This window comes from Pecten maximus, chromosome 10 (genome assembly GCF_902652985.1).
Source record: "Pecten maximus chromosome 10, xPecMax1.1, whole genome shotgun sequence".
Lineage (NCBI taxonomy): Eukaryota > Metazoa > Mollusca > Bivalvia > Pectinida > Pectinidae > Pecten > Pecten maximus.
In genome coordinates, this window is record NC_047024.1 from 14,516,985 (window position 1) to 14,661,163 (window position 144,179).

The 144,179-nt window shown below is 35.0% G+C and overlaps 7 protein-coding genes across 20 annotated transcripts in view; 2 read left to right on the plus strand and 5 right to left on the minus strand.

Annotated features, from left to right (window-relative positions):
• LOC117335823 (patatin-like phospholipase domain-containing protein 2) overlaps positions 1–2,381 on the minus strand; it is a 3,405-nt gene extending 1,024 nt beyond the window's left edge. Inside the window, exon 1 of the mRNA XM_033896035.1 lies at positions 2,067–2,381. Within this exon, the coding sequence (XP_033751926.1) occupies positions 2,067–2,229 (163 nt within the window). The 5' untranslated portion in view covers positions 2,230–2,381. The remainder of the gene's footprint in view (positions 1–2,066) is intronic.
• A 4,599-nt stretch (positions 2,382–6,980) lies between these two features.
• LOC117335824 lies at positions 6,981–52,499 on the minus strand. Its single transcript, XM_033896036.1, has 17 exons — positions 52,313–52,499; positions 51,736–51,962; positions 21,649–21,735; positions 19,971–20,127; positions 19,308–19,452; positions 18,727–18,820; positions 18,050–18,127; positions 17,520–17,671; positions 17,246–17,295; positions 15,915–16,026; positions 15,471–15,638; positions 14,693–14,822; positions 12,890–13,009; positions 11,722–11,773; positions 11,123–11,272; positions 10,159–10,485; positions 6,981–9,735 (listed from the first exon to the last, which is right to left on the minus strand). Exons 1-17 carry the CDS (start codon positions 52,389–52,391, stop codon positions 9,551–9,553), a joined length of 2,313 nt encoding a protein of 770 aa, XP_033751927.1. The 5' UTR covers positions 52,392–52,499; the 3' UTR covers positions 6,981–9,550.
• Positions 52,500–84,763: 32,264 nt separating this feature from the next.
• LOC117335534 (Golgi resident protein GCP60-like) lies at positions 84,764–98,860 on the minus strand. 8 transcript variants are annotated; one of them, XM_033895596.1, is made up of 4 exons: positions 98,498–98,860; positions 87,875–87,944; positions 86,454–86,621; positions 84,764–85,562 (listed from the first exon to the last, which is right to left on the minus strand). In XM_033895596.1, exons 3-4 carry the CDS (start codon positions 86,597–86,599, stop codon positions 85,400–85,402), a joined length of 309 nt encoding a protein of 102 aa, XP_033751487.1. In that variant the 5' UTR covers positions 86,600–86,621; positions 87,875–87,944; positions 98,498–98,860; the 3' UTR covers positions 84,764–85,399. The 8 variants fall into 8 exon arrangements, with proteins under 8 accessions (XP_033751487.1, XP_033751492.1, XP_033751494.1 ...); XM_033895601.1 differs by lacking the exon at positions 98,498–98,860 and adding an exon at positions 90,335–90,352; XM_033895603.1 differs by lacking the exon at positions 98,498–98,860 and adding an exon at positions 88,516–88,637.
• Positions 98,861–101,699: 2,839 nt separating this feature from the next.
• LOC117335535 lies at positions 101,700–108,998 on the plus strand. Of its 2 annotated transcripts, XM_033895606.1 has the most exons (3): positions 101,700–101,932; positions 102,450–102,606; positions 107,777–108,998. In XM_033895606.1, exon 3 carries the CDS (start codon positions 107,829–107,831, stop codon positions 108,702–108,704), a length of 876 nt encoding a protein of 291 aa, XP_033751497.1. In that variant the 5' UTR covers positions 101,700–101,932; positions 102,450–102,606; positions 107,777–107,828; the 3' UTR covers positions 108,705–108,998. The 2 variants fall into 2 exon arrangements, with proteins under 2 accessions (XP_033751497.1, XP_033751496.1); XM_033895605.1 differs by lacking the exon at positions 102,450–102,606.
• A 12,768-nt stretch (positions 108,999–121,766) lies between these two features.
• On the minus strand, positions 121,767–129,315 carry LOC117335536 (radial spoke head 14 homolog). The gene is made up of 10 exons (XM_033895607.1): positions 129,099–129,315; positions 128,736–128,841; positions 127,936–128,022; positions 127,618–127,752; positions 124,559–124,635; positions 124,154–124,302; positions 123,764–123,880; positions 123,480–123,594; positions 122,868–122,930; positions 121,767–122,332 (listed from the first exon to the last, which is right to left on the minus strand). Exons 1-10 carry the CDS (start codon positions 129,189–129,191, stop codon positions 122,249–122,251), a joined length of 1,026 nt encoding a protein of 341 aa, XP_033751498.1. The 5' UTR covers positions 129,192–129,315; the 3' UTR covers positions 121,767–122,248.
• A 193-nt stretch (positions 129,316–129,508) lies between these two features.
• Positions 129,509–141,929, plus strand: LOC117336782. Of its 4 annotated transcripts, none has more exons than XM_033897420.1 (15): positions 129,509–129,627; positions 130,764–130,877; positions 131,373–131,608; positions 131,740–131,799; positions 132,076–132,141; positions 132,461–132,512; positions 133,085–133,196; positions 135,705–135,914; positions 136,272–136,320; positions 137,244–137,316; positions 137,612–137,660; positions 138,026–138,148; positions 138,666–139,212; positions 140,194–140,319; positions 140,763–141,929. In XM_033897420.1, the coding sequence occupies exons 2-15, from the start codon at positions 130,787–130,789 to the stop codon at positions 140,970–140,972; spliced, it is 2,004 nt and encodes a 667-aa protein (XP_033753311.1). In that variant the 5' UTR covers positions 129,509–129,627; positions 130,764–130,786; the 3' UTR covers positions 140,973–141,929. The 4 variants fall into 4 exon arrangements, with proteins under 4 accessions (XP_033753311.1, XP_033753313.1, XP_033753314.1 ...); XM_033897422.1 differs by having other exon boundaries at positions 140,194–140,304; positions 140,763–140,982; XM_033897421.1 differs by having other exon boundaries at positions 129,515–129,611.
• Positions 141,749–144,179, minus strand: part of LOC117336783 (uncharacterized protein DDB_G0284459-like) — an 8,488-nt gene continuing 6,057 nt past the window's right edge. For 2 of the 3 annotated variants that reach the window (XM_033897424.1, XM_033897425.1), the window contains 2 exons: positions 142,958–143,763; positions 141,749–142,149 (listed from right to left, as the gene is read on the minus strand). In XM_033897424.1, coding sequence (XP_033753315.1) covers positions 142,104–142,149; positions 142,958–143,763 — 852 coding nt within the window. In that variant the 3' untranslated portion in view covers positions 141,749–142,103. The remainder of the gene's footprint in view (positions 142,150–142,957; positions 143,764–144,179) is intronic. The other variant, XM_033897426.1, reaches the window with a different exon arrangement.

Here is a 144,179-nt window from a genome sequence, read left to right on the forward strand (position 1 = left end):
TAATTAGATATATATAGCATAGTATCACAAATGATGAAGGTAGACATGTGCCCTGTACGTGTATACACATGTATAACACTTATAATAAAAGTTCATGTGCCTAGGTCTATATATATATATAAAATCCCCTGAAGAGCGGCAGAATGTAGCTGCGAAAGTACTACTAGGTGAGACAGCAGATCTGTGTTTGGCTTTTTATTTTATTATTATTTACCGTCACATGGACATTTCAACTTTATTATATATATATATATATATATATATCTTGAATATTTGCTAAATCACTTGATCTCATATCTATATATCTTGTACTGGTATGTTGAAAATCTAGTTTTGAAATCACTCATTACTCCAATATAACATCAAACAAAGATCAATCTATCATTATATTTTTAATTAATTATCTACATGTATATAATATTCTTATACTTGTCAATGTTTTTGGTATCATAATACATGTATATTTAAATTGGTCAGAGACAAATAAGTCCCTGAATTTGGTAGAGCCAATCTTTCATTTTAATCAAGTTTTTCAATGCTTTCCTGGAGTATACAGTTGATGTGTATACATGCATGTACATCATAACATGTGTCCACACTAGCTGTGATACAACCACTAATGATATGCCAGGACAAAGGAGTCCAGCCTTCAGCCATGCATAATTGTGGTCAGCAGCCAGCTGGGGTTGTCTATAACCTATCTAGTACACATGTACAGTAGGTCCTACTGTCTAATGTCTATAGTTAGTAGAAGGGAGGTCAGTATGTATCAAAGGTTCATATACAGTTCAAATATCTGTATAATGGAACCTACAATACGGGTTAAACACTTAGCAAGAATGTACATATTTAAATCATATATATTGCTGTTTTTTTATGACTTTAAAAATTTAATCAGTGATTTTTGTGGGGGAAACTCTGACTTGTAGTATACTTGAGCTCTTTGTCAGAAATTATTTGGACTAGCTAATTTTAGATTTGTTAATTCCATCCGGTCCCGATCAATTCTTTGTCTAAGTGAACACTTCAGATTAAACAGAAATAAACTTAAAACTTCATGATAAAGAACAGACAATTAAAAGACATTATGTGAAATTATATAGAGACAATCGGTTATACTTATGCTTTCAATTAATCGACAGTGGTGTTTCGAAATTCATTAACTGACAGGAAAACATTATTATAACAAAATGAATTAAACAGAAAAATGGTTACATATGTATATATCTAATTAATCGAAAGTGGGGTTTCAGATGATTATGGACAGCTGATGTGTAACAAACTGAATTTTATTTTTAATTGACCATTACAACTACTTGATGGAGAACATTTTGCTTTTTTAATTACTGTCCCCAGTAATTTTAGAGACCTCTACATAATTGTATCTATGATATGTCTATGATGATAGTCTCATTTTTATCAGAGACCTATATACTTGGTCTCTGTTTTTATGATGAAAATTAAGTCTTCTAAAATTCTAAATGTGAATATTAATCAACTAAGTCCTTTACTTCGATCACAGGGGCATGTCTAGTTTTTATATTACAAAAAATAGTCAGAAATACCTTCGTCAATATATATAGGTATTTCTTACTATTTTTTGTAATATAAAACTAGACATGCCCCTGTACTTCGATTGATTGTAAATTGATATTTCTGGTACAAAGGGTATTGTATTGAGATGAATGTCTATGTATCTGACTGGTATATATTACATTTGGACTTTGATATAACATGGACAGGTCATTTAATTTTGCATGGCACTTCTACAGATAGTGTGTAGCCTAATAAATCGTACATGACCCATTCAATTGACACTAAGGGCATATATCTTGACCCAGGATCATATACCAGGCTCAAGTCACGTTAAATAACGCCTGAGGTCCAAAACTATCGACGCTGACCATGGTAACTGGTCAAGAGCCAACGGTTTACATAACAAACCAGTTACAATACAGTATAATTTTGAAACAGACTATAGCGCACTGACCTACTTCCTGACATATGGATAAAGACCACGTCATCTCTCACCTGAAAGTCGCGATTTCGATATATTTTATACATACCTAGACAACAATCGCACATCAAACAGCAAGCAACAATGGCTCCAGCACTAGCGCCTCCAAAGTTCACTCTATCTACCAAGTGAGGGACATGCTGTTTTAAACAGCTCGCAACTCCGACATGGTATATCCCTAAAAATCCACACCCAGCAAAGGAGAAATTCATCCTTCTGACTACCAAACCTCTTCGTGTGTCTACTCCATCGATGATGTGGTGTTTACAATATTACGATGTGTATTCTTAAATCTGAAAGCGAATATTTAACAATAACAACACCAGCATTCAACTCTGCCTGCTACGAGGTTTCCATCTTGGTTTGTTTGCACACGTGATTCAATGACGTATACGTAGTGGACATACCCCCTTGACCTAGCGATTTGATTGGCTGAACGATAAGTGGAACGATCTTTGGCATGACACACCCTCAAAATTTAAATAAAGGGCTAAACCTACTTTCGCTTTATCACTGACGGAGTGTATTGTCTTTATAATGACATATACTTAGCCAACCATTAGTAAGATATTTAAATAACTACGTTTTTAACTTTAAGTCTTCCAGCATAATGCTATATAGATTAGGCTAACATTAATATTATTGTATGGCAAAAAATCAATTCATTTACATTCGCAACATACCAAGGTTACACCCATATATTCTGTTACTCTTCAACCATATACTGTATGTTTATTAATAGACTATTTAGTTTTCAAAGCTTTAGCTTTACAACATCTATCCCTGAAACATGATACAATATCAGGTCCGTGTACAAACCACCTTGTACTAGACTCTAGATATACCCCGACTGAAATCCGAATTTTGAAAAAAATAAAATTTAAAAAAATAACAGAGTCTTTGTATATGTAATCTACCGGTGTTGTAGTGTCGATGGTAGTATTACGCTAAATCAATATATATTCTGCTCGCTGTTTTCCAGTATTGATATCTGTCTAATATGGCGCGGGAAGGATGTCATAATTAAATATTTTTGCCTAGGCAAAATTATTTCTGCCTAGGCAAAAATAATTTTGTTTCGATTATTGCCTAAGCAGAAATCAAATTTTGCCTAAGCAGAAATCAAATTTTGCCTAAGCAGAAATCGAATTTTGCCTAGGGAAAATTATTTTTGCTTAGGCAGAAATATTTAATTATGACATCCTTCCCGCGCCATAGTCTAAATACAAATGTTTGTCCTATACAAGTTCACTTCGTATTTATACATGAATTTGACGGGAATAAATGCATTTGTAATAGCTAATTTTAATTTTTGTTCAACTAGTCAATCAGTGCAACGTACCCCATGCATGTTTTGTAAATCAAAGTTCTGATGTATTATGAGTATATGATTTAGTACTTGCATGGTGTTGTCGGGGGCCGTATGGAAGATGGGCTTCATCGATCATGCTTTAATTATATATTAACATGTAAAAGTCACCATCACTATTGAGTATTGTACCATCAGGTAACCATCAGTCATGCATTTGCCATCGGTTAAGGATGAAGAATTATGTCATCAAAAAGACATTAAAAGTAATAATATTCAATTTCAAAGTGCCATATTTTCCCGCAATTTAATCCAATGGATTCACATCAAAATTGTGCTGATTCCCGCCCAAAATGGGTCCTGCTACACATATCTATTTGATTATGTTATAAACAACAGTTTGATATTAGATTCAGACTAGGCCAATACCAGTATTATATTATTAATTGTCATGATCCGAAAGAGATGAAACAATCCAAAAGTTAGATTTCTTTTTAACTTGAGAAAAATTAAATCTTCTGGTTAAGGTGTCCCGACACTTAATCACTAGTCCTCCACCTCTGTGGTTGCGAGCTCGAAACCTAGCTACGTGGGGCAGTTGCCAGGTACTGACCATAGGCCGGTGGTTTTTCTCCGGGTACTCCGAATTTCCTCCACCTCCAATATAACCTGGCACGTCCTTAAATGACCATGACTGTTAATAGGACGTTAAACAAACCAAACAAATTGGGGGGGGGGGGGGGGGGGGGGGGGGGGGGGGGTTGGTATGCATTGTATACATGTATAATGTTTATAGCATATAAAATAAGTGTTATGTTAAGGTTATTTTCTGGAAGAATGATCGGCTTAGGACATAGAACATTTATACACGTACATGTAACTAGGGGTGTATTTATGGAAAAGACTATATATAAAATATATAGGTCAAGAATGTACAGTGCTAATGTACCTACATGAGATATGCACAACTACATGTCATTCACGTCGACCTAGGTCAAATCACAGGGACATGTTACTATATGAGTGTATGATATGGGTCGGAGTCTATGTACAATTCATATACTCATATTATTCAGTCTTATATTGTAACGAGACCCTGTGGTAAAGACACGTGAGTCAGCATGTGTTATTCGAGCTATGTTCGCTCTTCAGTCACACGCCATGTTAATAAATAAAACAGGTGTAACTATGCTAGCTACCTGACTATAGATCCAAGTGTCTCTGACTAGGTAGATACAACCGATATCGATCGTTGTCGGTCACTAGGCAACATCTTTTAAGTAAATCTAGTACTAGTTTTCAAGTGTCCAAATTAGATTTGTGTTATTGCGTCGCCATATGTTCAATTTACTTCTTCATCCCTAGCCATTTACGATTAAAAAGAGTTCATCATATCCATGTACGTATATTTCAGCAAGTTGTATATCTAAAACATTTTAATTAAATAATTTTACACATATCCATATCAAAGAGGGACCAGTTCTAATAAATTATATTAATTTAAAATCATTTGTGTTTAATGAATTATTAATACACATTTCCATGAGTTTTCAACAAAACCGTATAATAATGCTTTTAATTGGCTAGGCGTTCCACTTTTAAACTGAGACATACATTTGGTCGATCAAATCTTACCTAACAAATATGGATTCTATCTGGTTCAAATGATAACAATACACGGCGTCAAAGTTGATAAACTATGGTTAATGTACAGGTCAGCACACCTATATCAGGCATGTATTATAATACATACCACATACCATCCTGACCTTTGACCTATAAGATAACGACTGACGTTATGTCACACGCACGTTTTTATCCACGTGGGTTATTAACCCGAATTTATTTAAACAGAAAGATAGTCCTGTATTAGGAATGCTGGTAACCCGGTCACCTTGTGTGTCCCCCAGTCCACAGGGGTGTGTTACAAATGGTATCATATATGAGATGGGACGCACATATATATATATATCCTTAAACAGAACTTATCAATTTCATTTTAATGTCACGGTTATTTTCACGTTTGTATTTCAAAGTAATTAATGTGTATTTCGAAGTAATTATTTTTACAATGGAATTCAAGTGAAAGATTTATAATTGTGTTTGGTGTTTGAGCATTCTTATGAATTGAAAAATATGGATATTCGTGATTGCCGACTTCTAACCAACCAACCAAGCCATGGATGTAAAAAGTCAGATTTCCCCGAAACAAAAACATGCGTTGGGAGGTCAACAGCTAGGCTAAGAGATTTGCGGCAAGCCCCTGTTCAAACATCGATAGACTACATGTGCATGCATATTAAAATCAACACAGAAAAAAAAGTAAATGTAAATGTCAAATAAGCAAAGATTGATTTATTGCCATTGTATTCATTTGTTTTGACAAGGGAGGATGAAATGGTGAATGGATAATTAAATTTATTAATGATGCACTTTAATAAGTTATTTAAGCAGACATCTTTTGAAAATGTGAGTTGATAATATTCATACAGTAACTAGTGTCAGAGTGACGTATATGTTACGCGGTAGTGTTATTAATATCAAGCAGTAATATCATACTATGGACTTGTCAACATTTACCACATGTCAGAAACGTGTTTTGTAAGTGATCATAAAAATAAGCCATAATGTTAACACATAAGGACAAAATCGAAAGGTAAGGTCGAAATAAATCGACAAAAGACAGAAACAGAGAGTGAACCAAAACAAAAGGAAAAGCAACAGCAGGAACAAAGGACATACCAAAAGAAACAGAAAAGCAACAACAGGACCAACCATAGGACATACCAAAACAAAAGGAAAAGCAACAACAGGACAGCAGGACATACAAAAACAAAAGGAAAAATAACACCAGGAACAAAAGACATACCAAAACAAAGGAAAAACAACAGCAGGAACAAAGGACATACCAAAACAAAAGGAAAAACAACAGCGGGAACAAAGGACATACCAAAACAAAAGGAAAAGCAACAACAGGACCGCAGGACATACCAAAACAAAAGGAAAAACAACACCAGGAACAAAGGACATACCAAAACAAAAGGAAAAACAACACCAGGAACAAAGGACATACCAAAACAAAAGGAAAAACAACACCAGGAACAAAGGACATACCAAAACAAAAGGAAAAACAACACCAGGAACAAAGGACATAACAAACAAAAGGAAAAACAACACCAGGAACAAAGGACATACCAAAACAAAAGGAAAAACAACACAGGGAACGAAGGACATACCAAAACAAAAGGAAAAACAACACCAGGAACAAAGGACATACCAAAACAAAAGGAACTATAACAACGAGAACAAAACGAAAAACAACAGGGACACAAGACATGCCAAAGCTCAACGAAAAGCAACATCAGAAACATAGAAAACAAAGAAATGACACCAACACCAACTGGGGGCATAAGAACAGCATCGGAGACTAACATCTACCAACAACCAAAATAATTGCCACTGTTGGCATGAATGTTTATCATCTTAGAGAGAGTAATTGATTCACTATTTGTGCTTATTTACTTGTCACTAAGATCAATATATTCTATATATCAGAATGGCAAACATGATGACGAAGATAAATTCTGTTGCATCTTCTTTGAACTAGTAATGATAACAATTTAATCAACAATACCACAAAACAACAAAACAATATAAATCTTTATTAATTTATTCAATTAACAAATCTCATATACTTCTCATTAAGCAATTTACTCCAAATATTTCTCCCGCACTTTTTTTTACGGTAAAATAAAACTCATTTGTTAATCATTCTCTCTCTATAAGATACACACTTTGTCTTAAGACAACAGTAATATCAATTTTTTTTTGCACAATCTAATGCATGCTTATCTTCTGAAAAAATAGAATGTGATTAAACAGAACGGTAGTTATCGGCTGTTAGATCTAAGGTGCACGACAAGCAGTCATTAGAAATCAGCTGTACTGGGCTAAAAAAATGACCTATTTAATTGCATTTATTGTTTTCTTTATCTAAAGATTGAATTTACAAAATACGCCAATCTTGTTTGATTTCAACATGATGATTAAACCGTTTATATATTTACAGACTTGGTGCGACTAATACCTCATACTTGACATCGTAACTTGACCCTTATGTACCCGAAAAAAATTGTCAACTGATTCGTGTACCGAGTAAGTATTCGTTTTGTTGCTTTTTGCATTAATAATACCGCTAGTGTGTTGGGTAATCGGTCAGTTGTCATAATTGCTAATATCGCTAACTTTCGTATGCAGGGTAAACGACCAGTTGTCAATATTATAAAATCGCTAACCCAAGTGTGCAGGGTAAACGGCCAGTTGTCAATATTATAAAATCGCTAACCCATGTGTGCAGGGTAAACGGCCAGTTGTCAATATTATAAAATCGCTAACCCAAGTGTGCAGGGTAAACGGCCAGTTGTCAATATTATAAAATCGCTAACCCATGTGTGCAGGGTAAACGGCCAGTTGTCAATATTATAAAATCGCTAACCCATGTGTGCAGGGTAAACGGCCAGTTGTCAATATTATAAAATCGCTAACCCAAGTGTGCAGGGTAATCGGTCAGTTGTCAGTATCAAAGAACAAATCGCTAACTCAAGTGTATAGGGAAATCGGGGAAATCGGTCAGTTGTCAGTATTATAAAAATCGCTAACCCAAGTGTGCAGGGTAATCGGTCAGCTGTCAGTATCATAACAATCATTAATCCAAGGTTGCAGATTAATCGGTGAGATGTGCGTACCTTAAAAATCGATAACCCAAGTGTACAGGATAATCGTTCATTTTCCAGTATCATAAAACTCGCTTACCCAAGTGTTTAGAGTAATCAGTCAGTTACCAGTATCATAAAACTCGCTAACCCAAGGGTGCTGGGCAATCAGTTAGTTGCGCATATCATAAAATCGATAATTCAAGTGTGTAGGGAACTCGCTAGGTTAAGTCTCCAGGATGATCGTTCATTTTCCATTATCATAAAAATCGCCTACCTAAGGGTGTAGAGTAATCAGTCAGTTACCAGTATCATAAAACTCGCTAACTTAAGTCTAAATGATCATCGTTCATTTTCCATTATCATAAAAATCGCCTACCCAAGTGTGCAGGTAATCGATCAGTTGTAAGTATCATAAAACTCGCTAACCGAAGGGCGCACAGGGTAAAAAGTGAGTTGCGCATGTCATAAAATAAATTCGCTAAACTTAGTGTGCATGGTAATCGTGAAGTTGCCATCGTCATTAATATTGTTAACTTAAGTGTACAGGTCATAGTTTGATTTGAAACTTAATCTATTAAAACTTTAGTTTAGCACCTAGTGTAAAAATATACCTAATAAATTAGTGACTTCGTAGAACTCGGACACCATAGTTGTGTAATATAAAATAACAGGAAGGCATGCTGTTAGCAATAACTTAGCTTTGTGTCTATAAAACTTGTTAGTAACCATGGAAAATTAAAAATGATAAAATCAAGAAATTATACGTACTTGTGTTGGAAGGTTATACTAAAACACGTAGTATCTAAGATTACTTCTTTTACCATCAGATAAAAGTTTCTGTATGCGTTAACTGCGATCTAATGGTTTTGATTATTTGAGAATCGGGCACCTACGTTTAACGTAAAATGTGCCGTCATATACCTCATTCCAATGTCTTTTTTCTGTAACTAAGGAATATACTCCAATGACCTACGTCTTCGAGTGTGTGAGAAGCAGAAACAGGTCTGATACAGATTGTCGTGAAACATCACAGAACTTTAGCTAGAGGTAAAGCAGCTTAGACATATCGACTATTATAACTATGTCGACAAATACTTCGACCAGCATAGTTGTGACAATACATCAGGTATTGTAGAGAGGACAACGCATTGCTATTCATAAATGTACATCAATATTGATGCACGCACGCACACATCCACTCACATTCATGCACATCAACCAAGAATTTCAACTTTCAGTATTGTTTTAAAATAAGGTCGGCTAGATTTTGGTTTTAGCAAGTCAATAACACTATTTCTATTTTTACACAAAGATGAGGTAACGATTCCAAACTTTTGTGTGAATGTGACTTTGATAAACTCAGCGAGGCTCAGACAAACTACAGTCTAGATCTCCAGCACAGACTGTGTTAGTTAATTCCACTTTGCTTTTTTGTCCTTGTTACTCACTACTTCTGACAGTGATAACAAGTTTCTGGAATTCCTCCGATAAAGTACTCCCTAATTAGTATCAAATGATGATGAGGAGACTTATGAGTAACGCTGTAAGTCCTATGTTCCACTGTTGGGCTGGGGCACCTGCCGTTATTTCCTTACACGTCCCACAACAGTCGCTTTTATAAGACTCACACCAGGCGACAGTACGGTTCTTAGAATTTGTGCACAACGAAGGAAGTCTGTCTCCATATAAACATTCTGAAACATTCAACATTTAATATGCGTTAGACAATATGTTTTGGCGTTAGACAATATGTTTTGGCGTGACAATATGTTTTGGCGTTAGACAATATGTTTTGGCGTTAGGCATTATGTTTTGGAGATTTGTTTGAGATTTCAAATTGTTGTCACACATTGGTCACATGATAATGGTTGGCAAGAGAAACAAAATGAAAAAAAAAACCCAAAAAAAACCAGAAGACTATGATTAAACACTCTGATACTTAAACTACATATTTATCATTAAACTCAGGCAGTAAAATGTCAAAACGACAAAATCAGACTCGCAATATATAAGAACCAAGCTTTTTTACGACTTCCAAGTAGTTTAAAACTTTGTACCTACGAGGAGTTTATAAATATAGTCAATTATTTTCGTAATTCATTAATGCAAAAACATACCTGAATCTTCATTATTTCGTATCTTGAAACAACTATGGCAACAGAACGATTCGATAATGCTGTCATAACAAAGATGGCGGCCATTGGTGTGTACGAAATCCTCACAAGACTTGTCATTGATGTCCGCCTTATCGTTACATGATTTTCGTATTGTTGTAGGCTCCGGCTTACGATCGGACGTGACAGTAAATGTTGGAGTAGGAGTTGTTGTTATTTTCTCGCCCACCTCACACGTTCCACAACAGTCGGTCTCTATGTTACTCTCAGTACCAATCATGCTACAATGCCATGGTTGGCAACCCTTCACACGATCTCCATACTCACAGCCTGCGTGAGAAACAATACAGTTTTGAATTATCTCCAATTTATAATGATTTTTTAATGAAAACGATATGCATACGTTAATTAGCTATGCTTGATTTAATATTTGCCATGTTTAATTAAATATTTGTAATATATAGTTAAATAGTTGCCATGTTTAATTAAATATTCGTAATATTTAATTAAATATTTGCAATGTTTAATAAAAAAAAAAAACATTCCAATTAAAAAATCGCCATGTTTAATTAGATATTTGTTATATCTAATTGAATATTTGTCATGTTTAGTTAAAATATGCTATGTCTGATTAGATATAGCATCGTTTAGATGTAACAATAATTTGTAATTATGTTGCGTGGCCAAATTTTTTGCGTTAATGCAAAATGTTCTATACGTTTGATAGTTTTGTTTTCATGAAACCCTTTAGATCTTTTAAACCAGACGCACTCTATTTACTCGATTTGATATATATAGAAAAACGATGTTTGTCAATACAGGGTATTCAAAATTTCAAATATAATCTGATGCAACGCGGTTCTCTGAATATTATACATCGTAATAAATAATAATTTCTCATCATATTAGACAGTTCTGCGACGTGTATGGTGACACATCTCAAATCCTAGTCCGTTTTTAAACTTACCTTTCCTCCACGTGTAATATTTGCCACATGACCCACAACAGCGAGCTCTGACCTTATCCTGGTAGCAATATGCAGGTACTTCATTCACTAGCTCGTCACAAGTTTTCGAGATAAAAGCAATACCAGGTTGATCGCCCAGGAGACAGGTACCTGTTGTCAATCAGATATGTTTCAAATTCAGCCATCAAAAGTCAGGTAATGTTCGTGATAATTGTCGGCATACACTCAAGGTATTTATAAAAACTGAAATTTACACGTTTCCTCATTGCAGTTTTAATTAAAAGGTAAACAATGTTTCGGTAGTGAAAAGCAATCCAAACGTATCTTATAAGTAATGTCCCATATTGCAAATCTAGCTAATCAGAACTGCCATTGTATTTCCAGTAACAAAACGTGAAATGTAAGTTGCTTATTTTGGAAGCATCGTCGTGCTCTATTATTTTGATATTTCTCACATTATATAACAAAATCAGCCTTTCAGCTCACAATTCACCACATGATTCTTTTGAGGTAAGTATAGCATAGCTAATCCACTATATGATGATAGGAAATTCGAATTTTATCATTTAAGCAAGCCATGCTGGTCTTTATAGGCCTACCTTGGTTTTCAGGTGCATGTGGAGATAAAACACATTGCCCTGCCGAACACCACTGAAAAAGGAAAAATGCATCCTAAATACAAAAATGCAGCTTTATGAACGATATACGCTCTAGATTCAATATTCTACTATTAATGTTACATGTTCGTACGATTAACACGTTAATAATGTATGGAAAAGCAAAGTAAATAGCACAAACCTAACTGTTACCATACGTCATTATAATAGCTACAGGAAAGTCAGACAACTATTGAATATAAAATCATTGGGGTTTATTTCCAGAAAATGTATATCTTGTGATGAAATCACTTTCTACTCACTTTTACCTCAAACCGCCTAATATTTCCTTTCTCACATTTTCATTTGCTCATGAAGTACCTCACATTTTATTCCCACGTGGTGAACCCGTATAGAATTGAAATGTTTCATCTTTTTATTCCCTCACGATGTTACTCTATCTTTCTTCAATGACCTTTTTCCAACACGATGTTCCTCTTTCTTCACTAAAATTTTTATTCTCACACCATGTTCCTCTCTTTCTTCACTAAAGTTTTTTATTCTCACACCTTATTCCTCTCTTTCTTCACTAATCTGGTTACTCTCACACCATATCCCTCTCTTTCTTCACTAATCTGGTTACTCTCACACCATGTCCCTCTCTCTTTCGTCACTAATCATTTTATTCTCACACCAGGCCCTTCTCTCTATCTCCACTAAACGTTTTATTCTTTCTCATACCATGGTCTCTAAAACGTTACTAAGCTTTTTTCTCACACCATGTTCCTCTCTCTTTCTCCACTAAACTTTTTTCATTCTCATACTATGGAACATTCTCTCTATCTCCACTAAACTTTGATTCTCACACCATGGTCCTCTCTTTCGTCACTAAACTTCTTATTCTCACACGATGTCCCTCTCTTTTTTTTCACAAATCGTTCTATTCTCACATCATGGACCTCTCTTTCTCCATTATATATTTTTCACACCATATCCCTCTTTCCTTTTAACTAAACTTTTTTTTCTCACACCATGATCCTCCCTTTCTCCACTAAACTTTTTTCACACCATATCCCTCTGTCTTTCTGAACTAAACTTTTTTTCACATCGTGCCCCTCTATCTTCACTAACATTTAAGTGCCACACTATGTCCCTGTCATGATTCACTCACCTTTTTATTCCCACACGACGTCCCTCTAGCCGCAAAATGTAGCACGCAGTCGCTGTCGGTAGCTGGGTCTCTACAATACATCGCTGTGCATATTGAACTGGCGTTGCCGAATTCATAGCCCTACAATTTAATAATGCAGGCAATTAGCATATTTTTGTTAATTTTACATAAAAGAGTACATCAGAAAATTTGATACTGCATGTATCGAGAATGTCTTGATAAAGTATCGGAGTAAAACATTACAGATATGTCAATGCTATGTAAAGTTTAGCTTTGAAATTATTAGCAACTAATTTATTGGTTGTGTGTGTGTTATTATTAACGACCGTGTACGGTCTATTTTATATATTACACATGCTTCTCTTAAGCAGTACAGTTTAGGATTTTTAATAAGATTTGAAGGATTTGTTATTGTATAGAAGATAGAGGTAATATATACATATTTATTGCTATTTTTGGATATATGCCACCAGTTCTGGTAATCCTGTCCCAACCGTAATTATATTATACAATATGGCGCTCTTACCTTTCTCGACTGCATGATATTATTCATGTTTACAGATGGAATTTTGCCAGTATTTGGTCGGAATAAAAATTATGTACTTTTCGCTAATTGAGGACGATATATATAAGATATATAATGGCCCATTAATGACACTTATTTATGTTTTTCCTTTGACAGTGAAGTGTACAGGTTTGCACTATATATAATCTAAGATTTAGTACAGGTGGTAGTTGAGTGGAACAAATTTATGTAAATGTGAATTTCAACATTGTTAAATGCATAGGATATAACATGTATTATCGCAAATATATTGTCCGTTTTAATTTATATGATATTTATTAATGTGTAATAAAAAAAAATGTGTGAAACATTTGCCTTTTTTACATTAAAATTACGCGGGAAACGAGATTTTTGTATGCTGAAAATTGGAACGAAAACAGGGCAACAGTACCCCTGCCAAGTATTCAGCATACATACGTATAATTGTGTGCCTATTGTCATTTGAGGATGGAAGGTTTATTCTCTGTTACATAGCATTATTCGCTTTTTCTTACCATAAATTCTAGATCCAATACCACCATCAGGTCACGTGTTGTATGTTAAATTATTACTGTTAAGGGATAATTATTATTTCGAGGGTAGAATAAATTTGTTAAACATGGATGCCTCACCATAACGGAGAAAAGTTGGCCTATTTCATAAAATTAAGAAATAATAATAATAATCCTTTCTGCTTTAAACTTTTGTTTACATACTTTACACTGTTGCCAACCTCTAAGTGTGAGCTTCTCTTCTTATCTTTTAACTTATTAATCTAAAGTCGATAAATAATTAATTGAATCCCGCAGAAATTACATCTTACTGTGGCTCTATTTTGTATGCAACTTTCGGTGTTAAAGGCGATCATTATATGTTCGCTGTTATTGTTATTTTGCATATGTTGTTGTTAATGAGGCATATTAAGTACCATGGGTGTCATTTTATGCATTTTTGAGAGAAGCAGTTGATATGGTGTCGGCGATAAATCATTTTTAATTGAATTGTTTTTCTCTAATTAAATATACATGTACACTGTTTATGGCGGGTCAGATTTTTATGGTTTGGCCAAAACTTAAAAAGAATGTGAATATTTGGTGGAAACTAATACAATCATATTTTCAAAATAGAGATTTGTTTTCAATGTATCGGTTATATTGTAGGTTTAGCAGTATGGATTTTTAAATGAAATATGTTATCAATATGAAATATTATTTTTAGAGGATTAACATACTGCGATATCTTAAATATTCTGTACTTACTCGACAGAGGTATGAAGTTGGGCCCCAGATCAGCCGACATTGTTCATCAGGATTGAAGAGCTGTCCGGGCACTTCTGTGGCTGCTACACTTATGTCCTCATACCTGTCTGACAGACAGGTGTATCCAATTCTAGAAGAAGAAAAAAATATATAATGCAATATTCTGTACATTGTTTAGCATGTGTTTTATATCATGTCATAACGTCATAATCAACTAGAAATTATATGCAAAGTCCAAATACATCTCATGGTGAAGATTTACCACACCTTCATGCCAAGTATAAAAGTATGTTTATACTTATTTCATCTTATATATGACTTTACATACAAAGGTAATGAAAGAGCAACATGATCGAAATACAAAACAAATTGTATGTAATAAGAGGTATTAGTATTGTCACTACTGGGTTAAAGTTGAAATTGAAGACGTTACTCAAAAGATGACCTTAGTCAATTTTATACTTCATTTTTGTTGTTAACGGAAGTTAATTTCTCCGATCTTCCTCTTATTACTTTTATTATTATTATTTTCTTTTAATGACGTTGTTAAGCAATCGCTCTGAACGAATATCCATTCATTGATAAGTCATTGATAAATGACACTAACAACAGAATCAAAGAGAATATAAAGATATTTATTATATGTATTATAAACTATTCCCTTTTCAAAAGCAATAAAACTCATACTGCAAGAAAAAATATTTTATTCTGTATTACGAGATATTTTCCTTCTGAATCGTCATTTGTAATGCTAGAAATTCAGGATTCAGTGCAATACCGTGTGAGATTGTTGATAAACTCCCGAAAGTAGTCTACAGTGCATGACGAGAACTTCCACTGGTTGAGACGTTTGTCGGGCGGGATGGGTCCGTATCCGGATGACGCCATGATGAACCGATTGGAGGAGGTGCAGCTATTATCCTCTCCATCGTGAAGGGCGCCCAGACTGTCAAAAAGTTTACATGGTTACCAACATAGCCAAAATAAAGAGAAAGGGGCTCTGATATTGCAAGTTTAAAGAGATGATATTGGTCAATAATTTTTGTTATTACACGAAGGGTTCAGAAATGTTATATTCTTTGTGCTGCAAATCCGAGGATATTTAGTAAGTCTAACACGGCATTTTCCATATAGTCACATTGAGGATAATAAAATTTGTAATTGCTAATGTTGAAATAATAATATAAATCTTTGAAGCACATGAAATACAAACGTAACCAACCTATGTCCAAGCTCATGGGAGGCAGTGCCGATGTTCTGTAATCCCCCGTGGTCTTCGACAACGGAAACACTGTCACCGTTAGGTCGACACATTGACCCAATAAAGGCTAAACCTGACAAGATCAAGGCCACGTGATATTAAGCACATTTTTAGAGGAAATAAGACGGAATCACGTCATTAACACTTTGGTGTACAAACATATCTTTTTTGGAAAATTTACTTGGAAATGGAAAATTACCACTCTCTTCACATTACAATGTATGGACTCTATTATTTTGTTTTAACTGTCAATTTTAACTAATGAACTTATATAAAGCTACAGTTACATGAAGTTATATCTACATGAACAGACATATTTAGAAAAATGGATTGTAATAATAGTTTCATGTATACAGTGACATGAATGTATTCGGTGACGTAATATTTCACGCATACCGACAATTTTTTCATGTGGAGTTATATAGGCAACATTGCAACACTGTTGCTATTAAGGCCGAATAAAGAGCAAAACGACGTCACTGTTTTGCTGCTGTGCATATTTTCATCTATTTCAGGAAAATTGAAAATTGAAGAAAAAGTATGTTTTAAAATACCAGATGAAAGAGCTAAAATTGTCTACTATTGTATGGAATTTCAAGAAAATCCATTTAAAAAAGATGTCATAAAAATTCATTAAAATGATCAAAATGCATGCATTATATATTGAAATATTACGTGACCGAATACTCATGGCACGACACTGTATTTTTGATAAATATGAAAAATATGAACCATGGTGTAAATTCCTGTATTGCATTTTTGCCATGGAGATTTAGAAATTTATCAAACTGATCAAACCTATATTTTCACTGTCGCAATGAGCAGTAAAAAATAAGATTTTGCAGTGAAAATATAAGTGTTTTTTTTAACCATTCAGAGTTAACCATTCTTATTCTCCTCATTCAAACTTGCCGTTTATCCAATTAGTCCAAGCGGAGATAGATAAATGGGTTATTTTGATGTATTTCTGAAATATTCAGACTAGTTTTGGCAAAGTACTCACTTGATGCTAGCTTTTCATGCACAGATTCTACGATAAAGCAGAACACGCTTAAATTGCGTTAATAAGTCCCTTTCAAAATGGTGCCGTCAATGTGACGTACAAGGTAGAGTAACGCCACAAAGAGACGACGTCATGGATTGTTACTGATTCCCGCCTTTTTTCACTATTAAGTTTTCGATGTTTTTAATTTTGTTTTCCCATTAGAATATCATATTTATTATTATATTCAACGGGAACAACGGGAAGTCATTCAATAGCCTCTATGTATTTCGAATGTATGCATGCTTACCTGCAGTATGTAGGAGTTTCGTATTGTCATTCGAAGAGTAAAGATCGACCCTACAAGAAACATGATCAAATTAGGAGTGCTGTCTATAAATACATTGAACATTTCTACCATAACGCTGCCTTTCATGTAATATTTGTTTTACAGATGTATACACGAACTGTTCCATTCTTGATCAATATAATGCATTGTTTATTCTCTAAATATATGTATGTTTCTTTCTTTATCTTTGAATTCTTCATGTCGTTTTCTGATTGGCGATTAGCATTAAACGTACCCTGTAAACAGCATGGCGTGATCGTGTGCGGGTAAGCCTTTCGTGTTTCTAATCCAGAACCTGAAATCTTTGAGGGCGTCATCAGCATTAACGTAATCTCTAGGTTTAGCTGTCTCCCGTCTGAGCTCGATCCAGGGATATGTGTCCATTTTCTGAAATACACAACACTTATTTATGTTGGATATATCGTGTATATTCACTTATGGTATGTAATCATACTATTATATCTGCAACGATTTCAACATGACGATATATGTTTACAGTGTTTTTCATTCAAGATGATGGTCATGTATTACACTCACAGTATCCGCACCATAACGTCTTAACTTATCTCCAGTACAAGTTTAATTTAATACTCGTATTCTTTATCAAGTACCCAGATCATAACGTCTTAACTTATCTCCAGTAAAAGGTTGATGTAATACTCGTATTCTTGATTACGGTACCATGATCATAACGTCTTATCCAAAATACAGATTTAATTTGATACTCAAATTACGGTATTCCGAGTATGATATGATATAACTTACATCAACCACGATGAACCCTGCGATAGTAATTGCAAACTTCAGATCCGCGCTGATGATCCCTTTATATCGTAGATCTATCTGTTAAATAAAAGAAGTTTGAAATTCTTGTCATTTCATATAATCTAAAAATTACAGTTATAATGATAGTATCATTGTGTTTTTAAACGTTCCGCACCTTACCAGCCTGGTTGTGTGAAGTGAATTCCAGGTAGCTCACACCTGAACTAAGAATATACGCAAACACAAGAGAAAATACCAACATTAAAGACGGAACTCTAATTCTAATTTAAATGAACTAAGGGCAAAATATGAACAGAATATATATTTGATTTGATATCATTGAAAAAGCTAAAATGATAATAAGAACATATGCAGCGGCCAGGAAAATGTATTCTGCTTCATCAACGTCACCCTCTTGCAAATCTAGTTGAACAAATCCGTTTTCATTTCAGATTCCCTCTCAACCGGATCAAGTTGTCTTTATCTGCATAATATTGTGATATATTTTAATTTCTACTGAGCTTTGTAATGTGATTCTGTTATATTGATATTTTTGGTAATCATTTCTTTAATGTGTGAAAGCTTTATATAAGTGCTACATTATGGAACCAACGACAAACGATAGTCGAGCGAACGGGATGAAAATCACCATGCATTAATTTAGTTTAAATCCTTACCTCATTGACAAAATGTGAGAAGTAACGTCGTAAGTTGTTTTTGACATTTTGATCCTTGTCGCTGTCAGTATATCCTAAGTCTCTTTTAAACCAACTGTAGAATAAAACAAAAACCTCCTTAGTATTCTTGGCATTACCATACTGTCTATAACTCTGCCGTGCTACGAATTTTTCAGATCCTGGACATGTATGGAAGAGATGATAAGTTAAACAATGGCCACATTCAAAGATATACAAAAAGGAATACAACATTATGGTATTCTAAAATTGTCTCTAAATGCAAATGAAAAATTTGGCCCTAGTTTGTTAGTCACCGCGTTATCATTTTTCGTGAGCAAACAATTCATTTAAAACGATTTTGCCGTGTATGCTGTGAATAAATAGGTCTCAAGAGAGGATGCAATCTATTGATATGCATCCCCGACGGAAAAAGATTTCCTTTTCATGAGCGCTGTTTTGCATATGAAACACTAAATCTTCAAATAAGGCCACGATAGTGTCAATAAATTGTCACAGCGTAGATTGGGGTGCCTCCATCAGAAAACCTTTTCTGCCTATTTTGTTGACCTCTAAACACTTACTCCTGATATATTTGAAAGTCTATAACAACCAAAAGATCAATGGTGTACAGACGCGGGCCGGCATCTCTTCTGAATCGCCCATCCATCGGTTGTCGAGTTGTCGCGAGCATTTGGTTTTGCAGTATATCTGTCGGTGGGTCAATGGCTGAAATAATAGACGACAATTATGTTCGTTGGCTATGTGTAATGGCGGACATGATGAATATCTTTCAAAATTTACTTTTACGTCAATATTGTTTATTGAGTTATTGAGAGAAAAACATTTTTCGAGGAGGAAAATTAATAAGCTCGCAATGAAAACTGAACATAATCTTATTTTCTTCCTCGGCAAAAGGATATTTCATGAAAAAGTTGCATCAGAAATATTAAATCATTTAACTAAAACCGGCTTTAGACAATGTATCTTCACACTGTCTGTATTCAAATGCGAAGGGATTTTTACAAGTACGAGTGGACGAATGTTGTAGCAACTTTTTATCAACACACGTATAATAATATTTCATCATCAAAAATCATCTTTATATTTCTGGGTCGATAGGGTAATATTTGGATTTTGTAAGAAGCTTAAAGTATAGTATTCTAGCTCGAAGCCACAATTGTATACGAGTATTTTCATGTTAACACATCCGTAGTTTTCTCAGAAATGGAGTGTAAATGTCTTACGTATAGGTCTGTAGTCATGGGATACGAGGAGGTCCCTTGGTCTTTGGGTGACACGGTATATAGTTCTACTTGTGATTTTTGAAGCTTCTGAAGGATTTGTTACTATTTCGTCTGCTAATAAAGTATATTGTAGGTCCCCATCTGTGTATGTACCCGTCTGAAAATATAATTATGTTGGAAATATAAATCACATAAAATAACAAAATATTATATAGAGCATGCTAAGTTTCATTTTTGTCGACATTACATCTAGGTACATGCTTCATTATAAAAGTCTGTGAAAATGAAAACACACAGAAGTGAACTAAGTCGTAAATATTTACGCGTACCGTGTACTTACTGTGCAGACATTAACAGTCTGGGAGTGACCAAACACAGAAAGAAAATTAGCAAAGTCTACCAAACTTGAAAAACGAAACACAAATTATGTCCCTTTGTATTTGCATCGAACACCTTAAAAACCCGAGAAGCATGTAATGAAAAGCAACATTTCTTTTTAAAGATAGCTTAACCATATCAATTGATGTTTGATCATTTATAAGTTTCCTTAATTCATATTAACATCAATCGATTTATTCACTATGACATAAAGAGGCAATCAATTTTTAGGCGATTATTATTGTTATTATTGTTTTTGGTTTTTTTTTTGTTATCTATTTATAATTTATTTATACTTTTAATGATCAGAAATATAAAAGTAGAAAAATTGATGGTAAATCAGTCGATTTCTCATTAATACATGAATTATTTTATAAGCAATAATTGTGATATTAATGAAATGTGTAGTGTTTTTATCATTACATTCTTTGATTAAAAAAATCCGCATACCAACCTGATAACCTCATAGCCAATGTTCCCACAGAGAGTTTAACACATACTCAGAAAGGCATTAATCCACGACAACCTCAAGTGAATACGAAATAAATCCCTGTCTCATCTGTTTGGAAATTCCTTTTTTTTTTTTAGGTTTGCAACTTGATAAATTAAAGCTGCAGTGAGTTAGTTTTGGCAGCAGTTGTCACATTTTTAGTTATTCCAAATAGCAATGTACATTGGCGTCTAACAAATGCATTAAAACATATCCATCAATAGAAGGGCACATTGGTATTAACTATGATAATATTACTTTAAACCGTACCCTTGAATGACACGATGAACTGGAACACAACCAATCTAAACATTGTCTGCATGTAGTTCCGCGAAGAGCATTTAAAAAAAATATTCAACCTAAATGTCGAGTAAATATATTGAATTTTTTGACGTTACTACACTGTTCAATAGTAGTCGAATGTAGTTATATCAATAATATAAAATACTCCATGCTATATATCGAAACATTGATAGTCACAACAATGACGTCTCGAGGAGAATTGATTTCATTATTGCCTGGTGATATTAACAGATAGATGTTTGGAGATATTTATCACACTTTCTTCAGTACTCGCAACTACATGAATGTCTTTTCTGAATTTGCAAGGCAATGAAATGATTGAATGGATTTTGATTTTTACCCACCCACATTATACCTCGCAATTTATTTCCTATTTAGTAATCAAATCTGAAATACAAATTAACTTATAGCGTAACCAAACTAGCAAAAAGGTTATATACACTAATACACAACTACTCTAGGTGAAATTTTATGTTAAGATAAATACAAAACTCATCGATTACTTACTATTTCCAGTGATTTGATTCCAGTTTCCATGTTACATCTGAGCGCTATAGATGCTTCTGCCTCCAGATTTTGGTAGAATTCTACATCCTGCGGTACGAAAGATGCATAAAAAAGTAAAAAACATTTATCAATAGCAATGATATAAAATACAACACCAACAATTAGCATCCTTAAAATTGAATATCAAACGCCCTACCACCGAAATGTAGCACCACCTCATAAACCAGTTGATAAAAGTGGTATATCAGTTTTATTTTAATTATACAAACATGTTAAACAGACTGCCAAACCTTCTGTCATTTAAACTTTAAAATTTTAATATATGTATGGATGTGACCCATGTCTGTGTCCGTCTTCCTAGCCTTATGTACAAAAACAACTAAAGGGTTACCTATGGCGTCATGACAATAAATTAAAAAATTCGAATCTTATCACTTACAACTAATACATTACATAGCACAGTAGGAACACGATAATTTACTCAAGGGTTCGCAACATTAGCGTCGCGTGCAGAAACATAATGAGGATTCGTATTGTAATGGAACTATGTTGTACACTTTAACTCATATAACGATTCTCTGTCTCAATATAAATTGTTTACATTCTGTTCTTAAAACGTTTTTATTCGCTAACATACAGGATCTTATACTCGTGACTATGTCATAGGGAATTACCTATACTCGTGTATACTCGTGACTATGCCTAAGGGAATGAATTAGACTCGTTTATACTCGTTGCTATGTCATGGGGAATTTAGTAAACGCTTGTATAATCGTGACTATGTCATCGGAAATAAACTAAACTCGTGTATACTTGTGACAATGTCATAGGGAATATAGTAAGCTCGTGTATACTCGTGATTTAATGTCCAGTTTTGTATTTGAAATTATTTCATCCATTGACCAAAAAGAATTACATGTTAAATTGTCGTCCACAGTACTCACAAGATAATTACACCTTTTAATGCAAAGTGAGAGTTAGATACAACGGAGCCAAAATGAAATTAAGTGCAGCATACAGCTGTTTAGTCCTTCTAGGACTCGTCAGTAATGGCAAAGGCTTAAAGTATTTACACCTGCAAGGCGACGGAAGAAGCTCATCATACGTTGAAAAATGTCAAAATTAAGATAGGAAGGTGCAATAGCCCCATAATAAAATACATTTCATAATGTTCAATATTTAATATCAAAAGAAGACCAAGTATATGTCACTTCTCAGATGAATTAAAGCGTAGTTTGCAGGTTACGGCAAATCTCTATTGGAATTAAGTCCACCAGCAGGGTAAACCACCTGGAATATCATTGGATTATATAACAGTCACACGATATATTAGCCCATGTCAACTTTAAACTTGTCCACAGTCAGGTTGTACAAAGTCACACCTGACATCGTGACACCAGAATCACACGACTAGCAATATGTAAACAATAGCTAATGAATTATTATTTGACAGGTCACGAAATGTCAACACAAATTTATTACTTGAAGAGAAGATTGTCATTTTCGTTAAACAATTAATTAAACGTATATCAAGATTAGTAACTGAAACTAGAACGATAGAGGTTATTTATGTTTGATTTCTTCTAAACCTTGTACACCTGTGAATATTTAATGTGTGATTTCGGTAAACCGATTTGCAAGCAGCTTTGTATTTTTTATTTTTAAATCAAGTATAATCAGGAAGAGTCAGGAGAAGTCAGGCACACTACTTTGTTAATTGAATGTTAAATCATGGTATAAATGTATGCAGTCGTTCCTGCCAACAGAAATCAATGTTTCAAATGTTTGTATTTTAAACATCGCTGTATACCCATCAGTTTAATATCTCCTTTAACACAGATTCATTAATTGTTCATCGAGCGCCTAACACAAATGTATCAAAATGCAAGCTTACAAATGATAAACTTTACATTTGAATGACATTAAAAACAAACACAACCTAAGCTTTGTTTTTACATCATCGAACGCATAGGTAAGGCGTTGATATATTAAAATTATTCTGGTAAATGCATTCAATAAAGGAAATAAGGTTACTGGTTCACGTTCACGAGCATGTGTTGACATTTATTTACGCCTGATCACAAGATATTGAGTGATTGAGTGACAGTACAGTGAATTTCACCTTTTATCGTGTGGAGTCGCAGCTATTTTATGAAATATGTACTTAAACTAAACTGTCTCTTGGCCTTTTATCAGATTAGAATTGATTTCCATAAGGTTTTTTCATTATATCTATGCCGTAGGTGTTTTTAATCTAGGCAATATATATACATATTGTATTTAATATCCCGGTATGAATTTAAAACTTATTTCCATACACCTGTTTTTCAACATGTCAAAGGATTGTATAAAAAAAAAAAACACACAACATATTATCACATTTCAAAACAAATTTATGGTTGTAACAGATTAGCAAAAACGAAAGTAAGTTACTCTTTACCGGTTAAAAGGTTTACAATCATGCACACATATCAAGTGATATGTAATATTCCTGAACTGAAGTTTAGAGTGATTTGTCAAACTACATTTCAATATAGTGTGAAAAATGACTTTATCTGTATAACTATTATTACATATCACAGAACAATGGCCATGTATTTAAGAAGATACCATATATATATTTATATATATATTAATTGGGTTTTTGTTACATTGTAAACGCATATATGTGAATTATCTATATGCTATATGTGTAAATGTGAATTATGTGTATGGTTTGTGCAGAAATGTAATTATATCTTTGTTATTTGTGGAATTGTGAATAGGCTTCGATTCACTTTTAATTAAGTTCGATTCGACTAAATATTGAGAGAGAGAGAGAGAGAGAGAGAGAGAGAGAGAGAGAGAGAGAGAGAGAGAGAGAGACAGACAGACAGACAGACAGACAGACAGACAGAGTTTTCTTATATCCTCTTTACGTGTGTGGTGTTAGAATGAGGACATGTCTATACGTTCGTATGTTTATAGTAAATTCCTGATATATATTTGATATTTGAAGGTGCGTGTTCATGATATTTAATTGATGTAAGTGTGGTAAGTGTGTTTGGTGAATGCGAATAATGCGAGTGTAAGTGTATTTCTATGTGTATGTGCAAATGACTCTTGTTATCATATACACATGTGCGTGTGTATGCGAGTATGTTGATGCTAGAATGGGCATATATATAATAAAGGTGGTTGTGGTGCCTGTATTATGCATTATAAATGAGAAATTTAATAAGAGCCAATTTCTGAGCACTAAAAAAATAAAATGCACACAAACTGCAGTAACTATCTTGGTTAAGAATCCTTAAATACCAATGATTGTTAACCTTTTGTCGTGTGACAAAGATTTAAAGATGGGAAATTAAACCAAAAGCGGCCATGATAGCCGACGATGCATCGACTATGGAACGGAAGTAAGTTATATTGTTAGAGCGGTTTCGCAACGGGCAATCTGATTGGTCGACAGTTCTGAAAACAATACTACCTAATTGTCGACCAATCAGGCTATCCATATTAAAACAGCTCCTAGATAGATAGCCTACATCCGTTCCACGGTTGATGCATCGTCCGATCTTCAAGTGTTGCCTTTGTTTATATAGTAGGTGTAGGGACTAATAGTTTTTTCTATAAATACTAACCATATGCAGACACCTGTGGCTCAGAGTCAATCTGAATAATGATCATGTGTCAGGTTTTACGTTACACGGAGCTTTCTGTTGGTGGTACTTAGTTCAGTGTAATAGATCATTACCTGCTAGCTATGTACATGTCGCCTTAGAAATACCTAATACGTTGTGTTAAAATCAAGCTTTTCACCTGTGATTAATATTTTGCAAATGCATTCATATGACTTTATCATTAAAGCCTTGATATGATGTCAATGTTATCGCGAGACTAGTATCGCGAGGGTGGTTTTTGTTAAAGTCATAGGGTCAACGGTATGCATTTGATAAATCTACGTCCAGTTTTCATGGAAACGACTAAGTTTCATAGAAAATATTTAAAATATCTTACATTGTTTTGTTTTTAATTAACATCGTACGAATGATAATTAACTGCCGACTTTCACCATACAAAATTCGCATTTTTCAAGTAATATTCGGTGTACATTTACCTTCATATCTTTTTGATTACACAATATATAGTTATATCAATAAAAACGGACGATCTCGGTCATGCATGTTTAACAAATATATACTGTGGAGTATATTCCATGATTATATATACAAGTTTATTTTGTTTCTTTATACTGTGGAGTATATTCCATGATTATATATACAAGTTAGTTTTGTTTCTTTATACTGTGGAGTATATTCCGTGATTATATATACAAGTTTAGTTTGTTTCTTTATACTGTGGAGTATATTCCGTGATTATATATACAAGTTTATTTTGTTTCTTTATACTGTGGAGTATATTCCATGATTATATATACAAGTTTATTTTGTTTCTTTCTTATCTGTGGAGTATATTTCATGATCTATATATACAAGTTAGTTTTGTTTCTTATACTGTGGAGTATCTATTCCATGATTATATATACAAGTTTAGTTGTTTACTTATATACTGTGGAGTACCTATTCCCTTGATTATAATATACAAGGTTTATTTTGTTTCTTTATACTGTGCGAGTTCTATTCCATGATTATATATACAAGTTTGTCTTGTTTCTTTATACTGTGGAGTATATTCCATGATTATATATACAAGTTTATTTTGTTTCTTCATACTGTGGAATATATTCCGTGATTATATATACAAGTTTAGTTTGTTTCTTTATTCCAACATATATCAGTTAATATGACGCGACCGCAGAACGTTATTAATCTCGCTCAACTGTTTTTGGTATTCAAATCCTGTTTTCGGGGAGTGGCTAAAGTCATTTTTCCATATATAACTGTCAACAGCGAGTTTAGAATAATGTTATGACCACATATAATTGTCTCTCAAAAATTATTAAAAATAATATTTATATTTAGATAGATTTCATTTATAAACAAAATGTTGAAATATCGTATTGTTGGTCAATTAATAATTTCATGGTTAATGGAATCTTTTTATTTTTATTTATTTATTTTCAGTTTTGTATCTGTACTCAATGACATCACAAACATGCTTGCCATATTTCCATTGGGGCGATTGTGTATTATAACAAAATTCAATTATAGACATCCCATTGACGAAATATATTTAAACAACATATTTAGGTCTTCTCTTGTCGCTGAAATTGGATTTAAAATTATTGTGAATAATGAAGAAGTTTAACTGAATATTCATGTCTAAATATTTTCTTAAATTTTGGGAATCGTCTCCTTCTTATACAGGAAAGATTGCCAAGAACATGTATATAACATTGATACATGGATACTAACACCAATCTTGAACTAGAGCTGTCACCTAGGGGGTGACAAGTATACCCCCCGCTTTTCCATGATTGGTTTGGATACTTTGTGAAGCTGCCTATTTATGGTACTATAACCAAATCAAACATGTTCTATGTTTAGGTAAGAACTAAGTGAATGCATAGCCGAACAAAATTTTGCTCGTTTTAAAAAAAAGGGGGGGGGGGGCATAACCTTATTAGAACTGGTAATTCGGCAAAATCTTTGCATAGAGCTAAGCCTCATAGGGTCCTCTAACTACATACCAAATTTTAGTAAAATCCATTGAAAACAAAGCAAATGCATAGCCGGACAAGCTTGTAACCATTTTATACATAAAGGGGCATAACTTTGTAAAAAGGTTTTTTTTCGAAAGAAGCCGTTACTGGAGTTACAACTTCATGCCATCCTTCAACTCTGTATAAAGTTTCAAGAAAATCCATCAAAAACTAAGTGAATGCATAGCCGGACAAAATTTTGCTCATTTTTAAAGAAAAAGGGGCATAACTCTATTAGAACTGGTAATTCGGCAAAATCTTTGCATAGAGCTAAGCCTCATAGGGCCCTCTAACTACATACCAAATTTTAGTAAAATCCATTGAAAACAAAGCAAATGCATAACCGGACAAGCTAGTAACCATTTTTTTACATAAAGGGGCATAACTCTGTTAAAAGGGTTTTTTCGGAAGAAGCCGTTACTGGAGACACAACTTCATGCCATCCTTCAACTCTGTATAAAGTTTCAAGAAAATCCATCAAAAACTAAGTGAATGCATAGCCGGACAAAATTATGACACATTTTGTATGAAAAAGGGCATAACTCTGTTAAAAAAAAAGAGCGAATGCATAGCCGGACAAATTTTGTGACGACGGACGGACAGAGGGACGGACGGACGGACGGACGGACGGACGGACGGACAAGGTGATTCCAATTAAATAATGTCTCATGCTTTCATGTCTTGATTAACATTCAATCGAAAACCTTCAGTACAGTCCGTAAGCGAGAAAATATCTCAAGGCAAGTGACGAAGGTTTCCGATTGGATAAATATTTACGATTGTATCATGCATAAAGGGACATTACTCCGTAAAGCTAAATGTGAATGTCAGACGATATGAGCCCATAATTGATATAAGCGCTCTGTGAATCAAATACTATCTGAGTGTGTCTATTCTGTGATAGTTAAAACAAGAGGTAAGAAATAAAGGTAAACTCTTCAGTATTATAATCATTTTAAGTAAACGTCTAAGAACAACGGGTTCTCTAGGTAACTAGTTAAAAAGTATCATTACTTCAATGAAATTATTAAACATTATCATTGCATTGATGAAAGTTTTAAACAGTATCATTACTTCAATGGAATTGTTAAACATTGTCTTTCCTTCAACGTAATTGTTAAGCATTATCATTCCTTCAGTGTAATTGTTAAACATTATCATTATGTAAGTGAAATTGTTAAATACTATCATTCTTTCAACGTAATTGTAAAATATTTTCATTCCTTTAATGAAATTGTTCAACATTATCATTGCGTCAGTGAAATTGTTAAACATTACCATTCCTTCAGTGTAATGGTTAAACATTACCATTCCTTCAGTGTAATGGTTAAACATTACCATTCCTTCAGTGTAATGGTTAAACATTACCATTCCTTCAGTGTAATGGTTAAACATTACCATTCCTTCAGTGTAATGGTTAAACATTACCATTCCTTCAGTGTAATGGTTAAACATTACCATTCCTTCAGTGTAACTGTTCAACATTATCATTCCTTCAGTGTAATGGTTAAACATTATCATTGCGTCAGTGAAATTGATAGATATTAACATTCCTTCATAATGTGACTTCTTTGAAGATATTGTAATACAAACAATCCATATTTTACTTTAAGAAATAAATAACGACTATTCCCCCCATCTAACTTCATTGAACAATAATATGGGCATTATTGAAATATTTTCACAATATCAAACATGTTAGAAATATTTTTTTTAATGAACTTGATAATTACGTCCATGGTACATGTGGCCTGTGTACAAACAGTGTTTACATCAATCAATTATAATTCATGTCAATGTAGTTAATTGTTTATTACCATAAATAAGAACTATGACTTGATATATTTATATCTAATTAACTAATAATGTGCTAATTCACTGTGGGATGATTCATATATAAACACCATAAAATGTCTAACGATAAGGTCGTGTGTTACACCTAGATGTTGTCGACGGAGAAATGCCCCTACAACAAGCATATATAGTCCATTAAAATCCAATTAGTGATAGCAGTCTGATGATAAAAGATGTATGGCCATAATTCTGCAATGCTAAATGTCAACATTTACGTTTTTATTTCTACTCATACCACCAGTATGTGTGTGCAACAGGAGGTGAAATAAATGAATATCAAATGCGTATTAAAACATACAATGCATGATACACTTTATTTTGTAACATATATGAAACATTGTTACAAACTTATAATAATCAGTCTTGTTGGCAGGGATGGAAAAGCACAGGAGGTCTTACTATTGGAGTAAATCGATACAAATTCCATCCGGTCGAGTAGATGACCCCCATAACTTTTTATGTCCGATCGTGAAATCGAAACCGGCCGTCTCATTGATAGGCAATCAGTCCATCACCCGACCACCAAAAATAAAGTACTGACAGGTAGGGTACCCATAGACAATGTTTAACAAAAACGTACTTTTTGTACAGCAGAAAAATGTAATATATCCCAACAATCTTTATATCCGTTATTTTTTTTTTTTTTTTTTTTGTTCGTTCTGTTTTTAAAGTGAGCAGTTTGTCCTCTGTAGCTGTTTTCTGCAGTAATAACTTTATGAAAGTAGTAATTATTGCGAAGAAAAAATGAAAGGCCCAGAAAAAAGTCCACAGAAATTAGATTTTGGAAAATAAATAAATAAAATTCAGTCAAAATAAGTGTAGTGATGAGACCTATAACCACCGTAAAAGACGTCAGGGAAACACACGAACTGTACACCGAACACTGTATATGGATTTTCAACAATTAAAACCATGCCTCAATGAACATATAGTATCTTTTGTATGTAGAAACCGACTCAAAGAAAATTTGGTGAAACCACATCAAAAAACATGTATGGATCAGATATATCCTTTCCAGAGTACCAGTAACTAGGGCTTTTGAACGTCATACACACATGTAGTTGACGCCATCGTCTAGCAATGCCTCTATGACGTTCATTTATTAAATTTAAAACGTTTCCTTCAAGCTTTCATAAAAATCAAGCAGCAGGAAAAACAGTTTTATTTATATGTGTAATTGAACAAATTTAGATCTCATACATGTGTACACCATGAACTTCTCTAGGGTGTAAAAGTGATGTATTGTTATAAGTATGTAGCAATATATAAATTCAATATGCAACTTGTGGTTGGGTGGTACATTGGTACTTGCCTTTCCGCTAACAATAAGGCTAATTAATATAAGTTGGAATAACTTTCGCAATCGTTGTAAAATAATATCAAGTTTATAATTTTCAACTGATTGGAATAAGTAAAATGCAATATGCTGTTTACATATTGGGATGAGGAAAAATATTTCGAGATCAATTATTTGAAATGTGTAAAATGCAATATGTAGCTAGCCTATTGCAATGAGTAAAATGCACTATACAGTTAAGTCATGTATAAGACAAACTGCTGCAAGGTTATTTGTACCACAGTAACATAGAAAATAAAAGGACCTACGTTCACTTGGAAATTAATCATATAGATTGTAAGAGAATGTTTAGTAGATATGCATATAAAATAGAAGGTGTATTTTTGTGTGTACATAAACAGCTTCATGTCTGAATTGGTTAAAAAGATATTGTTTTAAAACTGACATGTAAGCGAGTTGTCTAAAACTACAGTCTGGTATCATAACAGCTTCATTTATGACCTGTGTGCAGACGACTAAAGATGAGTGAGGACTTGCTGTGTCAGTTTGTCACCTGTAATTAATCACGGTAACGTGTTTCATTCTCTCTTATTTGAATTTTAATTGAACCAATGAAATGACAGTTACATAGTTATTCTTGTGAACTGTCAAGTGTAAGCCAGAACTGCGTTAAGTTTAACAGACATTTTCATTATAAATATAGATAAATCAAAGAAAGGATAGCATACAATACCATTCAGCGTCTATTGTTTTTTTAGTAGACTGTTTTATACACGTTCAACAGATGTTACTGACATAGGAATGGAAGGTTGCCGTAAGAATAGTACATAACAGCATATATATAAGTAAATAATCATAATTTTAGATAGTATACTATTCTTACTTTCAGTTTCATGTTTTATGTAAATCAATATTTATATAAATTCATTGTTGTTATTTCTAAGCATTATACTGTTGGTTCAAACAATATGCGTTGATGGGCATTATAATGTCTTTGAGAAATATTCTATTTCCTTGTCCGATATGAATATGGACGTGTTCACAGCTCGTATATATGACTGGCGTTTCAATATTACCTGGATTTGAGCTAGATTGACATGACAGATGTCAATGAGATAATAATGAAAACGCTTACCCCTTCTCGAAAACCTTGTCTTAGTATCGTTGATTTTTTTCAAGGATATCCCTATTCATTCTATTGTTTACGCTCGCTCTATCAATTATTTTTTATATAAATATCGTTCTGCTTATCGTCGGAAGTTCATAGCGAATGTTTTATACAATGTGTCTGTTAATTTTCGTCATCGCTTTTTCAGAGGAGGAGTGGGGGGGGGGGGGGGGGGGGCGAAAAGTCAGTCGGTTAGAGTACCGGTCACGTAACCTCAGATAAGTGTGGTTCGATTCTCTCTATCCGTGTCGGTTTGTGTCTCTCAAGATGAGGAACGAATCGGTCTGTGCTGTCGTGGCTGTGTCCTTGGGCAAGACATAATACACTTTTTTCTCTAGATGGCATTTGACCGGATTCCCGTATGTTTTTCAGTGAGGTAGACACCAACTACTACAAGATATAAGATACTCTGCCGTAAAATGACCCTGGCTGTTCACGAAGCGATAACCCAGCAAACAAACAGAAATAAGCCAGTACACTGATTGCAATGGTCTTATATTTATAATCATGTATTCATTCTCTCCTGCATATGATACATATTAAGTATCAACTCCTACTTGAAGGGAATGTAACAAATTGTGCTATTTAATTTATGGACGATTAATAATCATCTCATTGACACATATGATTATGTATGTATCTATCATAAAACGTGTCTGCTACAGAAGTGATGACTCACTGGGTCATCTTGACTGGACCGCATTATTTATTTTCTAAACCCAGCGTTTCTACCAGGCATGATCACGTCATTTTCTACAAAATTAATACTCACTCGTGTGGCTATAACACGCATTAACCTACGTGTATTCTAATGGCTTTACTTCGTTATTATAACTTCATACTATTTCACATTCCACCTGTTTTCTAACATTTAATTCTAACGGCCTGACTTCGCCATTTTGTTAATATGCATGTAAATAATTCTACATTAATGTACATTCTAATGATCTTACATATCTACTATTATATCATTAAATATATTCTACCTTCAATTTAATGATCTTACAACTATACTATTATATGTTTAAATAGTCTACCTTCATTTTAATTGTCTCACATCTATACTATTATATGTTTAAATATACTGCCTTTAATCTAATGACCTAACATCTAAACTATTACATGTTTCAATAGTCTATCTTCAATCTAATGATCTAACATCTAAACTATTATTATATCCACTTTGGTTTTAATATTTTTTCTTGTATACCAACCGAACTTAACTTATACATTTATGTATGCGACCTATGCTCTTCTTCAGTCAGGGAAGATAATTAAGGCAAAAAGTAATCGCATTATTACATAATCTTAAATCCATGTAATCTAGTAATGTAATGTATTTCTATAGATGGAAAGTTGACATATTTATAAGTTTTTTTGTTTTTTATTTATTTTTCATATCAGTTCAAATAAGATTTTGTATCCAATACATGTTGATACTTGTTAACGGTTAGCATAAAATCAGTAAAAACAACCTATTGGATAATGCAATAAACTTTTCATTAAAACAAGCATGTTTCTTTTTAAGATTTTTAAAAGTCCTCGACATATTTGCAATATGATAGTTCCAGTTTACACTGAGAATAAATATTAAAACAAAATGCGTTAAAATTACAATTTGATTTTGAATATTGTATTCGCGTAATGTTATTCTGCATAGGATTCACTCCACACACAGTTGAATGTCTGACCATCTAAAGAGGTCCTCTCCGAAATTCTATACACACCGGTTTTCCCCAAAAAACATAATAGCCAGTAATATGACCACACATGCCCATGCAAAAACATCCATTCAAGCGTGACCGTTTTCAAATATATAAATCTCTCAAAAGTCAGAATTTAGACATCACTGATGGCGCATGTGAACAACCAGTTAAAGGAAGCAATAACAGTTTTGATATATGGACTTCGTAGAGATATCTGTCAAGGCTCGTCATTGGTTGTACACAACCTCAACGAAATACGGCAATCAAGTGTTTGTTTTTATCATTATTCAGCGGTTAGTAAGCAGTTCTTGAGCTAAACATTGTGGGTAGGTTAGAACTCTATAATCAATCTAGATAATACAGTGTGTCAAGTCACATATCAGTGATGCATTAATGCTGCAAGATTAGAGAATCTGCAACATTGGCAAACGTGACCCGGATGTAGTATCGGAAGTAACAAGGGTATAGTGATGTAGGGGTTTCTTGATTCAGATAGTTTTAGGTATTCTTTATCATATGTTAATGTTCTATATGTAAATATAAAAACTAGCACGTGTTTCAATAAATCTATATTTGAAAACTGGCCAGGTGAATATGAATACATCCTGTTACACAGACATCCCTGGTGACATGTGTGGGAGGATTAAACGGCCAAGTACATTTGTGATTGAGGTGATGGATGTGTACATAGATTGACATGGGCCTTGATTGTATTAACATATTGAAACAATGTTATTTATATCAATCATGATAATTACTTTATAAGACAGGATTTGTTTTCATAGATAGGATGGAATAGTAGTTGATGAGTAGTTTGAGGCATGTTTATTGTGTATTTTTAAATAGTTTATCTGAATAAACCAAGAAGACGTGTTAGAGATAGCTATAACAATGATCAACTTGAGACTTAGTGAGGATATTACTTGACTATGTGCATGCGTTACTATGTTGCAAATGCAGCGTAAATATAATATTTCAAATGCTGTTGTAAATTAGCTTTGAACTGGTGACAGAGGATAATTTGGTCGGTTTAGTAAGCATTCACTACAAAACATAATTATCTTGGTACACAATAAGAAAATATTTTCGACAGCCTTTGATGGGCATGTTAATTTTATAGAACCTTTTGTCTATTGTCAAGCATTTCGTGGAAGTGCTGTCATCAGCATATAGTGTTTATTGTGATACAACAGTTACATGTTTTTCAAATTATAATTGACTTGAAATGAACTGAATAGACTTTCATGTAACCACAAATATGTTCTTGACGTGAAACTCATGTTTACATATCATGATTTCCTTGTTCTTATGACGTCTTCAATACGTTTATGTTACCTGAATATTAGATATGAATATTAATATCGGGGTTATTGATTATATGAATTAATATTTATATGACCACCGTAGTTAAAAATGATTTTCAAATGAATGAACTGCATTAATGCTAGGGACGTGCAATACATTAAACATTGCCTTGTCTACCAAACTTAGCCTGCTGATGAAATACCACCTTGTCTAGACATTATAACGTTATAGTACTTTGGAGAGGACAGAACACTATAGGCTGGTGTTAAGGGTGGGAAACTATCAGGTAAATGTACAAATCCAACCAATAAAAAGTTTTTTTTTTCAATTCTTAGTCATTTTTTAATCGTTGATCATCTAATTATACTAATGTTACCACCAAAATAATTATTGTTTGATAAAAATGACTTTAAAATAAACAAATACTAAATGAACAACTGACGAAACAGTGTTTACATAATGTTGTTATACACATCATATACAATGGTTGCTGCTAAACCATTTGTTACAACAAAACGATACATACTATATGCTCAGCTTCGTTTCTGTTTATGCCAATATAATAACATGGTCATCTGTTTTTATAATCTGTAATTTGACTTTCATGATAATAAGGTTTGCAAAGTAAACAAACAGAAAAGAAATTAATATAACAAAATGAAAATCGTCATCAATATCATTTAGATAACTTAAATTATAAACAGAAATCGTGACTCCTCTCGATTGCATCATCAAATTATAATTTTCAATAATTTGCCTGCACAATGTATCATGTTATATTTCTGATATGCCTTTAGATAAATAGTGGTAGTAAATTGTACAGGTAGAATTAAAAACAATCCTTAAAACGTAGTGTGATTGAATGGTTTGACACTTTGACAGGACCTCGGTATATGCGCACGTGTGATAAGTTCAATTATCTTCCTTAATCACCTTTTAACAATTGATAATGTCAAGCATATCACGGTTATAGTCATATCAATTTTTGATTATTTTAATCAAATGCCATAAATTGAATTTAATATTTTGTATTGCATCAATTTCATCAATTAATCAATTTAATACATGAAGTGAATGCGTTCACTGATTAAATCATGATGAAAGCGAAATAAAATCTTTTGAACTATATCTTTCATACAATTATTTTTTACATATATATATACAGTTTAAATGTGCAATGAAGAAATACCTAATAAATTATTTGAATCGTTTTAGTTTCATATATGATATTTGCATTAGAATTCGTATAGTTATAGAGGTTACACAACGAGTGATTGTTGGATATGGAATTTATTTCACAAGAGAATGTTATTTTTTAAAGTTACAAAAGACACGAGTTTTAGCGAGTGTCTTTTGTAACATTTGAAAAATATAACTTACGATTGGTGAAATAAGTTCCATGTCCAAAATATCACGAGTCGTGTGACCTTTTTCTACCACAATAATATCGACTTGAATCAAAGGGAAATGTGGCCAAGTCTATCTCGCGTAAGCAAAAAAGATGTACAGCTGACGGCTGGGACCCAGAGATATGACGTCATTCGATTATTGATGACGTCAATAACAATTGCAGCTCGGGTAAAAATCTGAATTATGACAAATCAAAAGACCGGAAGATTATATTTCACTGGTGGAATATAACACAACAGTCGGTACATGTATACAATGGCTTGAGAGTGGAGTAGCACGGCGTATTTTGGTAGAAATATATATACATATATATGTATACAAATGTATGATATTTGTATTGATTATCCTATACCTTAATATATATATGTATATGATATCTTGTAGCTTCATGTATGATATATGTATTAGATATCTTATAGTTTTATATATATTTGTATCAGAAATCTGATATAGTTTTACATATGATATTTGTATTGAATATCTTTTAGCTTTATATATGATATTTGAATTGGATATCTTATAGATTTATATGATGTTTGTAAGGGATATAATAGAGTTTGAAATAAAATAGTTATATTGGATATCTTATAGTTTTATAGATAATATTTGTATTGGATATCTTATAACTTTATATACATTTGTATTGAATATCTTATAATTTTATATATATATATTACAATAATTTTGTGATCTTTTATGGGATTTTTTTCACAATGCTGTGGCACCCCTCCCCCTCTCCCTCCTCCAAATCCAGACACCAATTTCTCCTCTTTTCTTTTCTGTCCTATCACTTTCATTTCTTTCAGACAATGTAGTTACAGTGATAAAGACAAATTTGATTCATTTATCAATAGATGTACATGATAATATATAAAACAATTACTATACGGTATCAAATATAAGTGAAAGGAAAATACAAACTACAAAATGTATAAGTAATAATAACTACTAGGAATACAGAACAAAAATGCCTTTGTTTTATCTCCAATGATCAAGAGTACAGATATTGGTGTATCAGTTTAAAAAAAAAGAATGAGATGTATGGATGAATGTGATGGTGAGCATTTGAAGTGATATTGTACATGTCTTGTAAATCTTGGAAAAATAAAAAGTTACAAAAAAACTTTATATATATGTGTATTAGACATCTCTGATAGTTTTTTATGATATTTGTATTGGATATTTGATAGTTTATAGAATAATATTTATACCTTGTATTTGAATTTCAATAGGTATGTATGTAATCTTTGAATGGAAGTTTTAACGCCTATTTTGTTTCACATTTATGTTGCTTTGTTTTTAAATAAATGAAACTAAATCAGACTAAACGACATGGTTTAGTTGTATCTTTATCAAAAGTTAAGCTATGCAGTCTAAAATTACAATGGAAAAAGTCCAGAAATAAGGTGCGTCACTTTCCTTAGCAGAATATTCAAAGGATCACAGAGAAAATTTGTTTCAACAAAAATGAAGTAGGAACTACCCCCTTATTTTTTGGTAGCAAGGAAGGTTTTGAGGCTCCTAATATAACAAAACAAAACATAACATAAGATGATAACATATCATCGCCAGAAATTTTAAGAAATTCTTCCATAACCAGTTCCTTGCCTTAGCGGTATTTCTTTTCACATTATTTACATGTTCATTTCACACCTTTTATATGATCATCATATTTATAATGTTAATTTCGAGCTATATATAGGTCATCTCACTGTATTTATTAATTCAGCTCACGCTATTTATATATTCTTCTCTTACTTTTTTTAGCTTCATATCATGTCAATGTTGGGCCATCTGCTTTATATACAAGTTGTTTCACACTATTTACCTCGATAAATGAAAATACGTCATATATTAACTATCTTCATCAAGCAAATAAGAGACAGATATACAGCAGGAAAAGGATGACAATAATGGTCTTAATAAACAAATAGATACATTTTAGACGTACAACGACGACGCATGGTGTAGCATGGCTTAATAAGGCAGTGCTTTAAGTAACTATAAACGCCATGCGGCTCCAACAAGAGGAACGTATCTCTAGGGATCACCACCGCTCATAACCATAATGAATATAAATAAAATACAGGTATTGATACTCCCATGACAGTTAACTTAAGCTGTCTAGTTTTTAATGTAAGCACGCGACAAGAGTGTGGGAGGGAGGCAAAGAATCTTGGGTGTGTACATACTGGGAGTGGCATTAATATTCATTCAAAAATCAGAAAACAATAGCATTATAATTTGACGTATATGGGAAGGCTACCATATGTAATACACTATAATATAAACACCGGAGTTCAGATTATCAGACAAGTATTCACACTGATTGTAATGCTGAAATATGAATGTTCTCTTCATTGACGTCAATTAACAATAATGTAGGGAAATTTAAACTATTTCAATTCATATTCACGCCTTTTAACTGCTAATAAAAATGCAAATTAATATCAGTTTAAATCCGTGTGTAACGTTGATGGTAAACGTTGGAGAAAAACTGACGAAAACGTGAGATTAATTATCCACAGATGTGGATAAGTCGTTCCTATCATATTCATCTCTGACTATTTGGATTAATAAAATTAATTTATTAAATAAAAACTATGGAAATGCGACATTTATGCAGTAAGTTGTTAAATTTCGGTTTTATTTTAATAGTTATATAATCTTACTCTCGCTTAATCCTTACTTATACTCTAAACTCATAAACTGTGACATTGAGTTACTGCAATATATTAGAAATGCACCGCTAAATGTAGAGGAACGTATGCTTTTTCCTAATAAAAGGTGTGAAAATTAGCTGCGCTCTTTAAAATATACAATGTAGGAAAAAATCAAATTTGGTTAATTGCCTCATTATATTAACCGTGCATGAGATACATGCATTCGCAGTGCCTTCTTAAAATAAGTCTATAACTAGGCAACAAATTTAGAGAGCTAATGTCTATACTTTTAAATCAAGCTCTATTATATTATTTCATATTTGCTTACAATAAACATGTGAGGAATATAGACTATAGAATATAATCAAAATTGATAAGTATATAGAAAGTAGAAGGAAATATCGTTTCTATGAAAAAAAGAGTAATTAATTAAAGGTTAATTACAATAATAATTCAGTGAAACTGTATGATAAACATATACAAAGGACAAGAGGCTATGAGAAACACTGTTTACACTATATCATTTCAGTAAATAATCAATGGACTAAGAATATATACACAGCTAACTGGAAATGGAGTCTGTATATCTAGTATACTAAATGATTCCTTTTAAAAGTGTTAGGTTTACAGTGCTATAAGCAAGTCTCTAATTTGACGTGAACCAAGAAAAAAATATACAAAAAAACCATCAACATGTTATTTATAAAAATCTAACTAATCTAATCTAAAGAAGAAATAAATAGTGTGCACTATTTTAGGAGACACGGAGCCTAATTGTTGTGAGAGAACGGTGTGAGTATTAATGTGACTGTTAATGTAATGTTAATATAAATCTTTTAATCCCATGACCCCCATGTCCAGAGAAACAACCATGGCTTTGAAGTAAAGTTAATATTATCATAAAATAATGTAAAAGATGTGATAATTAATTCATTAAAACACATTTTTAAATATGTGAAAACATAGGCATACGATGTTTCTTGGCTGGTAACAGAAAGTCATAAATATCATCAAGGAAATGAAATTATATTATACGGTAAAGTTCTCTTAAACAAACGGAACACTTCTGTGCTGGTATTTTATACTTAAAACCACAAAAAGGAAACAAATAAAAGGTGGTAAAAGGTAAATATTTTTATGAATCTTTACTTTTCAAAAACCTTCTCTTCTTCTAAGAACCGCATAATGGAGCTTTCCTTCACTAGATTATAGTCAATCAAAAGTATGTACACTCGCCTTCAAAAGAAACACAATTACATATACTTCAAACAATCACATATGTTCATTGTGAGAGCACTGTTCAATCTCAAAGAACATTTTACTTATCACCGGTATTACAGAGTGGTAAAGGTTAAAGGTTAAATGTTAAAAGAACTAATCTACATAAATACCACATTAATACTATTTTCCTTTGCAAATTAAAATGTACCAGTGGTTTTTCATGACATTTCATATAGATCATCAACTTAATTTTATTAAATTGCACTCGCCGACAACACGTGCTGACTTGTGCCATACGTTTGTACTTGATAGTTAAGATTGTCATGAAAGTATATTAATGGGTATCAACGGCCAATTAATAAAATGGCTGTGTTTATGTTATGTATTATGAACTGACAACCAACAAAGCGCACTTAGCATTTGATGCAAATGTAGCATATGAACATGTGCATACATATAAATTGCCACAGTTCAAAATCACATTGACTAATTATTAAATTATTCTAGAAACAAAATGTATATTTTAATACTCTTAGCCATTAAAATCATGTATAATGCAACTACCATTAAATCATTATAATATATAATTGCTTGCCTATTAAAGACTCTCAGAGGAATATAAATATTATTAATATCAGCTGTGGTTGTTGGAACATCAAATTTAGGAAATCAGGGGAAACAATTCCATCGGTCTATTACAGTAACAACATTTATTTCATATTTTCGAGTGAAATATAAAAAAGTACCACCTTTATAAAAAAGAAAGTATATCATCACTGCTTATATCAACACTGTGATGATATGAATTTAGTTGGTTTAATTACCAATCAAATGGTGCTTTCTGTTCATCGCTTTGAAATCCGACTATGTTTTGGTTCAGATCCAAATCATGTTAAGATAAAATGGTGGCTATTATGCTGCATTTCTGCAAGATGTATTGTGGATTTGATGAAATACTCATTTCACAACAATTTTGTAAGGGAAATTGACCGGTAACAACGGGGGAAAGATTGAAATTGCGTTGAACAGTTCTTTCAAAATGGCACCGTCTTTTTGTGAAGCGTAACGTCATAAGGGTACGACGTCATATGTTATGTTACCGATGTCTTCCTCAAATCTACTCATAATGCAGAACATTACATCCAGTAATACACACAATCTATTTGACAGGGATAAACAGCTGTCTTTCTCTCTATCATATATATGTGATAGCGGTAAACAGTTTTCTTCCTCTCTATCATATACATGTATATGTATATATGTGGTGTAACGGTAAACAGATGTCTTCCTCTCTATCATATATGTGGTATAACAACTTCCCCTTTCTGTTATACCTGTTTGATAGTGTTATATTGGAGTTATATGGATGATAAACTTAAATCATAAGGATGTTCTCTTTTTATCTCTAGCTGGCGAAATTCGTTGAATATAGCTTCCAAAAGTATTACATTCTATTAGGATAAGTTATGAAGAGAGTATGAGGGGTGTGTTTACTGTCGTCTTGGCTCCATAACATAAAATATATTCATGTTTATCCTTATATTTTTTATAGTTTTTTCATGGAGCTTTATCATCCAATCAAAACGACGTTACAAAAGGCGACGTCATTTTTACGTGATGAACGGATGGCATAAAAATGAAGTTAATGTTCCAAGCAATATCAAATCATTGTCTATTGAATTAAACATACCATATAAATGGACTGTCAGAAGGACTACCGTGGGGTATATCATATAGAAATCACTATACATTTACAGAAGTATGTTCTCTGCACACACAAATTGGCATCTGAACTCAATTTCTTCACATATTCTATATGGGAAAGATATCTAGATTTTTGCTGATGGATCAACACATTCCAACACGATTACAGTTGTATAATCTATCACAATGTTATGTATTTCATGTCGAACAACTCACCTGTCATGTTAGAACGTGAGGCTGAGTAGTTCAGGTCAAGGTCAATTATTGTCTCCTCGCTCGGTAACTTAACATTGTGGCGACGACCGGGTTTGGTGTCATATTTGTAGAAGGTCGTGAACTAGGGGCATGTACCTGACAAGCCTGTGAGTTGCGTAAAACAAGTACATAAGAACATGACATATATGTATTTATTTGTTAAGCAATAAAGTCCATGACATGATTTCAATTTTCATTAAACAAGATAAGAAAAAACATGGCCGCACCCAACAGTAATAACAAAACACGTCTGTTAACGTTGTCACGTCAAAATGATCGGAAGCTTCAATCAAAAAACCGCTACTTTTTTAATTGATGTATTTTTTCCGTGTTTGATTAATGGACTAAGAATATACACACAGCTAGCTGGAAATGGAGTCTGTATATCTAGTATACTTAATGATTCCTTTTAAAAGGGTTAGGTTTGCTATTTTTCAGCACCTGTCAGATTAGATTTGCAGTTATTGCTTATAAATATGTATTATATACTCCAAAAATCCATAATATTAAAACAATTTGAAGACTGAATGTTCATTTCAAATAGATTTTGACATCAAGTCAGCTAAAGTTATATGCATGTTTACAAGATGATAACAAAAAGGATTGAAAGTGAATTCCATGTTATATTGTTAATGTTGCGTCTCAAATAGGCACCGACAACCGAACAACTTGTTGTATCGTTTTTGTTTTATATGTAATGTAATTGTTTTGTCTCGTTTACGCGTGTGTTGTCCAAAGTGATTGTTTGTACGTTGTGTAGGTCAGTCAGTCCTTGACGCGATACCATGAGTTAATTAAGGTTGACTGCCTCTCAGAAAAGTTATAAAAGCTGTAAATGTCTATTGCTAACAAGTAATACATGTATCACTACTAATTAGTCCGTGTTGATATCTACAAGGTCAACAATGCCGAGGGATACTGGTGAATGAATCAGCCGATAGTATAAAAACATTGACTCTTCTGAAGGAGATATAAAAACTGAGGATGTAATAAATTCTCAATAATCAAAATAAACATTATTTTCTTTTGTACAATGAATGCAAACTTAAATATAGACAATAGACTCCAATCATATCAAAACGTAATAATCTTGTAGCGATTATCCCCATTGGGGACCTCGAAACATTAGATAGGAACGAGCTATAGAGTGGAAAACCTCCGGAAATGATTGCTTGATGGATAACAATTTGTAAAATAAAGAAAATAGAGACTATAGTACTGAACCACAATTATGAGTGTATGAAACAATCCATACATTAGGGAATAAATCATGGCGATTCAAACTTCCCTTTAGTGCGGACACAACTTGTAAGGAACCAGACGGAAACAACGTTATACAAGAAATATCAGAGCAACACAAATTAACAGACAACTAAGATCCACAGGTCATATTTGAAGGGAGATCAAACGAATAACAAGAGTAGGATATGTAGTATGAAATGAATTAATAAAAAATGATATGTGATTCCCTGACCTAGTAGTTCAAAAAGTGCTAGCTCATATATTTGTATAATTATTTAACTTCATGAACTATGATGTTGTACCTGTAGTATTAGAAGCGTACAAATTATTACGATATTTCTGGTATTAAATTAACTATTTTTATCACCACTCGTGAAGAATCAATTAGTCGTAGCCGAATGTCTTTATAATTAATCATCAGAGGGAATTGATGTGTTCATTTTCCGTTAAGCTAACTGATCACAGTATATCCAGTATCTGGGGAATGGCCTCTGGCAAGATCGTGACGACGCTCGTTTATGTATACATTGTAGGCTTTGGAAATGTCGACAGGGGCTACGTACTGCTAATTGCCCTTATATAAATGAAACAAAACAGAGATATACTAATTACATCTGGAAAAGATATAAAGAAAGGGTCCAAATCAAGCAAAACATTACGATAAAAACATATTGTCCTTACATGAACAATACTATGTTATTGTAATAACACATAGGTATTGTTATAACATATATTATTTATCTCTGATTTACCATTTGTTCGAAATTAATTTCAGGATTTAATTTAGCAACAATATGAATATGCCGATTTCTTAATAAAACGTACCACATGGTGAACGTATAATGACAAAGAAAGCTCATTTTCAATGAAAAAAGATAAGAAAAATCCCAGTGATTCTGGTCGACGAAAACCGCGGACCATTCGATGGTTGTCAGCAATATCAAATACAAAACTATACTGAGGACATGTTTGTCATTACCCAGTTCATATTTCGACATTGTCACATAAATCAGATTCGACCTATATTTACATGATGAGTATACTTGTAGTTAGTGCAGCAGAAAACGCTCACTCCTCCGGAACATTTAGTCGTATTCAACTTTCCCCATTGTTTCCCTTGTTTCATCATTTTTGTGATTTTAACGTAAAAGTACGAAAGAGGGCGCCTAAGACGTTAATGTAACTACCTGCTCAAAGTTTTTATTACATGATTTTATTTTGAAACAATGCCACATTTCAAAAGATTTCGATGCTGAAAACCAGGATACGGCATATTCCCTTAACATTTCCATGAATTCGTCACCAGATCTTACCAACAACTGGCCAATAGAGATTATACAGAAGACACACACATGTGATTATCACATATAGAGAAGAGATAGGAATATAACAAAACATAAGATGATAATAAACAAAACTTCATCATAGAAATACAAAGGGATGTTGTTACAGAGCTTCACACAATTTCAGATTGAATACGTCCAACAAAATCAAAGTACAAAATTAAGGCAAGCTTCGATAACATCCGTAAGCAGGTCATTCGTGCCAATTAGCGTGATACCAATATTTACATACAGCCATGAACATACATCAGTTATTTCTGGAACTGTATACTAAATTTAGCAGTCGCATAATTAAAGAAGTATGAGTTTGATATCCTTCTTTATGTATCAAAGGTTGAGTTAACCTTACTTCATATAGTTATGTTTGGTTTGTTTGGTTTGTTTTTGTTTAACGTCCTATAAACAGCCAGGGTCATTTAAGGACGTGCCAGGTTTTGGAGGTGGAGGAAAACCGGAGTACCCGGAGAAAAAACCACCGGCCTACGGTCAGTACCTGGCAACTGCCCCACGTAGGTTTCGAACTCGCAACCCAGAGGTGGAGGGCTAGTGATAAAGTGTCGGGACACCTTAACCACTCGGCCACCGCGGCCCCTTGGTCAGAAGTGTCGGGACACCTTAACCACTCGGCCACCGCGGCCCCTTGGGCAGAAGTGTCGGGACACCTTAACCACTCGGCCACCGCGGCCCCTTGGGCAGAAGTGTCGGGACACCTTAACCACTCGGCCACCGCGGCCCCTTGGTCAGAAGTGTCGGGACACCTTAACCACTCGGCCACCGCGGCCCCTTGGTCAGAAGTGTCGGGACACCTTAACCACTCGGCCACCGCGGCCCCTTGGGCAGATGTGTCGGGACACCTTAACCACTCGGCCACCGCGGCCTCCTCATATAGTTATGTAGTTTGGACATCAAACAAGTTCTGAAAAAATTGCGATATTTTATAGTTAGGTAATTCAGACTAAATAGTAGTTCTGAAAACCTTACTACATGATGCAGTCAGTTAGTTCGGATTTAATACAAGTCATGTTAGGCTTTTTTATCGTACAGATAGATTATTAATTTTATTCAATACATTATCTCTATAAGCCTTACAACAATAAGGCAATTAGATCAGGAAAACATGTCATACCTGATAGATGACCAGTGCGTATATACAGATATTACAATTCTTCTGGTAAACATCAATAGTGTGACCTTGAAATTTAATTAAAGCTGCCAATCAAAGAAGATTTTGATGAATTACCTAAAGCGATTTAACAATTAAATATAATATAGCGCATTTATTTATTCGATAAATAATATAATAACCTAACTATTTATTTACCACACACTGATCACGAACAATTGAAACTCGAAAGAATTTAATTAAATTACCTGTGGTACCTTTAATATGTATCTCCATTATTTGTTTATCAAACAAAATTTATATATGAACAACCGTTATTGATTTTGTAGTTCATTTCTTTCTTTTTTCCAAACTATTAACGAGTTCTGTAAACCAAGTTCCCAAAGACATGCACGATGTTACTAGTTCTATTAGCTAATGTCCCAAAAACATACACGATGTTACGAGTTCTATTAGCTAATGTCCCAAAAACATACACGATGTTACGAGTTCTATTAGCTAATGTCCCAAAAACATACACGATGTTACGAGTTCTATTAGCTAATGTCCCAAAAACATACACGATGTTACGAGTTCTATTAGCTAATGTCCCAAAAACATACACGATGTTACGAGTTCTATTAGCTAATGTCCCAAAGACATGCACGATGTTACGAGTTCTATTAGCTAATTTCCCAATAACATGTACGATATTACTAGGTGACATGATACAATTCTCGTTAATTTTTTGTCGGCGAATAGATAACCATTATGTAAAATATTTTCTTAAGGGATGATTTTTTAATGTATTTCAAATGAGAGATATTACCATGAGTTATAAGGAAAACATTTAAATAATACCTCCTTCAAAATCATATTAGTATAAAAATTTACATAATAGTTTTCATTTATTTCAAATATGCACCTGCTCTTATAAATATCAATTGACATTGCTTTGTTTTAATATTTCATTATGAACAACAATGAAAGTTATATGTTTAGTAACAACTTCATAACAGGGACATGCTAAGGTACCTGTTCTATCCTTTAGAGGAAACAGTCAGTACATATGGAGATCGTACGAACAAGTAATTCATAATGTATATAGGATGTTATTTTGAATATGTAAATGAATTGTTATGCATAATGATATAACATAATATATATGTGTATGTTTATTGTAGGTAGGGATGTCATATCTGTGCTTGGTCAACTAAGGCATATTATCTATGTAACCGTGTCACCATGATGGACCAATGGAAATTTACGTTACAATATTTCACATTAATGCACAATAAGTATAATGTTATCAATATATATACCAGTATTTTATAGCTTTAACAAAAATACGGCGACTATCAGGCATGATCAATTTCTTTAAATGTTGAATATCAGCGATAGTTCAAATCTCGATTAACCAATAAAAAAAATAATATAAATCTTTAAAATGGCATGACGTCAACAATTAGTATAACAAATTAATATTAATTGGTTAACTACTATTAAAATAGTACTATAATAGGCGCAAATCCGATAGCAATAGAACAAAAGAAACGTTCAATTCAAATCATAAAATATATACTACAACGTCAACACATACGGACAATTTAAAAACCTTAACGGTCACCTGAGTTTTGATATATTTCAGAGCATTTGGCCTCTGTGGCCTTGAATGAAGGTCAAGGTCATCCATTTGAACAAACTGTGTAGCCATTCATCCCAGCATGCTACAGACCTAATATTGGGTCTCAGGGCCTTTTGGTTATCAAGAAGAATTCGTTCAAAGATTGAACATATTTAGCCCCTTTGACCTTGAATGAAGGTCAAGGTCATCCATTTGAATAAACCTGGTAGCCCTTCATCGCAGCATGCTACAAACCGAATATTGGGTCTCTGGGCGTTTCGGTTAACAAGAAGAAGTCGTTAAATAATGTAGCATATTGGCCCCTATGACCTTGAATGAAGGTCAAGGTCATCCATCTGAACAAACTTGGTAGCCCTTCATCCAAGTATGTTACGGAACGTATATTTGGTCTCAGGACAATTTGGTTATCAAAAACAAGTTGTTTAAAGATTTCAACATATTTGACCCCTGTGACCTTGAATGAAGATCAAGGTCATCCATTTGAAGAAACTCGGTAGCCCTTCATCCCAGCATGCTTCAGACCAAATATGCGTCTCTGGGCAATTTGGTTAATAAGAAATCGTTTAAAGATTTTAGCATATTTGACCTCTGTGACCTTGAATGAAAGTCAAGGTCATCCACTTGACCAAACTCGGTAGCCCTTCATCGCAGCATGCTACACTTCCAATATCAGGTCTCTTTGCCTGTTGGGTATTGAGAAGAAGTTGAAAATGTAAATTGTTTACGACGCACGGCGCCGGACAAAGGTTAAAATCAAAAAGACAATTGGAGAGAAAGCTGATATGAAGTCAGACCCGGGAACCATTTATTACTACATAAACAACAATTATGAATATAGTTTATATAAGGACTGATCACATCTGAATTGATAAAACAGTGTTTTCGTTCATACCACGCATTGTCCAAGCACGTGTTGCTTTAAATTGGACCGAAGGGTCATGGAGAGAAGTATATGGCACGGTTCCTACCGGTCAGTATTTGATTACTAGTTTTTTTTTATTAATATTGTTCTCTTTTAAATAAACCTGAAAGAGCTAAAACACCAATGTAAACAAAGATAATCAACGGCACAAATACAATAAGATAAAAAAAAGTTTTGAAATTATGCATCATGTTATCCTAAATTTCTACAAGGAGGACCTTGCCATATATCACCTTAATGAATACGTGAAGAAGCAGAAACATCTGTATAACTCCAGATATACATCTACACCAGCATTTACATGCAGGAGAGAACCATAGATATTATATATTTGCCAGTTTTGGCATTGCATAATACGAAAAATGATTAAAGAGATAGTGTTAGCATAAATGACCATCAATTTATTTATTTATGCGTGTCTGTTATTTTGACGTCGTATTACACATATATACCAATTACGTAGCCTTCAGAGTGTCAACCAATCTACTCTCACTGCAATAAAACGCATACTCCTATCGTTAACTAGAGTTTTGTTAGCTTTGCCATCGACTTCATTGTACAGTTAATCGCATGTTCTCCTACATATCTTAATTAAAACGTAAATCAACGTATCTTATATTATACTTGTAATTCATATATCTATCATCAAAACAGAAAATCGTAACTACATTTAACATGTTGAGAACAAAACTGAAGTATTTTCATGAGGTATCATCTTGATGAAATATGAGTTTATCTTTGACACGGACGTTCATTAGAGAAAAAATGTTATAAAATAATTAATTGAAACAATATTTATCAATGGTTAAACGTTCAAAGGAGAAAATAAGATGAAGATTCATTTGTTTAAAATGACATAAAGTATCACAATAGATACATTGTGAAGTTTAAGGCGAGCTAGTTTTAATCATATAATGACAGTTATATTATTTACATTATATGTTACGTCCACATACGAATATCGTTAAAAACATTTATTTCAAGTTTACCTTTAATGCGGTTTCTCATGAAATTACGGCATCAACAGTTTTATAGCAAAGTAAGTCTGAGTAATGGGTCTTCTTAATTAATTACTGTTTAATATATTACTGTTAATTACATTTTTCCTCGTCGCGGGACATCATGATGACTATTATTATGGCAAGATTATCCATCTGGTTATATAGAATGATTACAAGAAGGATGTATATATGTGGAAACTATAAGAAATAAACAATAAATTATAACAAGTTTAGAGCAGAGAGAAAAGATCCATATCATCCTTAATTAGCTATTTGACTAATATCATTTTCATTATGTTATGCGCTTTTTCGAAACGTTTATTGATATTAAATGTAATTCTAAATCGCTGACCTACATACTAACCTATGTAGTGTCCTGGATTATATTTTTCTGATCTACATATTTCCCATAAGTAGTTACTTAGCTAGATATTGTCATATCCATGGTAATATATCTACAATCTGACCTATATATAGTTTCTGATCTACATACTGTCCCATAAGTAGTTACTTCTATATGTAGCTCCTGACCTACATAATATCCTAAATAAAGTTCCTGACCTACATACTGTTCTTTATATAGTCACTGGTCTATTTACTGGCCTAAAATCTTTAAGAAGAGAAACATCATACCATGTACCACTTGTGCGACCAGAGGTGATTCCTGTTTTGTTAAACACTTGGTTATATCGTTTCAGGGTGTTTTAGGAGAGGATAGGGGATTATGATAGTTTTTGTCTGGTTCGTAATCCCTGTGTATCGTTAGTATCTGCTATGAATCAGGATAATGTCCTTGAGTATTGTCCGATATGATATCTTTTTTCATCTTCTTCCTGTAACTTATAATGTACCCTCCAGCCATACTACGGAACAAATCAGGCATATTGTTACAGTAGCGGTCAGTCAGTGAACTGTCCTGTCCTTAGGGATCATCAGAAATAAACGTGGACATATTTGACCTCTCAGATTGACCTGCAGTACATATTTACAAATACCCCGAGGCAAGTTATATCCAGTGGTTGACATAATCTGTTAAGCTTATAGGGCAAATGTTACCTGTTAATCGTTTATTATTAGATATTGACTTTGGTAATTGGTGCATAGTTGGCAAGGAAATCGAGTTTATCTATCTCTGATATTGGTACTATAATGACCTGCTCATCCTATCCTGTCTATAATCGATTGATGGGGAGGGGTACGAGGGGTACTACAAGAGGGGGAGGCGAGTAAAAAGTGACTACATCCGGTACCACAAGTGGTATACACAGATTACTGATGTCACTTTGATTAAACTTATGTTTACATCCAAAATAACATCAGTATATAAACCCAATAGCCTTACTTCTTTATACAGGCTCTCTAGCTTATCTCACAAATGACAGGTATTATTTACATCTGTACCCGACAGACCTTAAAAAAAACACCTCAACTAGGTCGTCCATAAGTGTGATTTGTACCTATTCAGATTATAAAAAATAATCTGAACGTGACATTCATTAAACCAGAACTGTTATGACGTAAACAAAAAAATGTCGTTTACCATCACGAAATACACTTCAGGTGAGCAACTAACAAAAATAAAGTTATCTATATATAGTGTTTAAGATAGAAAGAATATCACGTATGTACCTGGGTCGTCCTAGATATCGAGAGTGGTTCAGCGTAAGGGTGTACACAAAAAGTGGTTTGGACAAGCCCATCCCAATGGTTTGGAAATTTGTCAGGATCATGTGGTTTCTTTGTCGGAAATGTTGATGATGGATATGTCTACCTTTAAATATCAGACTCGCTGGAGGGTGGAGCGGGGTGGGGGATGGGGGATTCACAATCAATTCTGATATAGGATCAAATCAATATATCATTATAAAATAAACTATACACATACAAATTCACTGAAACACGTTTGTAAATACGCCTTCTGTCATATTACACCGGGTTGTCATTAATGTTCTTACTCAAAACACGTTTGTTTCTATGTATATATATTCATCAAAACAGACACACAGTATATCAATATCCCTCATAGATAGGATTGAATGTTAAGTATTTGATTTTCTTCGGCGATCATCATAAATATGTTAATTTGAACTAATAACACGATGGCGTTGCAATGGATACCTATCTATCATTATACACCTGTAGTCACCCGAGGCTTCCAGGAAGTAAAACCACTAGGTATTGGGCTGTACAATTCAGAAATTATGGGATATTTTTATAGAGATTATACATATGTATACTTATAATTTAACATGAAGATTAAATATCTCGATTTTTTCAGTAAACTTTACGGTATTGACATAACAAGTCAATGCCCTGACAGCTATGCATTTACCAATGTATTTAAGTGTTTTAATATCACGACAAAAAATATAGAACCCTTGTCACTGTAGTGAATATGTTTAAAAGTTAAAAAAAAAATACTGACAAGGTTATTAAACTTCCTCTTGTTTTCAAACATATCTATATCATTAAGAGTTAAATTTCATTAATATTTAAATAACTGGAAAAAAACACTATGAAATATGCATGAAATATACACAAAGGAAAATATATACAGTTAAAATTAAGCAAGCTGAATATACAAGCATACTTTATAAGCACCAACCTGTATGTCTTGAAGATGATCTTGAATAACCATAGCAGTTCCATCGGCACTCTTCCTTATTACGTATAAAGGTCTGTTCACACGTAGATTGAAGTTCCTCGTAAGGACCATTGATAGAATACTTCCATTTTGAAATTTTAAAGTTAATTCAAAATTCAATGGAAAAATGCAGTCTTTTGATTGTTCAATATAATCCGGGATTTCGACAGTTACGTTTTCACCGTTTTCTACAAACATAAAATGAAATTAATTATTGACCACAATAAAACGTTAACTTTTTTTCCTCACGCTGGAGATTATGAAGCATAAGTCATTTACCTTAGAATTCACTTCCTATTCACTTTAACTAAATAAATACGTTTTTAAACAGACCATGTATAAATGTTTGCATCACTGAGATACTAGTACATACGATGATATCATAACGGAAAATAAACTCATTTATTAAATCTTCATCCTTAAATAAGTTTACGCTTTTCTATATGACAGCGTGAACACGAATCATATGGTTAGGGTGTTGTATTTAGATACTTCATAGAATATGAAACCTTTAAAAAAAACCAAGAGGAAAACTTACCTCTTGTTTCTTGTGAAGATGTCAGCATATACGGATTACAAATAATAACATAAATGATCCAAATATGACTTGAAGACATCTTCTAATCACAAGAAATATAAATATGAAACTCAAATCCACCTCATCTCGCCTGCTCCAACAGCCATGCTACCGACATACCTCACTGAACAGACAGGTAAAACTGTCTGTAGTTGTACGATGTTAAGCCCTGGCCAATTTGTAATCAAGGTGCGTTGACTAGTCATATTCATCCTAAATAACTCAAACGTGACCTTGGCTTACCTTACACATGTTAATTCATTACACACTCGTGAGTTAGACATTCGTTTCTATTTACACAAATGTTCAGGAATAAACAGAAGGATTCGACTTATTTTCTCTCATGCTATAACTTTTCAGCTTTATTATCAATTTTCTACTTTTTCAGCTCTCGGTGGTGTTTCTTTCTTACAAATTTATTATATGTTTCCCCTTAGGAAAACATGAAGCAGGTATGGAGTAATTACTGCTTCCATGTAGTTAATACTTACACCTATACACTATATACAATATATACTTATACACTCATTGACATGAATCTTTTTACATTTTCTTTGATATCAGACAAACATTGTTTCGGTTTAGCTTCAATCAGAAGTCTTTAGGTTCATTACTTCATTTTAAAAATCCAATTACAGTTTCGTACTGAAGGTACTGAAGACATGCAGGTTAACAACCCCCTTTTTTTACTGTAATCGTGGAAATTTACGCGGGGGAAGCCGCGAAATTAAACCATCGCGGAAATAGCTCTACGAACAGAGTTACAATACAGTGTATACATTATAATGGATATAAAGCATAGGATACAATTGTTTTCGTCCTTCTACGACTGGTCAGGGATGTAAGATGTCATAACGGTGGAAAACAAGTAACGTAGTCAGGGAAATCACAAAGGTTAGGATAATTAAAAACATATAGGTGGAGGGACATTTACACGACAGCTTGATAAGTGTAAGGGCTTTAACTCGACAAGTTAATACATTTAAAACATATAAGCGAAGGGGCATTTATTCGGCAATTTAAAATATCTAAAACATATAAGTGAAGGGACATTTATACAAGTTAATACATCTAAAACATATAAGTGTAAGGGCTTTTACTCGACAAGTTAATACATCTAAAACAAACCATTGGAGGCATTTACTCGATAATAGATATAAAATCCAATATTACTTTAAAACAAATATTCAAATATGAAGTCCTAGGACGAAGGGGCTGGCATATCAGGAGTAAGGTTTTGGTTGTCTAATGGGTTAAAGAACATCAACTTGCCATTAGTTACGACAAGTTTGCTTGTGATCTCTTCTGTTTTAAATACCGACATTAATTACAAAATTACAAAAATGGTGCCCTCAATACCGAAATCACTTAAGTGGTGCCCTCACTACCAAAATTACAAGAAGGGTGCCCCCACTACTAAAAGCACAAAAGTGGTGCCCTCACCGCCAAATTCATGAAAATTGTGCAATTGTCTAGTTCCATTTCCTCGACAGTGTTATATATTCTTTCGTTCTCATAAAGATTACATGTTCAATAAGACCTCCAAGGTGCTCCACGTCTTGATCAATACACTACTCAATAAAGTTATCTACCTATGGCCAATAAGAAACTGTTTCAGGGTTTCCTACCTGTTAACCAACACACTAACCCTTCCGTATCCCCTGGTCTAAAGTAATCTATTGTTCGTGGATTCTATGTAAAGCTTTATTTATTCCAATTTCCCTCGTATTACCAATGTTAAGTTAGAGAACTACGACATTGTTTTTCTTTCCGATTTCCTTCATTAGTCTTCTTTGCACCAATTTAAATTGCCGTTCCTGTGACCTCATTACCGACGGTTATATTCCAGTGTCTATGATTAATGGACTGATATTGTATTATACATTGATTGTGACATACATTGAATTAATGGGTGATTGTCATGTCAGCTGTTAAATGAATTGCAGGAAATTGTTCCCCTTCAGTATCACATACGTATTCGATAATGTTTGCTATGCTACTTTCGCAATATAACTTGTTTTTGACGCGAAGGAATATATAGTGTTTATGCGTGCTTGAACAAACTTAAAGGTTATGCAATGTTTCATTCAGCATATTTTGTTTTTCATGCCAATATATTTACATTCCTAATGTGGTTTGCTGATATGAACATACCAAGTGAAAACAACAAACATATCACCATGAATACACTATGAAAACCGTATGAAAACATTGTCTCTCGTGCAAATCACCTGATTAATCGGGTCATATTAATACGCCATCAAAAAATAGTCCGCCTTTCAATTATGAAAATATTGTGGGTTTTTGTTGCAATTTGTTCATATAAAATAAATATGATTTGAATTGAATGATTGTATTTAATATTATTTTTACTTTAATACTTCTTTCTTTTTGTTTTATACAAAATTAAACAAAAAAGACCGGAAAATGCGGAACGACATTAAAACAATGGCGTGGTGCATAGGCGGGATCTCCCGGCTGTTCTAAAAATTTGGCGTTTCGTCGTATACATGACAAATTTTTCTTATTAATAAAATTTCTCGTTTTCTCGATATAAATTTTTTAAATCAAGGTTATGTAAATATATGAATTGAATAGATTTTTTTTAATTTTCATTGCGGCTATGAATACCAGTAGCTAGCTACATATCCTCCGAGGCGCGCTACCGCGCGCCGCGGGATATGTAGCTAGCGACTGGTATTCATAGCCGCAATGAAAATTAAAAAAATCTATTCAATCCATATATATGGTGTGTCACTGTGTCCTTACTTAAGGAGAACGAACATTCATCTCAGGACGGCGATCAAATGTAATCGTATCTTACTGTAATTTGAATCAATTACTCAAGATGCTTTTAATAAGCGTCTTTTTTCATCAATTCAATCATTTTTGGATCCACGATTCTTACGATTCATTTCTGCACGCTGATGTTTTAATTCGCATAAACATTAGTGAACCTAATGGAGCTATGATACGCAGATATCCCTAAATTTCAATTATGACGTCATTACTCATATCGTTGCGGAAACTGTTTTTTGTTGTTGTTTTTTACGATTATCTTAATAAATTTCTGATGTATCTTCTCAACAAATCGTTTTATTTTTATATGGAACATGTGAAACTTTTTATAATTTGATTTCCATTTCACATCACAAACTAAATTAAAGTATTTTTAGACTTGTTGCAACCAAAAAGTAAGTATTCTGAAACCAATGAATACATTTAAGTAAAAGAAACAAGTTATACAAGATCGGATACGTTGTGATGAACATTACAATAAATCATTAATTGGCTTAATAAAGGTTTGTTAGCATATTAACGCGTTAAACCGTAAGTCACAACGGTGTGCAATATGTATCGACCTATGTGACTCTATCATATTCCCGTTAGTGGAAAACAACGATATGATAGCGTTCCTACCAAAAGAGTTTCTCATAGATAATGTGGTTAGCATTTTTTTTTTTTTATTTTTTTTTTTTTTGTAGAATTGTACAAAATCGAATAAAGAGTGTGACGGATAAATAAGAACAATTAATATAATCACAAAGTTTTAATCAAATTCAAAGAAAATGAACAATCTGTATTTGACGACTTTGTAACGTTTAAGATGAAAAAGTGAACCATACATATGAATTACTCCCAACTGGAAAAGGCACGTCAAGTCAGATGTAAAACTTTATACATGGTGTCATATCAGACACATGTTGTACAGCCGTCAGTACTGTAGAGTACGCAATACGTGCTCAACATTTTAACGGCTTCCAACTGGCTCAGACCTAGGACACCTGAGTCGAGTGAACTTTTAAATTTTACACGTCAAAATATAAAATGAAATCAAAAGCAAAAACGGGTTGTCATTCTCCACAATAGATTCAGAATAATTTCAAGATATTAATACCATATTTTGCATTTTAAAAGGAAGTAGAATTACATTTAATGTCTTCGTGCCATTCCCGTGTATCATGCAGTGTTAGAACTGTCGAATAGCTTGTCCTTATGGAGGCAATAGGACCTGCAATCGGTAATCACACTCTCCACGTTGAATGAAAACACTACATCTGAAAGCAAATGCAACGTGTTATTGCAGTTTTAGGCAACTTAGGAATGGTTGATTCCTGTGTAATCACTCCGACTAATTATGTTGAAAAATGTAGCAATACACATCCGAGTAGTCTTACATCCGTAAGATAAAAGTGTCGGCAATTTCTAAATATCGAAATATGTTTGTGTCGTGCTAACATAACCTAATACGGCAGCCAGCAAGGGTCATAGTGAAGAATATTGTGTCTTAATACAAACTTTAATTGCATTTTTTTCCCACTGAAATAGAGTTTATCAAACTGATAAAACTTATACAGCAATGAACAATGAAGGGGTAAGATTTTGCAGTGAAAATATATCAGTTTTTCTTTTTTTGACCAATCAGAGCGAACCTTTCTATTCATCTCATTGAAAATTGACGATTGTTCCAATCGATGTGGAGATAGATAAATGAGTTATTTTGCTGTATTTCTGAAATATTTTACTTGTTTTTGACAAAATACTCACTTGACGTTAGTTTTCCAAGCACAGATGCTCCGATAACAGCAAACACGCTTAAATTGCGTTGATCAGTCCTTTCAAAATGGCGCCATCAAGTTGACGTGGAGTAACGTCACAAAAAGATAACATCGTTAATTATGTTACTGATTCTCCCACTCGTGAAAATATTGATATTCTGTCATACTCATGAAATTTATATCATATTCAACGGGAAACCATTAAATATATATTACATTTTTGCCAGTATAATATAGAAAATTTTCAATCTTAAAAAACTCATTTCCACTGCAGTGAGGGCATTATTTAAGGTTTTGCGGGAACAATTTAAATGTGGAACTATATTTTGTAGCTTATTGATATTTTGAAATTAGCAGTTATCCCGATCAGCTGACTCCTTCGGTTGTCATTACGACGGATTAGACTAGATACTTTCCAGTAGGCAGGTAAAGAAAACAAATCGCATAAGCATTTGAAGGCCTCATTCGAAATGCAATTAAAGAAAATTCAGCGATTTGCCGTTTAATATCATATATTTTTCACGAAGATGGCAGTTTTTTCCCAAATATTTTCACAAGTGCGTACATTCATACCAATGAATTTCCTTTATATATCGTAACAACGATACAGTATGTAGTACGAAAGCTTATTCGTGCCGTTTTGAGAGGAAAAAATAACTTAAGTCATACCAACGAGATAAAAAGTACGAACAATTTAAAAAGTCGTACGAACGAGATAAAAAGTCGACTTGTACCATTATTTATCTCGTTCATAATGTCGTAATAACAACTTAATTATCTCATCAAAACCATGTATCTCGTGATAACGACATAGTTAAGTTTTAATAATGAGGCACTAGTCGTTAATACGACATACTATTTTTACAGTGACACTAATTGGTTTCTATGTTATTACTGTGAAAATACGACATAATTATTTATAATTTTGGTATTGAAGTATTGTACGAAAGACATACAAGATATTAACACCTTTCAATACAAAACCAAAATTGAATAAAACTGCATCAGACAACTGTTTTGTTCCTTTAAGAATTATCAGTGATGCTAGAGACATTCTACTGTTGTTTCGTCCTTCTATGTCTCGTCAGTGATGCTAGAGACATTATGCAGCTGTTCCTTTCATCTGAACCTCGTAAGTGATGCTGGATACATTATACAGCTGCTTCGTCCTTCTCCTTCTAGGACTCGTCAGTGATGCTAAAGACATCAAACAGCTGTTTCGTCCTTCTAGGACTCGTCAGTGATGCTAAAGACATCAAACAGCTGTTTTGTCCTTCTAGGACTCGTCAGTAATGGTAGAGAAATCATACAGCTGTTTCCTTCTTCTGGGACTCGCAAGTGATGCTGGATATATTACACAGCTGCTTCGTCCTTCTCCTTCTAGGACTCGTCAGTAATGCTAGAGATATCAAACAGCTGTTTCGTCCTTCTAGGATTCGTCAGTAATGCAAGAGAAATCCTACAGCTGTTTCGTCCTTCTAGGACTCGTCAGTGATACCAGAGACATCACACAGCTGTTGTGTTCTTCCTTCTAGGACTCGCCAGTGATGCTAGGGACATTGTACAGATGTTTCGTTCTTCTAGGGCTCCTCAGTGATGCAAAGTTATTGCCTTACAGACGACGTAGGAGAGCCAAATAGGTCTAAATGTCAAAATCTAAATGGACTTCATAATGTGTCCTGCAGCAAAAGACATCATAATCAGGTTCACGTCCACAGTAGAGTCCTCTTAGAATGTTTTACTTACAACCACGTTCGGAATTCACTTCCTCGCTTTCATTTAGTATAAACTTTATTTCGTTTCATACAAACAAGACAAAATACAATAAATGTCGCTTCAAGACTGAACATGATATGGAAACAAAATATGTGTTAAACCACTTCCCTTTAATTGAAATTTACGATATCGAGATGGACAAGATCCGCAATAAAACAAAATGTGAAAATAGATTTGATTAGATTATAAAATCCGTAAGTTTGATTCATCTACTGTTTATACTTCTATAGGAGGGGGAAGGGTGTGCAGGGAATAGGGGACAAGTGGGTGGGTGGTGAGCTTGCCTGATTGATTATTTCTTTATGGTTTTAATCAAAGAATTCATGATTATGCATGTTTTCGAATTGATGAAGAAAGAATAAACAGGATGATAAAATGATTTTATCCTTAGGTACGTGAGTTAATTCCAAAGTGATATTAATATTATATAAGAAATCAGAAACGTTTAGTAGCTATGATAAACTTTTGAACACAGCTGAACAATTCACTATTGCCTTCGGATGAAAGGTCAACATTTCCAAATAGTAACATTCTCTCTGTAAGGTTATAATGAGATATTAGATTGAAGTAAGTCGTGCGGAGATTAACGTATAGTGGGCATCGCAAAGGATAGTGGAAGTTTGTTTCGTTTGATAATCCGCATGAGCAGAAAGAACTATCACTCAAGCCTTTCGAGTAGAGGTAACTATTGAAGGAGCGCCATTCCATTTTGAGTCTTGCATAAACGATCTGACTATGTCTACTTCCAGAGGAGAAGTATAATGGAACTTTTATGGAAGGGCCATGAAAGTGTGTCTTAAGATTCCGCAATGACGGATTCGCTTAAACATCGGAAGGAAGAGAGATCCAGCAGTTTAAGACGGATGGAATAAAACAATTCTGAAATAAAGAAGTATGACAAAGAAATGGACGAAAGTTTTCTCCATCTCTAGTGGCATGAGTATGTACATCGGAGTTTCTATTCGGAAGAATGTCTTGTAAGGGGGAACTATACCGTTTCATTGTACAACATTAATCTTCTCTATATTTGTTTGGGCAACTGTTGGATTGTCCCACACAATGTCAGAATGTTCTAATACTGGACGAATGAAAGAAAAGTACACGGTTTGGGTGATTGCCGAATTAGAGAAAACTTAAATTTTCTAAGGAAATTAAGCTTAGAGGATACTTTGTCCATTATATAATGAAGATGGTCTTTCCATGAGCCGTTGTTGGATATGTATACACCTAGATGTTTGTGGAAACCGACTTCGTTTATAGGAATGTTGTTCATCTAAAGCGGAGGTATAGCTACACGTCCACTTTTCCTACTGACTGTTAAACTTTCGGTTTTTAAGGAATTGAACTATCCTTCTTTGTGATCAGGAATACATTTTTTGAAGGTCTCTGTTGATGAAATCTGCACTAGTTGCTGGAGTATCAACAAATGTATATAAAGAAGTGTCGTCAGCGAATAGCTTGATAATCGTCTCAAAGGCATTGACAATATCATTAATAAAAATCGAAAACATCAAAGTGCTTAAAATTGATCCTTGTGAATAGAAAGAAGCTTTCAATTGTTCTTAGAACTTTCTATTTATTGAAATGACATTTACGTTTCGCGTAAAATAGAATTTTAATTATTATGTTAAATTTTGTGAATATTAACAAGTAGCCAGCAATCAGAGGTCATCAAATTTACTACTTATATTTGCAAGGCAATGAAATGTGTTTGTAGTCTCACATATTTATGCAGATTGGTCAAAATTGCTTCTTACATGCTTGTTCATATTAAAAGTTACATGTTAAATGGAGTCTCATATTAATTAATTGCCCTCATATGTAGCCTCTGATTGTATACTATGTATTACATTAAAGCAGTATTTGACTTTTAATTTTAATTAATAATTTGACTTGCTTTCAATAATACTTTAAACAAGGTACTGAAATATAGTTTTGCATTCGTTTATATGTATATACATTACTGGAGAAGCCTGAGAGGACAGAAAGGCCAAGCGGCAAAGTCTTGCTTTTTTGTATTTTTTGTATTTTTTTATTTGTTATACATTCACCTTCGCAAGGACAGATTTCTTTTTTTATATGTTACATACAATGATATAAGTTACTACTTGGTACTTAGCTTCAAAAATATATGTTTACTTATGGTATATATTACCTAACGCATTTTGAAAATGATTTGCTAGTACATAAGTACATGAACGTATGCTCCAAATAACATCCTTGCTTGTACCGAATCATTTTCACTTAAATGTTCGTGATACATATACATATATCATATATTTTTTCACACGCATCTTTTCTGAAGTGAGTCGCGAATCGGGTTAAAATGAGGTCATCGTTACTATAAATAGAATGCTGACGTCTTCGTTCTTTAGACTTTTAATATTAATCCAAGCGTCAAATTAATTCATAAGCTTATTTCATCCCTATCCTATACATGTTTTAATGTCCACTATACATGATGTATGCCACGCCTCATTAGAGAAGGGAGTGATGTGTGTTTACCCACGAAGCTATCAGGTCCTGACTTGATAAGTCCTCGATTGATAAAGGAAGCCGCCGATATTTTAAGTTACCCTCTACAACTATTGTTTAACCTTTCACTAACCTCATCTACATTTCCGTCTCCCTGGAAAAAAGCACATGTCACACCTGTTTTTAAAAAAGATGACCCCTCTGTTATCAGTAACTACCGTCCAATATCTTTATTGTCTATTATTGGCAAATTAATGGAATGATGTGTGTATGAATATGTCTACAATTTCCTTATCGATAAATCACTTCTAACCCCGTACCAATCTGGCTTCAGATCTGGTGATTCTACCATCAATCAACTTCTATCAATTTCCCACGATATTTTCTCTAATCTTGATAAGGGTAACGAAATCAGATTGATAGTCTGTGACATAAGCAAGGCGTTTGACCGGGTTTGGCATCGAGGCCTACTATCCAAATTAAAATCTTTCGGAATAACTGGAAATCTCTTTTTACGGTTCTCAAATTATTTACGTAATCGTTGCCAAAGTGTAGTTATGAACGGTAAGCAATCCAACTTAGCCTTTATTACAGCGGGTGTTCCACAAGGTTCAATCCTAGGCCCACTACTTTTCTTAATTTTCATAAATTACATTGTTAATAACATTAGCTGTGCCATAAAACTGTTTGCTGATGACACATCTCTGTATGTCATCGTGGAATCTCCACATCTTAGCGCTTACCTGTTAAATGATAACCTTAGTAAAATTAACGAATGGTCTAAACATGGCTTGTTAACTTTAACCCTTCTAAAACTCTAACAATGACCCTAAGCAAAAAAACTAACAAACCGATGCACCCCTCCCTATTCATGAATCATACCATACTTACGAAAGTCACTTCACACACACATCTAGGTATCACACTCTCAGCTAACGGAAACTGGACTGATCATTTACAGCACATTATAAGTAAAGCCTCTAAAAAAAACTTGCTGTCCTCAGAAATCTCAAATTTAGCATTGATCGGAAATCCCTTCAAACTTTATACTGTTCATTTATTAGACCTTTACTAGAATATGGAGACATTGTCTGGGACAATATAACATTAGGCCAAAGTAAATTATTAGAAAGTATACAACTTGAAGCTGCTAGGATCATTACCGGGGCTACAAAACTTACAAGTCACGACCGCCTATATTTAGAGTCTGGTTTAGATACTCTTGTTAACAGAAGAAGAAAACATAAAATTATTAAATTTCATCAGATGGTTCATGACCAGTGTCCTAACTACTAACAAACTTGCTTCCAGCTCGCCATTCCAATATCCACTCCTACAACACAAGAAGTGCCGACTCCTTCAAATTAATTCCCTGTCGAACTAATCCCTTCAAAGACTCTTTCCTTCCCTCTTCTGTTGTTCTGTGGAACGCACTCCCTGAGGTCATAAAAACTAACCCCTCTATTATTAATCTTCAAACATTCCTCAATGCTGGCACTGAAACCGTACCCCTATATTACTATCGCAAGTTGTAAAACTAGACACAGTCAGATTCACCACGCACGACTCAGGATGCATTGTAGTTCTCTGAACAGTCATTTATATATACGCAATCTAGTTAACAGTCCCCTGTGTTCATGCAACCTATCTGACGAAACTACAGAGCACTTCCTTCTTCACTGTCCAAACTACCAGCACACAAGAATTCAATATTTTAGAAACTTACCTCCCGACTACAATGTTAACATTTTATTATATGGTAACCCTGATATGCCAGACCAGTATAACGAAAATATCTTTGATATTGTTCAAACATTTATTATGCATTCTAAAAGATTCTAGAGTCACTGGTACACGTCTAACATCACATTCTTATAATGTGTGCTTTTTATATGCGCAATATCTATACGTACCGAAAACACCATACGATTCCATACCACAGACCTGGTTACCGATATAAGGTTGTAAGGTTGTAATACAATTATTTCGGTTAATACATGTGCAAATATATTATATATATATATTAACAAAATATCGGTAAATCCATGTAACAGTTTCCTCTTCTCAACCCCACACGCTTTCCTCCCCTCCCCCGCACCCCCTCGCTACCTGTATTAATTAATGTAGTCCACTTTGTCAGTACCGTCATTTTGCCAATATGTTACAACTTAGGGAGACAGATTAATATAAGTACACTGTACTTGTTTCTGAATCCGACCATTTTCATTTATGTTGCTGTACTACATGTTGTATTGAATCACAAATAAAATACAATTTAAACTAAGCTATCAGGTTGTTTTTTTCTTTCTTTTTTCCCGTCGTTCTGTCATCATTTTCATCTGCGCGCCAATTTGGCTGGACTCTTTACATACTTAATGTTTTCAATCTATATTTCAAATATAATTAAGTTATTTGTAGTGCTGTGGGGATCATATTTTTAATAATTGCAGTATTATGAGTCTTTGCCATATTTGGCTCTAACTTTTTGGATATCGAACTGTCACATTCAGTGTTTTCTATAGAGGTTGCGACTGTTATATCCCTATTTATCCTATCTATTTAGGGGACATCACCCTTTATATATCAATAGATATGTAAATATATAAGTCTTATGGCTTAATTGATAATTTATAGCAACTTCCTGATAACAATTTTTTAATCAAACATTGTATTGAGCCTTTATAATATATAAAAATATGATGTATGAATATTGAAATATCTTTTTTTAAATATAATATGCATATCCGAAATTTTAAAGGTATTGTGTTATATATATGGGCTCGATCTCGGCCATTACTCTCCTACACATGCCAGTTGTAGTGATTTATATCAGAGATGCTCAGTAAATTAGCCCAGTATCCTCGAGAAATAAATCACAGGCTGTTAATTTGTCTTCAACATTATATACATGTCCATTATCCCCAGTCTATTTCAGCTGTTTGATGACTTATAGACGTCACTTATTCTTCAAACTAGGATTGACAGCTTCATCACGAATACTCAATGAACACCATGTTTTTAATTGATGTGACGTCACCAGCCCTTGCTAATTGGACAGGTGTTTTGTATTCAGGTTATTTGAAATAACGAAATAATATACATGTATATTCAATCATGCTATGCGTATGTTGTTTAAAGCATTTTATTGCACTTAAAAGATGTTTTAATGTGTTACAAACGTAAATTTGGAATTACATTAGATTCAACATCATAATTTAAGATAAAATATTAGATGAAATTAATGCCATTAAAATTAATTAGCAGACTCACTTGATAAGGTAGTAACGAGAGAAAAGTGTCAAATATAATAATATTGCTCAATATATATCAATTAATTATCACAATGTGTACAATCAGACATAACTCTTTGTCCCTGCATTATTGTCACGTTTTACTTATTGATAGACACGTGACGTTATCTAGAATATCTGAACAATATACTGGAGACGTGTTTATTGATATATTCCACGTGCTACATAATTATTTCAACCTGTGTAACACCGTCAACCAACTTATTTTCGCAACGAATTAATTTCGAGTTTTCATTCCTGATGACTTTTTATCAGAGATTTAATTTCGCGATTAAAAGTCATAAAGGTCTACTGTACCTGTTATTGAAATTATTACGTGGTAATTAATTTTCTCGAATTCTAATATTGAAAATTGTGAAATTTATTGAATTATTGGCCTATCTATAGCACTTCCCCTCCAGACTTCGACAACGAAACAATTATATAATGTATTAATTCCATTCATGTTTTTGCTCTACTGTATCTAACTCGAAGTTTGTAATAAAAGCACAATCGTAAGAACTTTTCTTTCTAAAATATTTTATGAATACAAAAAATATTTTATGAATACAAACCAAAGAAATATGAATTTTCGATGGTTCAAATTGCGATCATATAATATGCTGATATCCAAATGTTTTATCTATTGAAAAAAAAAAATAAGCCACACGTTTCTCAAAAAAAATAATTATTTCCTGGGTACCTGTTCTACATGATACTATTTTCTCCTCGAATATAACAAAAATAAAACAACTTGAAAGTTATCTCTGTATAGCATTTCAACAGTAAATCAATCCTTAGCCAGGAAACAGAAAATACAGGCATAATATCGAAACCGTAGTGTCACCACGCAATTTGTAAAAATAATTTCGAAGTTTTTACCGGATAAATCGGCACCAGATACAAAGATCATTTTTCCTTTGTACATGTTTAAAACTAATTATATTTAAAAACAATACTAATTTGTTATTTGTAATGACATTTGAAAAGTTATAACAGATTGAGTTGATGTGACCACGTAATTCGACGCAATTTGCAAATTTTTCAAATGTCATTATACATTGTAAGTAATACGTATTTTGTTAATAGAACTATATTTACATTTACACTGCAGCCCCACTATATAACTTTACCAAGCTCACTTGGAAGTTATGAGTCCATAACTTCCAAATCTTTATTATGACGTCATTATTATAGTGACGTCATAATTGTCACGTCGGCGATAACGAAAGATGGCTGTTGAAAAGGCTGTTCCGTCTTTGACGATAATAAGTTGTTCATTCATTATCAGCGTAAAATTCCTGGATATAGTCTTTCAAATTCGTTGTTAAATGTAAATATAAGCATTAGCGCGCTTCATTAAATTTGCCTTTGTCCAGTTGGCATTCATCAGCCCATAACTTCCAAATGAAAGCAGTTCAATGCTTAATTGATACGTGTACAAAGGAATGATTATCTTTACATCTGGTGCCAATCAATCCTGATTAAAATTGATTTTTAAAATTTTATTGCAAATTGCATTGATGTGACCATGTAATTCGACGCAATTTGTAATAACTCCTCAAATGTGATTATAAGTAATAAATAGGTATTGTGTTAATAGAATTAGATTGAAACATGTACAAAGTGAAGATTATCTTTCCATCTGGTGACAATTCATTCGGTTAAAACAACATTGAATTTTTTATTACAATTGGGTCGATATTACAAATTGCGCGGGGACAAATAGTAGTCCTAACTCAAAGTCGGTAAAACGAGAGGGGGGGTATGGAAACATATATTTGAATATGCCCAGGTGGTCCGGAGGGTTAAGCGTACTAATCACAGCTTAGTTCATTACAAAACAATGTCATTTTGATGCATTAGAACTTGGTGGTCCTTTATATCAAAACTCTTAGAACATCTTTAAAATGTCTTTAGTTTTCACAAAGAAGTAATGCATAAGATATATTCTGGTGCCATCTTGATGAATATATAGAGCTAGTTGTTTTATCGTGTCAATAAAGCTATCCTTTTATGCTGGTTATGGTACGTGTTAAAGGAAACGTGATGTTGAACAGCTGGAGTTACTGATATAGAATACACTTGATTGGAAAGTGACCGTTATTGATATACAAAGATATACCAAGTATATTGTATAATCTACGCTAGGGTTACCATAATAAACATCGCTAACAAACACGTGACAAGGCTTCACTATGAGAAAGCTAAATTGAATATAATGAAAACTTGCTGATGTAAGTATAGGTAGATGAGTTTGTTTAAGAACAATGATAAAATAAATAAAACTGATGAAAGTTGTTGTATTGACAGAGTAGACATTTCCGTCACCACGTGTGGCACCGTACATTACACCTGGATAGCTTGTAAAATTACATAAATAATGTAGCTGACAGAGGGATGTCGATGGACGAGAAATATCTGCCCTTTACTGATATGCGTAAAAACTCCTTACAAGTGTACTTTATTGGTCAACATGCAGATATGTGTCTCGAAATCCCACGCCTTCCACAAAAAATTACAAAGATATATAACGATTTCTTTGATTAAAATTATGTACAATATTCTTCCACGGTCATGTTCAGTGCCCTACCGCTTTCTTTTCTTGTTGTTGCTTTTTGTGTTGTTGTTTTTTTGTTGTTGTTTTTTTTTGTGACAATAACGGATTTTTTTTATTTCAAACAACTGATATATCGATTTGACTAAAATGTGTATACATCTGTGTTACCAGATTGTGTGGTAAGGTTAACCTCATCTTTAACATTGGTGATTTTAGGTATTAATTGATCGTTAAATTAACATATCTGTCCCTGGTCTATATCACTTTTATCTGACAGCGTCACTACTTATATTAGCGCGGTCGGTACAAACATTTCCGGGAACATCCCTCTTTTTTATGGTGATGAAAAAGCTAATCAATTGTATTACAATAATGGTTCAATCAAAACAGATACATAATATATAAATTAACATTCTGGTTAATTAATAAAACACAAATAGGTTAAGATCATCTTCCTTCCAACGGTATACATTAACATTAATACCACCGCAACATCCAGGTGGTACTCATTTGATTTTCGTTACAAAGCCTTGAACCGCTATATTCTCGTTACAAAGCCTTGTCTCACTATATTCTCGTTACAAAGCCTTGTCCCACTAGATTCTCGTTACAAAGCCTTGTCTCACTAGATTCTCGTTACAGAGCCTTTTCCCACTAGATTCACGTTACAAAGCTTTGTCTCACTAGATTCTCGTTACAAAGCCTTGTCTCAATTAATTCTCGTTACAAATCTTTGTCTCACTAGATTCTCGTTACAAAGCCATGTCTCACTATATTCTCGTTACAAAGCCGTGTCTCACTAGATTCTCGTTACAAACCATTGTACCACTAGATTCTCGTTATAAAGCTTTGTCTCAATAGATTCTAGGTACAGAGCCTTGTCTCACTAGATTCTCGTTATAAAGCTTTGTCTCACTAGATTCTCGTTACAAAGCCTTGTCCCACTAGATTCCCGTTACAAAGCCTTGTCTCACTAGATTCTCGTTATAAAGCTTTGTCTCACTAGATTCTCGTTATAAAGCTTTGTCTCAATAGATTCTAGGTACAAAGCTTTGTCTCACTAGATTCCCGTTACAAAGCCTTGTCTCACTAGATTCTCGTTACAGAGCCTTGTCTCACTAGATTCTCGTTATAAAGCTTTGTCTCAATAGATTCTCGTTACAAAGCCGTGTCTCACTAGATTCTCGTTACAAAGCTTTGTACCACTAGATTCTCGTTACAAAGCCTCGTCTTACTCGATTCTCGTTATAAAGCTTTGTCTCAATAGATTCTAGGTACAAAGCCTTGTCTCACTAGATTCTCGTTATAAAGCTTTGTCTCACTAGATTCTCGTTACAAAGCCTCGTCTTACTAGATTCTCGTTAGAAAGCCTTGTCTCAATAGATTCTCGTTACAAAGCGTTGTCTCAATATATTCTCGTTACAAAGCCTTGTCTCACTAGATTCTCGTTACTAAACATTGTACCACCAGTTGTAATAACAAAGATATCACCAGTTGAAGTCTAAAGTAACCCTTTGTCAAGTTTCTGTTGATAAGTTTTTTAATTGATATGTACATATAAATATATCATGACGGCTGAATTAGTGTTAAACGATGATGCCTCCCTCCATTTACCTTATTGTCCGTATAAGTTATCATAGTTTTTGTTTGTTTTATTTTGTTGTTTTTTTTCATCGCTCCTTTATCTGGATTCAAAATGGCAATATACATTTTTAATCGGAAAAAGCAATAGCATATACTTGTCCGCCAATAGTTTAATTTAGTTTTTTTTAGTTTGATGTCTATTAAAATAAGATTTTCTTTATCATGAAAATCATTGTCAATGAAATTAAGTTTTTCCGATGAATGAATATATCCAACCTATGAGCTTCCAAGTTATAACAAACCTGATGACAGGTCCGCGTTACATCCCACGAGATAATAAATCATATCGCCGTTATTGACACGTGACTTACTGACACAACAATAGGAGATAAAATGTACATTATCAATCTATTATTTTAATTAACAATGCCCCGACTACTTTCCGTCCGGGTGATATAGATACCGATGGACGTCCGGTCATTAACAAGTCAATGGACTTGGTTTATTGTGTTGTATGTGCTACTGTTTCTGTTTTACAAGCATTTATCTTCTTTAATGAATCTTTTCAGCCAACACGTCTAGTAAAAGTTGTGAGTGCAGTGATTATTCAGTCACGACTTCGTCTCTTTGATATCATTTCATATTATTCACAGACGTAATAATTAAAGAAAAAAAATAATGTAATTCCAGTGATGTTAAGTGACCTGAACCTCGCGTTTTAATTACTTGACATAGTGACATGGTTCACAATACACACATTTACTTGTTCTTTTGAAATCTAATTTTTAGAATTATTTAATTCATTTAATTATGGAGCTATATCACCTCCCCATCTCGACTTTGACATTCCTGTCGGCCTTTTTTTCAGTTTCTTCAGTCGCCTCTTATTTATGAACTATTATTATCTTTAGTATGTATATAAAAATGCGTGATAGTAAGATTTAACGTCTAATTACCTAAATAGTAAAAAGACAGGTGTGTGCTCAGACTACATGGAATCGCTACAGACTATTGTCTAGGCCGATAAGTCATATTGCAATCTTCAATACGCATGAAAATAGCATATTACAAGAATATAACCTACAAAGACGCATTATTTGTAATCAAATAGACTTGTCTTCTTATTTTACAAAATATCCAAGTAGAGAGTGGTGTTATCTCGTACAAATGGTTGTGGAAATGTTCATGCTTTGTGTGTATGGGGGACTAAAGCTTGACTAACTTATTTACACATATTTAAATTACGGTGAAACTGAAGACACTTGTACAATTTAACCAGTAATAATGTTCTGCGTTATACCAGATTTTACAGGTTATTTCAGCCTCAATATACGCCTCATTTAGCTCCGTAATTCAGAAAGTCTTTCTAAAAGGTTTTTTTTCTGAAAAAAAGTCCACTTGATAATTATGCAAATATGATGCTACAACATACTTAAGCTGAGTGGTATCTACCAAGAAATATTTGGTAGGTAATTAGAAAAAAATGAAAACTGATAAAAGTGGGTCTCACTGAGTTTTACACGAATTTCTCAATGCGACTTTGAAAAAAAATCAAACACCAATTAATCTGCAGAGTTACCATTAAAATGGTGATGACAGGACAGTAAGTACTTCATGGCCGACCAAAGCAATCGGTAGATGACGTAAAAAGAAGAATGGAACTGGAACAAACCGTGAACAGTCCAGACATGGATTTGGGGATGAGGCAGAAAGAGGGATGGTGTTAAAAGCGAAACTCGTGTTGAAATCGGACGTAGAAATGGAAGCTTAATATTACACTTTACGACATTGTACATTTACAGCAGGTGTCCGTTATGTGAGAGGGTGTTAGTCTAAACTTATATATTATTGTAGCCCAACATACATGCCGGGTCTCTAAGTAAGATAATACGTTTACTCTTTGCCTCGAGCTTGTGTGATACAGTTGAACTGTACAATAATCTGACACAAGAGTCGTTAATCTGCTAGTCATCTCCTAAACCTGTATTCATTTAAAGACACAAGGTTTGTAAACAACACCTATTTTTAGAATTCCGACCTTTAACGGAAACGTCTAAAGGGTTTCTCAACATCGTTTCGGCAACGTTCGTAAATTAGATGGTTACAAAGAGTCACTATTAACGGTAAGTATGTCAATACTAACCCACAGTATCGCCGTCAATGCACCTAAGAGAAGTTAATCTAACTACAATGTACAATGTATATATAAATGGATTTTAGTAAAAGTTGCTTATATTGGGGCTTTTATGCTACCTGTTATTAAATATACATTTCCATAATACATATTTGATTGTTTCATCAGAACAATGTTCCCATAGGTATATTTAACCACAATGCTTCAATTAAATGGATCTTTCCATCGATATTTTTCAGATTGGTTAATCAAATAAGGTATAGAATTACACATGTTTAATCACATCGCTTGGTTTTGACGGCTCTTAACTCAATGTATTTATTAATATATTGATCTGGAACTTTTTAATTTATTTTTTGTTTAAACTATCTTTCCATTGATATATTGAACTTGAACTTTGTAATTTGTTTTGTTGTTAAAACTATCTACCTTTGTCATATTGAACTTGAACTATGTAATTCTATACGTTGCTTAAAGAATCTATCCATAAATATATTGAACTTGAACTATTTAATATGATTTGTTGTGTAAACTATCTGTTCATTAATATATTAAACTTGAACTATGTAATTCGAGAATTTATCCATTAGTATATTGAACTTGAATTATTTGATTCGATTTGTTGTTTAAAGAATCTATCCATTAATATATTTGACTTGAACTATTCAATATGATTTGTTGTTTAAACTTTCTATCCATTAGTATATTGATCTTGAATTATTTTATTCGATTTGTTACTTAAATAATCTATCCATCAATGTATTGAACTTGAACTATGTAATTCGATTCGTTGCTTAAAGAATCTATCCATTTAATATTGAACTATGTAATTTGATTTGATTTGTTGTTTAAACTATTTATCCATTAACACATTGGCCTTGAACTGTTCGATTTGATTTGTTGTTTAAACTATCTATTGATATATTGAACTTTAAACTATATATCCATAATATGTTGAACTTGAACAATTAAATTTGATTTGCTGCTCTAATACCGGATTGGATTGTGTTGTTAAATTGTTATCAAGGTCAAAAGATAAAACTAAAAAAACAAAAAGAAATGTGTGAACCAACTCTACGCTTGTGTGAAGACTATACCCACCCATTTAAGACTGATACCTTTTATGACAAGTCTGACAGAAGTTACTATATTTCCTCAAAAACCGGAAGTGAAACCCATTAACTGAAGAGTGAGGTTTGCACTTGATGTGAACCTATCAAAATTGTAAAAAGTAGATTGTACCTGTCACAATACATGACCAGTCAATTTTATTAATTAAAATGCAGTAAATCTTGGATGCCAAAACAAAGTGTGCGAATTCAACATTGGCAATAAAAATAATTAAATCTGTGTTAATGCGGTAGTTTTTATGAAACAATAGTGTCCATACTTAACATATGACATTTTTAAGTTGAGGAGAGAGTTTCCTTGTTTGCATGCCTATAAAATTGAAATAAATTTGAACCAATATAAAATAAATTTGGACCAATATATATGCAGTGAAATAAGTGGTCAGCCAAGCGAGACAATGAGCCAGGTAAATATTCCCATAAAGGTGACACAGTACAACAGGCGATTTTTACTCGAGGACAGGTCAGTGTTTATATAACGCGTGTCAAATCATAAACATAAAAAACTGTCCTGTTATACAACATTGCCCGATAACTCAGACAGATCTGACGTATCAAGGCTACTCAAATATCAATTTCCGCGCTGACCATCTGACTAGGTGTTCATGAAACAATAACCGTAGATTATCCACTAACCATCTCGTCCGGTTGTCCCAGAGTGTCTTTTCTGAAGTTATTTCAAAATCAGTATTAAATGGAATAAAGATGAAACTAGGAACGATCTAAAATCGATGGTCTGTTGATATCATAGTTTCTGAAAAGATAGCACCATGAATTTTGCAAACTCCTGAATCGAAAACTTAGTACTTTGAATAAACATTAGGGCTGGGTTGGCCGAGTGGGTAAGGTGTCCCGACACTTAATCCACCTCTGGGTTGCGTGTTCGAAACCCACGTGGGGCGGTTGCCAGGTACTGACCTTAAGTCAGTGTTTTTTTCCGGGTACTCCGGCCATCCTCAACCATCATAAACAAGGCACGTCCTTATGACCCTGGCTGTTAATAGGACGTTAAACTAAATAAACCAAAATCAAATTAAAACTTTACCAGTAGAAGAAGGCCTGGTGTGATCTGGACAAGGCTCAAGAGGATGTCGAGAGTCTAGGATATGAAATATATCGTTCAAAGATACATTCTTCACAGTACATGTATAAGGAAACCTTGAAAAAATGTAACTTTAAACTTCCTTATTTTTCATAACTGTGGTCATATATGTTCCCTTGTTGTTGTGAATAACACCTGTACATATGTCACATGAATTAGTTATTATACAGAGAATGTCGAATAATGAATATATGAAGTGCAGCAGAAAACCTGCCTTCTACGACTACCAGTAGTGTTAGATGTCATCCTGTGGCGTTAGGTGTCACCCAGTTGTCATCGCTGTGTAATTCAAGAAGCAAATCTTTGGCATAAATAAATATGAAAATATGAAGAGGAGGTGCATTTGTTAGATTGAAGAATTTAAATTTGAAATAAGGCAAGTGGCGGATTGATGGATTAAACTCATTAAGAAATGCAATGGATACATTTGTTGAGTGTTTTTGTTGAACACTAGATATTTACCCCTTCAGACAACTGAAGTTGTGTGTTAATACTCATCGACTTCATAATCATGACAAAGCATTCTAATTTCCCCATAGCAGCATGAGTCACAGATCATTACAGCAGACCTATGGTGCTCCCACAGGGGCTTGGCACGATTTTCCAAATGATAGTCCATATATATATGTATATAGTGGCTTGGCACGATTTTCCAAATGATAGTCCATATATATATGTATATAGTATATACATATATATATGGACTATCATTTGGAAAATCGTGCCAAGCCCCTGTGGGTGCTCCTACTGTGGCAGAGTGTTGGACGACATCGGTGTACGACAGGTATATCCAATCAGGTTGGATGTCAGAGCCACAGCTCCCTGAATAAAGTAGAAACATGCCACAAACCAAGTAACTTCAAACTAATCCTTCCAATATGTCAACGCGACAACGTTAATTAAGAATATATTCTTGGTGACAATGGATGCGCGGCATTAATTGCCAGGTTCGTCATTTGGAGCATGTTGTACTTATCTTACATCAGTCGAGGTTTTGTGTCCATTTTCTTTCGGCTCGTACTCCTCTGCCACTTTTAAGGATGTACACAGACTTATAACAGTAAGACCTTTCCGGTAATGATTTTATATGGAGGGTTTGGTTGTGAAGCAGAAGAAGCTTACCCGGGTTTGGTTGTGAAACAGAAGAAGCTTACCCGGGTTTGGTTGTGAAACAGAAGAAGCTTACCCGGGTTTGGTTGTGAAACAGATGAAGCTTACCCGGGTTTGGTTGTGAAACAGATGAAGCTTACCCGGGTTTGGTTGTGAAACAGAAGAAGATTACCCGGGTTTGGTTGTGAAACAGAAGAAGCTTACCCGGGTTTGGTTGCGAAACAGAAGAAGCCACCCGGGTTTGGTTGTGAAACAGATGAAGCTTACCCGGGTTTGGTTGTGAAACAGAAGAAGATTACCCGGGTTTGGTTGTGAAACAGAAGAAGCTTACCCGGGTTTGGTTGCGAAACAGAAGAAGCTTACCCGGGTTTGGTTGTGAAACAGATGAAGCTTACCCGGGTTTGGTTCTAAAGCAGAGGAAGCTTACCCGGGTTTGGTTGTGAAGCAGAAGAAGCTTACCCGGGTTTGGTTGTGAAGCAGAGGAAGCTTACACGGGTTTGGTTGTGAAGCAGAGGAAGCTTACCCGGGTTTGGTTGTGAAGCAGAAGAAGCTTACCCGGTTTTGGTTGTGAAGCAGAGGAAGCTTACCCGGGTTTGGTTGTAAAGCAAAGGAAGCTTACCCGGGTTTGGTTGTGAAGCAGAAGAAGCTTACCCGGGTTTGGTTGTGAAACAGAAGAAGCTTACCCGGGTTTTGTTGTAAAGCAGAGGAAGCTTACCTGGGTTTGGTTGTGGAACAGAAGAAGCTTACCCGGGTTTGGTTGTGAAACAGATGAAGCTTACCCGGGTTTGGTTGTGAAGCAGAAGAAGCTTACCCGGGTTTGGTTGTGAAGCAGAAGAAGCTTACCCGGGTTTGGTTGTGAAGCAGAAGAAGCTTACCCGGGTTTGGTTGTGAAACAGATGAAGCTTACCCGGGTTTGGTTGTGAAACAGATGAAGCTTACCCGGGTTTGGTTGTGAAGCAGAGGAAGCTTACCCGGGTTTGGTTGTGAAGCAGAGGAAGCTTACCCGGGTTTGGTTGTGAAACAGAAGAAGCTTACCCGGGTTTGGTTGTGAAACAGATGAAGCTTACCCGGGTTTGGTTGTGAAACAGATGAAGCTTACCCGGGTTTGGTTGTGAAACAGAAGAAGATTACCCGGGTTTGGTTGTGAAACAGAAGAAGCTTACCCGGGTTTGGTTGCGAAACAGAAGAAGCCACCCGGGTTTGGTTGTGAAACAGATGAAGCTTACCCGGGTTTGGTTCTAAAGCAGAGGAAGCTTACCCGGGTTTGGTTGTGAAGCAGAAGAAGCTTACCCGGGTTTGGTTGTGAAGCAGAGGAAGCTTACACGGGTTTGGTTGTGAAGCAGAGGAAGCTTACCCGGGTTTGGTTGTGAAGCAGAGGAAGCTTACCCGGTTTTGGTTGTGAAGCAGAGGAAGCTTACCCGGGTTTGGTTGTAAAGCAAAGGAAGCTTACCCGGGTTTGGTTGTGAAGCAGAAGAAGCTTACCCGGGTTTGGTTGTGAAACAGAAGAAGCTTACCCGGGTTTTGTTGTAAAGCAGAGGAAGCTTACCTGGGTTTGGTTGTGGAACAGAAGAAGCTTACCCGGGTTTGGTTGTGAAACAGATGAAGCTTACCCGGGTTTGGTTGTGAAGCAGAAGAAGCTTACCCGGGTTTGGTTGTGAAGCAGAAGAAGCTTACCCGGGTTTGGTTGTGAAGCAGAAGAAGCTTACCCGGGTTTGGTTGTGAAACAGAAGAAGCTTACCCGGGTTTGGTTGTGAAACAGATGAAGCTTACCCGGGTTTGGTTGTGAAACAGATGAAGCTTACCCGGGTTTGGTTGTGAAACAGATGAAGCTTACCCGGGTTTGGTTGTGAAACAGAAGAAGATTACCCGGGTTTGGTTGTGAAACAGAAGAAGCTTACCCGGGTTTGGTTGCGAAACAGAAGAAGCCACCCGGGTTTGGTTGTGAAACAGATGAAGCTTACCCGGGTTTGGTTCTAAAGCAGAGGAAGCTTACCCGGGTTTGGTTGTAAAGCAGAAGAAGCTTACCCGGGTTTGGTTGTGAAGCAGAGGAAGCTTACCCGGGTTTGGTTGTGAAGCAGAGGAAGCTTACCTGGGTTTGGTTGTGAAGCAGAAGAAGCTTACCCGGTTTTGGTTGTGAAGCAGAGGAAGCTTACCCGGGTTTGGTTGTAAAGCAAAGGAAGCTTACCCGGGTTTGGTTGTGAAGCAGAAGAAGCTTACCCGGGTTTGGTTATGAAACAGAAGAAGCTTACCCGGGTTTTGTTGTAAAGCAGAGGAAGCTTACCTGGGTTTGGTTGTGGAACAGAAGAAGCTTACCCGGGTTTGGTTGTGAAACAGATGAAGCTTACCCGGGTTTGGTTGTGAAGCAGAAGAAGCTTACCCGGGTTTGGTTGTGAAGCAGAAGAAGCTTACCCGGGTTTGGTTGTGAAACAGATGAAGCTTACCCGGGTTTGGTTGTGAAGCAGAAGAAGCTTACCCGGGTTTGGTTGTGAAACAGAAGAAGCTTACCCGGGTTTGGTTGTGAAGCAGAAGAAGCTTACCCGGGTTTGGTTGTGAAACAGAAGAAGCTTACCCGGGTTTGGTTGTGAAACAGATGAAGCTTACCCGGGTTTGGTTGTGAAGCAGAAGAAGCTTACCCGGGTTTGGTTGTGAAGCAGAAGAAGCTTACCCGGGTTTGGTTGTGAAGCAGAGGAAGCTTACCCGGGTTTGGTTCTAAAGCAGAGGAAGCTTACCCGGGTTTGGTTGTGAAGCAGAAGAAGCTTACCCGGTTTTGGTTGTGAAGCAGAGGAAGCTTACCCGGGTTTGGTTGTAAAACAGAAGAAGTTTATCCGGGTTTGGTCGTGAAACAGAAGAAGAGTACCCGGGTTTGGTTGTGAAGCAGAGGAAGCTTACCCTGGTTTGGTTGTGAAGCAGAAGAAGCTTACACGGGTTTGGTTGTGAAGCAGAAGAAGCTTACCCGGGTTTGGTTGTGGAACAGATGAAGCTTACCCGGGTTTGGTTGTGAAGCAGAAGAAGTTTACCCGGGTTTAGTTGTGAAGCAGAAGAAGCTTACCCGGGTTTGGTTGTGAAGCAGAGGAAGCTTACCCGGGTTTGGTTGTGAAACAGAAGAAGCTTACCCGGGTTTGGTTATGAAGCAGATGACGCTTTCCCTTCTGGAACACCCGGTCCTAGTACAAATCTACATTTACTTTCGTTTTATCAAGTTCGAGTTAGAATTAAGTCGTCGACATTCTCTGTTGTTTTAGTAATGTATACAACATACAATACCGTATAAGGAGACATAACAGGAATCGGATAATTAAAAGTAGGATTATGTGGCATTGTACGGTATAATGAGATTGTGTATTAATGAGTGTCTCAAGTTAATCCGTTTAGATACGTTTTGATATAAATGTGAACATTGATACATATAACTAAGGTTGTAATGCTTGTGTTATGATATTATGTAAATGTTAAAAACCATAAAAATATCAACGTTAGCCATTATTATGCTGAAAAATGTTCATAGCACGAGCGGAGTGTATACATTTTAATGAGATTGCTAATGAAACTAGATGGCATTTACTTACATTCTACATATCTAACATATTAAGCATTACTGTATTTATCTCTGGTGATTTGCAATTATAATATTTATTAAAACTCAATGATTAAATTAATATTTGTGCATACTATATTTCTTTTTACAGAGGATTTGAAGGCTTGCTGGATCCGACCAGATCCTATTCTGAAGACTCATCTTAACAGTAAGATCATATTATGAAGATTCGTCTAAGGGTTCGAGGCTTTTAGGATCCGACCAAATCCTATTCTGAAGACACGACTTAGACCATTGACTGAAGACTTTCAGGCTTGTGGGATCCGACCAAATCCTATTCTGAAGACACGACCTAGACCATTGACTGAAATGTTCAGGCTTGTGGGATCCGACTAGATCCTATTCTGGAGAATCGACTAAGACAACTGACCTACCGTTCCGTACGAACTGCATGTTGATGCGAGTTCCTTGTTTTATCAAAACAATATGCAAATGAGCTTGAGACACTTATTAATCAAACAGTATGACTGGAAATAATTGCTTTCTGGGTTTGTCCCAGGTTATAGTATGTGAATATTTTTCTTATCATCAATATTTCTCTATCCTCAGTATATATATAAAGCGACAGAGCAACATTTCGTTGCATAAATATTGAGTCCATCTACATGATGATGTTAATAATGAGAGTAAATAATCTTCATAGCTGACTTTTATGAATGTGTTTATGGACCTATTGACGAATAGTTGTCTTCCGACATTAATGACAATGAAGACTTATAAAAAGATTACTGAAATCAGACAGCACGTGTCCGACTATCCCTCCCTTATTGGTGAACTTTTTGATGCTGGTTTTTCAGCATGTCGATCTAATGTTACACAGATCGTATGGCAGTATGACATATTCAGACTCTGTATTACTCTCTGGATACACGTATGTGTCAATATAGAAAACAACACACACCAAGATAGTAGACAGGATATCTATGGCATTTTGCTATTGTTATTAATACATGAATGTAGTAATATCAGGCGTACAGCGTAATGAAGTAGAAATACAATATGTATATACTTAGTACATTGAATCATATCAATTACAAGTTGTAAATTAATGTATCAATAATATTGATTTTCATGAGCATTAAATAAAAACCGAGAAGCGTTAGATGATTTTAAAGTAAACTATTAACATGTACCACTAGAGAGGAAGGGATTAACTATTAACATGGACCACTGGAGAGGATGGGATTAACTATTAACATGGACCACTGGAGAGGATGGGATTAACTATTAACATGGACCACTGGAGAGGATGGGATTAACTATTAACATGGACCACTGGAGAGGATGGGATTAACTATTAACACGGACCACTGGAGAGGATGGGATTAACTATTAACATGGACCACTGGAGAGGATGGGATTAACTATTAACATGGACCACTGGAGAGGATGGGATTAACTATTAACATGGACCACTGGAGAGGATGGGATTAACTATTAACATGGACCACTGGAGAGGATGGGATTAACTATTAACATGGACCACTGGAGAGGATGGGATTAACTATTAACATGGACCACTGGAGAGGATGGGATTAACTATTAACAGTCACTGGAGAGGATGGGATTAACTATTAACATGGACCACTGGAGAGGATGGGATTAACTATTAACACGGACCACTGGAGAGGATGGGATTAACTATTAACATGGACCACTGGAGAGGATGGGATTAACTATTAACATGGACCACTGGAGAGGATGGGATTAACTATTAACATGGACCACTGGAGAGGATGGGATTAACTATTAACATGGACCACTGGAGAGGATGGGATTAACTATTAACATGGACCACTGGAGAGGATGGGATTAACTATTAACACGGACCACTGGAGAGGATGGGATTAACTATTAACACGGACCACTGGAGAGGATGGGATTAACTATTAACATGGACCACTGGAGAGGATGGGATTAACTATTAACATGGACCACTGGAGAGGATGGGATTAACTATTAACATGGACCACTGGAGAGGATGGGATTAACTATTAACATGGACCACTGGAGAGGATGGGATTAACTATTAACATGGACCACTGGAGAGGATGGGATTAACTATTAACATGGACCACTGGAGAGGATGGGATTAACTATTAACACGGACCACTGGAGAGGATGGGATTAACTATTAACATGGACCACTGGAGAGGATGGGATTAACTATTAACAGTCACTGTAACTATTAACACGGACCACTGGAGAGGATGGGATTAACTATTAACATGGACCACTGGAGAGGATGGGATTAACTAGTAACATTGACCACTGGAGAGGATGGGATTAACTATTAACACGGACTACTGGAGAGGATGGGATTAACTATTAACATGGACCACTGGAGAGGATGGGATTAACTATTAACATGGACCACTGGAGAGGATGGGATTAACTATTAACATAGACCACTGGAGAGGATGGGATTAACTATTAACACGGACTACTGGAGAGGATGGGATTAACTATTAACACGGATCACTGGAGAGGATGGGATTAACTATTAACATGGACCACTGGAGAGGATGGGATTAACTATTAACATGGACCACTGGAGAGGATGGGATTAACTATTAACATGGACCACTGGAGAGGATGGGATTAACTATTAACACGGATCACTGGAGAGGATGGGATTAACTATTAACACGAGCCACTGGAGAGGATGGGATTAACTATTAACACGAACCACTGGAGAGGATGGGATTAACTATTAACACGAACCACTGGAGAGGATGGGATTAACTATTAACACGGACCACTGGAGAGGATGGGATTAACTATTAACACGAACCACTGGAGAGGATGGGATTAACTATTAACACGGACCACTGGAGAGGATGGGATTAACTATCAACACGGACCACTGGAGAGGATGGATTTAACTATTAACACGGGCCACTGGAGAGGATGGGATTAACTATTAACACGGACCACTGGAGAGGATGGGATTAACTATTAACACGGACCACTGGAGAGGATGGGATTAACTATTAACACGGGCCACTGGAGAGGATGGGATTAACTATTAACATGGACCACTGGAGAGGATGGGATTAACTATTAACATGGATAACTGGAGAGGATGGGATTAACTATTAACATGGACCACTGGAGAGGATGGGATTAACTATTAACATTGACTACAGGAGAGGATGGGATTAACTATTAACACGGACCACTGGAGAGGATGGGATTAACTATCAACACGGACCACTGGAGAGGATGGATTTAACTATTAACACGGGCCACTGGAGAGGATGGGATTAACTATTAACATGGACTACAGGAGAGGATGGGATTAACTATTAACACGGATCACTGGAGAGGATGGGATTAACTATTAACACGGATCACTGGAGAGGATGGGATTAACTATTAACATGGACCACTGGAGAGGATGGGATTAACTATTAACATGGACCACTGGAGAGGATGGGATTAACTATTAACATGGACCACTGGAGAGGATGGGATTAACTAGTAACACGGACCTCTGGAGAGGATGGGATTAACTATTAACATGGACCACTGGAGAGGATGGGATTAACTATTAACATGGACCACTGGAGAGGATGGGATTAACTATTAACATGGACCACTGGAGAGGATGGGATTAACTATTAACACGGATCACTGGAGAGGATGGGATTAACTATTAACATGGACCACTGGAGAGGATGGGATTAACTATTAACATGGACCACTGGAGAGGATGGGATTAACTATTAACATGGACCACTGGAGAGGATGGGATTAACTAGTAACACGGACCATCTGGAGAGGATGGGATTAACTATTAACATGGACCTCTGGAGGGGATGGGATTAACTAGTAACACGGACCTCTGGAGAGGATGGGATTAACTATTAACATGGACCTCTGGAGGGGATGGGATTAGTCATTATAACCTCCAGTCGCCACGTATATCTTTATTTTTAATATCACATGTAAGGCACACAGATGTTTATCTTAATATAGATATTCTTTTGAAAGGTCGATAGGTGTAGTATTGATCATTATCCTGAAGATTACCAGTCGGTAAGGTATTTCAATAATTGAGTTGAGGATATTTACATAACCACCTTTCAGGAAATACTCGGATTGATCGTCACCAGTCATGAGGTTTCTCCTGATCTTTTGATTGACAATAGAGCAAATGGAACCCTCGTATATTATAATTATGTAATAATGTACCAACGATGTTCTGATCTGACAAAGGCTCAGAACTAAAAAAATAAATGAATATTCATATTATATAACACATAAGGGAGCTATTGAATACATTAAAGTAATATCATATTATTTATATCCAATTAGTGGCTTTTGCTTTTTGATTTTACGTCACATCTTTTTTTTGGGGGGGGGGGGGGGGGGGGGGGGGGCGAAGAATAAGTTTTCTTTATTTAGACGTGGCATAAAACATAAGTTATCAAGAGTTATATGCATTCGTTTAGACCGATTTTGGCTTCCCACCTCTTTTCTCATTGGCTCCTTATTTCATTGCAGAGTTCTGGAAGAATACAACAGCTGCATGGTGAGATTTTATTTCATTATTTGCAATGCAATGTATATGTTATGAAACTTCCATTTTAATGTGCTATTGTCTTTTGTACAATCCTTTAATGCATTTTATGCATCAAAATTAAAGAGGCGATATGACGATATGGCTTTCAAAATTAATTTACAATTTATTTAGAGTTCTTTTTTATCCATAAAATGACGATACAGCTGTATATTGTCCCTATAATCACTGACGAGTCCTAAAAGGACGAAACAGCTGTATAGTGTCCCTATAATCACTGACGAGTCCTAGAAAGACGACATAGCTGTATGGTGTCCCTATCATCACTGACGAGTCCTAGAATGACGACACAGCTGTATATGGGGCGCCGTTTTAATATTTATTAACAAAACTGGATATCCATAATTCGAATTTAGGATATCCATAATTCATTTCTGGATATCCATAATTCGAATTTAGGATATCTTAAAATGTTTTGAATTTAGGATATCCATAATTCGAATTTTGGATATCCTTAATTCATTTTTGGATATCCATAATTCGAATTTAGGATATCCATAATTCATTTTTGGATATCCAAAATTCGAATTATGGATATCCTAAATTCCATGTATTTTTGGATATCCATAATTCGATTTTGTGATATCCAAAAATGCTCAGTGTTATCAAATTGGATTGCTCCCGGCACTACTACCGGTCAAAACCGACCCTTGTTACGAACTTGTAAATACGCGTAATGGACCGGAAACAACGTTTACGAAATAGAATACAGCAGAGGAGTTCCAAAGGACAAACTTCCCCAGACAGTTAGGCCCTTACATACAACATTTACCAAAAGTTACTACTTAGGGTGCTCCGACAAGTCAACGGAGGAATTTGTACAAAACAGAACATGGCGACAGACATACTGCGGCACATTAGGGGGAAGATTTTGGCAGCGCAACGTTGTTCGCTCCATCTTGGATTCGCATTGATTCGTATAGTGAAGTCCGAGGACTTCCGATCCTACGAAAAAACGCGCCCGCGGGAACAGGATGTAGCAGGGAGAAATCATTAGACAGTAAAATATTAACATTTCCCCGATTTATGGATATCCAAAATTCGAATTATGGATATCCGAAATTCAAAGCATTTTAAGATATCCAAAATTCGATTTAATGATATCAAGAAATGATATTTGGATATCCAAAATTCGAATTTTGGATATCCATAAATGAATTTTGGATATCCATAATTCGAATTTAAGATATCTTAAAATGCTTTGAATTTAGGATATCCATAATTCGAATTTTGGATATCCATAATTCATTTTTGGATATCCATAATTCGAATTTTGGATATCCAATATTAATTTTGGATATCCAATATTAATTTTGGATATCCCAAATTGTTTAATGATATCATAAATTCGAATTTTGGATATCCAAAAATGAATTATGGATATCCAAAATTCGAATTATGGATATCCAGTTTTGTTAATAAATAGTAAAACGGCGCCCCATAGCTGTATAGTGTCCCTATCATCACTGACGAGTCCTAGAAAGACGACACAGCTGTATGGTGTCCCTATCATCACTGCTGAGCCCTAGAATGACGAAACAGCTTATGATGTCTCTATCATCACTGACGACCCATAGAAGGACGAAACAACTGTATGATGTCCATATTATCACTGACGAGCCATATAAGTGCGAAACACTTGCAAAGTGAAGTTTAATTCATTTTGGGTCTAGTGTATCAAACTCTTAGTTTGTTTTTTGGTAATCTATTTTTTGTCTCTATTGTACAATCCTTCCATATGTGGACAGGCATGTCACTTTTCATCTCTTATTATTTAGTTATAATGACATTTCATAAAGATTTATACTTTGGTAGCAGAGGGGAGGCAACTATAGAAGTTAGAATTTAAGCAGGGAAGCAGCCGAAGGGATGCAACTCTTTTAGGTTTGTTTTTTAGCAGCAGAGGGGAGGCAACTCTGTAAGTTAAGCGTTGAAATTATGTTAAAAAATGGTTTGTTAAAAAAACCTAAAACTGGAAATGTGTGTGAAGGCATTGTGAAATGAAAGGTCAGTCTATCCTCCCGTAAGGTTATAAAGCCTGTTCTATATATTGCCTGGTGGTATCACTGATATTACACCACTGTTTGGCATTGGCAGAACATTCTGTTCCTGCTTATATATACATTGTGTATGATGTATCTTACCATTAAAGTAGGAAAGGTATATAACTGTGTGTATGTACACTGTTTTCACTCTCACCAGTAGACGGTAATTCCTTATAAACATCATATAGCTTAATACCTTACATATTTCTTTTTCGTTTTATAAATAAAAGGACATTTATTTGGTTTTTTTGTTGTTGTTTTTTTTTGGGGGGGGGGGGGGGGGGGGGGTGTTTTGTTTTGTTTTGTTTTTTATATACATATTTGGGTGAATTACAATAATTTCAATTATTCAGGGGTTAAGTTCGATTTTAAGGAATATTGCACTTGAATCAAATAGGTAAATTGGTAGAAATTGTAGCTGGTTATTATTGCATATTAATTATAAATGAATTCAGAATCAATCAATATCAAGTCATCGCCACTTGTCGATAAATGATTTATTATTGATATCAATTATCAAGTACTTTTGTTCCATTTGTTTGGAAAGAACGTTATCATCCGTTAATTGTAATGACACATTGTCGTCAGTCAGTGGTTTTCATGTTAGGCATGTATATAATCATCAGCTGAATAACAGCTATGGAAGACTTATTGGTCCCTTTGGGAGTCACTCATAGATGGCCAGCACATTTGAATGGTAGACCAATTGATCCTTGCCATCATTCCTTGGAAGCACAGAGTATTCATTCAATGAAGCTACACTACAAACACTCGCTGCGTCGCTATCGATATAACTTATGTATATCCAAGTATTGACTTGCCAAAGGACATCCATATCATTCATGTTTTATACAACCTTCAAATGTCATCATTGGCGGCTTTCAAATGTCACCTTTGACGTTCAGATGTCATCATTGGCCTTCAAATGTCACCTTTGATCTTTAGTTTTACAGAGGTAGTCCTCAGCATTTATACATAATAGGATAGGTAGGAAAATATCAGTATTGCACCAAGATGTCATAAATATAAAATAACACCGTCCATTTGTCGTCCGTTTACATCACACTGCTTGGCTTTGTAGTACTAATGACAGTTAAACAGTATCACGTGACAGTATGTTCTCGCCTTTCCATACCCCTCGGAGTTCTACTTTCAGCTACCATTGTTGCCATTCGTTCTAAGTATTGGTGGACTCGTTTTCCTCGTCGTTGCTCCAAACTTTTCCAACGGTAGCTGAGCTCGTTAATCTTCTTTTCGGCAATTTTCCTGAAATGTTATTAAATAATATATTGAGAAGAAAGTGATATTGTACATAGATAATACTCAAAGAAGTCTCACAATATCACAATAAACTACCAACATATGACAAAATAGCCACAGAGATGTGGTATAACATTCGTTCAGTCGGGCCCTTACCGATTTCTGTATCGGTCTTTTTTCCAGGTTGTTGTTGCAAGAAATGATGATTTGAGCACCAGCAACCTTTATTTGAATATTAACGTTGAACATTAATTACAGGAGTATTCGTTAGAACACTCCCCGTGTGATATTGGTATTGTTGCTATGGTATAAATAATCATGTAGTAAACAATGAGTAACTCCGGTCTACAATCAATTTTGTCTACATTGCTTTTGTGTTTTTATTCTATCTTCGCATTGCCCTTTGGAAGATAGAATTGACAATATGCATAACTACCTAGGCGTTGTACTTCGATTTCCCTAACATCTTATTATTCGCGTCTTTGAAGTGTTTGAATATGCATCGATGTGCTTCGCTTTATTATATATTTAATGATCGTGTCACTAGTAGCTTTCATAATATGTATAGAGAGAGAAGTCAAACAAACTACCTAATGCCTACATACAGTCTACGTATGATGGCCAGTACAGCAGGTATATACAATTTTGCAGCGAGGACAACAAGAGGAAAGTGTTGTCCAGTAACATTTCTTCCTAACGAAATTGTTTTCAACAATTCATTTTTCATTAGTATCATATGTGTTCCCGTGGTAGTAACAAACGTTACTTCATGTGTTCCTATGGTAACAGCCATGGTTACTACACATGTTTCCATGGTAATAACAACCAGAAGTTACTACAAGTGATTCCATTAAATCAGTTACATATCATGAAGTACAATCAATCTAATGTACTAACCTCCTCTCCTCATACTTCCGCCGTTGTCGAGTCATTTCTTCCTGGCGTTTCCGGAACTCTTCTGCCCATTTTTGTTCCTCCTCTCTCTCCTCTGGGTCTAACAAATCCTCTTCCTCCAGTATTTTCGTATCTATCTCCATTGTCATTCTTCTTTTGTTTACCTTAGATCTGAAATAAACAGAACTTTAACTTAACTCTGCAGCATATTATGTGTGTTGTACATCACTATATTGCTAATAATGTTAGACCATTTCGAAGGCTAATCCTGTGGTGTATATACTAGAATGAAAGAATTAAAAATACTTCGGCAACAATATCGTTCTGAGAGTAATTGTTCCAAGTAGTGGGTATGTTTTCAATAAACAGATGGCGCCTCTCAATACCTCTCTACCTGGCTGAGAACTTCCTGTGTTTCCTCAGACAATGAGACGCTATCCTAAAATATCCCTAATATACTCGTTAATATACAGTGTCCTTCCGTTCCCCGCTCTTCATTGGCTTGTCTAGCTACCATTGCTACCGGTCTTTTCTTCCACACAAACCCGACCGTAATAATGAGAGGAGGACGTGACACCTATGTACAATTGTCTGGTGTATAAACACAGAAACTAACGATTGATTAACCGGACATAAATACCTAACACAGACTTTGTATACAAAGCTATTCATCCTGGATAAAGCAGTTTAACACGGTGTACCATTAAATTGATCAGAACTTGGCATATTTCAAAGAAACCAGAATTGGAGGACAATCTTTTTTAAGAAAACGAAGATTACATATATAGAAAGAAATATCGAACTCTGGAACTCTGAAGATATTGTTGTTAGTCAATGCTTTGTTCCGGAGCCAGACACAAGACTACAATGATTGGGAATATGGTGCTTGTATTACTGTTAGACTCAAGTGTCTAGATAATGAATGGTCTTGTTATTTTGATCACGGAATGAAGTGGTTTTAAAAGGTGAGTTCACGAACATTTCGAACTACGGTACAGATTATACCATAGACCGTGCAGGTCCTTCACACCTAATCAACGTACACAAACACTTTATTTTAATCTTGATTAAGTTATTCAAAGCCATTCATTGTCAAAGAACATGTATATATTACATAAAAGTATAATGTTTCAACAAATAACATACACTAAAGGTATGGATGTGTTATCAGACGATTGTGTAAAAACCACAAATGTGAAAAAAAATCCCATTAAATGCAAAATGACTTGATATAAAATATCAGATATCGATATAAAAGGCCCATAGGAGAACACTTATTCCATAAATAAGTTGTCTTCTTGTTTATAAGCTATTGACTATGGTCTCTATATATAGTAAAGAGACCCCATGGTGAAAAATGTCGATACAGTCCTCCACAATCTAGCCAAGGGTTTCTAATTTTAAAAGTATGTCAATTTTCTTACCTTCGTTAAACGAATTTTCTACTTTTCATTTCGTTGTTCTGACTAACGTCCCTTGGTGGTACCTTGTCGTCTGAAATAACAACCGGTAAAAAAACCTAAGTATGTTGGCACCTGTCACTTCTTAATGGAATTACTGCGAACACAAGAAAACACACTGCCAATTGACGGCCCGTCAACATGTATACTCTATTTAGAATTCAGACCCTTTACATATTCTTTCATACCTTGAACACGTTTAGGCAGGAAACTAGTGACGGAGGAATTTTAATTAAAATTTTACTGAAGCATTAATGTATTTATATGAGATTATCAACGTGACGATTAAACTGATGTCCTTAATATAATACACAAGGTGTTATTAAATGCCTATATCAACTTAATAAAAGCAGCAGTAGCGAGCTTTATAAACAGGCATTGTGTATATTTAGGAGATATTTTGTTGACAAACATCGATTTCCTATAAGCGTATCTTAAAATGAAATGAGAGGATGTCCATAGTTTAAACATTATCTTAACCAGTGTGACAGGCTGAAAAAATGTCCCAATGAAAAATATATTGCTACTATACCTGTGTACCGTTCAATACGTACCTACCTACGTAGAAGATCACATACTATACATGTGTACCGTTCAATACGTACCTACCTACGTAGAAGATCACATACTATACATGTGGTTTTACTTCCCAGATACGTTTTATAAACTTTCCCACTCAACAATGCCAGTACTTATACCCAACTAGGCCAGTTTGTCGATCGTAAATCATGTGGAAAGTTGATCAAGTCTAACTGGGGAAGGGGAGCATTTAAATGGATTAAGGTGGTTCCATTTGTATATTGGACAGAGGTTTATATATACGTACGTTATGTACATGGTTTACCTGTCAGCTTGAAGGTATATGCGGCCTACCAGTACACAGATCTACTATAGATGACTTGCCCATAGCATACGATTCACAGAATGAGGTTTTAATATGAAATGTTCAATCTTCCCATTATATGATTAAAATGTAACACAGAAGATTTTGACATCAATAAATAAAACGGACCTTAGTGTATTGCGTGTAGGGTGGAGTAAATACAATGCTTTATAAATCTCAATGTGACGTAAGCATGCTGTATTGACCCCAAAATGGAATCTGATCAATCACATGATTCAACTAGTACTTACTGACTGAGGTCACGTAAATAAAAACTACCATCTAACAACATCAAAATATTATAAATTATCATAAACTTTCAATTCAAGAATACGTAAAATTGCTTCAAAAGCATTTGCAATGGACATACTTCATACAAAAATAGCCATGTTATTTAGATCCTCGTCGTTTAATCGTCACGCGTGTTCAGAGTCACCATATAAATGTAAGGAATAAGTCAAAAGACAAATGTCACGGTTGTGTTATAGGGATGAATTCTGTCTTGGCATTTCCTTGTGTGAAAAGAAAATCAATCTACTTTTGTTATTACCTTGCCACTACCTCAGTTTCAACTTTAGAGACTTGGCATTACTATTTACCTTCTTCTTTTTAAGTTTTCTTTCTTTCACATTCTTTGCCAATTTTTTTCTATTGAGTGGGAAAAACAACAAAGAATGAGGGCAAATATAAATGAAAATCTTGATTGCATGGAAATCCTTGAAAAAGTAGAATGTACAAAGACAATAAGTTCAGGTGCTCTGCTTCATCGACGACACAAATCTAGGTCAAATTCGGGTTACGGTGATGACTACTGAATCACCAGCCATTTCACCAAGCACCAAACACATGTGATTTCATACCGTAAGAAAATAGAATACTTCCAAATGAGATTATCATCTCGACCATAAAACTTCAGATATCAGTAAGTTTTGGTATGTTTGAATCATTCATCTGAATGAAGATCAATAAGTTGAATATGTTTAAATCATTCATCAACAGAATGAAGATCAGTAAGTTGAATATGTTTGAATCATTCATCATCAGAATGAAGATAAGCTTGTTGATTATGTTTGAATCATTCATTATCAGAATGAAGATCAGCTTGTTCAATTTGTTTGAATCATTCAGCATCAGAATGAAGATCAGCTTGTTTAATTTTTTTGAATTATTCATCATCAGAATGAAGATCAGTAAGTTAAATTTGTTTGAACCATTCGTCATCTGAATGAAGATCAGTAAGTTAAATTTGTTTGATGTTTTCCATTTCCAGTATAGAAGTACAAGCTGTCAGTCTTTCTCTCTACCCTACATGTGTGTATAGTGTTACAGAACAGCGGACTATCATACATCTGATATGTCAACACATTTAAAGGGGGTATTGGACATGTACTTTAAATATAGGTATTAGATGGCTGTAGGGTTTGTGCATATACTTGTATGGTTAACCTCTGTAGAATGAAGTGGTAGGTCACTGTAATTATATACATGAATGGTAGCCCTTCCAATTGGGGTAACGACTGTTCAATGTGTGTAGTTCCTACCTGTGTCGCCAGTACCTTCCGACAGTGTTTATGTCACTTGGATACGTTATGACACACAGTCCTGTCAACAAGCAGACGACAGTATTTATGTTATAGTGATATAACAGCAGTAGAATATTCTCTCTACATTAACCCGTCACTTGAAGGCTATTGGAAAATACTCGTCATTCACGAGTTAAGCTTCTGCAAGTCACAATTTAATTTATTCTGGGTTGTCAGGCCAAACGAAATACGCGATCTGCTTTTCTTGATAAATACTTAGTACTTACCCTCCATGCCACCTTGAGCATACTTAATAATTGATTGAACTCAACAGATTGCTCTGATTCAGTCCGTATTAATTGCTGTTTTACCAAAACTACTAGTATGTATTTAATTTTAAACCAGTAGAACGATAGCCTTTTACGTATCACCAATACCTTATATTCTATTTTGAACGTATGCGTCTTAGCACCAACAAATCATGTAAACAGGGTTATCTACCTGATGTCTCTCAAGCTACGATATTCACTGTCGTGCTCATAACATAATCGTGGACTGTTGATTAATAGCTTTGATCTCACTATAGATGTGTTCCATGTAGCCTGGATCCTCTATCTAATAGGTTATTGTGGACAAGATTTCTTATTTTACATCTGCCTCTTTTGTGATAAGGTATTTATTATTTTATTATATTTATTTTGCATCTTATCATATTAATACTGTACATTATAGTGCCCTGTGAGTAATATGATACACTGTCTTCATCTTGAGGTTGTGACAATCCTAATTAGCAAAGAAATATGTGTTTCGTGATAGAAGAAATGTTCATTGCGATGCCCGTCGCTGTATAATGTAACGTCAATAATTTTAAGTCGATTGGGGAAGGATCCGCCTGGGATTAATCCTCGTTATCACTCGGTATTCAGGTATTGATCGCACTATAATGTTGAAGTATTGCGTAGATCAAACGACCATTAAGCTGCCAGACGATGCAGGCAGCTGATATATCTTTGATTTCACGTCATCAGTAGTGTGTACTCATCAACCAAGCCTGCACGACATTTATGTTAAAAATATACGCATTTTTGTTATCATGTCGGATCGGCCACCACATATACGTAACAATAAACAACTATTGTTGTTGTAATGCCGGATACCCCACGACTCTATATATAGGAGAATAATGTTGAATTACAAACAGGAATAAATGTTTTAAATCACCAATAATTTGCTGTAGATGCTAACAGTTTTTTTCTATTGAGTTACTTTGTGGTAAGCGGTAGCATGGAATAATTCTAAGTCACAAAAATAACCAAACCTGAAAAATAGCCAAGCTATTATGCTCACAAGTGTCTATTGCACAGGGTAGGAACATTTGTTTGACCAAATTTGACTCTTTGTACGTATATGCACTTATTTTGTTCTGACCTTGAAATGCAAATGGCGGCTGTAATTGATATTACATAAATAAGGCATAAAGGGAGGCATTTTAATCAATAAATCAATTTACTCCTATATCATACTTTTAAGACGTCTGATCATAGTAAGAAGGACCTTTTGAAGACAAACTGGTGAGTTTCTGGGTCTTTTTCAGAAATATGCACATCACCTCAAACTCAACGGTTGCACATTTTTTTTTCTAAAAACCGTCTTCTTGCCATGTCTAGAGTGCTTTATAGTGTCTAATAAGAGTTTTTATATGTTTGAAATACATCCTTATTTGTCATATTTGAGTGATATCATTCACAACCTTTCTCCAGACACATTATGTTCTTGTCAGCTTAGTTTACAGTGCCTACATTTCCGACAATCAGGACGGCCTCCTCATGCCGGACAATTGGTCAATTTTCAAACAAGTTGATTAGATTATGTCCAAAAATTGATAAAATACGGTAATATAAAGGTAATGAATAAAGTCACCCCATAATGTCTCATTCAAACGAGAGACAAGTGTGACTTGCATTGTTTGTTTACATTCACTGAAGTGTTAATGTAAATGTATTGTATTTATGATTTAATTTATATCTAAATCTGTAATTTGCGTGTAGCATGTTTTTTTGTTTTTTTTTAGCAATACTTACCAACGAATCTCTCACGAATTACATTCTCAATAAGGGAAGTATAAATAACGCACCATGTTATACTATAACGATTGAGAAAGTTATTTTGGTTTTTAATTTTTGTTGCCTAATACGGTTTTAGCCTACTCTTGTTATTTGATCTTGCCGTATAATTACCCCTTATCCTCCATGTATAGTTGATCATAAAACGCCTCGCGTAGTCGCTCTTAATATGCTATGTGTCCTAAATCTGGTACATAATACAATACGCAAAATGATTAATTGGTGATTAATCCTCCTTGAATTAATCACGTCCAATGCCAACTCATTGTTATCCTTATTATATATTTATCACAATTGTCTTTGTCCTTCATATAAACCCTAGAATCAAAAGTAGGTGAATGTATATTAATCAATAGCTACCTCGAACTGATCAGAATTAAATGGGAAACCTTGACGTCATGTAAGTCCTTCGTACAACCATTCCGCCCTGTATGATAGCTTTAGTAGTTGCTTTTACATAATAATATTATCTAAGAGGTTCGTTGTCAAAAATTGTATAAAAGAAAAAAGTTGTCGACAATGTTACCTTTTGTATTTTTCTTGTATGCGTTTTTGTTTGTGTTACAAAGTCCTGTTTGTGACATTAGCTGTCGTAAACCAGCTTCGTTGTCTTTGCTGATGTTGTTAAAGTTCAGGATGTTTTATGATTCGAAATGACATTTGGTGAAGTGTCATATCCTTGAAAATGGAAGTCTTTGCATGCCTATCACAACATTATCCTAATCATGAAAACGTAGATAGTATACCGTCAAAATGGATGTTGAAACTAATCGATTACAAGGAGGTCAACGAGTAAATCATTAAATTCGAATTAGGATCTGTAACAACAAAATGTGTAGAAAATACAGTGTACAAATACAATGAAAATATCCTGACGTGGCATTTATTGTTGATGTAAGTGCGATGCTCAAATGCACATTTTATAATCAAGCTCAAATACTTTTGGTGATAAATCTGATATGTGAATACATAGAGGATATCTAACAGTGTCTTCAGTAATACCAAATATATTTCATGAGTGGGGCTGATATTTTGATATTTTTCACGAGTGCGCAGCACGAGTGAAAAATATCAAAATATTAGCCACACGATTATTACAATTTTTATCAACGAAAAACCTACCCCGTATGCTAACTAGGCCTACAGCGAAAGTGTGCATACGTTTACCGCTGTTCCCCCTGTCCAGGTGCTGACATATATGTCGGGCTTTCTGATTGGTCAATTATTTTGGTATTTTCTAATCATTAATTTGATTGGTCAAATCAGCAAAAGTGATATTTTTCACTAGTGAAAAGTATGATATGAAAAATATCACTTTTACAGAATGAATAATTTTTGATATTTCACTGGTAAAAATGTAATGAATATTTTTCTTTTTAACTACTATTTTGTGATTTAAGCGAGTGCCTAAAAAAGTTGAGGACAGATTGCATGCTTGATCATAAGAATGTTTCCATGAAAATGGGTCGGAACTTTTGAGTCAATATGGAACGGTCTTTGATAAAATCGCTGAGATTGCATATATCACTATGCCAAACATCATTAACTTATCAATGATTATAATTATTTTTCGTCCACTAATTATTTAGGATATCCTGAATCTATTAACATACATTAAAAGTTGTTATTCGCAGGTGTGTATACAATCTATCTGGACCTGCCTGCTGTAGTACTTATCGCATTGTGGTGGACCTCTACCTTCACTGCCCGGGTGGTACATACGTCATACACGTCATACTTAGTGAAGATTGATGCCGACTGACCATTCACACTGGGTGATAAGTGACGGCGATACTGACGACAAATTTACAGAGATCTATTACTGGAACAGTAGGCTAGGAATGCGATCTAATATTCCTCATTGACGACAGCCAGCATTAACTCCAGTGTGAAAAACGTGTGTCTAAACGTGTCCAAAAGAAATGGCTTAAATAGTCTCCTGTTTACTTAAGAGGTCATGTGTTATGGCCTTCGCAGGGTGTTTACTGAAATTAATGCTGAACTCCTACATGTACAGTGATAGGAAGTTTCAAAAACCCGTTTGATAGGCTTTGCACTAGAAATGTGGCAGACATATGGTCTCTAAATAGATTTTAATTAAATAGAAATATTTGCTTTTATGTTTTTGATAGAATGTGTGGCGAAGCGGGGGGTGGGTCAACACAATAGATAATATATATGTTTCAATCACCATTGAAGCATTGATGTCATTTTTTTTAGTTTCATCGGGGTATGAAACAAATTTTGTTTGCAAACTGTATGAATCCGCGTAGCGGATTCTTACAGAAGTTTGCAAACAAAATTTGTTTCATACCTCGATGATACTAAAAATTAATTACATCAACGCTTATAATTAATTTTTGAAAATGATTTTCTAATTTAAAACATGTTTTATGTACAATTTTGCTGTTTTTAAATGGGATTCTTTTTCTCAAATCAATACGCAACGTCAATTGTCGTATTGTGACGTCACATTTTTCGCGCCATTCTCGGAATTTCTTTCATAGAAGAATGAAAAGAATTTTTCGACCAATCAGATTTTAAGTATTTACCTTGAAAACAAAGAAAAATTAATTATACTTATATGTATAATACCTTTTTTATGTTCAAAGTCAGGTTTTGTGCTAAAGTAAAGTCTGACTCTCATTTAACATCAAGTTGAAAGCAAGATGATCTAATTATTTAACATAAGTTTCAATCTGGTAGCGTTTTGATAAACGGTATGTAAACTTTCAGAAAGGAAATTTTAATAACATCTTAAAGGGATAAGGAAGGTGAATTGTTATGATATTTACAGGGAATCAACTTTATATTATTATATATTATATAGATACATAACAAAGCATCATTTATATGAACGAATTTGTTCTTGTCATGTAATATATATAGATATAGATATACAAAAAAAAATTGTCACGACGTTTTCTGTTTGACACGCATGTATATATTTAATGTCTAATTATTCCCAAATGTCATTTAGGGTTAAACTGCTTTAAAACAATCAACACAGTTTGAAATTCCTGCCATCCAAATTGCTATCATGAAGTACATAGCGCGCCCTGTCAGTACAAATAGTCTAGACGTGTTTCTGTAACGTAGTAAACATATTTATGTAGCCATTGTGTCAATACACAGTCGTCAACTCTCTTTCACAAGGCTGTGGTCTGGCATCGATTTTATGATGCCATCATATGTTGTCATTTTCCTCTAAATGAGGAAATATTAGATATACCAATCCTCTAAACGCGCGACATTGATCAATTGTATATTTATTATTGACAAAATATTGTCACGTGATCCGAACTCATTGTTTTACACAACAATAATCGTATTTAAAGAAATACACTCGCAACTTTATCATATACTGTGACAATACCGTATCACAATAATTGCTATTAAGTCACCTAACATTCATTCTGTATTAAAAATATTAATTCTGTTTGCTAAATACTCTAAAATTTTGGTCATGTTAACATTCATTCTGTATGCTAAATATTCTAAACTTTTGGTCAAGTTAACATTCATTCTGTATGCTAAATATTCTAAACTTTTGGTCAAGTTAACATTCATTCTGTATGCTAAATATTCTAAACTTTTGGTCAAGCTAACATTCATTCTGTATGATAAATACTCTAAACTGTTTGTCACGTTAACATTCATTCTGTATGCTAAATATTCTAAACTTTTGGTCATGTTAACATTCATTCTGTATGCTAAATATTCTAAACTTTTGGTCAAGCTAACATTCATTCTGTATGATAAATACTCTAAACTGTTTGTCACGTTAACATTCATTCTGTATGATAAATACTTTAAACTGTTGGTCATGTTAACGTTGGCTATGTTAACATTCATTCTGTATGCTCAATACTCTTAACTTTCGGTCATGTTAACATTCATTCTGTATGCTTAATATTCATTCTGTCTGCTAAATACTCTAAACTTTTGGTCATGTTAGCATTGATTCTGTATGCTAAATACGGTTAACTTTAGAGAAATAGTGTGTAAGATTTTCTGTCAAAACAATTTTATATTATAAGTTTCGTTCGATCACTTGGAAGTATCATCACATGACACATAGCCTGACATAGGTGTGCTATACAAATCTGTATTTGGTTCAATACCTTATCAACAGCATCTCTTTGATCTTTTATTTGTTCTATCATTTGAAGCGGTCATGGCGGTGCATCTTTTTATTTGCTGGGTTTTCTATATGAAGTTTATTCGATATGTACCAAAGATGAGAGGGCATGCCTACTGCATCATTAACTGATATGTTTAGTATCATTCGTCTATATCAATGTTAGATCACTTTAACTATTGATAATTTTCTCTTTTCCAGTGAGGCCGACATGTAAGGACGATTCCATTCATGTCGTGACTCGGTCGTGCAATGTTGCTCTCCCTTAGTGACACGCATACATTATTTGTATCTGTTTCAAACATGTTATCGACCGTAGATATATACATATAATGTATATGTTTACCTGGTAATGAAATACTCTGATCATAGGATGGTATTCGAGTGCGTGTCAGCTTCACATTTATGTAAATGATGATAATAACAGAATTATCGTTATTTGGTCAACGTTTTAGTATTCAACAGTATCACAATTTATTAAATTATATGTATTACTTCATTTCAATACTTAATGTATAATGACAAATCATTATCTAAGCCGACGAATGTGGGGATATGATTCAATTCTGTTTGTAACAAGCATTCCCATAGGCTTAAAAACGTCACGCTTACAGCCAATAACGTAAACAAAAATTACGTCACCGTTTTTAACGTCGATTTTGATTGGTTGGTATAGTTATTATTTCTACGAGAAAAGATTACATCAATAAGATTGGATTTTCACAAGGACAGTGTACTGCAGATGAAATGCTCTTTTCAACAAATAACATCCAAATCAAATGATATTTAGATAATTCAAAGTTGGTATATTGCTTATGAAATTGATAAAAAAAAATCAGCAAAATTTCAATTTTTTTCTGTAGAAAACTCTTTTTCTTTCCGATGTAATATAAATGTCAACAGGGCGAATCTTTGAAAAACATACTCCAACGTAAAATTAATATATATGGTAGAGAGTAAATTAGGACATTAATTCAGCAGGTGATATAGAACTTGTCACGTGATACCAAGTACAAGCCCTTTACTGAGTCCTTGCAGTAAATAGCATGTGTATATGTAACAGAAAATGTAACAGAAAAATAGCGTGTGTATATGTTACAGAAAATGTAACAGAAAAATAGCGTGTGTATATGTAATGGGTCCATCATATCATGCGGGCAGTTTTTATTAAATATAGCGTGCATCGTCTTATCTATCTTACATTAGCATATGATCCGGAAAAAATGGATATTTTTCCTTTAAACTATATGCACTTTGAATCGATGTGTTTAAAGTAACATGCAATGTCCATTACGTAAAAAGATAGTATCTCTACTAGCGCAGATTTACCTGTGTCCCAACAACCGTTTATTTCTGACCAACATACATTGATCGTCACCTTTGCCATATGTGAAAATGCAAATTTTATTCATGTATTCTCGTCACTATTTCCATATTGGAAAAGAAAACAGAGCAATATTTGAATTCGTTAGATTAGTCAGGGATTACCATGCATAAAATAAATGATTCTAACCAGGAGATAAGTGTGAAACGCCTCGCCTAGGGGAGACCTATCCTTTCATCTTGAGTAGGCGATATATCGAAAGCATTTTCACTGATTAAAAATGGCCGTATGAAACACAAGTTTCATTGTTTTATCGCAATATAACTTGCATTAGTTAGTAACCAATGCATATGATAACTACTGACATCATTCTAGGTAATTGCAAAAGCATGTCGCATTAAATTCTGTCCCTACATGTTGCTTGTAAAAGATAAAGTATTCGCAAGAACAATGATCCATTCAAATTGTCCCATGGACTTAAAGTAAGAAAAGCAAATGCTAAAAGCTGCAGGCTGGATACAAGACCAAGAATACATTTTGATGAATATTATGTGAGCTTAAACACATTTTTTTGATGTAATAATCTAACTCACCTTTAGGTTCCTTTGCTTCGGTCTCTCAGCACACGGATTTGTCCAGCATTTTACCCGTTTAAGCCTAAAGTCCAGATTACAGTTCCAGCATTGAACACAAGTCAATTCGAAATGGATGTAATTAATTTATCATTAGTATCGTCAGAGAAGCCAAATGCGCACAGCAGTTGAAGACTGGAGCATGATTTTGAATCCAATTGATTGGGTAAAATATCCGCCAAGATCACTGATTTATAATGTTATATGAGATTTAGCTATCTAGGTAAGTTAAGACAGTGGATAATACCCTGAGACTAATAGCCCTACACGCGTCGGAACAAGTGACCATTTGGCACGCACCTACGATGTAAACAACCTGGTTTGTGTTAGCTATGTTTATACGTTCCTGCTTATATCAGTTCATATCTACCACACTGTACAAACACACGGCGGATCAATGAGATCTCCTACATGTACCATAGATATATAAGACGAACCCAATACAACACACTGCGTGTGACATCCTGGTCCTGTCAATACTACAATGATTAACAGTTAAGCTGACACACACACAGCATCCTTATTGACTCCAAAGTCTGTCCATCTCACTGGAATTCTATTTAAAACGATTTTGATCAATGACCGGAGACAAATGCTTGGTCAGCTGATGGATTGCATGGTCTTGGAGTAAATGGATGTGTCACAATCATAAAGAAGACAAACGTGATAGAAAATCATTGTTATATATACTGTTCGTTGAGGGTATGCTACGATATATGACCTTCTGTTATAGTCAATGGTAGTTCAGAAATTATTTATGATATGATTACCATTGATGTCTGAAAATAGCTGATACTCCAGTATTCTACATCTTATTTATTGTGACTTTTTTGTTTTGGCTTTCCTATTGCGATGTGTCCTCAATTCTGTCTGATGTATTATATTAAGGTATTATGAGGTGTCCTCAATTCTGTCGGATGTATTTGATTAAGGTATTGTGAGAGGTCCTTAAGTCTGTCTGATGTAGTTAATTCAGCTATTGTGATGTTTTAATGTAATAAGTCAACTATTACAATCAGCAAATACATGTACATATCATATCATTGATGCGCTCATTAAGGACACAAAAAGTTTCTTTTTTACAATAGGCGGAAACTAAGAAAACGTTAACCCAAATTTTAATACACCATTGTGCTTAATCAGATTAAGTGGCCGACGTCTATTTCAAGTTGCATCAATCAGATTAACGTTCAATTTTCATTTTCGCAAAAGCCCATAATCAAAACGGATCGCTAAGTTGAACATTTTAACACAAATTGTATGTGGATAACCATTTACAATAAATACGATGTAAACCAGTCTTGTATTTATCGCAGATCGTTCGTGTACTTAGATCAGACAACATTCAAGCAGACAAGGCTTTGGTTTACCACATATCGAATACGGTGATATTGTATGGTGCCCCTATAAAATAACAGATATCGAAACATTGGAAAATGTGCAAAGAAGAGCGACTAAATTAATTCCAGGATTTAAGGAGCTACCATACAGCGAGAGATCAAAAAAGCTAGGACTCCCAACGTTGACCTATCGGCGATTAAGAGGGGACATCATAAATGTTTTTAAAATTATATACAAGGAGCACGACCACAGGGTCACACATGGAATTTTTGAGATTGAAAAATCAAACCGAACAAGAGGACATACATTGAAGAAATACTGCAAGCGCGAGGTCAGAAAACATTCATTCAGTTTTAGAATCATGGACATCTGGAACAGTCTTCCCGAACGTGTTGTTGTTTCTCCAACAATAAAAGACTTTGAAATCAACCTTGGCATCCACTGGAAGGACCTTGATTTGAAATACAACCATTTGGCGGGTTATAACACAACATCCGGAAGAAACACTAACATTTTAATTCAATAATTGAGATATTGATATAGGGGCATATTACCTGCATCCATTATTTATCATATCATATCATATAAACACGATTATAAATATAATACTATTGAAATATTTTTAAATGCATTTCCAAAATATTAAAATAAAACGAATCAATTTCTGTTGCTACACATTATAAGCAGTTAAGCTATGAGATGATTATAGAAGCTCAATACATTGCATATATATAACCAAACAGGTAAATTATCGATTTTCCATCATGTTGTCGTCACAACGAGTAAAACTCGATCAGAGATGTCCAAAGCATTCATTTATTTTCATTTTTTTTTATTCATTTCTGTAGATATTTGACACACTGAGGTGGACAACATAAAAGGATGATTTGCGGTTATTCTTCTATCGCATCCGTTCACTATTATTCAGAAGATTAATACCGAGTATATGCCGGGCGAAACCACGATGTGCATGTTGATCCAAAGTCTCATTTTCCAAGACAAAGAGAAATAAATGGAAGTGAGGGCATCATAAAGTTTAGACGGGAAAACATTACGATATAAATTAAGCAAAGCGCATAACGCAACAATCAAACATAATTCTAAAACACCTTTACAGGATAATAATAACGCGAGAAGAACGAGGGGGAAATGTGTGAAATCCTTCAATGAACAACCTGAACACCCTAAATAATCAGGAAAATTGTATTAGTAAAGAACAAAAATAAAGCTAATGAGAGGAAGTAAGACAGTCTGACCACTGGGAACTAAATCCAGTAGTTAGTTCTACACTACACTATTATATATTTAAACGAATGGGAAGTTTCGTCATATATAACGATAGGATTTATGGGGATATATCTTGTATATTTTAAAGATTTCTCAAACGAAAATTGAATATGCTATACATTTGTATGAACCGGTTCCCCATAGAAAGTATTTGTATATCAGACAAACAGCCGATCTTGTTATTCTGTTTATAGGATAGTTACATGAACATATGTTTTGCTTTGTTCATACAGTATGTATGCTTCATTTCCAGAGAGTATAGAAACCTATAAATACAGCATGAAATGTAAAAGTATAATGCATTTGAATATTTTGATACAAAGTGCCAAGCTTATTAGGATTACACCTGCAGCGGTTAAAGGTACTGAATGAGGACAGGCAAAAGCTCATTAGGTTACTAGTCCACATTTCTATAGCAAGATTCGATATACCTTGCCCCACATAACAGCGGTTCATGTAAAATCTAATTCCACTATATAAAGTTATAATGCTGCTCATATTGGCCGAAGATTATATTTGATATAAAGATCACTTAACCCCATGAATTCACCATAAAACTTCAATAGACGAAGGGTAACCTTTAGCAGGAAACTTTATGAGGTTTAAAAATCCATTTTAAAACCGGTCTAACGTGACACAATGATACTATTGTCGTATATATACATACTACTGTCTACAACCTAACGTCATCACAGTGACAGGCACCAAGCTTGGAGTGAAGATCAACACTCACTTGAAGATGTGAATTGGCATGGAAGGAAGATAAAGGTAAGTATTTAACTTATTTGTATCATATAGTCAAATTTGACTGTGTACTATATTGCTTGAAATCGCTGTTATTTGTTCAGTAGAACAAACATAACATACCTGGAAATATTTGTTACTATCAATAAGAAATGACAAGTGTCTTTCCATTATCAAATACTTTGATAAATAGATAGATAGATGACATGAAAATTCTCTACGATTTATTTTACTTCTACGCCTCGACGTGTGCATACTGAATATATTACTTGGCGATATGCATTGTCTTGTTGACGCATACAAGCTAAAGTCTCACCACTGTGGACATTGTGTATTGGTTCGTTGAAATAAAAAAAAAGTGAGATGAAAATTAAGAACATTTGTATTCATGTTTATTTTAATCTGATAGAAAATAATCATAAACCCTTTTCTGATTGAAATATATAAATAGCAATCGTCACATTAAAGAGGAGATGATATACGCAAAGGTAAGCAGTAATTAATTTAGCTTCTAAAACTAATCATCTTAAATATATTTTAGATCTATCCTTCGATAAGTCAGCCGGCGTTTCTGGTCGGATTATAGATATTTCTGTACGTCATGAAATCGACTCTACTGTTTCTGCCTAGAGAATCGCATTACCATAGCTTGCAATGAAAAGAATTGTCATTAGCACCGGTATGCCTGTGTATATCAAGTAAGTATGACCTTCTAATGCTTCATTGTCAAATTTTATTGTTTCTCTATATATCAATCTAGAGGCTTTTCTTGCCCTTTCTGTATCTTATGTCAATATACATGTTTTTGAGATGTGCTTTTCTCTGTGTAACCAATGTAATTATACAGGCCATTGGTATTTTGACCTTTCTGATCCTAATGCAGGTCTTTGCCACCTTGATCTTTGTTTATGTAATGTCAATATACAGCTTTAGACACACTGACCACTCTTTGACTATGATATCCCTATTCTTTCTCTCCCTTATATAGAGCTTTAGACACATTGACCATTCGTTGACTATGATATCCCTACTCTTTCTCCCCCTAATATGCAGAACATTACAACTCAATTGCCTCGTGGCTTTAGTGCAAAACAGGTAAAAAGTATGATGTTATTCTAAATCATATAATTTATCGTCATTGTAATAAAGCTAGCTAGTTAGATGATAAATTTAGCGGTTGTTGGGAATTTTATGTAATTCAGAAAGTAAGTCTGTTTATTTTTATCTAATAGATTCTCAATTACTGACCGCTGTAAAGGTTTAATGTGTGTTTTCACTCACGTTAATAACTAACCACTCCGAACAAAGCAGGCAGGTGTGATATAAAAACGTACTACTAGGTTGATTCAGAAAGACAAAAATAAACCAAAGTAAGGAGGCCAGTATGAAAACCTAAAAAGACATAGAATACCAAGCAAACATAGCAAGTGTATCCCAGATGTGATAACAAGAGAGCATATGATCTTTTGATTGATTACTAAATTACAGATTCAATGTAAATATCTTATAATAGCTTTAAGTCCTGTCTTGACGGATTTTTCAGATTTTCAGGATTATCAAACTTTTGTAAGGTCAGAATGCAGTGTACTCCGTGTATCTAACTAAGCGTCTCAGTGATACATGGTATGTCATATTATGAGCCTAAAGCTGCATCATACAGTTGTTTTGTCCTTTTAGGGTTCATCAGTGATGCGAGAGACAGCAAACAGATGTTTTGTTCTTTTAGGGCTTATCAGTGATGTTAGAGACATCATACAATTAATTTGTCCTTTTTGTGACTCAACAATGATGCTAGGGACACCACACAGATGTATCGTCATTTAGGGCTCATTAGTGATGCAAGGGACATCACACATATGCTTCGTCCTTTGAGGGCTCATTAGTGATGCTAGGTGTCATTAGTGTTGAATTACAGAAGGGACGTTGGAAAAACAAAAAAGATTTTTAGATGTCACAAATTGTAATTTTAACTTAAAACACCGTTGATAGAAGAATAACACCAATGATTTATGGTTTTGATGAAATATGGAAATCATACAAATCATACTGGCAGTAAGGGAAACTAAGTTCCATCTACAAATGACGTTAAGATGATAAAAGTTTAGTTGCTGTTTAAATTTTCGAACGTTCTTGATAAGCGACTACATCAAATGACCATACGATGTTTACTCTTTAATATATTTCTTTGCACAATAATTTTGTTCGTACTGTCGTTTTATTACAATGGGTAAAATTCAAATGCTTTCTGACCGTAGAATATCTAATCTCAAAGGAAATTATATTAATCTTTTTTATTTGTATTGCACAGACCGTGAAGACATTCAATGCTGTGTGATAAAACTCAACGTGTTTAATCGCAATATTATGGTATTCCTTCGAATCCCATTATTATAAAAACTTGTTGTACCAAAGCCTATTTAGCCCGGAATTTGAAATTAGCGAAAAGACATGTTTTATGAGTTTTCAAATGAGACGATATCATGTTTAGGATTGACGTTTGCTAAAGATATATAACTAATCGTGTAGACCTCCTGTAGACTTGGATTAATATAATTCAGAGTGAATAAACAGGTCATTTTTAAATACTGAATAATTCATGTATTTTAGTAGTTTATTCAGTGCAGTGGGCTTCTCGTTGATCTATTCACGTGCAAACCTCTCGTGACATGCTGAACACCTGTGAACACGTGAACTAACACTTAAAAAGAATTTATGATATACTCGTATATTGTATATACTAAGACATCCGATAAGAGAACTGACAGCGTTCGAAATCCTGTGAAAGGTAAGAAAATTTGACTTTTGACTTACCTGGTATGTACTTTATCGAAATTGCATTAAATAACAGTTGATGTGTCCTTGACAATAATAGATTACTGCTCGCTATGCGGTTCACTTAAGATTCATAATACAACATGTTTAAAAGCAAGGAAAACATGATTTTATATCATTAGAAGCTGACGAAAAGGTTACCTTTAAAACTGACATTGTTCTTACAAAGTCTCAATTACTAATACCAATATACACAAATATTAGTTTTACCTATGCACAGTTTGGATACTCATGTTACGAGCATGGAGCACATAGCAGGCAATACAGTATTTGCAATTTAACATAAATTTAAGAAACGTGACCGACCATGATTTGGTACAAGGTAACAAAAGGTAGATTATGCTTCAGGTAGCTGCCCCTGTATTCCTTGCACAGCTTAATGCACTACAAACTACTAAATGTACTCTGAAATGTGATTCTACAGTACTTCAAACGTGGGGTTATGTAGTGTATGCTGAAGTCCAGTTGTTACATTCTTAGTTCCTAACTAAATGCCAATGCATTTGGTAACTTCACATTGTACACTGTGTGATATATTTACTCTGTAAACTGACCGTGCTCTTCCTGACTTGAATCTGGGTATATAGTTGTTATGTTCGCTGTCCTTTATTTATTGTGTTTGATGTGATCTTACATGTTTACCCGGAACATTTATTGACATGACGGTAGCTACCTCCTCGCTGTAACAATAAGGTATGTGTATAGTATAGTCACATTCAGATTTAATTGTAGTTTTATTATTGTCATACCCAATAACTTAGAAGAATGGAAATGTTAGCAATTCTTTCTATACTTCAATATGGAGCTATTTGAAATTGTATTATTGTCATATCCCAATAATTTAGAAGGAAAATATTGGTAATTCTTTCTTTACTTCAACATGGAACTAATTGTAGTTGTATTATTGTCATGCATCAATACATTAGGAGAAGAGAAATGGTGGCAATTCTTTATTTTATCAGCTATTTGAAATTGTATTATTGTTACATCTAGTATAATAGACATTCTGGGGGATGGTGAAGTTTTATATTCATCACTGATGAGTCGTAGAGGGACGAAACGGATGTATAGAGAAGTTTTATATTCATTACTGACGAATCGTAGGGGGGCGAAACGGATGTATGGTGAAGTTTTATATTCATTACTGACGAGTCGTACAGGAACGAAACGGATGTATGGTGAAGTTTTACCAGTGTTCTATTACCAATTAATCGATCATAAGTTTTTTTACAGAGTCTGTTGAACAATCTTTATAATAGGTATTTTTCATATTATACTGTATAGAGGTTTAACTTCGTTATTATGGAATGTATACTTATTGTAATACTTTTTAGACTGTATACCTTGGTATTTTAAATACAAAATACTATATCTTTTGTGATGCTCAAGGGCGAAAATAACCTGGGGCGAAAAAAAACAGGTATACAGTACTTTATATAGAGAAGTTAAAAACTATTCATCGCTTAACTCATTCCTTACATTCATGTTCAATAAGCACGATTTACAAATGAATGAATAATAATGTGTTATTGAATGGATCTTACTTTAATTTCCTCATATTAAATTTTGTTTATATATGAAAACATAATTACTTGATTTCCTTGAGTTAACCACGAAGGAATATACCGTTTACGTAAATGTTGACCTTTTAAAAATATCAATGACATAATTTATATTTGCATATCATTCGACAATTCCGCTGATAAGCTTTATCTATATCCTGGGTATCATTACCATTGCAATTCATTTCAATCCTATAGTATTGGATATATATAGCGATATACACAAAGCTTATCAAACAGTAGAACGAGCTTCGTTTAAACGAGGCATTTCTCTCTAGGCAACTGAATGCTTTTAAACAAACACAATCATGAATAAACAACGAGTGTGGTGTGGTCACTACAGTCTCCGGAGTGGAATACGATGTTTAAGTTCCGGAGAAATGATTTTGAAATGAATGACCGATTTAACACAGCTACAGTTCGTCGAGTAACGTCGTGTTAAGAATGGTTAATAGTCATTCACGCCATGTTTCCCGGTTGTTTAGTAAAAAGGACTGCTATGGCTTGTAAGTGGGATAGACATATGTACCAAGACGACGCCTACACAATTACTCAATAATTATTCGTTCAAAAGTGATGATTACAAAGAATTTTGATCCAAGATAAGGTGTATATTTTGGGATGAAATATGTTTTAGCAAAGTATTAATTAACGATGATGGATATTTAATCTGACTGTGTTATAGAACTGAATTCGTCATCAGATTGTATCTTTTCACGTTTTATACTAAAGTAACTAATTTTGTGTTTATAACAGTTTGAAATATCATATACACCAAGAGAGTAAATAGCATACAAAGAGAGACAATAAATCCGAGGTCCATGCTTCAACACACACGGCTTGGTGGAAACTAATGAATAATTTTCTCGATGGACAATTCCGCTAGGGAATTAATACATACACGATATCCATCCGTCCAACCCAATTTGTTTGCATAAGACTCCCACTTAATGAATGTTTCTGGAAACTGACTTTGATGAGGTGTTAGCGTGATTCTCACTATATATATATGGCGCTAGCTAAGTACTTCATCAGTGCCGATGAGCTTGATGTAGTGCAAAACCGGACATCATTGGATTTGTTTTATCAGACCCTATGTAATCAAAATGGTTTCACTTTGTATCGGTATTAAGCTATCTAATACGATGCTAGGCTAAACATAAATCACTGTTTAATTTTCAAGGAAACCATCATTCCTTTTTCTTATTTCATTTCACAGAAAAAGCTAACCAGAACAGCAACTAATGACTTTGAAATTCCCGCAGGGATCTTAACTACTGTAATCCCTGGTAAACGAGATCACGCGAGATTACAACGTCAAAATCAGATACTTTCCGTTCATACGGAACAATGCATGTTATAGGAAAACCATTAAGTTCTCCGTGGGGGATGACGTTGTGAGGTATGGAACTCAGGAAGAGAATGGTTTGTTTTGTAATATGAGGAAATTAATCAAGTTTATGTATCTTTGCAGGATGACGTTAATTGCATAGCAAGGGAAACAGCGTTCGTTGATTTGAAACTGGATGAGAATGGCGTCTGCTAGTGATGAAAAGCTGTCCAGAAACAAATCTGTTACGGAACCATGGATTACAAGTCCGAGGAAAGACGAAAATAAAAAGGTGGAAAGTGCAAATGAAACAAAGGACGATACCACAGACGCCAAAATAATTGCAAACCTAACACCAGAACCATCTGATTCATCAAACGTAAAAAGCAATGAAGATGTGACATCAAAATCTTCAACTGACAACAATGAAAGTGTTAAAACTGATGCAAACAATGACGATGTTAAACAATCGTCTCTTCCGACAGAAAAACCGGAACAGGAAGTGCAATCGCAAGAAAATGCTAGTGAACCCAATAAAAGTAACAGTGGGGAGAATAACAAGGAAATCAAACCAAAAATAGTTGGAAATGTGATAGAAACCAAGTCTGTTCCTGCAAAATCAAACGGCCTTGCCCAATCAAACGCTATCGTTGATATTGACCCGATCAACGATGACGACGTAGATATGTACGATCCGGAGTTATTGATTACAGAGGAGGAAAGTAAGGCATTCGACCATATGATCGAACAGAGGAGAGACGAAATTGTAAAAGACAAAGCAAAGTTTGAGAAATGGGTTGATTCTATTACAAGACGGAGAATGTTTGCCTTAAGCAGACTGCGCAAGCTCGGGAAATGTCATGGGGAACGCTTCAAACTTTACGGGAAAGTTCAGGACTATGTCAAAGAAGTGGAAAGTGTTCTAAGCTCAGCGTCTTCCACTAGAACAATTCACTCAGGAAACAAGAATTCGACATCGAAATCCAGTAAACCAACCTCGGCATCATCCACAACCTACAAAACAAGTACCAGAGGCAAATGGATTTCAAAGGGAGACAACTGGATTTGTTAATGTGCCAGAAAGTGATAAGAATTCTGATTCGCTGGGAAGTAATATGGCTAAACACAGCAGCTTTACCAAGGATGAAACTCCTAAGATTGTTCCGGTACAATCATAGGATTCACACTAGTTAATTATATGCAAATTATTACATTTATATGGATGAATATTTACCTTTTGTAATAGATACATTTAAGGTCATTCCGATAGTTCTTCCATAACTTACTCTATTTGTCACTCATTGCTGGGTTTACTCCATTGTTGAAATTGTTAACGAATTGTATAAAATGTTTTGTCTACACTTAATTATGTTTTTTTTTATTTATCTATTTATTTATTTATTTATTTACTTGTCTCTACTTTGCACTTTGCCAATCAACAGAACTTAGACCGTTATAAAAGGCGAAGGCCGGAAACATATCTATTGTGTACGTGACCTTCTCTATTGTTATTTCAAGCCGCAACACATAGCACTCTCTGAACTCAACGAACGTTGAAGCACATCTGGGCAGTTCCGATTAAAAGATAGTATATTTAACATACATGAAAAATTGAGCAAATTTTGCATTTCATCATTATAGAATAAGTGTTAATTTGGTAAATGCTTACAATTTTCATTTTTCACATCCACTCTACCCACTCTCGAGTCCATACAAAATCAGACAACAGTTTACTAACGTTCTTTAACTTAAGGAAATCCCTTAACTTAAAAATTACTCATCGAAATGCATTATTTGTTTTAAGGGAAAGTCAAGAGAAGTAATTTCTATGGATATTTTAAGTTTAGGAATTCCCTTAATCAGGTTAAGAAATAATGATGAAACATGGGCCTGATGTTTTTAATATTATACGAAACAGGCCTTAGATAGAAAGAGACGCTTTAGATCAACCATATGGTAAAATATGTAGTGTACGAGGGCGGATTGATATGTTGCGATCCTCATATTGAAGGATTTGAATGTTGCCGGACGTATCATATTATTTTTCAACATAATCCCCTTCAGTATCTATAGACTTTTGCCAGCGGTGTTTAAGGGCCTCAATGCCACTTTTATAGAACCCTCTCCTTGGCGTGAATGGCAGTCATGGCAATGACAAACTTGTGAACAGGAGCATTGTCCTGATGGAACAGCACACCTTTAGTGAGCTTTCCGCGGCACTTCAGTATAATATTTTCCCGTAACTGCCTCGGAAGTGAATCATAGTATGTGCCATTGATTGTTTGTCACTTTTGGAGATAATCTATCAGCAGAATACCATCTGCATTCCAAGAAACCAAGGCCATAACCTTCCCAGCTGATAGAACAGTATCTGCCTTCTTTGGCGGGGGAAAGCAAGGGTGTTTCCATTGTTCGATTGTTGTTTGGCCTCTGGGGTAAAATGATGGACCCATGTTTCATCCATAGTGACCAATCTCTTAAGAAACTTGGCAGCATCTTCCTGAAAAAGGTTAAGATTAGCACGCGATACTGTGCGCCTGTACTGGTTTGCTTCTGATCAACTGTCAGGAGTATTGGTACCCATCGGGCCGAAAGCTTTCTCATTGCAAGATCCTCTGTCAGAATGGAATGTACTCTTTCCTGTGAAATGCCAAATCTACTGGCTATATATCTTCTGCGACTCGTCTGTCAGTCATATCAATATCATGAACTTTATTGACCAATTCTGACAGTCCTTTCAGGACGGGGGGTCATCCTCAAGGCTCTTTCGGCCGCGTTTAAATTCCGCCACCCACCTTTTCACTGTAGCATATGAAGGGGCATATTTCCCTAGTGTTGCTACCATATCATTATGGATATCCTTAGGTGTTTAACCTTTTTTATGCAAATACTGTATCACTGTTCTTTCACCGATTTTGTCCATTTTGCAAAAGTAGCTTGTCTTGTTTGCTTTAAAGTGCTACCTCGTCGATATAAACTAACCAAATGAGAATCGTCCTTGGGTACATGGCCATATATAGTAATAGAATAGTAGGACTTAAAAAGATCATCCTTGAGTACCTCCTTCAATACGAGGCTCACAACATATCAATCAGCCCTCGTATCTGGGGTAAGTACACAATGTAGACGAGCCGAACTTCATTCATGCAGGTTTAATTTTCGTTTATTTCGTGGGTATACTTGATGCACAATTAAGATGTCCACGCATTACTAAAAAATTCAAAGTACATACATGACGATATTCTTTATCAACGATTTCATATCACCACGAAAAAGCATTTTTAGAGAAAACCACGAAATTTTAACTCCACTAAAATACCTGACTTGACAGTAGATCAAAAGAAATGTCAACATCTGGATGGGTAGGTGCAAAGACCCACGATTCAATGAAATGTGTAATTTTCAATAAATTTCATAATTTTCAATATTGAAATTGAAGAAAAAATAACAATAGATAAATGTGTATATTCTAGACCGTGTCACTATTCGAATTAATTAAGTTGTGACAAGCTGATTACGATAACCTGGAGGAGTGCCCCGTCCACCAGCTGCGTTTACATCTGCAATCTCAAGGATTGTACAAAGTCATACAAGATATTTCTTAGGCAATGAAGCAGTAAAACCTCACATCAACACAAACACTCAAAACCAAATGGCGATAACTTGCATCAACAATCAACATCAACACAAGCAAAGATCCCAAACAGAAAGGCGATAACTCACATCAACATCAACACAAACACAGACCCAAAAAAAGGCGATAACTTAAATCAACATCACATCAACACAAACCCAAAACCAAAAGACGATAACCTACATCAATACAAGTACAGACCAAAAACCAAAAGGCGATGACTTTTCATCATCACCATCAACACAAGTACAGACCCCAAACCAAAAGGCGACGACTTGCATCAAACCAAAAGGCGATGACTTACATCAAACCAAAAGGCGATGACTTACATCAAACCAAAAGGCGATGACTTACATCAAACCAAAAGGCGATGACTTACATCAAACCAAAAGGCGATGACTTACATCAAACCAAAGGCGATGACTTACATCAACTTCAACACAAATACAAACCCAAAAGCAAAAGGCGATAACTCACATCAACAACACAAGTACAAATTACAAACCAATAGGCGATATGGTACATATGTGGCAATATTGATTATCAAAGACACCAAAGGATATGAAGTAAAACAATTTGTGAGATATACTTTTACATTATCGTGTGACTTAAAAATAGTTATATATCATATCATATATCTGTTAAACCTTAGAAACGCAAATATATAAATATATATAAATAAGATTGTATATATCAAGAGAACTCATACTAATCAAGGTAGTCAAAAGCATACCTTATGTGCTGACATGGAAATCTAGCACATGTAAAATGGAAATACTGTAGAAAAGTTAATAAGCAAGATAATAGAACATGGAAAATGTTGAGATAAATCTGTATATAATGTGGCGACCTCCATGATGTCTCATAAAACAACGAGATAATATCAGTATTTCATATAAAGTACACTCAGAAATCAATGACTGTAATCGAGAATAAATCACATATTTACATACTTATTTTTGTGTTATTTTGTTACAAAACTTTAGATAACTTACCTTGTGTGTTCGCATATAGGCGACATCACCTGTATAAAACATATCTCAAAATAAAGGAAATATAATCATTCATAAATAGATGTCGATAAACAAAGTTAGTTTTGATTCAGAAATAAAAGCAATATCCATAACATTAAAAATGAAACAATAATAAAACTTTATTTTCAGCACTATTTTGTTACATTACTCAGAGATCTCGAATGATTGTTTATACCAAAGAGTTGTATACTGAGGTCTTTCAATTACCCCAAAAAAATATTAACAGTGAGTTTTAGGGGGGGAGGGGGTTAAATCCAACATATATATATAGTAAAATTTAAAGATTGGATATATCTCAACATTATTGTAATTTGTAACTGTATGTGTATCACAAAATCTTCACAGTTTTGAGTTGGGAAGCCGCCACTGACCAAACAGCAAGAACTCATGGTTACTCTTAACCGACGTGCTAAATATTACCAGGAAATATTACAAGGTGTTGAGATGTATACAGGTGTCAACGCAAATGATTCGTTTTGAAATTGAATGGAATGCATTCAAACACGGTGCAGTTATCGCCCTTAAAGATGTTTAGTCTTGGGCTGGATCGAGAACAAGGGAGGTAATCCAGACTACTTTAATACGAAAAGAAATGTGTGTACCTATATTATAATGACAGAGTCGTCAACATTACAAAATGTTTGTTTCCATCGCTCTAATAACACTGTCATTGTTTTCATTATCAACTGGAATAACGATAGTAAAAGGACCACAGTATCACCATTGATAATGTTTGGTCGTATAGTGATGATCTCCACAGGAAACAGTTAAGTACACTGTTATGTGCCGTGTAAACTTTGATATAGTCTATGTTAGTCATGTCATTTACCTGGTTGATCTTTCGTCACTATCGGGTTCACATTTTGATCAATATCTGTCACAGAAATTGTAATAATGGGAACAAGGCATTGAATATCGAATCAACTTGGATATGAATGTTACTTTCTGGAAGTGAACAATTATAACCATTGCCATCGGGAAAACAAAACTATCGCGCTTATCAGATAGCTTAGTTGTAAGTTGTCCCTGCTGGTTACATTGTAATTAGGTAGGCGGCTTTCAAGTTCTACGGGGTATCCGATTGACTTGGCCAATACAGTTTTTATAAATTGAAGGACTTTGCAAGATCTGCTACCAGTTCTGATAAGCTCATCAATATCATCAGCCTCTTCTGAAAACAAAAAACAAGTCTGCCAACAGAGGAGCATGGTTTGTTCCCGTGTATATACTTTAGTATATGACAATACTTAGTAGCCAGTTGGAAGATCTGGTCATTCAAACAAAGATGTAAGAAATTCAATCATTTTCACGATTTTATCCTCGATGTATTTACCTTTCCCTATTCGTGCGTTGACGACAATGTACTTATAACGCCACACACCTTTCTTGGAAAATAAAGCTTTCGATCATCGTTTAGAACAGAGTGGTAGTGTAAAGAGTACACTTGTAAATCAAACGCTTGGGTAGAAGAAATTTTTTAGGAGCGGATGTTCAAAGTTAATCAAAAGATCTCTGGGGGGTTTCAAAGTCCACATTCCATTAATTCCACTTCTGGAGTAAACAGTATCCCAATAGGACTACAGCCCCGACAGAGTAAACAGTATCCCAATAGGACTACAGCCCTGACAGAGTAAACAGTACCCCAATAGGACTACAGCCCTGACAGAGTAAACAGTATCCCAATAGGACTACAGCCCTGACAGAGTAAACAGTATCCCAATAGGACTACAGCTCTGACAGAGTAAACAGTACCCCAATAGGACTACAGCCCTGACAGAGTACAGTATCCCAATAGGACTACAGTCCTGACAGAGTAAACAGTATCCCAATAGGACTACAGCCCTGACAGAGTAAACAGTATCCCAATAGGACTACAGCCCTGACAGAGTAAACAGTATCCCAATAGGACTACAGTCCTGACAGAGTAAACAGTACCCCAATAGGACTACAGCCCTGACAGAGTAAACAGTACCCCAATATGACTACAGCTCTGACAGAGTAAACAGTATCCCAATAGGACTACAGTCCTGACAGAGTAAACAGTACCCCAATAGGACTACAGCTCTGACAGAGTAAATAGTACCCCAATAGGACTACAGCTCTGACAGAGTAAACAGTACCCCAATAGGACTACAGCCCTGACAGAGTAAACAGTATCCCAATAGGACTACAGCCCTGACAGAGTAAACAGTATCCAAATAGGACTACAGCCCTGACAGAGTAAATAGTATCCCAATAGGACTACAGCCCTGACAGAGTAAACAGTATCCCAATAGGACTACAGCCCTGACAGAGTAAATAGTATCCCAATAGGACTACAGCCCTGACAGAGTAAACAGTATCCCAGATAGGACTACAGCCCTGACAGAGTAAACAGTACCCCAATAGGACTACAGCCCCGACAGAGTAAATAGTACCCCAATAGGACTACAGCCCCGACAGAGTAAACAGTACCCCAATAGGACTACAGCCCTGACAGAGTAAACAGTACCCCAATGGGACTACAGCTCTGACAGAGTAAACAGTACCCCAATAGGACTACAGCTCTGACAGAGTAAACAGTATCCCAATGGGACTACAGCTCTGACAGAGTAAAAAGTATCCCAATAGGACTACAGCTCTGACAGAGTAAAGAGTACCCCAATAGGACTACAGCTCTGACAGATAAACAGTATCCCAATAGGACTATAGCCCTGACAGAGTAAACAGTATCCCAATAGGACTACAGCTCTGACAGAGTAAACAGTATCCCAATAGGACTACAGCTCTGACAGATAAACAGTATCCCAATAGGACTATAGCCCTGACAGAGTAAACAGTATCCCAATAGGACTACAGCCCTGACAGAGTAAATAGTATCCCAATAGGACTACAGCTCTGACAGAACAGTACCCCAATAGGACTACAGCCCTGACAGAGTAACAGTATCCCAATAGGACTACAGCCCTATGCCAGAGGTAACAGTATCCCCAATAGGACTACAGCCCTGACAGAGTAAACAGTATCCCAATAGGACTACAGCCCTGACAGAGTAAACAGTATCCCAATAGGACTACAGCCCTGACAGAGTAAACAGTATCCCAATAGGACTACAGTCCTGACAGAGTAAACAGTACCCCAATAGGACTACAGCCCTGACAGAGTAAACAGTATCCCAATAGGACTACAGCCCTGACAGAGTAAACAGTACCCCAATAGGACTACAGTCCTGACAGAGTAAACAGTACCCCAATAGGACTACAGCCCCGACAGAGTAAACAGTATCCCAATAGGACTACAGCTCTGACAGAGTAAACAGTATCCCAATAGGACTACAGTCCTGACAGAGTAAACAGTATCCCAATAGGACTAGAGCCCTGACAGATAAACAGTATCCCAATAGGACTACAGTCCTGACAGATAAACAGTATCCCAATAGGACTACAGCCCTGACAGAGTAAACATTATCCAAATAGGACTACAGCCCTGACAGATAAACAGTATCCCAATAGGACTACAGTCCTGACAGAGTAAACAGTACCCCAATAGGACTACAGCCCTGACAGAGTAAACAGTACCCCAATAGGACTACAGCCCCGACAGAGTAAACAGTATCCCAATAGGACTACAGCCCCGACAGAGTAAACAGTATCCCAATAGGACTACAGCCCTGACAGAGTAAACAGTACCCCAATAGGACTACAGCCCCGACAGAGTAAACAGTATCCCAATAGGACTACAGCCCCGACAGAGTAAACAGTACCCCAATAGGACTACAGCCCCGACAGAGTAAACAGTATCCCAGTAGGACTACAGCCCTGACAGAGTAAACAGTACCCCAATAGGACTACAGCCCCGACAGAGTAAACAGTATCCCAATAGGACTACAGCCCCGACAGAGTAAACAGTATCCCAATAGGACTACAGCCCCGACAGATAAACAGTATCCCAATAGGACTACAGCACTGACAGAGTAAACAGTACCCCAATAGGACTACAGCCCCGACAGAGTAAACAGTATCCCAATAGGACTACAGCCCTGACAGAGTAAACAGTATCCCAATAGGACTACAGCCCTGACAGAGTAAACAGTACCCCAATAGGACTACAGCCCCGACAGAGTAAACAGTATCCCAATAGGACTACAGCCCTGACAGAGTAAACAGTACCCCAATAGGACTACAGCCCCGACAGAGTAAACAGTATCCCAATAGGACTACAGCTCTGACAGAGTAAATAGTATCCCAATAGGACTACAGCCCTGACAGAGTAAACAGTATCCCAATAGGACTACAGCCCCGACAGATAAACAGTATCCCAATAGGACTACAGCCCCGACAGAGTAAACAGTATCCCAATAGGACTACAGCCCTGACAGAGTAAACAGTATCCCAATAGGACTACAGCTCTAACAGAGTAAACAGTATCCCAATAGGACTACAGCCCTGACAGAGTAAACAGTATCCCAATAGGACTACAGCCCTGACAGAGTAAACAGTATCCCAATAGGACTACAGCTCTAACAGAGTAAACAGTACCCCAATAGGACTACAGCCCTGACAGAGTAAACAGTATCCCAATAGGACTACAGCCCCGACAGAGTAAACAGTATCCCAATAGGACTACAGCCCTGACAGAGTAAACAGTATCCCAATAGGACTACAGTCCTGACAGAGTAAACAGTATCCCAATAGGACTACAGCCCTGACAGAGTAAACAGTACCCCAATAGGACTACAGCCCTGACAGAGTAAACAGTACCCCAATAGGACTACAGCTCTGACAGAGTAAACAGTATCCCAATAGGACTACAGCTCTGACAGAGTAAACAGTATCCCAATAGGACTACAGTCCTGACAGAGTAAACAGTATCCCAATAGGACTACAGTCCTGACAGAGTAAACAGTATCCCAATAGGACTATAGCCCTGACAGAGTAAACAGTATCCCAATAGGACTACAGCTCTAACAGAGTAAACAGTATCCCAATAGGACTACAGCCCTGACAGAGTAAACAGTATCCCAATAGGACTACAGCCCTGACAGATAAACAGTATCCCAATAGGACTACAGCCCTGACAGATAAACAGTATCCCAATAGGACTACAGTCCTGACAGAGTAAACAGTATCCCAATAGGACTACAGTCCTGACAGAGTAAACAGTATCCCAATAGGACTACAGCTCTAACAGAGTAAACAGTATCCCAATAGGACTACAGCCCTGACAGAGTAAACAGTATCCCAATAGGACTACAGTCCTGACAGAGTAAACAGTATCCCAATAGGACTACAGTCCTGACAGAGTAAACAGTATCCCAATAGGACTACAGTCCTGACAGAGTAAACAGTATCCCAATAGGATTACAGCCCTGACAGAGTAAACAGTATCCCAATAGGATTACAGCCCTGACAGAGTAAACAGTATCCCAATAGAACTACAGCCCTGACAGAGTAAACAGTATCCCAATAGGACTACAGCTCTGACAGAGTAAACAGTATCCCAATAGGACTACAGCTCTGACAGAGTAAACAGTATCCCAATAGGACTACAGTCCTGACAGAGTAAACAGTATCCCAATAGGACTACAGCCCTGACAGAGTAAACAGTATCCCAATAGGACTACAGCTCTGACAGAGTAAACAGTATCCCAATAGGACTACAGCCCTGACAGAGTAAACAGTATCCCAATAGGACTACAGCCCCGACAGAGTAAACAGTATCCCAATAGGACTACAGTCCTGACAGAGTAAACAGTATCCCAAGAGGACTACAGTCCTGACAGAGTAAACAGTATCCCAATAGGACTACAGCCCTGACAGAGTAAACAGTACCCCAATGGGACTACAGCCCTGACAGAGTAAATAGTATCCCAGATAGGACTACAGCCCTGACAGAGTAAACAGTATCCCAATAGGACTACAGCTCTGACAGAGTAAACAGTATCCCAATAGGACTACAGCCCCGACAGAGTAAACAGTATCCCAATAGGACTACAGCCCTGACAGAGTAAACAGTACCCCAATATGACTACAGCTCTGACAGAGTAAACAGTATCCCAATAGGACTACAGTCCTGACAGAGTAAACAGTACCCCAATAGGACTACAGCTCTGACAGAGTAAATAGTACCCCAATAGGACTACAGCTCTGACAGAGTAAACAGTATCCCAATAGGACTACAGCCCTGACAGAGTAAACAGTATCCCAATAGGACTACAGCCCTGACAGAGTAAACAGTATCCCAATAGGACTACAGCCCTGACAGAGTAAACAGTATCCCAATAGGACTACAGCCCTGACAGAGTAAACAGTATCCCAATAGGACTACAGCCCTGACAGAGTAAACAGTATCCCAATAGGACTACAGTCCTGACAGAGTAAACAGTATCCCAATAGGACTACAGCCCCGACAGATAAACAGTATCCCAATAGGACTATAGCCCTGACAGATAAACAGTATCCCAATAGGACTACAGCCCTGACAGAGTAAACAGTATCCCAATAGGACTACAGTCCTGACAGAGTAAACAGTATCCCAATAGGACTACAGCCCCGACAGATAAACAGTATCCCAATAGGACTATAGCCCTGACAGATAAACAGTATCCCAATAGGACTACAGCCCTGACAGAGTAAACAGTATCCCAATAGGACTACAGCTCTGACAGAGTAAACAGTATCCCAATAGGACTACAGCCCTGACAGAGTAAACAGTATCCCAATAGGACTACAGCCCTGACAGAGTAAACAGTACCCCAATAGGACTACAGCCCCGACAGAGTAAACAGTACCCCAATAGGACTATAGCCCGGACAGAGTAAACAGTATCCCAATAGGACTACAGTCCTGACAGATAAACAGTATCCCAATAGGACTACAGCCCTGACAGATAAACAGTACCCCAATAGGACTACAGCTCTGACAGAGTAAACAGTATCCCAATAGGACTACAGCCCTGACAGAGTAAACAGTATCCCAATAGGACTACAGTCCTGACAGAGTAAACAGTATCCCAATAGGACTACAGCCCTGACAGAGTAAACAGTATCCCAATAGGACTACAGCCCTGACAGAGTAAACAGTATCCCAATAGGACTACAGCCCTGACAGGGTAAACAGTACCCCAATAGGACTACAGCCCTGACAGAGTAAACAGTATCCCAGTAGGACTACAGTCCTGACAGAGTAAACAGTATCCCAATAGGACTACAGCTCTGACAGAGTAAACAGTATCCCAATAGGACTACAGCCCCGACAGAGTAAACAGTACCCCAATAGGACTACAGTCCTGACAGAGTACAGTATCCCAATAGGACTACAGTCCTGACAGAGTACAGTATCCCAATAGGACTACAGCCCTGACAGAGTAAACAGTATCCCAGTAGGACTACAGCCCTGACAGAGTAAACAGTATCCCAATAGGACTACAGCTCTGACAGAGTAAACAGTATCCCAATAGGACTACAGCCCCGACAGAGTAAACAGTATCCCAATAGGACTACAGCCCTGACAGAGTAAACAGTATCCCAATAGGACTACAGCCCTGACAGAGTAAACAGTATCCCAATAGGACTACAGCCCTGACAGAGTAAACAGTATCCCAATAGGACTACAGCCCTGACAGAGTAAACAGTATCCCAATAGGACTACAGCCCTGACAGAGTAAACAGTATCCCAATAGGACTACAGCCCTGACAGAGTAAACAGTATCCCAATAGGACTACAGCCCTGACAGAGTAAACAGTATCCCAATAGGACTACAGCCCTGACAGAGTAAACAGTATCCCAATAGGACTACAGCCCTGACAGAGTAAATAGTATCCCAATAGGACTACAGCCCTGACTCGGGTGTACTAAGAATGGTAGTAAGAATTTGGATAAAGGCTTAGTAGAACAACAACTCCAGCGAGTAATATAACGTTATTTATTAGGATTATTTTGAAGTTGAGGAATCCAAAACAAGCGAGGTAGAATCCACATCCTTCTCACTTTTGGAAGTTTTGAAATATTGAATATAGAAGAATGATTGGTCAGTATTTCCTCTTTAGAAAAATCGGGCAATGTATAGGTAGGGCTTTCAAACAAGCCTGTTTACAGACTAACAACTGCAGTTAGTAAATGTTTGGACATTTTACAGATTGAACCAGAAATAATTATGGTTTATTAAAAGATAGGCAATGACAACCATGTTTGTTCCATTCAATCCTCTCCCAAGTCTGATACAGGAATTTTCAATCTTTATTTCCAGTGTAATTGCAGACTATTTCCTGCGTTGGTAAGTATTGATAGGATAAACTTCTTTTTTTTCTATTTTTAGCAAAAATGTAACAATAATTAAGTAAATTTTCATATATGACAGGCAGCATGGATACATTGATTATTGGATAGTTTTGTTGATTTTATTAGTTTATCTTTATTTTCTTTAGGGAATGAATAATAACAAGAGCCCCATGGGCCTTAAATGTCAGCTTTGTTTTGATATATTTTAGCATATTTGACCCCTGGGACCTTGAATGAAGGTTTTGTCATTCATTTGAACAATCGCCCTTTACCAATGATTGCTACAAACCAAATATCAGGTACCTGGGCCTCTTGGTTATCAAGAAGAAGTTGTTGAAAGATTTTAGCATACTTAACCCCTGTGATCTTCGAAAGTCAAGGACATCCGTTTGATCAAACTTTGTAGCCCTTCATCCCATCATGCTGCAAACCAAATATCAGGTCTCTTGGCGATTGGTTCTCAAAAAGAAGATGTTTAAAGATTTCAGCATAGTTGACCCCTGTGACCTTGAATGAAGGTCAATGTCAATTATTTGAAAAAACTTGGAAGCCCTTCATCCAAGCATGCTACAGACCTAATATTGGGTCTTTGGGCCTCTTGGCTATCAAAAAGGAGTTGTTTAAAGATTTTAGCATAGTTGACCCCTGTGACCTTGAATGATGGTCAATGTCAATCACTTGAACAAACTTGTAAGCCCTTCGTCCCAGCATGCTACAGACCTAATATTGGGTCTTTGGGCCTTTTGGCTATCAAAAAGAAGTTGTTTAAAGATTTCAGCATAGTTGACCCCTGTGACCTTGAATGAAGTTGAAGGTCATCCATTTGAAGAAACTTGGTAGCCCTTTATCCCAGCATGCTACAGATCTAACATTGGGTCTCTGGGCCTTTTGGTTATAAAAAAGAAGTCGTTTAAAGATTTTAGCATATTTGACCCGTGACCTTGAATGAAGTTCATGGTCATCCATTTGAACAAACTTTGTAGCCCTTCATCCCAGCATGCAAAGACCCAATATCAGGTCTCTGAGCCTGTTGGTAACTGAGAAGATGTTGAAAATGTAAATAGTTAAGAGGCACAACACGCGAAAAGTCGATCGCAATAGGTCAACAGAGACTTCATCTCAGATGACCTAAAAAATAATATTCTCCTTAATTACATATATTGTATGTTAAGACTATCTCTTTAAAAGAAATTCAAGAAACATAGGTATATTATACATGTTCATATTTAATGTACTGCTGACAGTAATCTATATACAATTGATGTAAAAATGTGAATATTTTACTTACACAATATTTCAATTGTAAGTGCATTTTGAAGAAGTTTAACTTGTGAAAGATGAAATTTTTTGTTCATCAAAAACTTCTTTAAAGAAATTTTAGATTTGAAGAAAATATAAGCAAAACAGATCTAAGCATCAGCTTAATTGTTTGTTTTTGTTTTCAAATGTAAAACTTGCTACATTGCCAATAGCTCATTTTTATCACAGATAATCAAATTTGACACGATACTAGTAACTCCATCCAGAAAAGCATGAATATGTTGTTATTTTTCTGTTTCATCAGTTTTTCAGTAGGATCCAATATTGTATTTGATTCCCCGAGTATCTCCAGGACACAATGTGTATAAATATCCTCAATACCCTACTTAGTTTGTAAGGTCATGATTGGCTGTTGATTGGCTCAGTTTGTTCATGGTTTCCAGGTGATCACTTTGACAGCGATAGTGGCAGCTTTGACAACAGCAGGTATGGGGTCCAACATTCGAGCTTTGATCTGTAAAATACATAACAAATATAATAAATATTGTCAACAATCTGAGACCAAGATCCGATAACAATAGTCTGAATACTCATTCAAGAATTATATTCTGGAATGTTTGTACTTAAACAATCAAACTTGATTACTAGGTCATGGAATGGTAAAATAACACAAAAAAGGAATGTACATGTACCTTAATCTACAACTCAATAATAGGGTTATACATGTATATCCCGCTGTAAAAGGAAGATGTTTATTTGGGTAAGGTTTTCTTCAAATATTGTACATTCTTTTAACAATACTGTGACAAATGGATGAATTACATGTATGTGTATACCTTGTTTTACATTACGCGGGCTATACACCAATGCAGATAATACACAGGACATTGTTGTAGTAATTGTACCAAGAATGTAATTTTGGCCTGATTTCTCTTTCTTCATCAACTTGATTTATTAACAATATACTGATTGAAAACTTGGCTTTCAGAATTACTACCAGGTACTCTTCTTTTTAAGATTCATTTAATTTATTAATGTAAAATCTGTACCTTTTCAACATGGTTAAGTAAAACCTTCCTCCCCTCTGGTGCCTCGGATAAACAGGTAAGGGCCTAGAACAGAAAACCAAAATATTTAAAATCTGGAGAGATAAATGTCTTGTATATATACCTAAATAAATGGTGTAAAATTGGTGAACTGGTTAATACACAGATAATTCTATACATCATTACATTTTTGTGTCCCAAAAAACTTGCAGTAGTGAGTTTTCCCCTGCTATACAGCCAACTGTTGGTCCACAAAATGTAATGATTTGGCTATTCTCATTTAATTTGTTTACAGGGTGTGAAAACACCTATAATTAATACCTCCATAAAATGACTGGGGCATAAAAAGTGAAGTACTTAGGAATAATTCACAATGAGGCTATACCTGTGTAGTTTGAGGTAGCATTACTTACCTGGATATATTCAGTAATATGTAGGGTTAGCAGTAATAGGATTTTTTTTTTAATTTTGAGAGAAATGATTGGAGATTGCTTAAAGATATAAACATTTCCTTGCATTAAGCATTGTCCCTTTAAACTCACACCAATAAACAGAGAGTTGTGTAAAGATATACGGAGAGTAGTTCATGGTTTTAAACAGAGAAAAACATCTCACCTTTAAAGCATTGAGCCGAACCTCACTGGTGTCATCATCCACCAGCTTTACTAGGGGTTCTATGGCCTTGGCATTGTTGATTGCTGTGTACTTCCCTTTTGTGGTTATAGATATACTGTAAACAAGTGGACAGCATATATTACAACTGATGACTATCAAGTATTACTAATCCAAAACAAAAGTTAATCTTCACTAAGAAATTTATCACTGTTATCAGGGTTAAAAATCTACTGAAGTACAGGATAACTGTCGGTGATCATTGTCTTTTGTTACAATAAACTTACGTCATAAGGGCACCAGCAGCATTAGCTCGCACATCTGCGATGGGGTCAGATAAAAGCTTGACCAGAGCGGGGACGGAGTTCACCTCCACTGCTTTGTTCTTCCCATCCAATGGCACACTAACAAAAAATATGGTAACTTTTACACACACCTCCAACACAATGAATCTTTTAGTTTTAATGTATTTGTAGATTTTTTTAATAATTAAAAAATACTCTAGGCTTTGATTAAAGAAAGGGCAAAAAATGTAACGTGTTTCAACAAATTCAATTCAATTCAATTTGTATTAACTATTTAAACATTTTGCAACAAAAAGGAGTTAACCTTCTTCTAAAAGCTACAACCAGTTGTGCAGCTTGAATATTACTTCTGAAATAATCATATTTCAATACCTCAGGTCCATGATGTCTCTGGCTGCTTTGGCTCTGATGACCGGTGAATGGTGGTCAGCCAGTTTTGTAAAAGTTTCCATGGCATTGGCCTTCAGAGCTTCCTCTGTGTCCACCCTCATACAGTAATGCAGTGTGTCTAATATACAAACCTATAGAGATACACAAAAATGTTACTTATAAATCACACTTAGGGTACTCTCCCAATGACAGACCAAACCACTGATGTTGGGAAGGAATAGGGTCAGAATGAGGAAGTACTGAGGATTTTTATCTGGTATCACAACACACTGGTAATTCAGCTTTTTCTTTCAATGACACAGGTACAAATCTTTGTTTGTATTTGAACTCTAATTTACTGACTGTTGGAAGATTCCGGCTGAAAGCATGTGCATGTCTTCAACTCACCTTAATTTGTTCTAATTCAAGAGATAATTTCTTCACTAAAATTGGGATTAATTTGGCCGTCACTATCCCTTCTGCTCCTGTGGGATGACAAAGAGACAGATTGATACATTCATTATATAACTTACATGTCCCAGCTGTTCAAAACTTTTGATATTTAAAATCAATCAATTTCCCAATGGTATATTCTATCTTATACATTTCTGTTTTTGTAGTCAAGCTATTTTTTCCTTCAACACCTGCGTTCTCAGTAAATATATATATGTTTCATTATTTTTTTTCATACAAAAAATAATCATACAACGTTTCTAGTAATTGGCATCTGGTTTGAACTTCAAGAGCGTTTTATGGGTATTCATGATGTATTTCACTTCTGTATTATGATGCCATACAGATTACAATGTTCTCCATAGTGTACTATGATGTCATACAGATACCAATGTACCTGATTGTGTACTACGATGTCATAAAAATACCATTGTACCTGATTGTGTACTACGATGTTATAAAAATAACAATGTACCTGATTGTGTACTATGATGTCAAACAGATACTAATGTACCTGATTGTGTACTATGATGTCATACAGATACCATTGTACCTGATTGTGTACTATGATGTCATATAGATACCATTGTAACTGATTGTGTACTATGATGTCATGCAGATACTATTGTACCTGATTGTGTACTATGATGTCAAACAGATACTGATGTACCTGATTGTGTACTATGATGTCATACAGGTACCATTGTACCTGATTGTGTACTATGATGTCATACAGATACCATTGTATCTGATTGTGTACTAGGATGTCATACAGATACCATTGTACCTGATTGTGTACTATGATGTCATACAGATACCATTGTACCTGATTGTGTTCTATGATGTCATACAGATACCATTGTACCTGATTGTGTACTATGATGTCATACAGATACCATTGTACCTGATTGTGTACTATGATGTCATACAGATACCATTGTACCTGATTGTGTACTATGATGTCATACAGATACCATTGTACCTGATTGTGTACTAGGATGTCATACAGATACCATTGTACCTGATTGTGTACTATGATGTCATACAGATACCATTGTAACTGATTGTGTACTAGGATGTCATACAGATACCATTGTACCTGATTGTGTACTAGGATGTCATACAGATACCATTGTAACTGATTGTGTTCTATGATGTCATACAGATACCATTGTACCTGATTGTTTACTATGATATCATAGATACCATTGTACCTGATTGTGTACTATGATGCCATACAGATTACAATGTTCTCCATTGTGTACTATGATGTCATACAGATACCATTGTACCTGATTGTGTACTATGATGTCATACAGATACCATTGTACCTGATTGTGTACTATGATGTCATACAGATACCATTGTACCTGATTGTGTACTATGATGTCATACAGATACCATTGTAACTGATTGTGTAATATGATGTCATACAGATACCACTGTACCTGATTGTGTAATATGATGTCATACAGATACCATTGTACCTGATTGTGTACTATGATGTCATACAGATACCATTGTACCTGATTGTGTACTATGATGTCATACAGATACCATTGTACCTGATTGTGTACTATGATGTCATACAGATACCATTGTACCTGATTGTGTACTATGATGTCATACAGGTACCATTGTACCTGATTGTGTACTAGGATGTCATACAGATACCATTGTACCTGATTGTGTACTATGATGTCATACAGGTACCATTGTACCTGATTGTGTACTATGATGTCATACAGATACCATTGTACCTGATTGTGTACTATGATGTCATACAGGTACCATTGTACCTGATTGTGTACTATGATGTCATACAGGTATCATTGTACCTGATTGTGTACTATGATGTCATACCGATACCATTGTACCTGATTGTGTACTATGATGTCATACAGATACCATTGTACCTGATTGTGTACTATGATGTCATACAGATACCATTGTACCTGATTGTGTACTATGATGTCATACAGATACCATTGTACCTGATTGTGTACTATGATGTCATACAGATGTCATACAGATACCATTGTACCTGATTGTGTACTATGATGTCATACAGATACCATTGTACCTGATTGTGTACTAGGATGTCATACAGATACCATTGTACCTGATTGTGTACTATGATGTCATACAGATACCATTGTACCTGATTGTGTACTATGATGTCATACAGATACCATTGTACCTGATTGTGTACTATGATGTCATACAGATACCATTGTACCTGATTGTGTACTATGATGTCATACAGGTACCATTGTTCCTGATTGTGTACTATGATGTCATACAGATACCATTGTACCTGATTGTGTACTATGATGTCATACAGATACCATTGTACCTGATTGTGTACTATGATGTCATACAGGTACCATTGTTCCTGATTGTGTACTATGATGTCATACAGATACCATTGTACCTGATTGTGTACTATGATGTCATACAGGTACCATTGTACCTGATTGTGTACTATGATGTCATACAGATACCATTGTACCTGATTGTGTACTATGATGTCATACAGGTATCATTGTACCTGATTGTGTACTATGATGTCATACCGATACCATTGTACCTGATTGTGTACTATGATGTCATACAGATACCATTGTAACTGATTGTGTACTAGGATGTCATACCGATACCATTGTACCTGATTGTGTACTATGATGTCATACAGATACCATTGTAACTGATTGTGTACTAGGATGTCATAAAGACAACATTATATGTGATTGTGTACTATGATGCCATATGTCATACAGACAATATTATACTTGATTGTGTATTATGATGACATCCATATAACATTAGACTTGCTGTTTATATGATGTCATATAATGTACTAGTCACTAGTGTTTGAAAGTTACACTGTCATAATATAATTTTGATATTGATGAATTTTGATAATTCAATAATAACTTAGTCACTTGGTGATTGATATCATAAAGACATTTGCAGGTAGTTAATTTTGTTGTCCTTGTAAAATTTGAACATACCTGGGGGTGTTTCTGATATCATTTGAATGGCCATGTGAGCGTTTTTTCTTGCAGCATCTTCTTTATCATCAAACAACTTTGATATAGGAATAATAATTTCATGATCAAGAAAGGCATCTCTTCCAATGGCATGACCTGTTAAAAAGAGAGAAAATGTTACAAAGACAGTATCACTTTTTCTTAGAACAGAAACAAAAGTCTAACAGAAACAAAAGACTAACATATTGTAGAAACATAAGTATGCATAAAGCATATGTTTTAGCATCAAAATCTAATTTTCAAACATTTAAAATATATACCATTTCTTCATCAACTTACCACCAATCACATATAGAGATTCTGTTGCTTTTTGTCTCACTGTGATATCCTCATCTGTAAGCAGCTTTTTCAAACTTTCTGCAATTCCTTGAATTAAACAAAAAATATACCAATTATTGCTAATATGTAGACATATTTCAAAATATAACTCACCATCATAATACATCTTTGTGAAATAGAGCAGTGTAAACTCAAAGCTGTGAAACATACAATGAACCCAATTATATGATATATGGTAGTCCAAATTATCCCTAACTTTAATCAACTGATGTTTCTTAGTCTATTGTCAAAATTAATTGGCAGAGGGTAAAAAAGGCCAATTAATGTATTGTCAGAATAATTAAGACTAACCATACTGTAGAACACACTTCAAAGACTCAATTGCATGAGTTGTCCAGGTTTAAGTTTTTTTTGGGGCGTGTAGCACTGCAGACAGAGCTTGGAGGTAAATGCTTTGTCAGTAGTTGTGTGAATGATTAGTGTGCTCTGTTTGGGGTGATAGGTGTGATGTATTGGGATAATAAGTGTGCTGTATTGGGGTCACACCGGGTGATAGGTGTGGCATGTTGAGGGTGTTAATTGTGGTGCATTTTGGTGATAAATGTGGTTTATGGGGTGATAAGTGTGGCATTTCGGGGTGATAAGTGTAGTGTATTGGTGTGATAAGAGTGGTGTGGTCAGTTTGGTGTATTTGGGGTGATAAGTGTGGTGTATTGGGGCTCATATAAGTATGGTGTATTTGGGTGCTAATTAAGCGTCTAACCATTTTATCAGCTCAAGTTTAATGAGATGAGTCTTACCACACCGAAGCGCTTCAGCAATGTGTTCAGGGTCATGTAAAAAATCACATAGTGACATAACAGCCCTCTGTCGTGTAAGTAAGGTGGTGTCATTAAGCTCACGATTCTACAAAAAATATTTTTATTCAATGAATTAATACACCTCACAGTAAACAAAAATATGCAAAATTGCACTGTATATCAAATTCAACAGGTTATATAAATAAAATTTACTGATAATTGAATTTGAATATGAACAAAAATATAAAAACCAAACGAGTTGAATAACTGTTATCTGTTGATCACAAGATCACGGTGATCTCTCAGACTCAGTAACTTTGGTACATTGTACATATGTAAACAACTTTCGCTTTGTCAACTTACGAGTCTCGGTAAAGCTCTATCACCAAACGCATATGGAGTCCTTGTTGTGTCTATCTGTGGAGGATATAAAGGAGATATGACGGCGTGTGCCATGGTCACAGTTTTTTTTTAGTTTTCACACCTTATAACACTGTATGTATCTTATGTTTATCACTGTAATGATCTCACACTTCCATATCCCCACTTCCGAGTCTAGTTTCCACGGCGACACGCATGCGCAGTGGGAACATTTTATTTTCTCGTGGAGCTTTTATTTTCGTAAATGTTTATCAACTTCTTTATTTTGTTTTGTTCAGTACATTTCTAATAATTGAACTTACAATCGATTAGTAAAAGTATTATTGCATTCAAATACAATACCATCCAACTAAATATCTTTACGTAAATACTCACTTAGCCATATTTTCGCACTTTAAATGGCCATAAGCGGGGAGATATGATTCATTTCAGACAGGATTCGAAGTGGAAATGTAGTCTCGGAGACGTTAGCAGTCAGTTAAGCATATAAGAAATGTCAGTTAGTTTAAAGATATAGTTAACATCTATTCATAAGAGCTTATTCGCATGTGGTGTTGTGACGTATGTGGAGATTACACAAATCATTGTTTGAAGAAAAAAATATCTGACGTTTTTGTGGCGAGTGCAACATACATAGCATGTCAAATGTTCTGGAGGTGTTTACTTCTTACATTGTTAAAATAACTTTCAATGTAGAAGATACTATATCTAAGCCTTGGGCTTTATGGTCAAAGTACGTTTTAAGATATAACTATTAATTAGCCCGAGTTTCCTCTGGCCCTGACACCATACCAGACATGGTGTCAGGGCCAGAGGAAACTCGGGCTAGGATATAACAAGATTAATTTTGATTTAATTCAAAAGAAGAACGCTACATTAGCTTTGTTTTAATTTTCAGTGACCTTGCGACGGAAATCGGTCAAAATGTCAGCTGTATTGTTCAGATCCCAAATATAATTCTTCAGTAAAATGTGGAACAATACATATATCTGAATGGCAAGCTGGTGCCTGTAATAGTTTGGATGTGTTGTGCCCATTAAAAGGAATGGGAAAACGTGTCCCTAGTGTCAGTTATAATCAGCTAGCAGATAACACATAACACAAAGAAGTCCTGTACTAATGGGGAGGGGGGTTGATTCAGATAAAATATTTTCACAATAACAACATAGATCTGCTATTTTACTTCCATTGCTTACTCCATGGTTCCTTACCCTTTTAGAATATATGAAATATACCTATATACATTCTTTATGTGTGTGATATCTGAAGAAAGCAATTAAAATTACTCAATGATTGAGTTCATTTTTTTTAAACATTCAAATAAGACAGAAATTATAATTTATGGACAGGGTGACTTGCACAATCTAAGCTAAGCCCCCAACCAAGTTGAATGTATGTCCATCAGAACTTTACAGATAGTATGTATGTATACCACCCAACCAGGAATTATTTAAGGTTTTAAAGCTAGAACAATCTCCATACTAGAAAGAAAACAAGAAGATGAGCTAGCCAGCTATATCATAAACTACTGCAAGATCACCTTTAATCAGATTTGATCATGATCACGAAATGTATGCTATTAATCAATAATATTTTGAATTGATGTGCAACATGCTAAGGACTCAAGAAGTTGCTCTTTTTTTCCAGTACATCACAGCTATTTGTATTTCATGGGAAGAAAACACAAAAGATCAAAGCCAACAAACTCAGAACTTGAAGCAGAGAAGCAGCGTGAGAAAATAAGAAACTCCATTTTGAAAGGTTCCTTTTTTAACTTTGTACATGTGTCTGTTAAGATTAGAGCTGAAGTCATGTAAATGTATGAGATTTTACATCAGCAGCCAGTTTTGCACATAACCACTTAGATTATGATTATAACTATGCAAGTACATGTGGCATGTATGTAAAAGTGGAAATAGTAATTGTTATTTTCACGGTTTATTCTTCAAACCATTCCAGGTACATTAGAAGGTTCATGTTTGGATGTTTGCTATGATTTAAATGAAAGTAGATATGATTACTAAATCTTTGTTTTAGTATTGATTAAACATAAAGTATGAATTGTGAAACAGTTGTAAAATATATCCATCTATTTCACAAATGTTATCTTTACTCAGATTCAATTGCTTTATAAATTGCTACATGTACATTGTACTTTTATCAGAGACTTGTATATACGTCTCTACTTTTATGAAACATCATTCAAGATTAAAAAGATAATGCCAAGTTTATTCACAATGTCACATTTAATTCCAGTTTTTCGAGCAAGGCTTTCAAACCCTAATGGTGGAGGGGCCTTACTGGTAGGCAAAGACACTGACGTGTCCCCACCTGAACACTTGTCAATCACTAGTCGTACCCAGAATGATAGCTCCTCCTCCAGCATGAGTGACAGTGATGACAGTCTTAGAAAGGCAAGTCAAGGACAAACTCGAACCAGGAGGAAGAGGAGGTGCAAAAGAGGACATAAGAGGTCAAAGGTCACTTCTAAAGTAAGATATTTATATACTGGCTTTCTTTGGTGTACAATAATTTAAAGATTGTCACTTTTAAGATTTAAAACCAAAGATATCATCTGTGCAAAATTACATTGATAGTTAAATCACATTTCTATTTTATCCAGACACAGAATGAGAAATCTGCTGCAACAAGGCATCTAAGGGCTGTTCATGATGTTCGGGATGTAAGAGATTTACAGTAATACTGCTCCGATTATAACCAGTTCTAAAATAAAGTATCTGATAAGTTGTCAAAATATATGTACTGTATATTTAACATAAGGATACAATAAAAAATAAAATATGAAAACATATTTCTCCAAAACACGTAAATAATGCAGTTACAAAATAGTTTTTATGTTCATGATTATATGATAAAGGCTTTATGGATCAATCATATGTTTAGTAAGAACAGTTGTCTGAATGCATGTACATGCAATGTAAATGTTTATTTTGCACAGGCCTTACATGAATCTGCTGAAAAGGGACAGGACAAAATTAGCCTTATAACTGTGAACAGATTAACAGTAAGTTTTCAGTCAGGCATAATATGTCGGACATATATTGAAAGTAAAATGCAAAATAAGATTTTTTTAAATTTTTATTTCAAAATGTAAGAAGTTATCTATGTGAACAGGAAAGACAATTGCTGGACTTTACTTGAATAACAGTGTACTTTTTTCCCTTGACTATCAAATGTTATCATTTTATGTATAATATTCTGCTTTAATTGCACAAACAAACATTTCTATTAATATATGTTTGGATCCTGGAATGTCGCAATACTGCAAGGGAAGATTTTAGTGTCATAAAGAATGTTTGTGAAACACTTTTTCTATTATACAGAATAAAGTTGGTTTATTTAACAAGGGAAGGAAGTCTGAAACCATATCCAGAGGTAAACACTTCATTTCATTAAGAAAGTTTCTGATAATTACATGTACAAAATGTATACAGCTTTTAAAAACTATCATTCTATCAGCATTTTATAGTTTATATTGATACTTGTTATGATATTCCTCACTTTCATTGAAATTTGAGGATATGTTTAACAGTTAACAAAAAGCTGATTGTGTTTAATATTTCAAAATTATTTTTTGCAGAAACTCATTCCTAAAATGTAAAATACTGTATATTTCTTGGTTTGGAGCTTTCAAATTATTCCGTGGGTGCAAACTTTCGTGGTCAGTGCACGCAACAATAACAATTATAACAAAAATACATACACCAATATTCATCGTATATATATTTGTGGTTCTATAACCAATATGAAAACAACGAAAGTTTCATTTTATACATTATAATACAATTATGGATTAATACTCAGGTCAAGGCCAACTGTAAGAAAATTTAAACATGATTTCCTTTCATTTGAGAAATTGCATAGCCATTGAAGAAAGGTTATCTAAAAGATATGACTTAAATACTTTGTCAGTTATTCTCAAAGATGCTGGTTCAACCCTATTTCAGATATTCATGTTTCCGACTCTGTGAAAAAGAAAACGGAAGATGACCTTAAGAACATAGTAAACCACAGCGATGATAATGGACTACCTGTTACTAAAGACGTTGAACCACCCAGGTATTGTGATAATTTGTGACTTAGTACCTAAGTGAAGAATAAGGCAGTAAGCAGGTAAATAATGAACCTATAAAGGAATGCTATATATTCTACCTTTACTAAAAGGTAGTATAGGGTTATTGATCAGTCAGAGCATCATACTCTTTCTTATTGAAATCTTAAAACAATGATGACTACAATACATAGTAAATAATAGTGAGTTTCCAGACTCAAAAGCTGTATTTTTTTCCCCATTTTTGGGTATCTTTTACCTTATTGTTAATGAAGTTCACAGCTTAATCCCTGATTATTATTTTTTTCGAAAACAGCACAATCTACAGGTAATTCAGCATGCTCTTATTTTTAAAATCATTTTCAGTTGCATTATGACTTTCACTGTCAGAATGCTAATTTAAGATCTTTTTATTGTTTATATGTCATTTTCCCTCTTTTTAGGAGCACGACTACGAGTGTACTTACACATGAATTGTTCTAGTTTAGATTCATACTTACACATGAATTGTTAGCTCACCTGGTCCGAAGGACCAAGGTGAGCTTATGCCATACCGTTGCGTCCGTCGTCCGTCGTCCGTCCGTCCGTCTGTCGTCCGTCGTCCGTCCGTCCGTCAACAATTGACTTCTTCTTCATAACCACACATCAGAATTTGACCAAATTTGGTCAGAAGCATCCCTATGGGTAGGGGACTCAGAATTGTACAAATGATGGGGCTGACCCCCTGGGGGCCTCTGGGGCGGGGCCAAAAGGGGTCATTTTTGCGCTATTGATATAAACGACTTCTTCTCTGAAACCAAGCAATGGCTATCACTCATATTTGCCTGGTAGCATCACTATGGGGTGGGGATTCAAAATTGTACAAATGATGGGGCTGACCCCCCAGGGGCCTGAGGGGCGGGGCCAAATGTGGTCAATCTGGCTATATTGATATAAACGACTTCTTCTCTGAAACCAAGCAATGACTATCGCTCATATTTGCCTGGTAGCATCGTTATGGGGTGGGGATTCAAAATTGTACAAATGATGGGGCTGACCCCCCAGGGGCCTGAGGGGTGGGGCCGAATGTGGTCAATTTGGCTATATTGATATAAACGACTTCTTCTCTGAAACCAAGCAATGACTGTCACTCATATTTGCCTGGTAGCATCACTATGGGGTTGGGATTTAAAATTGTACAAATGATGGAACTGACCCCCCAAGGTCCTGAGGGGCGGGGCCAAATGTGGTCTATCGGGCTATATTCATATAATTGACTTCTTCTCTGGAACCAAACAATGGATATCTCTCATATTTTACTGGTAGCATCACCTTGGGGTAGGAATTTGAAATTGTACAAATGATGGGGCTGACCTCCTGGGGTCTGAGGGGCGGGGCCAAAAGGGGTCCGTTTTACAGAATTGATATAAACGACTTCTGCTCTGAAACTAAGCAATGGATATCACTCATATTTACCTGGTAGCATCCCTATGGAGTGGAGATTCAAAACTGTACAAATGGTGGGGCTGACCCCCAAGGGGTCTGAGGGGCGGGGCCAAAAGGGGTCAATTTGGCTCTCTTAATACAAATGACTTCTTCTCTGAAACCAAGCGATGGATATCGCTCATATTTGCCTGGTAGCATCCCTATGGAGTGGGGATTCAAAACTGTACAAATGGTGGGGCTGACCCCCAAGGGGTCTGAGGGGCGGGGCCAAAAGGGGTAAATTTGGCTCTCTTAATATAAATGACTTCTTCTCTGAAACCAAGCGATGGATATCGCTCATATTTGCCTGGTAGCATCACCTTGGGGTAGGAATTTGAAATTGTACAAATGATGGAGCTGACCTCCCGGGGGCCTTAGGGGCGGGGCCAAATGTGGTCAATTGGGCTATATTGATATTAGCAGACCTGCCAACTACTACTATTTTATAGTAATCTTTACTATTTTGTGGTGGTCGTTACTCTTTTTTCTCTCGAAATAGTAGCAAATTACTCTTTTTGATGCAATAGATTTGGCAAGAATTGTTAAGAGTTACTCTTTTTTTGCTCAAAAATGGGCCAAATTACTATTTTTGAATTTGAAAGGTTGGCAGGTCTGTATTAGTGACTTCTTCTCTGAAACCAAGCAACGGATATCACTCACATTTGTGTGGTAGCATCCCTATGGGGTTGTGCCAAAAGTTAATTTTATTTCATGGATTAATGCATTTTTTGACATCAAATCCTTACGTACCAATATAAAATGCCTATGATATATTGACATAGCAATACCAGTGACAAATATACTTAATCATTCTTGTTTCATATCTCATGAAATCCAGGTGAGCGATACAGGCCCTCTGGGCCTCTTGTTCTAGTTTAGATTCATTGTAAATTTTAACTTAAAATATTCTAACATCAGGCTTAAATGTAGTAAAGTGCATTATATAACTGACAAATTTTAACTACATAATTACTGAAAGTCAACTCACCATGTCAAAACACAGAATAAATACTAGTGTGTTGTAATTGTTTTTTGTTTTTTTTTCTTTTCAGTTCTGTTAATATCAAGAATTTCAATCTGACAACAAATGAAGATATTCTATCAGGTGCTAGTGCTAAACTGACACATTTAATCAGACATAGTTCTGAGCAGACTCATACCAGGTCAAGTGTTCTGAGCTCAGGAGATCATAGCAGACTCAGTTCTAAAATGTCCATCACTCCAGTGTCAGAACCAAGCAACAAGCAAGTCAACTCAGCAGGGTAAGGGCAAATTTTCATATTCATCTATGTTTTAACAGGCAAAATTAATAAACAATTAATTCCTAAAACAGACGCAACTAATGTTGAAGACCACTCTATATAGGCATATTGGGATTCACATACAAATGTTTTATTTTCCCTATTGGTTAGGTTTACATTCTAACATTTCACTGTAGAAATTGTAATCATATCCAGATACATGTTATCTCCTGAATGGAATGTATATGAAAATGATGTGGTAATTTTGATATACCTCTGATAACCACAACTAAATCTACTGCAAACTTATTCTTCAATGCATCATATAACTTGTATATGTCCATTGATTGGTATTGATTGATTGGTATTTCCCTCCAGGTCGTGTAAGAGCACAGGTAGTTGTGGCACAGAAGAGAAAATGCCAGAGGTAAAGACAATACTACATACATCATTGTATGAACTTCCTGAATCAAACTTTTTACAGTTTGTAATAAATGTGAAATCTTGTTTATAAATCATTTATACATTATAGTGCATATTAAAAATAAATTACCTTGGCTTATAAATTAAAATCAATGAGAACAATTTAACAGTGTAAAGAACTAAAAGGCCCCTGATTGAGGATACAAATTACATTGTCAACAGTACCCTGTATGATATATTAGTCTATCTAGAGTATGGGTTGACCTAGGTAAGGTTGTGTGTAACGTCCTGCTGATGTCTTTAGAAGTACTGCTTCAGTAAGGTAGCACTATAAAGTTAACATCAAATTCGGGCTATCACATGGAGACAAAACAAATATATCACAGCCTTCCAAAACATAAACACATACACGACACACATGCATTAATCAAATACAGAGGAGGCTATCCTTAAATGACCTTAGCTGTTGATAGGACATTATAATCAATAGAAAACCAAACCAGACCTACATTTTGACCTTTGATCTACATCAAAAAAGTTCTTCTGGGCTGCATTTCCTGTCCTACTTGTCATGGAACTTCCTCCTTGGGGCATGGGTTCACTTGCATTGACTTCTGATATGACCTATTCAGATAAGTGATATTCCTGAATTCATTCACAATACCTGTAATAACACCAAATGCGATTTTTGAATATGGTTGGTTTATCAAACATTATGTGTACTGTATAGTGTATAGAATTTGTTTCCTACACAAATAATTGGCATCCCTGTGGAAGATTGCATTTCAATGAATTGTCTTATCTTCTAAATATCTTTCAGTTTAATTATTGTTTTTTTTTTGAAGATGAAGACACTAATGTCCACAATTTTGTTGTAATGCTGACTACTTTGTTTTATTGAATTGTGAATTATTCTTTTCCTTAAAGAGTCCACCATATGAGGAAATTGCACAGCAGCTAATGTTTACTGTCAAACCAAGACTTGTGTTTCCAGGACAAAGTAAGATTTCATTAATGTTTTAAGTAAATTGAAAAACGTGAACATGTCAGATATTAAAGATCCACTAAAGAGCATAATATATTAGAGGTTTTACACAATTTAGAGTTTTAATAGTACATTAATCATGTGAAAGTGTCCCTCAGGTCATGCATATGGGGTCTTGTTTGAAGTAACATTTTAAAGGGTATAATAGCCATAAGGTCAAATTTTCCAACATAAGGTTAACAGTTATATTAAAGGATAAAATGACCAAATCCATGCATGTTTATTAATCAAGTTTTTTTCTATTTTCTAGGCATTTTAGAAGAAACACGAGAGGAATTACAGAAACTAATGAGACAAAAGTAAGTACTTGTTTATCCCTTACCATTAAAAAGAGGATCGGTATAGTTTAACTTCTTCCAAATAAGATAGTTTCCAGGGCGTATCTCAGAAAGTGTTTAAAATTATGAAACATATAGAGATAGTGTCTAGATTCTTTATCAAGGATGAAATTTAAGACTTGCTGAAGGTCTTTGAATATTTATTGAATTACAATTGCAAAGCCAGGTGATGTTAACCACTTCTGGGTCTGGTGCATCATATGATTGAACATAGAAATGCTTCAAGTTGTAATGACTTGGGTATTGGAAGCATAATACATCGACTTTTCTTGTTCTGTGGTGTAGGAAACACTTTTGTTATCTAATTATATACAATGTTATTTCAGTGCTCCGAGATCAGCAACTCCAACCCCAAACTTGTTAAAACTTGGCAGTGCATGTACAGGATCAGTGAAGAGGTCCCTACTAGAAAGATTTCCACCTGAGAATGGCCATACAGATAGTAAAAGGTAGCTAGCTATTCTATGTAATACATGCATCAGTATTGTATTAAGCTGTCATTGTATAAAGTAAAAATTATAGTTGATCATTTACTTGAGACATTCTGTATCATTACCGGTAGTCTTTGTACAGAAAAGAAAAAAAAAGAAAACATTTATAAATCTCTGATTTTATCAGACTAGTTTTTGAATAATAGAGATTTGAAGAAGTTCAATTACAAATGCATTATGCATGGAAGCAATATTTTCTTTATCAATGCCATGCAACAATATATCAATTGAGTATCACAGATATATGTAAACTTACATGTCTAGATCGATGTAGTTTCATGTTGCTCTTGGGCAATGGGGAACCTAACATTTCAAAAATTATGTGTTTTATCATACAGGTAGTTCTAGATCAACAATTCTTCCTTTGAACAATTTAGAATGCAAAACAGCAGATATTTTCCATTACACATGACCATTATACTAATATGGAATTGCAACTAATGATAGTATTTTATTATTCTGCAATACTTGTAGGCTACCCAAATATGGTTGGACAATCCGAGAAGATCACTTGTGTTGACTCAGAATTTCTTGATATTCCAAAACCACAGAGAAACAACACATCCATCACTTCAAACATTGTCACCGATGCTCAAGTTTTGTTGAAGTGTAATGACCTTGCTATTACCGTGTCTGAACATCGATACTCACCTTTACCTAACAAAGACAAAATTCAAAACTTTAATCCAGATGCAAGAAATATTTTACGCCACAATGACTCAGAGAGAGCCAAGAAATTGATAACGATCCCACAGTCCAGACATGGTGAACAGGAGTTTCTACAAAGTAGATCGCAACCGATGACAGTGTTTAGAACAAAACAGAGGGACCATCTGCAACTTCATCCAGATATCCATCATGGTATTTCCATGGATACCGATGAGTGTTCCACCAGAGAACGAGAGTCCAGCCAGCATGATTCCCAGTCCTCCAGACACAGTCTTCACAGTTCCCAGGCATCTTCCTACAGTCATACTGACAGGAGGTCCTTACACTTTAACCAAGTAGGCGAAGAAAACAAGGTAACCTCCAATGCACATAAACATATACAGTCATCTATAAAAAAACTATACATGCCATTTTCACTTGTTGAAATATTATATGTGTATCATAAATTTTAACTATACAATTTCTTAAAGATTACTAATTTGTTAGCAACAATAACAATTTTTTATGACAATAACTCAACCTGATGAAGTTTCAGGGAGGGTCAAGGTATTCCAAGATATTAAAAAAATGCATAAAAGTTGGGGTTTTTTTTAAAAGATGTACCATAATATTACACTATGAATTATCCCTTCAAAAACTTTGGTTATCCAGTGAAAATATGCTGTGAATTGAATGTTTCTAAATTAAAAAAGAAACAACATAATATTGTAGAAATGTTGCATCTTAAGGATTTGTAGGTCATCAATAAAAGCAAAATGATAAGTTATCAGAAAAAAAAAAAGAATTACCATACACAATATCATAATCATTTTTACTGAAATTCAAAATATTGTCTGCAAAATGCATCGGAACTTACAGATGCCAGTGTAGAGTAAGTATTTATCATCTGTGATGAAAAAAAAGGTCTTCATATTTCTTTTCAGGGGGGACAGTTTCAGATTTTCCTCCCCAAATTTCTACCTTTTCTTGGATTCTGCGATTACTTTCAGAATTATTTTTCTTCCCACTAATTGAGAGAGCTAAATTGTTGTTTTTTTTTCAAATTCAAATATCATGTCTCTGCTTTAATACTATAAATAGATCATACCGGTATCCAAGCTCTGTTTAACAAATTCCATTTCATATGCTGCATAACTTTTCTTAAGGTTACCATAGTGTAATCACTCCTTTCACACATCATCCACCAACACCTATCAAGGAGTTAAGCTTTTTTACAATACCGTGTTGAAACATTTACCAATATCAGCATCTTCTGATTGTACATAAATTAAGCACTTTTAATATTCTCAAATTTATATGATTTATGATGTATATGTTGGTCATTATATCCACAGGCAGTTGTTGCAGAGTTGCGGCACTACCCAGAATGCCTATTACAGAACAGCACATACTATAGTGATAGTGTGGATTATATGATGCCCCATGACAGACATTCCACTCATCAGGTACACAAATTAAAGGCAGATAAGTATTCAGATATTAATGTATACTATAATGATACTTTACTGTACATGTATATCCTGAAAAGTGCTGGAAAAGAAACTGAAGCAGTTTCCTATCAGTTCACTTGAGGCTGACAAACCTGGTGGTAGCACTAGAGCTACTCAAAGCTTGGCATGTTTTTACTTATTATTGATACCAAAAATATACTGTAAAACGTATATCTTTTGGCACACTAAAATTTTGGAGCATATTTGATAATCTAAATATGCAGATTAGCCCAATGATGAGTTGCCACAGTCCTTGTTTTAGAAAGTATACAGAACCTGCAATAAGTGCAATTCTAATTTAGCAGAAGGCTTTCAATGCGAAAAGTGTTAAAATAAGATGAAATCTAAAATATGTACATTAACAGTGTATCATATCTCGGACGTTCTTTTCTAATGTACATTGTTTTTTTCAGACAAAGGAACCCATGGATTTTATTGATATGCTGGATGACACTCGGCCCAAATCCAAGTCCCCAGTTGCAGCAGTCAATATGTTGAAGTCAGCAACTCCAGATTCTGACGGTTCTCCTTTGTGGCTTCCTATTCCACCCCCACTTCCGAAGAAGCCAACATTTGACACACCTAGCCCTCCAGAAAAACTATACCCTCGTCTTCTCTATTGAAGGAAATCTGCATCTACTGACCAGGTTCTGTCAATAAATACCAAATTCCAATATATACAACAGATATATCAAGGGAATTTCTCTAGACTGTACTGGTACCAAGTTTTGTGAAGGAAATACTCAATGAATGGATTGATAAAATTCCATTTAACTGTAGGTATATTGCGAACAAAATCCTGACAAATGAAGTCAGGAAATTCCACCAAAATGTAGATATTGTGAAGATCTGAAGGTATATATTGTGAAGGAAACAGTCCAAATACCAAACGATTGAATTGGGTGTAACATTCATCAACTCTTCAGAGGGAAATCTCCTGAATTGAACAGATACTGTGAGTTTTTCAAAGGGGTGCTCCTCCCGACTACTACTGTCATGGATACCTTGACAAGGGATTGAGGGATTCCCTCGAGCTTCCTGGACTTTCCCCTTTGGTTAATTTTGGTAGCTTATTAATAAAAATGTCATTGCGTCATTTTGCGAAATCAATTACAAGAAATTTCCAGTTTGTGAATTTATTTCATTTAATTAATTATGGTATGTTATTTAAGTAAATTATACATGCTTTTGTTTCATCATTACAACTCCTTGTATGTCTAAAAGTTTTTTCTGTTCTTCTGAGTTTATTTCCAATCTTTTTTTTTTTTGACATTTCAGTTAACTAAATGAAGTCAAATATTTTAAACAAATATGTAAATAAATTGTACATAATATTAAATATATTGTCAACATGTTTTAATTGATGCTGTAGTTAAATAAACAAAACTATAGACCAAACTTCTGGTCTATTTGTTTTAATTCATAATGTTTCTAAATTATGATGACAAAATTTCCTTCTGTCTTATTGGTCATCATAATGCAATAGGATTGCAGATCTGTACAAAATGTTTAAAAAAAATGTTTTGTCTGAACAAGACAAACCTTTTCTTGATCTATTAATAATTAATTACACAGAACCATTAACAGCAATAATTATATGAAAAAAAATATTCAACTGTTCTGTAATTACAGGAACTGCGGAGAAAAAACTTGTGTTAATCAAAAACCAGTCCATTTCATATTAACATCCCTCCTAATTCCATTTCACTTATGGTAAATCAGGTGGTTCCTCATCTGAATCAAATTCTGCATCCTCATCTCGAATCCATTTCCCCTGTGAGGTCTTTCTTCCAGCCAGCACTAAAACATCAAAGATGATTCTGCATTAGGTGCCAGGTTTAGACTTTAGAGAGAAGAGAGGGCTTCATTGACATGCCCATCCCCACATTTCTATATACGTGTACCACACTGTTATAAATTGTATGTGCAATACATAGGTCTATAATGTCATGCATTACCTGAAAATAAAAAATGTCCTCATGTATCATGATGTATCCAGCCATATTAGGTTAACATCTGATATATTCACTAGAAACTATTGAACTTTAGGTTAGCATCCGATATATTCACTAGAAATTATTGAACTTCAGGATGAGATGTCAAGACCAAATTTCTAAGCAATCATTCCCTGAAGTGTGTGGTTCATGCACAATTTCAGCACCAATAGTTAAAACACCACACAGTGCAAGTAGAGGCCACAGTGACCCAAAATTAAAATGTTACACTTGACTACAAATTTACATATATACCTACATACAAGTCTGATGTCCACACAAAACATAAAGATATACTCCAAAAACCTGCATATCACTGATTTCCAACACTTCAGGTAAAGATTAAGGGTAGGAAAATTACAGTGACCCTATTTTAGTGTCACATAAATCTTGATCACGGAGTTCTGTTTACATACAAAGTCTAACATTAACATATGAAACGTATGTAAGGACTCCAGAAACCTGCATTTCACTGAATTAGGATAAGAGTTCCAATTGAGGTCACAGCAATCCTATTTTAGTATGCAACACACCACCTATAACCTGTATGCACCTGTTGCCCAGGGTTTATATTCAGTAACTATGGGGGGGGGGGGGGGGGGGGGTTTGCTTACCCTCTACATTGCAGATATAGCTCAGCTTTCCTCTTCCTTTCCTCGGACACTGATGCCGTTTCTGGTTGAATAGACTGCTTCTCATTTGATGTCAGTTTGTTACTTGGAGGAGGTGGAGGAGGATTTCCTTTGTTACTTGGAGGAGGTGGAGGAGGATTTCCTGCCAGAGCCAGAATTTCTGACTGTTTTAAAGATGTACATGTATTTTTAATTTCACCTCCCCTAAAACCTGGATGTCCTGAGATTTCACTGTGTCCATTAAATGTTTTAGAAAATTGTTCATCAGATCGAAACTTGCTGTCTTTGAAATTTTCATGAGGACATGTGCTTTGTGAAGGTAATACAGTAGTTGAATTATTAGAAAGCTCAGAATGATTACCAAATTTTCTTTTACTTTTATTACTGACATAGGGTTGGTATTTTCCAATATTTGTTTCTTCTGTTGACTTTTCCTGCATAAATATCCTTTTAAGTTGCTTTGAATGTTTTACTGGACCATTGTCTGCCTGTTGTAACAGCAGATCCCTGAATGACTGATTAGACAAAGTTTTTTTATCTGTTTTGTAGTCATCATCTTTTGGACAATATGCTCTTTTTCTTGGATCAATTTCAACATTTGAATTTTTTCTTTGTTGATTAGACAGAGAACATCTATTTCCGGGTAATGCAGATAAATTTGTCGAAGCAGGTTCCTGTGAAACTGAGCCGGTGAAATCCAGTTTTTGTTTCCTTTCATGAGGTCGTGGTTTCTTAGCCCTGGGGTCATAAGGAGCACCGATCCCTAATCCTTTACAGCTTGTCTGAGCCTTTAAAATGTAATAATAGATATTTTTAATGCACTTTCAAACTTTTGACATATTTCAGACATTATAAAAAATGTTTTAAGAATCTGTCCCTATCTAGAATTCTTTGTTCAAACATCTCAAATTTTATCCCATGATATAAGTGTGTATACACATATTACATTTGATATCAAGTGGCTTTAGTCTTGTATATCATCTGTAACATTCAGTGAGTATTCATTGAGAATTAAATTGAGTAAATAAAGTAGCCACTATGCTGTTACATCTACATGAGAATTTGATAGTGCAGTACCCTGCCAACATATCACTAAGCAGTACATGTCGTCCTCACTAAGTGGTACATGTCGTCCTCACTAAGCGGTACATGTCGTCCTATATTTGTGGTCACTGTAGAGGATCAGACTATCAGCTTTATCTGC

What these genes read in the sequence shown, in the direction of transcription:
- LOC117335824 (XM_033896036.1), bottom strand. Translation starts at nt 52,391, where the DNA reads ATGTCTTCAAGTCATATTTGGATCATTTATGTTATTATTTGTAATCCG. An exon ending in CAGGGTTCATCGTGGTTGAT is followed by an intron (nt 17,672 to 18,049) that starts GTAAGTTATATC and finishes TGTGTATTTCAG; the next exon opens with AAAATGGACACATATCCCTG. An exon ending in CAACTTCATACCTCTGTCGA is followed by an intron (nt 13,010 to 14,692) that starts GTAAGTACAGAA and finishes ATTAAATTGTAG; the next exon opens with GGCTATGAATTCGGCAACGC.
- LOC117335534 (XM_033895596.1), bottom strand. Translation starts at nt 86,599, where the DNA reads ATGACAATGGAGATAGATACGAAAATACTGGAGGAAGAGGATTTGTTA. An exon ending in CGGAAGTATGAGGAGAGGAG is followed by an intron (nt 85,563 to 86,453) that starts GTTAGTACATTA and finishes ATAACATTTCAG; the next exon opens with GAAAATTGCCGAAAAGAAGA.
- LOC117335535 (XM_033895606.1), top strand. Translation starts at nt 107,829, where the DNA reads ATGAGAATGGCGTCTGCTAGTGATGAAAAGCTGTCCAGAAACAAATCT.
- LOC117335536 (XM_033895607.1), bottom strand. Translation starts at nt 129,191, where the DNA reads ATGGCACACGCCGTCATATCTCCTTTATATCCTCCACAGATAGACACA. An exon ending in ATAGAGCTTTACCGAGACTC is followed by an intron (nt 128,842 to 129,098) that starts GTAAGTTGACAA and finishes TATTTTTTGTAG; the next exon opens with AATCGTGAGCTTAATGACAC. An exon ending in TACTTAACCATGTTGAAAAG is followed by an intron (nt 122,333 to 122,867) that starts GTACAGATTTTA and finishes TGTATTTTACAG; the next exon opens with ATCAAAGCTCGAATGTTGGA.
- LOC117336782 (XM_033897420.1), top strand. Translation starts at nt 130,787, where the DNA reads ATGGGAAGAAAACACAAAAGATCAAAGCCAACAAACTCAGAACTTGAA. An exon ending in AAGCAAGTCAACTCAGCAGG is followed by an intron (nt 135,915 to 136,271) that starts GTAAGGGCAAAT and finishes ATTTCCCTCCAG; the next exon opens with GTCGTGTAAGAGCACAGGTA. An exon ending in AAGTAGGCGAAGAAAACAAG is followed by an intron (nt 139,213 to 140,193) that starts GTAACCTCCAAT and finishes TTATATCCACAG; the next exon opens with GCAGTTGTTGCAGAGTTGCG.